The sequence below is a fragment of the Oenanthe melanoleuca genome, chromosome 23, assembly GCF_029582105.1.
Source record: "Oenanthe melanoleuca isolate GR-GAL-2019-014 chromosome 23, OMel1.0, whole genome shotgun sequence".
In the NCBI taxonomy this organism is placed as follows: Eukaryota; Metazoa; Chordata; class Aves; order Passeriformes; family Muscicapidae; genus Oenanthe; species Oenanthe melanoleuca.
Window position 1 is genome coordinate 2,760,856 of NC_079356.1, and position 143,837 is coordinate 2,904,692.

Here is a 143,837-nt window from a genome sequence, read left to right on the forward strand (position 1 = left end):
GAGCAGCACAAACAAGGGGATGACTGCACCTTTCAGGAAGCATGAAGGATTCCTGACTGAGGCAGGGCATGGAAAACCATGGCCCTAAGGAGAGGAAGAGCTGGGATGCTGTGGGACAAAGCTCCTGCAGCAGAACCCAACCAATCCAGTTTGTGGGTGTGGGTCACCCACAGAAGACCCCAGTCTCTGCTCCTGCTCCAACAGCAGAGATGATGAAGTGTTTAGGAAAGTAACTCAGCCCCTCACAGGAGCATCAGTGCTTTTCCTTATTAATGGCTTGTGATCTGGAGCATGTGATATGTGCATGCAGTGGTGGACTGCAGAGGGAATGAGAGAGAGAAATTCCTTGAAGCCATTTCTACTTATCCTCCTCCTTGCTTCTGTAGCATCCTCAGGGATTGCCCTTCTCACAGAGGAGTAGCTTTGGAGGAGAAAGAGGGTGACACATTCTCAAGGAGCTTATTTACAAGTGCTCTTTTCTAAAGATCAATGTGTTGAGCCTGGTGAAGAATGATTTCAATTTTGCCTTGAAAACTTGGATCAAACGCTGCTGACGATGCAAACTTCCCTGCCATCCAGAGATTAAACTTGTTCTGCTGTTTTTAATGGGGGCCTGAGTGCTTTGCTTGCCAGAGGCTCTCAGCACCGTGCTCCTTCTTGGAGCAGATTCTGAGAGCACCCTGCAGAAATAATCCAGTTGTGGCGCCTGATGCGTCAGCAGCGAGTTGGAGCTGGGAGCTCCCCACAGGACAAAACTGAAAAACATTCAGACAACTGGGAAAACTGTGTGCAAAGACAAGGCAAAAAAAAAAAAAAAAAATAAATACAGCAGTCCAGCAAATTTGATTTAATCCTAAATCACCACAGGCTCTTTTTATGACCTTGAACAGCAGACAGTGATTGAGAGGGCGATGGCAGAGCGAGGACACAAGTGTCCTGTGCAGTGTCTGAGTTTACAAGAGGTCTATATTCAAACATCCAAAGCAATTTATAGGCAGAGGTACCCTTGGCACACAGCATCTCCTGGGAGCTGGCTGTCTGGCTGAGGCTGATCACCCTTGACTTCACCTAGAGCTGCTCCCTCCCTGAGCCAGCAATCAATCCCACAGGCTGCTGGCCCCTCAGGCTCTGCTGTTAGAAGTGAGCACACAGGAGAAGCAAGAGGCTGCTGCTGCAGGGAATGACCTGTCTTACCTCCTGGCACTGCGTTGCAGTGGGGCCTGGGAGTGGAAAAAGAATACAGCAACACCATTCCTTCCAAGCAGCAAGAAGGAGTGATTTATTGAAAAGCCATGGCATTTATATAAGGGAGATTGTGGGAAAAAAAAAAAAAAAAAAAAGTAGAAAAGACTCATTGGTCAGAGAAGGCAACACCTCTCTGAAAACATGCTTTGTGCAAAATATCACCAGACACTCACACAGCTCTGTGGTCAACACCAGGTGTCTGTCTGTGTTTTCTTTCTACCTTCCCTTGTTTTGTCTCTGAGAAAGATTCCCCAGCCTGGGAAATCTGGGAAAACCTGGCTGGAACTAAGTCAACGATCTGGGAAAAAACTCGATTAAGTTCCCCACGAGCCTCCAGCAGGCTCTGCACCTGCTCAGGTCCCTCTCCCACCAGGGTGATGTGCTCCCAAGCCCATCCCAGAGCAGACCAGGGCTTTTACCTGGGGCAGGGATGTCCCTTCACCCCTGCTCCAAAGCCCAGCACTAAAAGGCTCTCTATGCCTTAAACAAGTCTGCACAAACAAACCAAAATATTGCAGGTAAAGCACATCTCAGTGTCTATTCCTCATGGTGGCTCTGAGCCCTCCAAGCAGCACAAGGGCTGGAACAGTGCAGAGGAGTCACTGCTCCTTACTGCAACATTTTTAATTTTTTTATTTTATTTTTATAAAAAATAAAAAGCTCTTTTTTATTAAGAGCTTTCCCCTTAACCTCAGATGCCTACAACATTCCTCTCCCTCATGCAGGAGGCCCAGCCCAAGCCCTACATGTTGTTGATGCCTTTTTGGGAGCTACCTGATAACAGAGGACAGACCAAGTTAAGAGAATAAAAAGGGTTTATATTTACTGAAGGGCCTTCAGGTACATTTAGGGCAAAGCCCCCCAGGGGCTACACCCAAAATGGACAATGGCTCATGAGTTTTCACATTTTTATAAGTTTGGTCTATATTGGGGGTTAATCTTCCAATTCCAGCTCCAGGTAATGAATCATTTACCCCAAGTTTGCTCCCCCAACTCACTTTTGTTTCCATCTCTCAGGCCTGAGGCAGTGAGGTGTCCTTGATTCCCAGCCTGGAGAGGAATTGTTGTGTCTGAAAAAATGGGAGAGCAGCAGCTCACACTGGATATGGAGTTTGGAGTTACACACTAAAGAATTACAGGATTAAAACTAGATGAAGAATATAAAAGCTAAAATCCTAAGGCATCAATGTCACCCCTTGCCTGTACCTGTGCTTGGGGGCTTTGCTTTCCACACTCTCCCCTAAGGGTGGTTATTTGGCTCCTGTGGCTTTTCCCCATGGCTTGCCCATGTGTAAGTTAAATTTAAAATTTCCTATAAATGGTGGGAGAGCAGCAGCTCACACTGGATATGGAGTTTAGAGTTATACACTAAAGAATTACAGGGTTACAAATAGATGAAAAATATAAAAGTTAAAATCCTAAAGCATCACGGGGTGCCCTGGGGGGTCACTCTGGCCACCCCAGCCCCTTCCCCAGTGCCTCTGCAGCACTGAGCTCTCTGCCTGCTCCTCATTCAGCCTCTGAAGTGTGAAGCTTATTAAACTTGTCCTCAGTCACTCCAGAGTGGCAGACCAGGCTGCCACGCTCCGCCAGCCACTGATTTATTAGTCAGCTCTGCAAGCCTTTAATCTACTCGAGGGTTTTTCCTTCTCTTTTCCCAATTCATAAATGGGTATCTTTATATTTAATCTCTAGTCAAACTACTCTGTGCTTGACCTTTAAACTGCTACATGAGGGTGTGTAATTGCCTCTCTCCAGGCCACATCTGCCCACAGGAACTGGCTGAGCCCCTGGAGAGCAGAGCTGGGATATTTTGCTCACCCCCACTTTCAGTAGCTCACTGAAATGTTATATGAGAATTGTGGTGGTTTTCCTGGAAAGAGATATATTCACTTATAGTCAATGCAGAAAGGCACCTGACTCCCCTGGTGTCCTAGCTGGGATGTAGAAATAAGTGCTGAAGGATCAATTATTTGTGATTTTGCCCTTCATTTATTAAAAAACAGCCACCCAGCCCCAGTCCAGCACCAGCCTCCCTTCACCCTGGACATTACACCCCCAGCTGAGCCTTGGATGCAATGAAATGCTTTGGGGATAAAAAAAAAAAAAAAAAAATTAAAATTGTGCAGAACACATAGAATTTTGGCAAGACCTTACTCTCCCTTCCCTCAGGGAATGCTTATAAACCAAAAATAGTTATGCAAAATTATGCTTTTTTTTTTTTTGCTTTTATACTGTAAAAAGCCAACACAAAGTGCTTCTCTGTGTACAAATACTTTAAATATCAGATGCTTGCTGGACACAGTTCTGGCTTTTCCTTTAAATTTGAAAAATGCAAACACCTCCCATGGAAAAAATTATGGAAATAAACTAGGAAAAGAGGTTTGTTATTTTTCCAAGGGATTTTCACACCAAGTTTCAATATGCAAGTCACGCTCCCACCATGGAGGGCTGTGCACAGATACAATCTAGTGAAGATTTTGTGTACACTGTGTAAAATAAAGCCACATCAGCTTCATTTCGCTTGTGCTAAGAGCTGCTTAAATGTATTATTCTTCTGCCTCATCACCAAACAGAAACAACACATAGAAACAGCAGCAAAATTAGATTAAGGGATTTAGCTTCCAGTTTAGAGCCAGGAGAAGAAAATGTCCTGTAAGAGGCACCTCTGCTGGGGGATCTTTGAGCCCTGCATCTGCTGCACTGCCAAAAGGAAACATCTGGAAATGTTTTTTTTTAAAAAAAACAACACCCTCAGCTTGGCCTGAGGTACATCACTCCTCCCCAGGGATGTCAGCAGCTGCCCAAGGTGCTCAGTGGCACCTCAGTGCTGGAGGAAAAGGTGTTTCCCAAAAGCAGCAGCCACCCCTGGCAGCCTGTCAGTCCCCAGTGTCACTGCTGTGACTTGGGAGAAGCAGGAAAACCAGAGTGCAGCACATTTTTAAAAACCTGTTTGTTTTCCATCTCTTGAAAATAATTTTCTCTGTTTTTCCTACCACTATTAAAATGCCAAATAAACATCAGATTAAAAAAAAAAATAAATAAAATAAAAAGCAGCATTTCTTTCTTCCTGTGTGAATAGTAATACACATGGGATGCCTCCCACATTCCCCTTTCAATCTGCAAATCCCCATGTGCTGCAAAATCTCCTTCCCATGGGAAAGAACCTGTTCATTGCTAGCTAAGCTGAAAAGTGTCAAAATTAACCTGGTGCCCAGATCCTGCCAGCTGGGAATAAAAGGGGTTTAACTGATACAATGGTGGGGTTTAGGAGGAGTCTCACAGCAGCTTAGAACAAGGCCACTGGAAATCCGTGCTCCAGAGGTTTCTCACATCCCATAATCTGAGCTGGGAGGGAAGAACTGGCAGTGGGGGCTGATGGAGAGGGTCTCAGCTGCCAGACTGGCCCCAAGGTTTCACTGTTTGGCCACAAACAAGCCTTAAAACCAAGCAGGATGTGTTTGGGGGTGTTTTTCTGCACCACCCCCAGCCCTGGTGCCCATCAGCCCTGCAGGGTCTGTGCTTGTCACTGCCCAGGGCAGCAGGACACAGCCAGGACCAGGCACTGTCCTGGGAATCTATCCAGGCAGGGAATGTGAGCTCTGCAATCTCACAGACACTGGTGTTTGAACTGAAGCTGTGGGAGATGCTTGGGGGTGGCTGCAGGTAAGGACAGGCAGGTGAGCACAGGGATCACCCCAGCCCTGAGTCACTCAGGGCATGGCACCTCCTGCTGCTCTCCCTCAGCCCTGCCCAAAGCTGGGACCCCTCCATAGCTCAGGCTCAGGTCATTTTCCTCCAGCAGACACAGAATTTTTGCCTCCACACATTTAACACTCCCCAGGCTCCCACAGCATCTCCTGTGGCCTGCACCCACTGCTCTCTCCAAACCCTCACTCCTTTTTTGAGGCAGGGATCCCCACACATCAGGCCAGGTTTTATTCCCAGATCCATCCACAGCTTCTCACCCAACATTTAAACTTCCTCTGAACAGGCTGGAGCAACCAAGAAATTTGCTGTGAATTGGAAACGGGCCGGAATTTGCAGGGATTGGGCAAAACAACTGGCTGCAGCTGGCCAAATTAATTCCCAGCACAATTCCACTGAAGTGGAATTAAACAGGCATTTGAAATAATGTGATCTTTTCTTGCCCTTTGCATGTGTAGAAGTGCAAAAAAAAAAAAAAAAAAAAAGGTATTAACAACTCATTCCCAATCTTTGCATGGGTAATTAGCCATGTGGGGAGCAAAGAGCCCTGTGCACTCCTGAGCTGCTCCAACCTGCTGCTCTGCCAGTTGGTACCTTTGTTCAGGAGAAAAAGGAGCTGCCCTGGCTGGGTCTGTACAATGGGCACGGGCTGAGGCTGACAGGTCACCAGCACGTCAGTGGAAGCTGAGCAGAGCACCAGGGGCACACCAAGTTTCTTTGTAAACGGGTTCCATGCAAAGATAATAGCGAGCAGAGGCTAATTCTGCAGTCTCTAATTTTCTTGTCTGACTAAGCAGGCATAATTTACACCCATCAGTTGCAAATGGCTTCTCCCACCAATCCTAAAGATAGAGGACTTTTTTTTTTTAAAGGGGACTTTTTTATTAAAGGGAAAAAAAAAAAAAAAAAAGGAAAAAACATGATTTCCTACCTCTGCAGAAAGAAAATGAAAAACACATGCAAAGGCTGTCTGACACAAATATGTATTTTCACTCAGTTAGTTCAAAGGGATCATCTTGCAGCCCAGAAAAAGGAGACCTTGATAGAACCAACTGGCCAAAACAGTTTTTTCTGTCAGATGTGAACACAGGGGGTGATAAAGACAATAATTTGAACTGGTCTTACTTAGTCATTTGCTCCCTGTTGCCCTTTTCAGCCCGTATGACACACTGCAATTGTACAAATTCAGCTCTGCAGCACCAGGCTGACAATCAGCTGGGATGCACGTGGCTCCATTCCACAAGCCCTGGGGATCTGTCAGCGCTCAGGTGCCAGGACAGCCCAGCCCCTGCTCACACCACACCCAGAAAGGCCGGGCAGGTCTCTGCATCCTCCGTGCTCACCATCCTGGGCTGGCTCTGTCCGCTGGGAAGTGGCTGGTCCGGAGTCCCAGAGCACCAGCCCATCTCCAGCTTCGGACCAAGGTCCCTCCAAAGGAAGGGGCTGGCAAAGGGGCAGTGCCAGGGGTGCCCAGGGATGCACAGAGAGCTGGCAGGGATGGAGCTGCTGCAGCGCCAGGGTGGCTGAACCACCTGCACAAACTCCCACATCCCCCTGTGCCCTGCCAGGGGGGAGCAGCCGCACCTCCGAGGTCTGACATTCCTGCCTGGGTGCTGCTGGTGCAGAGACCCTGCGGGTCTGAGCCAGGTGTGTGACACCCTGTGAGCCTGCAGGGCGCCACAGGACAGGGCAACCTGCAAATAACTGATTAAAAATATAGCAAGATTCACACCCTGTGCTATTGTCTCACTCAAAGAGGCTCGCTTGGCCTCGGTTACACCAGCTCCAGGCAGGAAAGTCTGGTAAACCTCTCTGGCTGTTGTTTGAAGGGTCGTGCACTCCAACACAGCTCTTGTCTCACCCCATGTCTGCTTAGCTGGAAAGGGGCTATGGAATAAATCGGTGCTGCAAATACCCCCGGGGGAAGGAAGAGCCAATTCTCATCTGCTGCTTGCCTGGGGACATCGGGGACAAAGTCTCGTAGCTGCCTCCACCAGCTCTGCTGATGACGGGACCCTCCAGGTCGCAGCTGCCGCTGCTGCGGGTGGGGTCTGCACGGCGGGGGTGATGCCAGCGCTCCAGAGAGCAGCGACAGCGCCCTTTGATCTGCTCAGGCACACGGGCCCCACGCGGGGCTCTGATCCGAGCTCCCTGCAGCCCCGAGCCCCCGCAGCCAGCCCAGCCAAGGCGGCGAGAGCCGCACTTGCTCCAGCCCCCTTCCCACTCTCCCGTCGCTGCTCTCGCTTTGACAGGAGCTCGCGTTCTCCTGACTTTCACAATAATATATTCAGCAGAACTGGATACATTTCAAACCAGCTATTATACCACAGTGTGTTCCAACACAAATATATGCGGCGGAGTGCAGCTACAATTCCTGCGCGGGTAAAGCGCAGATTGCAGAAACCCCTCGTTCCCTGCCCGCCCCGGACGGAGCAGCCACACCGCCACAGCGGGAATCAATCAGAGCATAAACTTCATAAAAATCCAAGCGGGAAACCCCTCCACCTTCAAATTTTTGTGTTTGTTTGGCATTAGCTGCCCAGCATCACAGCACAGCGGTTCGCCCTGCCCTGGCCCCAGCGGAGCTGCCGCTGCCTCCATCCCAGCCCCAAAAACCCTGCCCGTGCTGCAGGCAGGGCACGGCAAACACAGAGCCTCTCCCTTCCAGATGGAATGCCGAGTGGGAAGTGGGAATCTTTCCTCTTCCCTCCTCCTCACAACAAACAAGATGTAACACAAACCGCAGTGGATTTGCGGGGGCAAATGTGGATAGTCGGTGTTTGCTTTTACACGAGCTGCTGGAGCGTGGTGGTGGCGTCACCCCGGCTCATCCCGGCTCATCCCAACCCATCCCGACTCATCCCGGCTCCTGGCACGAGGTTAAAGCCTCTCCCAGGAGGAGGCACCGAGCAGACCCGAACTCCCCGGGCAAAGCCGGCTTCTCCCTGCAGCCCTGCCGTGCCCAGCCCTCAGTGCCATCACAGCCAAAGGAATCCTCCTTACACCATGTAAACTTGCCATTTAAACCGGTAAATCCGCTGTGGCAGAGCTGCAGGAGCCAGAATTAACCAGAGCGTTGGAGTGCGGGATGAGACCGGGGAGAAGGGAAAGGAGGGATCCTTCATGATGGATCTGAAATCGCAGGCTTCAATTCAATTTAGCAACCCATCAATCAAGCTGTGGGTGTCACAGCGAAGGGTCGGAGCCGGGACGGTTTCAGTAGAGGGCACTCAAGTCCCAGAAATCTGCATTTCCCAGGTATATTCCCTCGGATGCTTTAGGAGCCGACTCCAGCACATGAATCTCGGTAATGCGAGCACTGAGCCTCATAACTCAGATTGATTGTGGTTCTATTAGTCCTGATGCATATAAATCTAAACAAAACACATGTGGATGGAGCTAATTCGAACGAATCAGTTTAGATACCATTACAGAAATAAAGAGAAAGCTCTTTTTCTTCATTAGTATTGAAAAATGCTATAGCTATAGAAATGCTTATGTCTCTTTCTGCCAGGTTGATAGCTCTGCTGCTGCTCTAAAGCATTAGTCTGATTTGAAAATGTCTTTCGTCAATCAGCATTTTCCTCTGGATATTAATAATCTCAACACTATTTTCTATTTTTGCAAATGGTTCCTTTCATACTCAAAAATAAGAAGTCTTACATCAGTGACTTGAGAACACCCATAAACCTACAGCTTTATTTGTAGGTGAAAGGACTGAAATATTTATGTATAAAAAACTCCCATAAGATGTACATAATTTTGAATCTGACCTGTGTAATACCTGGAGCTCTAAATACCACACATATTTATTGTAAAAACAGCAGCACCAAAAATATATATCCAAATACCTTCACAACAAACTCAAAAAATCGACTTCTCCTCACTGGTACACTATGTTCACAAGTTATAAATACACCAGAGTTTGCATTAATTGATACACTCTTAAATGATGAATTACCACATTAAAGCTATTTTCATAGCACTTATGAACTGGGCAAATATCTTGTATTTTTAGCATTGCTGTAAAGAGTTGTCTAGAGCCAAAGCCCTTCTGCTACCTTTGATTATCCTTCAAGGCACAGCCAAGGATTCCTGATGAGAGTCCTGACTCAGCTTGGTGTAAATCCCACTCCCAAGGCCCTGCACCCACTGGGCAGCACTCACCTGAGCAGCAGCACTGAGCCAGAGCTGTGGGCTCATGAGGAGCTCTCTCAGCCTTCCAGATACTTCCTTCCTTTGTCCAGCCATCCTGTCTGTGCTGTAATTATCCATCACGACCTGGCTCCTGCTCCAGTGAGCCTGGCCTGGTGGCTGAAGGTCATTGCTCACAGGTCTGGGCCCATGCAGCCCCCCAGAAATAACCCAAGCAGCTGTGGTGCAGCACCCAAGAGAAGTTTCAAAAATGCCCTCTCAGTAACCCTGCCACAGAGCAGCCCAGGGTGCTGCCCAGGCAGAGGAGCATTGCCAGTCACACGAGAGGGGTGGGCTGGGGGCAGTGTGGGAATCTGGGAGTGCAAAGGAGGCACAGCTGTGTTGGGCTGTTCTGCTGAACACCTCAGCTTTGGGAAGGAGAAGCCATGCAAAGCCCAGCAAGGAGATGAGCACTCCTCTGCCTGTGCCCAAACTCCACTGCTGGGGTAATTTTGGTCATTTTGTTCCTGTCCTGCCCTCTCTGACCTACATGCACAAGACAAGGACTGTCTGTGACCTCCACACACCCATCTGTCACTAATCAAATAATTTAATACAAAATAAAATATTTGTGCTGGCCCTGCAGTAGGATCAGTGGATGAAGCTGAGGTTGGAGTTTTATCGTGCCTGGTATCAACAGAAAGATAGGAAGCAGCATCCCAAACTAACAGAATATTTCCTCCCAGCTACAGTTTAATTTTAACAAAATTAAACCTCTTTTCTGTGTGCTGGAGTCTGCAAAGAGCAAAGAACAGCCACAGCTGAAACAGTCCTTTTTACCTGCTCTCTCCCAATAGCTTTGTGGGGCTTTGTTATCTCCAGGTGCAAAGAGCCACCAGGTTGTGACATTTAATTTTATAACAAGTTCACAGAAACAGCTGTCCTTCGCTTAAGCAGTGTGTAAAGAAATTTTCTTCCGTGCCCTTTTGCTAAATCTTATCCATTTTGGTGTCAGGAGGGATAAAAATATCGCTAACACGAGCCACTCTTCTCTGTCACCATCTTTGGCACAGGCAGGAGGGCTGGGGCTGGGATTGGGAGCTGGCCCTGCCCACAGCCAACACCAGCAACCCCTCCCTGAGACCGAGCAGCGCTTGGGGGAGGCTGAGCAGCCCCTCCGGCTCCGTGCTCAGGTGGGAGCGAGGTGTTCCCTGCACCACGGCACGGTGCTGAGAGCCCAGGCCACGCTCAGCAGCCCCAGCGAGGCACCAGTGACACCGCAGCATCTCTGGGAGGGGCTGGTCCTGCCCCGGGCGTGTAGATCTCTTCCAGCTTTCCCTTCTCATCCTGTGTTGATGACGGCTGTCACACATTCCCCGGCCAATCCCTCACCGCTGCTCCTGCACAGCCAGAGCACAGACACCCCTGCAATGGGCACGCAGGGAATCCCTCGCGTGTCCGTCTCTCTGCAGCTGTCCCCGCGCTCGCTGCCTGCCGGCAGAGGCGACACCCAGCAACTTCTCTTCGAGTTGTAGATCAATAATGACTCGCAGTGTTCCTCCGGCAGCCACACACCCGGTGGCTGCTCCGGGACGGGTCTCTGGAGCGGAGTGGCAGGACGGCGATCAGAATTTCTCCCAGCACGCCGAGCTCGCTGCTGGGGAAAGCGACGGGCAAGGAAAATTGAAAAGACGAGCCGATACAGAGTAATAGTATATTTGTAAGAAAATTAAAGATTTGCTCTTCAGCTGTTCCAGGCTGGAGTTAGCAGACAGCTGGCAAATGGGAACGATTGGAAATGATGGAATAGTTCAAATTATTTAAATGAAAAAAAAAAGAAATTCGCCCTAGCCTGGCCCAGCACGTTGACAAAGCAGCTCCCGGTCCGCGGCACGGGCAGCCCTTTGTCTCTGTCACCGAGGTCATTAAACTCCCGGCTGCGGAGCGCGGGTCGGGCGCCCGCAGCGGTACCGGAGCTGCAGCAGCCCCAGCCCCAAACCCCCTGCCCCAAACCCCCTGCCCCGCCCCTCCCGGCGCCTGCCGGGGGGACACCGGGGCGCCGGGGTCATACGGGACCCCCGAGAGCTCTGGGGACAGCGGGCACCCCGCCATCTGCGGGACGGGGGCAGAGGGAGCGGGCACATCCAGCGCTGCCGGAACCCCCGGGACCCCCGGGACCCCCGTGGCATCGCCCCCGTCCCGCGGTGCCCACCGAGGGTCCCGCCCCGCGCCCGCCGGCGCTGCCCTCGCCCCGGGGGAGCGGGCGGGTGCCGGTGCGCGCCGGGCTGTGTCGGGGTGTCAGCGGCGTGTCAGTGTGCCGGGCTGCGTGTCGGGGTGTGTGCCGGGGGTGTGTGTCAGGGGGTGTGAGTGTGTCGGTGTGTGCACGCTCCACTCCGGGGCTTTGCGCGAGCCGCGCATCAGCGGTAGGAGGGGACAGAGCCGTTCCTGGGGCGCACCGGCAGCCCCGGCTCCGCAGGTGCCGCCCGACCGGCACCGGCACCGCACGGCCCGGCCCGGCTCGGTTCGGCTCGGCTCGGCTCGGCGCGGAAGGGAGCGGCCGGAGCTGCGGCTGCCGCGGGACGGGCCGGCGCGGCCGCTCTAAGATGTGCCATGAGCCGCCCGGCCCCGGCGCCGAGCGGCCGCTCCGCCTGAGCCCCGGGCAGCAGCCGCCCCAGTCCCCGCCGCCCCTGGGGCCGTAGGGCCGCGCCGGCCCGAGCACCCCAACGATGCCCCATCTCTGGCCGGCGCTCCGCCGCTTCCTCTGGGAATACTGGGCAGCGCTCCTGCTCGGCGGCTTCTGGGGACAGAGCTCGCACGGGATGCCGCATGTCATCCGGATCGGTAAGGGACAGCGGCGGCGGGAGAACTTCGGGGCGGAGAGCGCGCTGCCCGCGCCGCGGGGGGATGCGGTACCCGGGCTGCGGGATGCGCTGTCCGATGCCGGGATGGAGCCCCTGGCCGGGGCTGGGGACGCGCTGCCTGGTGCCGGGGAGGAAGGCTGTGTCCCAGAAGGAGCGGGCAGCGCTCTCGGAGCGAGCAGCAGCCCCGGGCGAGGTGCGGTCGGGGTGCTGGGCACCTTGCGAGGAGGAGAGGAGAATGCTGTCCTCTGGAGAGTGGGGTGCTGGTTCCCCGGAGAAGGGGAACGCTTTGCTCTCCGAGAGGGCGAATGCTTTGCCTCTGGAGAGGGAGGATGCTGAACCCCCAAAGACGGGGGATGCCGAGCACCCAGAGAGGGGGGACGTTGATTCCCTGGAGAAGGAGGATTTTTGCTGACAGAGATGGGGATGCCGAGCTCCCGGAGAGAGGGGATGCTGAGCTTGTGACGAGGAGGGCTGCGGTACCCGGGGCGAGGAAGGCTGTTGAGCCTGCGGCAATAGGGTGCTGTGCAGAGGTGCTTTGACCCAGGGCTGGATGTGCCCAGCACGAGGGACAGACAGCCCGGAGGGGGCCCGCGGCACCGAGTCCCGCTGCCTGGAGGATGCCATGGGCTGGTTCCGCTGCAGCTGCTGCTGAGGACCAGGCGTGTTTCATTAAATTGCTGAGGTTCTGGGGAAAATTAATTTTTAATAATGTTACATAAAGTAATTGCACAGATAACATCCTGGGAATGAGTCTGCGATCTTTCTTTTTCTAATTAAACGAGATAGTTGTTTTAATCATGTCATGTAAAGAACGGCGCTGGTTTCTGTTACATCCCATGCACTTTGCCATTGGTACATATTCCTAGGGATTTACTGTCTGCCCACTAAAAATTACAAGGACGGGTTTACCTGCTTTCTGAGGGTTCAAATTTTAACTCAGATAAACCAGTGAAAACTGAATAGATTTTTGAATCATTTTTACTGGGGGAAAAAAAAAAAAAGGTGGGGGGGTCTTACTTATGCCAATGCACAGCAGCAATATGAAAGCCAGAAAGAGAAAAATGCTGGTCCTGAGGGACAGGTGCTTTTTGAAGAGAAACACTGTCACCTCCAGCACAGCTCAGAGTGGCTGCATGGCCCAGATCGTCTCATGGACAAGGACTTGATTCCTGCAGAGTGAGCATCTGGTCTCGCCCAGACTTCTGTGAATGGGGACGCTCCAGGCAGATGTTATCCCGTGCACATTGTAGTGCCAGAAATATTGGTGGAAAAGGTTAATGGATCTGCCTTCGGGGCCCGGGGCCCTGGCGGCTGCTGAACTTTCACCAGAGCCAAGCTGCTTAGTATGCTCAGCCTCCTCCTGGAACAGCTGGAAATGTTTTGTGCCACACAAACGCACTCGCAGGAACGCTCCGCTGCTGCTGACAGGGCGCGCTGGGCTCCGCCAGTCCCACTGCGGGAGCGGGGAGGAGGCGTGCTGCTCCCAGGGACCCCCCGTCTGTCACCAGCCTGTCCCCACCGAAAGCACCGCAGTGCTGTGGCCGCGTTTCCCTCCCCGGCAGGTCCCAGGGCTCAGATCCGCTTTGGGACCGGGACCGTGTGCGGGGGAGCTGTCGCAGCTGGGCTGTCACCTCCTCCTGCCTTCGGCTTGGCAGCAGCGGGCCCGATTCTTGGTGGCCAGAGCCACCAGAGCCACCAGAGCCACCAGAGCCACCAGGGCCGGCTGCTGCCAGGCTGTGGCTCCGAGCAGGCGGGCAGGGGCAGCTGCAGCTGGGGCAGATGCTGGCGGGGGAACGCTGGGGCTGGTGCTGAGACTCCAGGGAATACCCGCCTGTCTCATGGCTCAGGAGTGTCCCTGGGGGCTCTGTGGAAATGTTTAGTCTCGACTCTCAGTGCCTCAGTTGTCCTGAAAATGGATTTTCTAGGCTCAAAGCAATTGCACAAAAGGACGGAGGAGATTTCAATGCAGACGCTGCTGCCAGTCCTCCACGAAAGCACTTGGGTCTGCTGCAGCTCTGCTTCCCTTCAGCGGGCAGGAGGGTGGGGAGGGAGGGAGGGAGGGAGGAAAGGAGGGATGGAGGCAGGCAGGAATGGATGGAGGAAGGCAGGGAGGGATGGAGGCAGAGAGGGAGGGATGGAGGGACGCAGAGAGGGAGGGATGGATGAAGGCAGGGAGGCAGAGAGGGAGGGAGGGAGGGATGGAGGCAGAGAGGGAGGGATGGAGGCAGACAGGGAGGGATGGAAGCAGTGGAGCAGGAAGGGAGGAAGATTGCCCGCTGCAGGAGCACAGCTGTGCCACTGCCAGCACTGCCGTGCCTTCCACAGGAACGGTCTCGCTTTACCTGCTGAGAAATCCCACAACTGTCAGCCCCTCATCGAGCCAGCTCCTTGATCAGTAAAATAAGAAACTTAAAAGATTAGAAGAAGGCTTTAATCGGGGCTGCAGGGAGATCTGTATTTACCTTCTCTCTCAGCTAAAACTGGCATCATTTTGTGACCTCTTTTTCAGCCCACTGGAAAACTGCAGCTTCTTGCCCTGCATTAATTTGAGCAAAGCTGCCCTGGCTTTCAAGTAATTATTTTAATTATTAGGTTATGCCAAGAAGTGAAGAACACTTAAGTAACTATTGGTTTAGCACTGAAAATCAAACCAGAGAGAGAGAGAGCAGGTAACTTCTCAAAGCTCTCTTTTTTCCCTGTGAAGCTGACTATTGAAATAAAAACAGGGAAAGATATTTAAGAAAGGGAAGGAAAAGCCAAAAGCGCTCTTTCTCTCACCAGTAAAATATAAATATTTAATCTACACATCTAAACATAATCTATACATGCACCCGTACAAAGAAAATCTGGATGGGTTTTTAAAAGCAGGAGTTTGTGTCTGAATCGTATTCAACAGCTGCTCGGTTATTACGCAATCTGTTAAATATTTGAAAATGCCGTATCAGAAAACAGCACCCCGAGCTGCTCCAAGTGCCTAATTCAGCTCGGAGTGACTCTGGAATAGAGGAAGGGTGGCGGTGTGAGGAGCTGCCCGTGTTTACCCCCGGGGAGGGATCACTGCGGCTGAGCTCCGGAGATCACACCTGGTGTGAGCAGCTGAGCATTTGCAATATCGTGCCCCTCGCAGCTAAAAGGAGCGAGAGCGAGGTGGTTACGGCACCGCAGAGAGCCCGTTTGTCGAACCTTTCGCTTGGATTAAGAAGCGATGGTTTTTAGCAGCGCCCTTCAAGGCGACAGACAGAGCCCGATGCCATTTTGTAGAGCTGGTGGCACCATCCCTAACAAAGCAGGGCGGGATGCCTGGGATGGTGGCGCAGGTAGAGCAGGACTGGTGGCTCCAGCAGCCCCTTCCCAGCCTCCCGCCTTGCTGAAGTACCATCAGAAATGACCCCGAGTGATTATTTTGAGGGATGGTGATAATGAGACACACGTGAGGATCAGATGCCCGTGGCTGAGGTCAGTAAATTGCAAAGAGCAGACGCCCAGCCCTGGGCAGGGAGCAGAGCTGGGTTTGGGGGTTCCTGAGCGGGTCTGCACTCAGGTGCTGCTGAGAAGGTGACACCATAACCACACTGCCCTGCCAGTGTGCCGTCCTTGCCCTCGGCCACCCGCTCCTCCAGGAGTGCAGCTGAGGTGGCACCTGCCCCTCTGTGGGCAAGGGGACAGGCAGGGTCCCACCCTGCCCTTGGGTCACCCCAGCCCCAGCTGAGTGCCCCTCTGCAGGAGGAGGGCCAGCACAATGAACCCAATCCATTTTCCTTGCTGCGTTTTAAAGGGCATCACCTCCATGTCTGGGTCCTCATTTTTGTGCCAGGTTTTTCACTAAGATTCTATTCCTGCTGATATTTGTGGCAATAATCCCACTTCAAGCTTGTCTGACAGCCCTACTCCTGTATCTCTGAAGGGGCTGTGAGCAGGATCAGTCTCCAGCAAAGCTTTTAAACAAACAACCCTGCATGAGGAATTTATCGGATTTTATTTCTTGTAGTGTCTTTCTAAGCTCTGTTTGCATAGAGAAGGGGTCAGGCCATTGATTGTTTGTATGATTTGCAAGTAACACAGAAAATACAATCAAATTGAAGTCTGTGTGAGAAAAAATATCATTGATTATTTTATACAAATACATAGAAAACAAATTCTGTGGATAATTATCCTTCTCTGTGTGATTGGCTTTTCTGAGGCTTATTATGCCTGTCAGGAACTTTATTTTGCAACCACCTTCCCACACTCTGCAAATGAAGTTGCATTTTTTAAAATAAAGGCAGAAACAGGCTTTTCCAGGCTGAAAAGGCAGAACTCAAGGGCTGGGAGCTGCACAGCCATGGGGGACATGAATGCTGGAGTGGGAATCCTCAGAAAGGCAGCTTGAGGGTTTTTCTGCTCAGAGTGGCCAGGGCTCTTTGGGGAGGCTGGCAGGAGATGGCACCGGGGTGTTTTTAAATCACTGCTGTTGCCTCTGGGCATTTCTGTGACCGTGCAGCCACTGCTTAAGCATTTAATGGTTGATAAAGTTATTTCAGGTCATGAGACGCTTTGTGTGTCAGATAACACGTTCTGATAATTTCAGCAGGATAGGAGGGCGGCAGTGTAAATTGTTTGGTGGTAAATGACTTCTGAATACATTTGAATAACAATGTTAACTCTTTATCGAAGAATAGTCTAATTATTTGATCTTGGCATTCTCTTGAGAACTTCATACAGGAAATTAAGATCAAACCACATGGCAGAAAAGAATAGACTCTCATTTATCACAAGGCAGGAGAGACACCAAAGCAGACAGCTCAGGGCTGGGCAGCAGGGGGTGGGCACAGCTTGGGGTGAGCGAGCCTGGCTGGGCACTGAGAGAGGAGGGTGCTCACAACGTGACACCCGGACAGAGTGACACAGCCGGGACACACTGGGACACAGCCCAGGACACACTGGGACACACACCGGGGTACACTGGGACACACACCGGGACACTGGGACACACTGACACACACTGGGACACAGTGACACAGCCCAGGACACACTGACACACACTGGGACTCACTGACACACACTGGGACACAGTGACACAGCCCGGGACACACTGAGACTCACTGACACACACTGGGACACAGTGACACAGCCCGGGACACAGTGACACACACCGGGACACACTGAGACATCCCGGGACACACATACATTGGGACACACTGACACATGCTGGGACACAAGGACACTGGGACACAGCCCGGGACACACAGACACACTGGGACACACTGACACACGCTGGGACACACAGACACGGGGACACACCGACACCGGCACACACAGGGACACACCGACACCGGGACACACAGACACGGGGACACACCGACACCGGGACACACCGGCCCGCGCCTGTGGCACGGCAGCTGCCCCTCGCGCTGCAGTGCCACGTCTGCTTTTATCACCCGCAGGTGCAAACCCCCTCTATGAACTTCACCTCTCCATCTCCGATGTTTTTATTAATGACACCAAGCGGGGGCCGGTTTGTGAAAAGGCTCCTGCGCAGCGAGGAGCAGCACTAAAGCCATTCTGCCTCCAGCAGAGCCGGGTCCCTTTCTCTGCGGGAAAGGAGGGTTCAGAGCAGCAGCTCCGGAGGGAGCCCGGCTCCCCGGCTGGCTCCCGCATCGGCAGAGGGCAGTGCCCCGCCGCGGCTCCGCCGCTCCAGCCGCCCGTGACCCGCACAGCTGCGGGGCTGCAGCCTCGCACCGACCCGCGCTACCAAACCCGCCCGCAGCGCTGCTTAGAGCCGGCGCTGAGCCTCCTAATCCCGTGCTATGTGCCAGAAATGTCCACCGGTTTCGCCATCTCCTTCCTCGCCTCTTGGCTGCAGCTTTAGCGCGATGCTGCTCAGGCGGCTTTTCCCTTCGCACGCAGAGGACGGGCGTGGAAGTCTCTGGGAAAGGCAGATAGGGGAGTTGAAAGCGCCAGAACCATGGGAGAGGGGGGACAGAGGAAATGTTGAAAGGAACCGAGGGCTGAACGAGAGGATAAGAGCTGCTCTACAGCAGTGCTGCTGGAGGGAATAGATGTGGAACTCAAGAGATGTTCCTGAGAGAATCCAGCCTGGTTTGCCAGGCAGGGATTGTCTCAGCGTGGGCCGATGCAGAGGGGTTCAAATGGGATGGGGGCTCATGCATTGGTACATTGATTCGTGTTCCTAACAGTGGAAACAGGGGTGATGTGCTGCTGTTTCCCACTTGTAATAAAGGCTAAAATAGATGCAGGTCCTCAGCACAAGCTTACAGCAGGTGGAGGGCTCAATTCATTGTTTTGTCTTTGCTCCTGCACCAGCTTTTCTTTGTGGCTGCATTTGTTTGACCCCTTGTTAACCCCTTCTCTCACCCCCCTCGCTCTGCTGTCCCCAGGAACCCACAGCTCCACTGCTCAGGTTTGCACTGAGACCACGCCAGCATTACCTGGCTCCTTGTGCTTTCAATCTGCAGTGAGGCACTGAGCAGGAAGACACAAATATGGATGTGACTGCTCTGTTATTTCTGGCAGGGAAGATCATCAGGAAAGCGTGGTTCAGCTGCAAACGGCTGAGGAGAGCGTGGGGTACCCCTGCGTCAGAGGCAACCCCTCTGAGCTTCTGAGCTTTCTGAGCTTCCCCCACACTGCTCAGCTCTGCAGCACTGCCAGGAAGACAGGGAAGCAGACACCAGCCTTGGCCACCACACAGTGTCTGTATTATTTAATACTTTAGTCCAGTCCTCGTCAGACTTCAGCTTTATTGCTGTGCCCCAGCCAACAAGTGGGAACCCCCCGGTGTGGGGTCAGATTCAGGGAATAAAAATCAGAATTGGGAGCTAGTAAAGGAACAACTGGCACATTCTGTATCAGCTCGTTGTGCCTGGGACATCCAGCACAGCAGTGTGACCTGGAAAGCAGCAGGAAGGACTGGGCTTCCAAAGGCACGGGTGGCACGTTTGGAGAAGTTTTAAAGCAGACAGATAAACCAGCTAATACTAAAGGCACAAACCAAAGATTTAAAATTACATAAGTGTTCAGACAAATGATTGCACTTTGCTCATTGCTCTGGAAACTGGGATCCCTTCGAAGGGGTACCCAGCTTCCCTGGGACTGGAGCACTCAGTGCTACACAGGCTTGTGAGACAGATTCCAATTTCATCCTTGGCACCTGCAAGCAGCAGCTTCAGGAGCATCAGCGGTGCCCCTGCAGCAGCCGGGTGGAAATGGTGGTTCCTGCCTCCAGTAAGAACTGGGATGAGCCACTGGCTGCTCTGACAGAAGCCACTGGGCACTTATTAGCTGGTAATGAAATCTGATGGCTGCAGCACGTCCTTTGCTCACACCGGGGACTTGGAGGTGAGCAGATCTCTGAACTCACCAGCTCCCAGGTGAGTAGGAATGCACAGCATTCCCAAAATAACAGGGCTGTACTGCAGATTCCAAACTCGATTAGAGACGTGGAAGTGTACGGGGAGAGAACCAGCATTGCCGTGGGCGGCTCCCCCACTCTAATGAATAGACGGCTGTCAGCTCGCACTTTTCTCCCAGGATGAAACAGTAAATAAAATCTGGTATAACCCACAAATTTAGCTGAGTTACGGCTGTCTATTGGGACTGAAGTGTTAGACTTGCTGGTTAGTTTTGCAGTGAATTCAGAGCTCTCTGAGGGAAGTCACCGCAGTGATTTTAAATTCCACCCCCTGTGAGACACCGTGCCTGCCTGGGCACAGGGACTGAGGGGGATTTTTCCTGGCTGCAGCAGAAGTTTTGTGTTGGGAGCAGGGTGGATTTTGTTCTGAATGGAATGGAATCCACAGCACCCGCTCAGCAAAGGATACAAGGATGGATGTCAGAATCCCAGAATGGTTTGTGTTGGAAGGGGCATCAAAGCTCATTTCATTCCACCCCCCTGCCATGGGCATGGACACGTTCCACGATCCCAGACTGTCCAGCCTGGCCTTGGACACACCCAGGGTGGGGCTCATGTCGCTGCAGGGCTCTGTCAGGTCACCCTGCCCACTGCTGGCACACAGGAACAGCCCAGAGCCACGACAGCCTTGGGACACACACCAGTCCTTCAGCACTGCTGAACTCCACCGTGATTTTATTTTTACCAGATGTGCAGCAAAAGGTACATCATGATTAACCTTAAAAACTTAAGCTTTCTCTTTGCCTGTTCAAGATGGATTTATAATATTTTCTCTTCCTTTTTTAACACTGGATTCTTAGTGCAGGCAGCGATTTATTGAATAATCAATTTCCTTATCTACGTAACACATCCAGGTGATCCATCAACGCCAGATAATCAACCCAGTTCGGGATTTTAAGTGTATATATGTATACTTGTATATATATTTTCCTGCTGTACTGCTGTCAGGCCAAGTAATGTCTCCCTTTCTTTCCCAGTGACTTTTGTTTATGATGTGTAAAAGAAACCCCCGACGTTATATTACACCTTGTAAGTTTTACGGTACTTGAGAGGTTTATGTGCTATGAATGTAAAGGGCAATGCAATAACACAAAGGGCAGCGAGACATTTTTAAGCTCAGAAGGATATACACGGAGCTGAGGAGATAAATCTGGGCGGATAATCGTCCCACTGTGTCTCTCCTATTTATGAGAGGAAAAGACATTCACTGCAAATCATGCTTCAGGTCACTTGTGTCTCTGCTCTGTGCTGCATTATTGGCTGCTGTAACTGCCCTTAATCTGCTCTGGGGTCTCTGTCCTGGTTTGGAGCCGTGTCCAGGCACAGCAGAGGGGGCTCAGCCCAGGTGGGATGTGGTTCCCCATCTCTGGAGTGTCACACTGCAGCTCAGGGTGTGTGGAAGATGATGTGTCTGCCCTCCCTGAGTTGGGAACGAGCTGTAGGAGGAAGTAAGAGGAGTCACAGCTGCCAAGTCTGGAGCTTATGGGTGGTTTAGCCTGGGTTCAGCCTCCCACAGTCTGGTGTTTGCTGCTGGAGTTTGGAGAACAGGTCTGGGAACTTCAGCAAACACTGTTACTGCAAGGAGAGGAACTTCTCAGGGGCATTCAGATCTCTGAAACAACCAAGCCATGAATCTCTCTCAAATGTGAATATTTAGAATTCAGCATTTGCAATTAGCACTAGAGTTGGAGCCAAAATGCCATTACTTTCAGAGGTCAAGATAAGTTGCATACAAAGGTCACTGTTCCATGTGCTTCATTCAAAATCCAATTTGTTTTGAGGGCTTACAATGGCAGAAATGCTGATGATTTGCTATTGCCACATGTTAGGTACTTTCTGTGCACAGATTTTCCCTTTATTACTTCCAGTTTTTTGTCTGGCACAGAGAAAGGATTTTCCTGATTTGAACCATCTCATCAAAAGCTGTGAACTTAGCTTTCAGCTGAGACTGAAAACTTGGTGATGTGGCAGAGCTCCTTGGAGCTCCCAGGACAGGAAGCAGTGTCCTGCTTCCCATGGGGACAGCAGCTCTCAGAATGTCCCTGGGATGGGAGGAGGGCAGAAGAAGCTGCAGGAGAATCCTCTGCACCCCTCCCATCCAAACAGTTCTGCAGAGCCCAGAGCCCATCACCAGTAATGTTTGTTTCAGCAGTAATGCTGTTACCATTTTAAGCTGAACCAGGGACTTGTAAAAAGGAGATTCTTGGTTTAAATCTCTGGTCTATAAAATCTTAAGGACCTGCTCTTTCTTTATGGGGAAAGAGAACCACTTTCTTCCTCATTTTATGCACTTTTCTTCTTATGATTTTTATATTTCTGCAAAAGCAGTTTTTGTCATCTTTGCTTGGAAGAAATTCAAATTAGACCCCGGATGTTTTGCTTCAGGGTGGTGTCTCAGCTTGGTTCATAATATATGAATGGAAATAAGACCTGCAGTTTTCTTTTCTATTCATCTACATCACGGTGAAAGGGTTGTCCAGAATGGGTGTTGCAAGATCTTAGATGAGGCCAGTAATATTTTTTAAAATGTAGGGCTTGTCCCTGCACAGTTTACCAAATTCCCTTTAGGTTAAAGTTACACATGAAGTGTAACAAGAAATTCTCAGTTCTTTGAGCAGCTACCTTCTACCCTGTGGTGTATTCCAATATCCAGAACTGACTTTGGAACTGACTTTGCCCATCTATTTATAAAGGATCAGTAAGTAAAATTGTTAGAGCCATCTTTGCTTGATTTTCTTAGACATTAATGCAGTGGTTTCTGTTTGAGTGATTTTCTTTTCTGCAGTGTAACTTCCTCTATGAAATGTGGCAGTTTCAGTTGCTGGATCCATTTCCTCCAGCTGAAGGGAGAGCAGTGGCACACAGCACCCAGAACCAGCCTGAGCTGCAGATCCTCCCCTTTACATTTTGGATTTGCATTTATTTCACGATTTTCACTCCCTCTCCTTCTCTCTCTTACTCCAAGGATAATCCACACACACTTGGTGTGAAGAAACAATTCATCCTTTAGGATGAGCCACCACCAAACCCTGTGATCCTTCCTCAGGACTGACCCTGGCAGGTGTGACCTCACTCCCCCTGTGACTTTAATCTCAGATTCTGAACTCCTCCTCATCCCTAGCCCTCCAAAGTGGAGGGAAGAGATGAACACAGTTGAAATCCTGAACAAGCTGTACTTCCTGGTATTTTAAGAAAATGCTGAATTTTAAGAAAAGGCAGAGTTTCCTCAGCAGCTGGATGGGATTTTTTGCTTATCCCCAGTGCTTGGGAACAGAACCCTCAGAATGTTCCCAGTTCCCAGATCCTGTGAGGTGCCACCAGCCTGGGTGACAGCACTGGTGACACTGAGCACCCACACTGACCTCACCAGTACAGTTCAATTGAAGTTTCCCCCAAGCCTGGTGACCATCAATAGTTAGTGCTGGCCCAGGCACCTGGTCTCTGTATTTTGTTTTATTATGGCCATTCTGTGTGGTTACACAACTCTTTGTGTTTTGTGAGTGTTTGTGGGGAAACCCATTTCCATATGAATTATGGAAGTTGATACCAACAGAGCTGTAATTCGTAAATTGTTCTGACAGCAACATTTTGTAACAGAACACAGAGAAACCAGGGTAATAAAACTTGCCATTAAGGGAGTGGACTTGTGAGTCCTAGAAAGAAATCTTGTCCAAGGATTATTTATGATCATTGCACACCAGAATGTGTTTTTGCATTTTTATTGCTGGCAAATTACTTGTAAACCCACCAGGGAGCTAATGATTTTTCCTCTGAGGCCATGCAACTTCATTTTGGTTTATATATATCCATTTCTGTGACCAGTTAAGCTGTCACCTTTGATTTATATTAACAATAATTATTACAAAATGGCCAGGGTGTTAAAGGGTTAACTGTTAAAGGGTTAACTTTGACTCCAGCTGACAAAATCCACAGGACAGTGATTCCAAAGGAGAAAGGAGGTGCCTGGGCAGGTTTTCCTGGATCACTGTAATGGTGCTAACTACCTCTAATGGGGAGCACGGATTATTTATGTTCTTCTGCAGCTTCTCATTAATTTTTCAGAGCTCCTGCTTTGAGCAGTTCTGACTCCTTGGCTCCTTCATTAGCGTTACCTTTTCACCAGTGCAGAGCAGTGGAGGTGACACTTCAGGAAGGAGCATTTCAGTTCAGGCTGCTCCACAGGGGGAGGGCAGGAGCAGGAAGCTGTGGGCAGGAAGATTTTAGTGAGGATTTATTCTCCCCAGCAGGGCTGGCTGGTGCAGGGGCTCGCTGGCTCCCATCACCCAGGGCTGGCTGTGCTCAGCATCCCTTGTCACCCTGCAGGGCACTGCAGTGTCCCAGCCCCAGTGGCTTTTCTGAGGGGTCCCTGTGCTCAGAACCATCTCTGCTGCTGCTGCTGCCACCCTGCCAGCCAGGTTCAATTTGGCTGTGCCCCCTGTTGTGTCCTGTCCCCCTCTGTGCCACTGTACAGGACAGCAGCTTTTACCTGCTTGTTCCTCGGGGTGCTCCACTCATTCCCAGCAGGAACCCCCAGGCTGCTCAAGATCTGCCTTACAAAGGTTAAGGCAGCACTAAATTATTCCTTGCTGTGGCTTCCAGGGTGAAGACACCTCTGTTTTATTTTTATTTTTTTTTGTGATGTGCAACCTTGGACAGATTTTCCTGAGCTGCCTCCAGGGATGGCTCAGTGGTGCCCATGCAGTGTTGTCAGTCCAGCACACATAGCAAATAGATTAAGATGTTTGTTAGGTTTTGGGGGTCATGGGACATTTGTACTTTCATTTAAAAAGTCACTAATTGCATTTTTGATCGTAACAGAGGATTTTGTTGGAGCCACATTTCCTTCACGGATTTTTCAAAGCTCTATTTTTAGAGAAATATTTTTTGATCTGTTGTTGGCTCCTCTTCTGCTCTATTACAGACTCCCTGCATGGCTTTGAACAAACGACTTTGCTCTTCTGTGCCTTAATTCTGTACTTGCAAAATAGGGCTGAGCACACCACCAGCTCCTCTGGGCTGTGGAAATGGAAAGGTTTAAAGCAGATTCAGGAGCCGAGCTTGCCACACCCAGCAGGATCTTTGAGGCAGAACAAACAGATATGAGCAGGCACAACCCTATTACCAGTGAAATACTGAGATTATAGCCCGGGAGTCTCTGACTGGAGCAATTCTGGGGGAAAAGAGAGTATCCTAAATACACTTAACTGCTTATTTAATGTAGATTTTAAAAGTTATTTATCAAAATTTAGCAACTGTTTACTCAATCTGAGACTGGAAAGCCTTTAAAACATACTCTTAATAATCCCTTCGTATTTAACTAATGTACAATAGTGTGTGCTATTACATTGCAATTACATCCTATTTGAGACACTTAATTAAAAGGGAGGCTGTAATAAGCTCCCAATTGTTTGGCTCCTCAGCCAGACCCACATGATGGAGGATTCTGCCTGTCAGAAGGTGCCAAGAATATTCTGGAATGAAACAGAGGCAGCTTGGAGCTGGGTCTGTGTGGGGCAGTGTCCTGGTTTGAAAGACAGGTGTCTGCCAATAAAGGCAGGAGCTTCTCTTTGAAATGGAGAATGTAAATTATTATTATAATTTTGAAATCAAGGGGCTCTCAGGCAAAGATATGGGAATTAGGAATAACAGTTCTTTACTAGGAAAATTAAAATAGAAATGCAGTATTACACAGAACAATCCCAACCCTGCCAGAGTCAGAATCCAAGCTGACACCCGTCAGTCAGTCAGGGTGTTGGCACAGTCCCATTCAATGGTGGCTGCATCCTCCTGCAGGGGCAGATGTGGTTCAGCTGGAGCAGTGCTCCTGGAGAAGGTGCAGTTTCCTCTGAAGCTCCAGGGATGATGTGGAAAGGTCTGGTTTTCCTCTGGGATCCAGTGGGAAGAAGGTTCCTTGGTGTCCAAAATCTCAGTTTTTATCTGGGTAGGAAATGTTTGGCTCCTCCCCTGGCTGGAGCATCTCCCAGTGGGATGATGGAATTTTATCAGTCATGCCCTGGGACTCAGTGGCCATGAACAGGAGATATCTCCTGGAGGGAGGATGGGCTGTGGAAGATAAAGATGATTGCCCAGCTGGTTTAAAGATGGCCCATGAGCAGAGGATATCTCCATGGAGATCAGGGTCACTGCCCCAGCTGGGTTAACAGATGGGGACAGAATTCACATTTCTGGCCACATCAACCCAACACAGGCTGGGTCTGTGTGGGTCTGGGTCTGTGTGGGGCTGGATCAGCAGGGTCATGACCCCACAGCTCTCTCAGGCCTTGGGCATTGCTCCCAGTCCATCTGGGATGGCCTCAGTCCTGGGATGCTCAGGGACAGAGGTTGGACCATGGATCCTTTGTCCTTCTGGATTCCAGAGCTCCCCAGGACTGGAATGCCACAGGTCAAGGGTCACAGCAGCTCTGGCTTCATCACTGCCATGGGAATCAGCACCAGGCACTTCTCTGCAGGAGCCACCCCCAGCTTTGGCCAGAAGTTCTGATGTGGAAGAGCAGCCTTGGAGGGGCACCAAAGCCAAAATGCTGTCTGATGTTCATGGGAACCTTGGGAACCTGCTCTGCCTCCTCCCTGCTGGGTGCCTGAGCAGCACATGGTCTGCCCTGCTCTGCCCTGGCCTGTCCCACAGCTGGAAATCCTAAATCTGGCACACAGTGCCATGCATGGTTATCCTGCCAGGCTGCCACAGGCAGCATGTGGAAGAGCTCTCAGACATCTGTCTGCAGCCAGCTGCTTGCCATCCCTACAAGTGACTGCTCTGCTTCTCTTAAATAAAAAATAATAACCCAAGCCCCCTTTAATTCAAGCCTGCTTGAAATCAGAAGTGACACCAGCTTTGTGCTTGCTCCATGGTGGGATATGAAGTTAATTTGTATAAGTGTTTCTTTTGCTTTTAATTTATCAGCCTGAGATTCAAAACTGAGAAGCACAGGGACCCCACGAAGCATGCCTGAATCTTTCAGGAGTGGAGCTTGTTTATTCAAGTGCTTAACTATAACTCCTAATTGTGTGGCTGATCTTGTAGTAAGTGCAAGGAAGGCAGGATAAGAGATCCTTCTGCTCCTGGGTCACTGTCCAGGCCCTCACTGTGGTGCCTGTGCAGCCCCCAGAGTGAACCAAACCCTTCTCCTACAGAGAACTGCTAAAACAAGTACAGAGGGATCTGTGTGTGGCAGCTCTTGGGGTTTTGCAGGGGATTTCGAGGCCAGCCTGGGTTTATGAGCTGCCCATGATCCCAGTGCACAGTGTCTCATAAAAACCCCATTTTCCCCTCTCAGCTCTGCAGTCTAAATCTAATAAGAGATCCACAGAGGTGTTGGCAGGGAATAGTCCCAGTCCTGGGAGTGGTGACTGGTGCAGACACTGGAAATCCAGGATAGCATCCCTTCCCTCCCAGGAATGGGCTGGAGCTGGCTGCTCCCCAGGGGTTTTGGTTAGGAAAGGAAGGATGCTTCAAAGTGAAAGGGAGACAGAAACCTCCAGGTGTTTTTTGCTGTTCCAAGTGCTTTAAAATGATGTTTAGTTTTCATGTATGGGTAATTACATACACTTGGGTGGCATTTAATGCCAGCCACTGATGGATGCTCTATAATCCTATAGAGAGAGAACACGTTTGTTTTCTGAGGCTAACTGCACACAATCTGTTATTGTGTGATGTTGAACACTTTGAGGGTTGGTGCCTTTCAGTGTTGAGCATAAAAGCCAGGCCTCCCTGACAATAACTCCCATTAATCAGGCTCCCCCCACCCTCAAGCCTCGGAGACCACGACGTCTTCTTTGTCTGCCAAAGCCTGCCAGGATTCCAGAGTGAAAAACCTCCCACCGATCTCCTGCTCTTTCATTGCTGCTTTATTTGGTTTAAACAGGAAAATAGCCTCCCAGCACAGTTCCCACTGCTTTAGCTGCATCTCCACACATTTCTTTTAAACTAACCAGCAGCTTATGGTGGGAAGGAGAAGCAGCTGCGACTTGCTGGGAGAGGGGGAACTTCACTTCCAGAGGATTCAGCTCCTTTTGTTTTCAACAAGAGCTGTTGAGTGCTCAGAGCTTAAAAAAATATGGCCACTCATTCAGGCTCCTGAAACGTGGATTCAGGGGAGAGGGGCTCTGCAGGCTCTCCAGAGAGCTGGAAGCAGCAATGAAGATCCCTCGGAGCCCCACCGGCTGCTGTGCTTGGCCACACTTCCACAAACTCCCATGGAAACTGAAATTTTGGTGCTTCAGCTCAAGTTTTCATCACTGTTGGAGTCCTCAGCTGTGCTGTTTGATATATTCCAAAATCCCCAGCTCCTCTGAGTGGATGGGAATGACAGAAGGAGAGGACAAAGTCTTAAGCTGCACCAAGGGAAGTTTAGGTTAGATGTTGGAAAAAAATTATTCACTGAAAGAGTGATTGGGCAATTGCCTGCCCAGGGAGGGGTGGAGTCACCATCTCTGTATCTGTCTAAAAAGAGACTGGACTCAGTGCCATGGTTTAGTTGATGAGGAGGTGTTAGGTCACAGGCTGGACTAGGTGATCCTAAAGGTCTTTTCCAACCTGGTTCAATCTGTCATTCTGTCATTCGTCATTCTGTCATTCTGTGATGCAGGACCACTCCAAAGTGAGCCTGCTTTACTGAGGTGCTGAACTGTGCCAGGGTTTTCAGACCTTTCCTGAGTGGAATCACTGCAGGGCCAGGCTGAGCTGGGGCAGCAGCTTCAGTGCACTGAAGGGAACAGGAATTTTGGGCAAGAGGGAGCATGGGCTGAGGAAAGGAGTGTCAGTCACCTGTCTGGGGAAGGGGGTCTGAGGAGAGAAGAGTGTTCCAGGGTGGCTCATCCTCTTCCCTTGGGCAGCTCCAGTGGGGTGTGCAGTGTCCCAGCCTGGCCAGAGCAGCACAGCCAAGCCCCTGGGGCCAGCCAGCTGGCCAGGTTCCCTCAGGCCAGGAGAGGCCACGGGTTTGTGCTGCTCCACAAGCATTTAAAGCACTTTGGAAAAAGCCAGAACAGGCAAGAAAAGCCAGCCAAACTTGGACTGCAGCTGGACACTTTGGTCTGGAGCAGTGTGAAACCTTGACCCCATCCAAGCTGTATTTTTCTCCTGAAGTCAGTCCCTGCCTGTCCTTGATGGGCAGTTTCTCAGTGGAGAAAAGACTCTTCTGAGCTGCCAGCCAAAATAAACCTAATTGTTGCATTGTGTCTGAGCAACTCTGAAAGTTGCCAGTAACAGCTATCTCAGACCATCACAATCAACATAATTTTAGTCTTAATTGCTAAGTATTGCTGTAGAAAGACTGGTTGTCTTTCTGCTCCAAGTCCTTGCAGTTGCTCTCCCAGGTTTCAAGATGCAGAGAAAGTTTTTGGGTTTTTTTTTTTTTTTTTTTTTTTTTTTTTCCACACTATGTTTCAAATGCTTCATTGTCAAACTGGTTAAAAGCCCTTATTTATAAAACGTGTGCGTCTCTTTCAGCTTAACTGAAAAGGCATTAAAATAACTGCAGCTGTGGAAAGAATAATTACAGCGAGATTTTGTCAAGGACTCTCTTGTCTGATGTTGCCATCTGTGACATGGTGAATGCAAAGATCATTTGAAACATAGGCAGTTAATGTAGAGAATAATCTCAGAGCTTTCGATATTTATGGTAAATTATTTAACTTTATTGTTTGGTTTTATGGCCTCATTATTCCGTGTGGTAAGGATCTCTGCTTTTTGTGTTGTTCTGCACTTCGATTTCCACTTTGTGAAGAAAAGAACCCTGCAGTAAAAGTAACACTTCACACGTTTCAGAAATGTTTCAAGGAGACATCATACTAATCAGATTATTTTCATGCACCTGAATATCATCCTTGATGCCTTTAAAAAAAAAAAAATCTGCAGAGAAAGATCTTCTTATTGACCAGGTGTTAATAGTCAGTCCTTCAGGCATGGGCAGTGACAGGAGCTGGTAAACATTAGAGTGTTGCATTAATTTTCTCTTGTCTCTTAGAATATTGTTTCTGAGACTCCCCCTGAGAGGACATTGCTGCATTATTTCCTTCAACAACCCCTGACTGGCCAAATTAGGAACAGACTGTGGCACTGGAAATGAGTAATTGGCTGCCAGAGACACAGAAAAGGGGACTTGGCTTCCCCAGGACCGGCTGCTCTGCTCAGGGCTCACGTTGAGCCAAGCTCATGTGCTCGTTAATCAAAGCAGGGCATGGCCAGGCTGGGGGTGGCTCCAGGGTGGGACCTGCCAGGATCCCTGTGTTCCTCCAGCCCCAGCTGGGTGTGTCCTGTGCCACCTGCATATCCTGTCCTGAGCAGGGTGGGGAAAACACCCCTGGGATTGTTCCCTGTGGATGTCGAGGGAAAACACCCCTGGGAGTGTTCCCTGTGTATGCCCAGGGGAAACACCCCTGGGATTGTTCCCTTGTATATCCAGGGAAAACACCCCTGGGATTGTTCCCTTGTGTGTGTCCAGGGAAAACACCCCTGGGATTGTCCCCTGTGTATATCCAGGGAAAACACCTCTGGGAATGTCCCCTGTGTATATCCAGGGAAAACACCCCTGGGAGTGTTCCCCTGTGTATATCCAGGGGAAACACCTCTGGGATTGTTCCCTGTGGATGTCCAGGGAAAACACCCCTGGGATTGTTCCCCTGTGTATGCCCAGGGAAAACACCCCTGGGATTGTCCCCTGTGGATATCCAGGGAAAACACCCCTGGGATTGTCCCCTGTGGATGTCCAGGGAAAACACCCCTGGGATTGTCCCCTGTGTATATCCAGGGAAAACACCCCTGGGATTGTTCCCTGTGTATGCCCAGGGAAAACACCCCTGGGATTGTTCCCCTTGTATATCCAGGGGAAACACCCCTGGGATTGTCCCCTGTGGATGTCCAGGGAAAACACCCCCGGGAGTGTTCCCTTGTGTGTGTCCAGGGAAAACACCCCCGGGAGTGTTCCCTGTGTATGTCCAAGGAAAACACCCCTGGGAGTGTTCCCTGTGGATGTCCAGGGAAAACACCCCTGGGAGTGTTCCCTTGTGTGTGTCCAGGGAAAACACCCCTGGGAGTGTTCCCTGTGTATATCCAGGGGAAACACCCCTGGGATTGTTCCCTGTGGATGTCCAGGGAAAACACCCCTGGGATTGTTCCCCTTGTATATCCAGGGGAAACACCCCTGGGAGTGTTCCCTTGTGTGTGCCCAGGGAAAACACCCCTGGGATTGTTCCCTGTGTATATCCAGGGAAAGCACCCCTGGGATTGTTCCCTGTGGATGTCCAGGGAAAACACCCCTGGGATTGTTCCCTGTGGATATCCAGGGAAAACACCCCTGGGATTGTTCCCCTTGTATATCCAGGGAAAACACCCCTGGGATTGTCCCCTGTGGATGTCCAGGGTGCAACTCCTCCACTCTGCTGTGAGCAAGGTGTGAGCAGCTCTTTCCAGGAAGGGTAACTGTGATGGGGTGAGGGTTGATGCCTTTCTGGGACTGCCTAAAAACAGAGGACAGACAAAATTAAGAGAAAAGAAAAACCCAGTTTATTTATATTTATTGAAGGGCCTTCAGGTACATTTCAGGCAGATGAATCTCCCCAGGGGCTGCACCCAAAAAATGGATGACGGGTCACGGGTTTTCACATTTTTATAAGTTTGGTCCATTTATATATTGGGGGTTAATCTTCTAATTACAGCTTCAGGTAATGAAGGCATTTAACCCCAGGTTTGCTCCCCTCAACTCTCTTTTGTTTCCATCTCTCAGGCCTGAGGCAGTGAGGTGTCCTTGATTCCCAGCCTGGAGAGGAATTGTTGTGTCTGCCCAAAATGGGAGAGCAGCAGCTCACACTGGATATGGAGTTCAGAGTTATGCACTAAAGAATTACAGGATTGTAACTACATGAAAAATATAAAAGCTGAAATCCTAAGGCATCAGTGTCACCCTGGGTGCAGCATGCACTGTGCCTGTTTCTCACTGTGGCTGCTAACTGCAAACCTCCCCACAGCTTTACAGTGCAGTCCTGGGCATGGTGCTTCCCACAGAGGATGAGGTTTGCTCCTCCTGGGGAGTTACTGTGGCTCCATCTGAAAAGCATCCATCAGCACTTTTGGAGGTGCTGCACAGCACATCCTGCCCATGAAGTGCCTCCTCCAGCCTTCCCTGCTCCTGCAGCACTCCCATGAGCTCAAGCAGAGCTGAGACAGCCCAGCAGAAGGATTCTGTCAATGAGACTTTTCAGTGGGATTGGGAGGGTCCTTCTGACAGCTGAGGGCTGCAGCTGCATGGTGTGGTGGCAGTCCTGGGCTCTGGAGAACGTGGAGCAGAACTTGGGAGGGATTAGGAGCCACCTGTGTGCCCCTGCAGAAGAGTCATCCCACCAGCCTGCCCTCTGCAGCTGCTCAACATCTGGATCTCTGTCTGGCTCTGCTCTTGCTGAGGAGGCAGTGGCAGCACAGCCTGAGCACCCGGAGCAGCTCCACCTTCCCCTGGGTCACAGGAAGGGGCACAGCTGCTGCAGCAGGAGCTCTGCCCTGCAGACACACCTTTGTGGGCAGTTCTGGAAACCCCTGAGGGAGCTGAAATGCTGCAGGAGGTGGGAGGGGAAGGTCAGGAGGCTGCAGTGCACAGATGTGCAGCAGCAAGCGTGCAGAAACCTGGGCTCAGTGCAGCCAGCAGGGCAGAGGTGGCAAATCCAGTTGCTGTGGGCTTACTACAAGGGGAATTAAATTGGGAACAGATGTGTGGGTCAGGGACTGGTAGAGAAGAAACCAGGTGACATTTATTTTCCAATCTGTAATACAGCCCTGGGGCAATTCCCTGTTTGCCCTCAGCCATCCAGGAGTACAAGAATCCCTCAGGAGGTTCTCCTGAGCTTCACTTCCCACCTCAGGCTGTACAGGAGGCTTTGCCACTTTTAGCTCAATCTTTCACATTTCTGTACCTAAAATTAGACACTGTGCTCCATCCATGCACTCCTGGAGTTCCCAGCTCTAGGGAGGTCAGTGTGCAAATGTCTGCAAGCACATGGAGAAATATTTAAAGAACAACATTTGCAAGCCCCTGGATGCCAGACACTGCCAGGTGTTCCTTTATTTAGAGGAAAAGTAAGTTTGTGTACGCAGGTGGTTTATGCTATTTAGTAAATTTTGGTAATTTGTCTATCCCTGGTAACTTACTTTGCAAAACAATGCAGCTCATTTTGGAAACAAATGAAGCAAATGGAGTCAGAACTGTGCAGCTGATGAAACATAGGCAGTGATCAGGATAAAACAGTTCCCCAATGGGGAGATCTCTGTGTGTGTAGCCAGTACTTATCTCACTCACAGAGGTCCCTGTACCTGAGGGACAGACAGGAGTTCCTGTTCTGCCATTCCTGGCTGCACAAGGTGTGCTGACAACACTGCTGGAGGGAATTAAACATTCCAGGTACTTCTGTTCTCTCTGGGTGTGATGCTGTAGCTTGACACAATGAGAACTGGGAGGATGGTGGGGTCAGACAGCTCTGGAACAGCCCTGAAACACAACTGGCTAAAGTGAGCTGTGCCCCACACCCATGTGCAGTGGGACAGTGGGACAGGGAGGGCAGGAGGACATTTGTGCCACTCGTGGGCTCGTGCTCTGCCCAGGGACATTTCCAGCAAGAGCACAGGGGGTGAGCAGGGCATGGACACAGGACTGGCAGAGACCTGTGCCAGCTCTGCCTCCCTGCCCCAGCTGTGGACAGAATTCCCAGTGCTACACCACAGTGAGGGAATCCATGCCAGAAACTGGGGCTGCTGGCCCAGTTACCACCAAAAACAGGCAGGAAAAGCCCTGCACTCGCTTGTAAGCAAAGAGTCCTCACGCTCTTTGGTTTCTTTTCCTCTGGCTCTCATACTTGTTAACTCAAATTAACATTCACAAGGCAGAAGCCATTGGAACATGCCTTCCAGACTCACAGACATTCCTGTTATGGTCAGGATTAATCACAAGGGATAATTAGAGTATTAAATGAAATAATTATAACATTTTGACTCTAATAACCAAATTCATGGATATTAGCTTCTGAGAAAAGACAAATAGAAGAACCAAAGAAGTTCTGATGGATGCCTCCAGCTGCATTTTTTAACTTTGCATTTTTGATTTAAAACTCACAAACATCTCCTACACTGAGACAACTCTCCATAAATTGAAAGGGTGAGGTAGGGTTGCAATAATGGGGCTGGTGGCTCCTGCAGAATGTCCTGCAGTTGCAGAAAGCTGAGCATCCCAGGATGAGGGAGTGCTGAGCACCCTGATTGCCCCTGCACCAAAAATCCCCATGGCTGGGCATGGAGGGGAGCCAGAGCTGCTGGATTTGCTCGTGTGGCAGTGCCAGTGCTGCTGCTCTGCTCTGTGCATCCACCACCTCCCACAGCTGGGAAATGCCTGGCAGGTCTGAGCTCAGCCAGCTCAGCTCCATGGACACCAGGCTCTGGCAGCATCTCCTGGCCCCAGGTGTTACCTCCTCTGAGAAAATGGAGATTTCCCTCTGCCTCAAGGATGTGATTATTGTATCTGACAGAGCCCTGAGTGCAGCCAGGCTTAGCTTGTCCTACAGCACAGCTGCTGTTCTCCAGGGATCCAAACCCTGGTGGTCAGGGCTCCTTGGAGCCCAGGAGGTTTCTGTGGCACTGATGTATGCTCAGCCTCTCTCCTAAATTCTGTGTCATGCTACAGAGGAATAAATGAATTCATTAAAGGATTATGCAATTGCAAATGTTCAAAAATACCAAGTACATGCATTTCTGGGAGCCTACACAGCACAGCCCTGTGAGGGGCTGGATGGGGATTGGCACATGTTCTCAGGGAAGGGAACAGAAAGCACAGAAAGTGCTGCTGGGAATGCAAACTCAGGTGCTCAGTGCTCTGCACAGGCAGGGCACTAAAAGTGCAATGAAATCTAAAATACACAGACTAAGCAATTTCATCTTTCCAACAAGCAATATTAATTCTAGATAATAAATTGGGATTTTTATCGTATGATCCCTGGATGATTTAGAGTACAGCCAGATTTATATTAATATTGAATAGTTCCTCTCTCAGGCAACAAAAGAAGGAGTTCCTTCTAGCAGCTGGAAGCAGTTCCCATGATCTGGGGAAGGAATCATCTCAGTGTGAACTGCTAATATGCCATACTCCACATCTAACCTGGTACCTGCCCTTGCAGTCTACATTTGCTAGTGGGAGCTTTAGAATCACCCAGTTCCAAAAAGAGACAAGACTTGGGGAGCAGTTACACATGATGCTGCACATGTCTGGGCTCCCATGGGCCTCACACCCCATTGCTGGAGTTTCTGTGGTCAGGGACAAAACTCCTGCTCTCTGTACAAGCTGGTGTTACAGTTGTGGTTTATTGTAAGGGTGTGGGTGTGCAGAGTCCTGCTAAGGGCTGCCAGCCTCAGCCCAGAGCAGGACAGAGAGAGAATGGGGGAAGAGAAGGAGAGCAGGAGAGAGAGAGGGGTAAGAGAGTAAGAGCAAGAGGGGTAAGAAAGAGTAAAAGCAAGAGAGCGATTTCCCGTTTACAATACAATAAATCTTCTTCCATGATGAATATTCTAATTTCCACTAACCAGTCTAACACAAGATACAAATTCTGTAGCATTTACACACAGCCTATAAGAATCCTTACATTACCATAGTATGTTACACTTTAAACTCTAAAAACTTCTCTTTGGACCCTGGCAAGTCTTCCCTGACCTTTGGACTTGCTCTCCAGCTGAAGACATTGTTCTATCAAGAGGGGATTACTTTCAGCTGGCCATCCTATTGTCTTCTAGTTATTCAGTAACTGAGGTTTGGTATCTAAAAAGTGGCTTTCATTTCAATCTCACTCATGGTTTCCATATTCTCAAAATCTAAACATTCATTTTTGTAAGGTCTTCCTGGTTCACCCTTTCCAACACCCCTTGTCCCTGCACACCCTGGCTCAGTGCACACCCCTGCAGCAGCCTCAGCTTTGCACTGATGTGCCATTCTCCAGCCCCCTGCCTGGAGAATACATTACACCACTTTAATCCCAGAATTTCTTCGTAATATTAAATGATAAGAATTTTTTTGCGGAGTTCTGACAAAGCAGTCAAAATCCAGTTGCAAACGCTCTGCTGTTTATTGATAGCTCCATAATACAGGCGAGGTAGGATGCCAGACAGCTGCATTTCCTGGCATTTAAAAAGAATTCACTGTAATGTATTGTAATGCATTAGCATAATAATTGGTAAGCATTCGCAGATGAATAGTTTACTGACTGATAGATTTTGTACAGAAACTGTGAAGGTTACATGGAGGGTGAAAACATTTCACTGTGTCAATGAACATACTTAATTTTTCTGCAAGTGCTATTTAAATTGTGCGGCGCTGGGACATTAGCATAACAAAGACACGAGGCTGGAGTTTGTGCCGTCATGGGGAGCACTCCGGCAGGTGACCCGTGAGAGATGGGGCTGGGAGTCCTCCGAGCCTGGCCACCGGCACGGGCAGCGTCCTTGATCCTCTCCTCCTGTTCTTGATCTTCTCCCGTCCTTGATCTTCTCCTCCTGTCCCTGCGCGGGTCCTCTGCTATCCTTGCTCTTGTCCCTCCTGTCCCTGCCCTTCTCCTCCTGTCCCTGCCCTTCTCCTCCTGTCCTTGATCTTCTCCCTCTCGTCCCTGCGCGGATCCTCTCCTGCCCCTGCCTTTCTCCCCACTTTCTCCCCATTTCTTCTCCCTCCAGTCCCTGCCCTTCTCCCTCCCTTCCCTGCACTCCTCCTCCTGTGTCTGCTCTTTTCCCTCCTTTCCCTGCGCGGGTCCTCTCCTGTCCCTGCCTTTTTTCCTACTTTCCCCGCATTTCTTCTCCCTCCTGTCCCTGCTTTTCTTCTCCCTCCCTTCCCTGCCCTTGACCCTCCCTTCCCAGCCCTTTTTCCTCTCTTCCCTGCCCTTCTCCCTCCCTTCCCTGCCCTTGTCCCTCCTGTCCCCGCACTATTCCCCTCCTTCCCTGCCCTTCTCCCTCCCTTCCCAGCCCTTGTCCCTCCTGTCCCCGCACTATTCCCCTCCTTCCCTGCCCTTCTCCCTCCCTTCCCAGCCCTTGTCCCTCCTGTCCCCGCACTATTCCCTTCCTTCCCTGCCCTTCTCCTTCCCTTCCCAGCCCTTTTTCCTCCCGTCCCTGCCCTTGTCCCTCCCGTCCCTGCGCGGTTCCTCTCCTCTCCAGCTCTGCTCTCCCGGGTGACAGAGTTTGGATCCTCTGGGTCACTCCCAGTCTGATGAGCAGCTCCTGAAAGAGCTGGGAGGGCTCACCCTGGAGAAAAAGAGGTTCAGGGGAGACCTTCTGGCTCTCAAAAACTCCCTGGCAGGAGGGGACAGCCAGGTGGAGATCAGCCTCTTCTCCCGGGGGACAAGGGACAGGACAAGTGAAAACGGCCTCAAGGTCCAACAAAGGAGGGTCAGACTGGACAGCAGGAAGAATTTCTTCATGGAAAGGGTGATCAAACATTGAAAGGCACTTCCCAGGGTGGTTTGGAGTCCCCATCCCTGGAGATGCCCAAGAAATGACAGGACGTGGCACTCAGTGCTCTGGGCTGGTGACAAAGTGGGGACAGGGCACAGCTTGGACTGGACACTCTTGGAGAGCTTTTCCAGCCTCTGTGACCCTGGATTCTGTACTGGCACCTGGCAGTGGGCTGGGCAGTGTTCTGTGCTGGGTGGCAACCCCTGTCCCCTGTCCCCAGAGCCACCCACACTGCTCTCCAGAGATGGGCTGTGGAGCCCTAGAGCTCACCTGTGGGCAGGTGCAGGACCAAGCTGAGCAGCACCAGGAGGGTTTGAGCTCAGGGGAAGAGGAGAAATGCAGAGAAGCAGCTTTTAAACACTCATAAAGTGCTGTGTGTGTGTCTGTGCTGCTCCTGTCAGGAGCTGATGGACAAAACATCATCTCAGGCTGGCAGATCTTGAAAAGCTTGCACTAACTCCCAAGTTTTCTCTGGGTCTTCTGAGGTCTTGGGCATGAACAGACTTCACCTGGGTCCCCTGGAGAAATGCACATTTCTGAATAATTCACAGCCTTTGGCTGCTGCCTCAGTCTCTTCCCTGTTGTACCACAGACTCTCACAGTGACAACTCTGCAATCAACTCAGAGAAAACCAAAAAGCTAATTGGAAGGGACAGAGCTGGATTTTTTGGACAGAAAGTTTATGGAAAACATTTAAAATCAGATTTTCACTAGCCATTGTATATGTTAATCCCACTGGCATCTAGAATAAATTGGGGAAAACAGATGTGAAGAGGAATTAGATATTCCAGCATGGGAGAAGACAAAGATTTCATCTCCATGGCAGGTGGTGGGATATCAGACACACCTACAGACCTTGCCTGCTGGGGGATCCCAAACTGCTTTACCACACAGGTAATGTTCATCTCCAGAGCAGGGATTTTCTTAAAATCAAAGGAACTTTCTGTCCAGGTGATAAACCCAAAAAATCTTCTTCATCATAACCATCTGAGCTGTAGTTTCTACTAGAAACAAACAGATTTTTAGTGTGTTAGGATTTCATCTGAATGGACAGGTACAGTTGTACAGGTACATCATGAACTGTGCTACAGTTCAGTTCATTTCTTCCAGAAATGATGGAAGGATGAATCAAACCTTATTTATAGAGATCTTTTATCTTAACATTTGTGGCTTTTACTTTTCCTTCCCAGGAAGTTCCTGTGGCATAAGGGGAGAAGCTGCAAACAGGATTTGTACTTAAATTCAACATTTGTCATCCACAAATGTAGATTTTAAAAACCACTTTAAAACATGAAACACATGGGATATAAATAATGGATTAAGAAAATCATCCTAGAGGTAAGAATATGTAATTTCTAGAAAAGGTTCCTTTTTTAAGAACAGGAATATTTAGGATTTTGGGGAAAGAAAGGCTCTGATGAGGAGTCTACAGACAGATAGCTGCATCCCAACCAGACCCTTCCATGTCTTCCCTTGAAAAAGGCAAATTAAACAATTAAACAACTCTTCCTCCTGGTATTTTAACTGTGAATCTTCTTCTTGATGATCTGTACACAAACATGACCCATTCAACTACCTGAGTCTAACTGGAAATAAGGAAATGGAAATGCAGTTTATAGTAACAGATTTCATCTGACTTTACAGCTGCAATGTGTTTCATTAACACTTCTGCAGCAATTTGCACTATTAGGGACACATTTGCTTCCAGGAAGATGAGAGAAAATGCAGCAGTGTGGAGAGCAAGGATGGAGCCACCACCTGAGTCCCGTGGGAGCTGTGGATGGAGGTCTCTTGGCAGGCACTGTGCTCCCAGTGATGCTTTTTTATTTTTCATCTATTTGTAACCCTGCAATTCTTTAGTGTCTGAACTCCATAACCATATATAGATATATATATATATATATATATATGTATATAAAGAATTTATATATTTGTGTATAACTCTAAACTCCACATCCAGTGTGAGCTGCTGCTCTCCCATTTTTTCAGACACAACAATTCCTCTCCAGGCTGGGAATCAAGGACACCTCACTGCCTCAAGCCTGAGAGATGGAAACAAAAGTGACTTGGGGGAGCAAACTTGGGGTAAATGATTCATTACCTGGAGCTGGAATTGGAAGATTAACCCCCAATATGCAAATGGACCAAACTTATAAAAATGTGAAAACCTGTGACCCATTGTCCATTTTGGGTGTAGCCCCTGGGGGGTTTTGTCTGCCCTAAATGTACATGAGGCCCTTCAATTAATATAAATAAACTGCTTTTTATTCCCTTAATTTTGTCTGGCCTCTGTTTTTAGGTAAATAAAAAAAATAAAGCATCACCTCAGCATCACCAGACAGGGCAAGAATCCCACAAGGAATGAAATTCGCTCACCAGGAAGGGAAATGATGGAAGCAACTGGAGCTCTCCCAGTCTGAGTTTGCTGAGGCTCTGGGGGGAACTGGGGCTTTCCCAAGGGGCAGGAGATCTTACAGTTTGCTTGAATAACTATAAAATTTCATTTTCTAGCTGAGGACTGGCTTTGGAAAAGAGCTTGATGGCAAATGGAAAAGGAACAAAAGCACAGAAATTCAGGATGGCTCAGGATGTGCTAAGGGACTGCAACTCCAGAGGGAAAAACACATCCTGACACCAAACACCCATTAAATTTTACTTCTGCTTCTTTAAAGGAAATCTATTATTTATTCCTCTTCAGATATGTTTAATAATTAGCTGAAAAGAAAGCTAGCAGCAGATGGAGACATTCCTGGGGACAATTTCAGTGCTGAATGTTTCATGATGTACAAATGTAACTTGCAGCCCTTTGCTTCAAACAGAAGGGGGTTGCAGAAAATGTGGGAGGTTGCAATACATTTTTTTTAAGTACTGTTTGTTTAGCAAATAAATTGTACTTTATTAAAACCACAAATTTTTAAGACGTCCTGAGGAGCATGTTAAAATCCACGTTGGCATCTTGGTGTTTTACACCAGATGAAAGCAGATCATTCCCAGGAATGAAAATGATTCTAATCCCTGGATAATGCAGACAAAATCCTGAGTGCAGCTGTGAGTGGGTTTGCCTCTGACAGCAGCACTTCCTCCTCGCAGGAAATCCCTGCAATTTCAGGAGAGTTGGCACTTCTTCTAATTTTAAACACACAGCTCATGATATTTTGCATTCAGATGAAGACCCCTGGTGGGGTGGTCTTTGCTCCAGGCTGGACTCATCATTCCTGAACAGAAAATACGATTCCAATAATTTTTTTATTAGAGGAGGGTGGACTTTGCACAATCAAGCCTCAGTAAAGATGTATGAATGGTCCCCAAATCTAGGAAAAACCCACAGTTTTCAGTCCATTGCTTCAAAATTACTGGGGAATGATGTGAAGAGGGAGCTCAGCCTCCTCCTATCCTCCCTCTGCAGTTTTTCATGAAAATACATGCTTTCTCTCTCAAAATTTGACTGTTTTGCTTTCCCTATTGCATTAAAAATCCCCTCAATTTTGAATTTTTGAAGTTTGAATTCTGTCAATGTTGCAAACATAATTTGCCAAACCCACTGATGGTCTGTAACTGCAGAGGGTACAAACAGCCCAGGATGTCTGAACCCTGCCAGAAGTGGCACAGCTGGGGGAGGAGAACAGGTCTGGGGATCCTGGGCATTCCAACAGGAACTGTCTGGTGCTGGGAGCAGGGTCTGTGCTCCCTGGCTGCAGACAGACTCCCTGGGTGGCTCTGACTCCTCAGGATTTTAGCCTTTATATTTTTCAAATTAATTTTCAAATCCTGTACTGCATTGGCTCTAAACTCCATAAAAGTGTCGTTAACTGCCTTCACATTTAGGTCAGACAAACCAATTCCTCTAGGCCTGAGATCCAAAGACCCCCCCAAAAAAGTGTGAGCAAAAGTGAATTGTGGAGGAGCAAACTGGGGGTATCTGACTTCATCACCTGAAGCTGTGATTGGAGAATTAACCCCTGATATGGAAATGGACCAAACTTACATCTGTCTGAAACACTCATGGCCACCATCCATCATGGGGAGTTTTTGTCTGCCCTTAAAGAACCCGAAGGCCCTCCATTGTTGCATTTTGCTGTTTTGGTTTGTATTTTGCACTGAAATGGTTTCTCCCATGGTCTGTTCTATGGTTTAACCCTTTCCCCTCCCCTTTTCCCCCCAGCCAGACCTGACTGGTTGATCCAGAGCTCCTCTGCCCCTCACCCTAGGTTTGAAATTCCCCAAGTTTCCCTTGCTTGTTCTCTCTTTTCCTGGACCCCTTCAGGAATAAAGCTTGGACTATCCAGGAATAAGAGCCTCTTTTGGTCTTTTATCTCATTCTTGCAGAATTCCAAGCCTCCTCCTGGTGCTGAGCTGGCCTGGAAGCCAGAGAGGAGGCACAGGGAGTCACTGCAGTTGGCGCCCAACGTGGGGCTTTCACAAAAGTTAGAGAGCCTCACACATGGCTGGAGTCCCATTTAATAAATATACCTGCTTTTATTCTTTAACTTTGGCTGGCCTCTGTTTGTAGGTAAGCCCCAAAAAGCATCAGCAGCATTCTTTGCCCAGCATGTGGCAGCACTGCCAGGCCCAGGGCATCCACTGCCACACTGGCTGGGCATGAGTTAGTGCCCTCAGCACTGAGAACATCCTAGAAAGGCAGAGTGTGGACTCTGGGAAGTGGTTTTGACACTTGGCTGCCCCCATATATACTGGTTAATAAATGCCCCCTTGGTAGGAGGAGACGGTATTTCATTGCAAAAGTAAAAAATAATAATGAGGGAAAGTGCTATCTCAGCTTGCTGCATAAACAGCTCAAATAAGCAATATGCAGGCGTATCATTTGGAACCCAGATTAATAATTTTTGTTCTGAGTGGTGGTAGCTGGCCTGATTTATTGTGGTGATGGTGTTACGGCCTCAGACTTTATTGTCCTTTAAATTATACTGCAGTCTATATAGGAGGCAGACAGGGATCTAAATCAAGTGTTATTGCCTGTAAATTTGGAAACAAATAGTAGTTTTCCCCCCTTTAAATCACTGAGTTGGTGTGTTTTATAAGGTGAACGTTACGACTTTTTATGGGACCGAAGTTTTTGTTTCCCCACCTCTCTCTCCCAGAGCACAGAGCCCATCCCCAGCCCTGCCACTGCCTCATCTCCACTTCCCTGCACTGAGCTCTGCACCTTTGGGATTTCTGCTCAAGGAGGTGCTTTCCCCCCAGCTCAAAGGCACTCTGGGGTGGCCAGTCAGGTGCTCACTGTGGTTCTCCTGAGAGTGGTGAGGAACCAACCTCAGCACCTGTGTACATTGACATTGACACTGATTTTGCATAAAGCAAAGCCACTGTGGGTGCCTGCTGGTAGGATGGGCTCCAGGGGCCTGGGGATGGGGCAGCCCAGGGAGGAGGTCCCTGGGAAGAGGGTGGGTGAAGCTGTGCCTCCCCCCAAGCCGTCAGACCACAATTCACTCTCAGGCACTGCTGGCTGCTTGTGGGTTTGCCACCTCACACCTGGATGTCAGATCAGACTATTTCTGCTGTGCCTTTTGGTGCTGCTCAGTGTGTTCACAGTGTCCTTGTCTGTTTGCTCCCTGGGAGAATGGAGACCAGGGGAAAGACAGGGATCACCCATGGCAGAGCCAGCACAGGGACAGGGACAGGGACAGGGACAGGGACAGGGACAGGGACAGGGACAGAGAGAGGCTCTGACAGCAGAAGGACCCTGTCACAGAGGGTTCTACAAACCCAGGCAGAAGGCAGCTGTGGCTGTGAGCAGCTCCTGGGGCTGTAAATAGCTGAGAGGAAGAAAGGAGGGACAGGGAAGGAGAGGCAGGGTGGGAGCCTTGTGATGCAGATGGAGGGAAGAGTGGCTGGAGTGTGCTTACCAAGGGACAGCATATGGCACATTGCAAACCCCTCCTCCTTCAGCCTTCCCACAGCACAGCATTCCAGCTCAGCTCAGCACAGAGGGAGCTGGGCAGATCCCTCCTCACTCAGCCAGGGACTGCTCTGTCCTGCAGGCAGGAGCCTGGAGAGTTACAGGGAAAAGACAGGGCAGGGACACTCAGAGTCCCCCAGTTAGAGCCATGGGCAGAGGATTCAGAGCACTTTCACACATCAGTTATGGCTGTGATGCTGCTTGCAGACCTGGTGATGATGTATTGGCCTGCCCTCCTCTCAGGCAAGAAGAAAAATGGGGTAGGCAAAATGTTTCTGTATCTGTAGGCTTGGAACAAATCACTTTTATGTTACCAGAGCAGCTGTAGCCATTAGGGAATCCTGGTGGCCTGAAAGAGCTGCTAAAGGAAATCATCCCGAGCTCCTGTGGCACTCAGGGGAGATGCTGGGTGTGACCATGGGCCAGCTGGGGCATGGGGACCCTGTGGCCATCCTGTGAGGTCACTGCCAGGCACTGGCACTGCTGGGACAGGGAACAAGGGGAGAATCCTCCCTTTCCCAGTGCACTGGTTCCATTAACAGACAGATTTGTAGTAATGCCTCTCCTGTTCAGCACAGCACAAGCCTAAGCTTTGCATGTAAATAAACATGAGAAAAGACTTTCCTGTCACATCTGCATATTTTAGTTGAGAAAGGTCTGAGTTACACATGAATGAAATAGCCTTAAACTGCAAAATCCTGCTGAGTGACCTCTCCTGATCACTCCAATGCCCTCATGGAAGAGAAACAGCTGCACCTTAGCATGTAAAGTTCCTGAGACTTCTCCTGGTATTCATTGCTCCTGCCATACTTTCAGGCAGTTCAGCAGCTTCTCACCCATGCTGTGCTTCAGCAGAGAAGCAGCTCCAGAGAGCTGAGCAGCCCCCCTGAGCTGAGCCACAGACAGAGGCAGCACAGGCAGTTGGCCTCACTAGTCTGTGTTCTGGCAGAGATCTGTACTCAAGAGCAGCAAAAAAGGTGTAAAATTCCACCTTTCCAAGCTGTGAGTGCCCTACCATGTCCTTACACAGGTAAAAACAACACTAAGAGGCCCCAGCCTGGATGTGGCAGCCTGTGCCTCACCTCCCCTCATCTGCCTCTTTGTTCAGGCTCTCAGAACGATGACACAGACACTATCAAGGCTGAACTTGAAATGACAGCCAAGTTTGGAGCCCCTGCCTTTTGAGTGGGCTCATAAATTCAGCATCTCATGATTTACTTTTTTCCTTTTGAGATCTATAAAAAGCAGAGCGCGCCGAGCCCCAGCGGGGCACTGCCACCAGAGCCATTGTGAGAGCAATGTCCCCTGGCTCCTATTTTTAAACAACCTCCTGGAGTCCCTCTGCCCACGTTCTGGTGAAAGCACTCCACAGCTTAACAGGTTTGACATTTTCATTTCTGTTTTCCTTGAAGCCCTTAACATCATCTGATTGAGCACTGCAGCTTGTTTGCATCCTGCTGCCTGCGAGTTTCCATCGCCAGCCCCTGCACTGGAAGCACGAGGCGTGAGGCTGTGACAGAGATGTCCTGATGAAGTGAATGATGGCAGAAGAGCTGCTGCACCCCCCTCCCCGAGCTCTGCTCTCCTCACAGACCATTCTGTGGATCATTTGCTCTCTGCCTAATGGCTCCTGGCAGGTAGCACAAGAGCCTGTTTTTATTTCATGAGCGCTCCGAGGCTGCTGCCAGGGCTCCTGGGCTCTGTTCTGCCAGGAACACAACTTTGCACTTTTCTTCCAGCAGCTGCTGCTGCAAGGGCGTTACAGACCCTGTGCTGCTCTGTGCGACCCCTCAGCATCTCCTTGGTGGGTCCAAGGGAAGGGAGGGGAAGCTCAGGGAGTCCGTGCCAGGCAGCCCCGCTGCTGGGAGCTCCCAACCAAAGAGCTGCTGCTCTGTTATTAATACCCCTCACATCTACATATTCAGACATTAGCAACCTGCTCCTCACAGCTCTTGTCCCACAGCCCTGAAACATCCTGTTCCACAGGAGGCTGCAGATGTCACAGATCCAGATGTGGGCGAGGGAAGCTCGGCTGCCTGGTGCCACTGGAGACCACTAGAGACACAGCACTGCTCCTGCCCTCAGGGACTGCCAGGATGGGGCAAAACAGTACCCAGCTGCCCTCAGAGCTGCACCTTGTCCCCCCCATAAATCCTATTCTGCTCCCCCCTGCCCTCAGCTTCAGCAAATCCATCCCTGACAAAGCCAGGGCTGCAGAGTCCCTGGCAAGCAAGGAGCTTTTCCAAGCTCCATTATGTGTTCAAAGGCACACCAGAAGGGCTGAGTGTCCCTTTCATTGCATAGCAACTAATCCTGACAAAATTATGGTGATGATTGCCCAATTTCAGAGCTGTGGGTGCTTCCCCTGGAGCAGCAGCACAGCAGAGGAGCAAACAGACCAGGCTGTGCCACAGGGACAGGTCAGTGCTCCCTTCGTGGGATGTCTGGTCTGTGTGCCAACACATCTGAGGGATCCACTCACCTTTCATCTATATTTTAACTTCTCATCTTGTGAGCAGAGATTCAGATCTGGGTGTTCTGCCAGCCTTTGCCTTGGTGACAGGCTGTGCCCTCAGCACAGGGGTTTGTACCTGGGCAGCCCCAGCAGGGATGGCACCTCAAAGCCTGCACTCCCTTTTTCTTCCTTTTCCTTGGGGGTGCAAAGCCTGGCAGGGTTCAAAGGACCCCCAGGGTCACAGCAGCACGCTGTCATCTCTGGAAACATGATTATAGCCAGGACTGAAAATTGCACAAAATACCTCCCCAATGATGAAGATTGCAGGGAGGCTGGAAAATTACCTTTTTCATTATGTCTTAAAAACACTGCAATCTCAGCCTGTGTCTGAGATTCCAGGAACTGGTGTGTTGTTCAGAACAGCACTGCCAGAGAGCAAAGCAAATGGAGCCTCCTCTCAGCCAGCTACATCAGGACCCCTGTGACCACTGGTTTTCAATCCCAATGCTCTGAATTCTCCGTGGCTGTTGAAAGCTTTCTGCAGCTCCCTCTAAACGGCAGGAAATGCTGGAGGGGGTTTAAAAGAGGAGAAATTGGAGCCCAGCAGATGCTTTTGCAGGCTCTCAGAGGTGCTCCACTGCCCTGGGGCTGGAGAGCACCCAGAGAAAAAAATCCAGGGGAGAAAGAACAGGGAACTGAGTCCACGTCCCCTCCGGGGTGCAGAGCACTGGGAAATGCAGACTGGTGGGTCTGCAGCAGTTCCTGCAGCAGTGCAGATGAAAGGACTCACAATTCCCTCAGCAAAAACCACCTTGTGCCAAGTGGCAGGAGGGCAAACACTGAGGTGGGAGCGCTGTGCTGCCAGCCCGGGGGGTTCATGCACTATCCCTGCTCACCTGAGTCAGGACGTGGCAGCAGCTCTGCCTCCTCCCCATCCACGGGCTGGTGCCTTAGGATTTCAGCTTTTATATTTTCATATATTTATATTTGATATTTCATATTTTTTACAATTTTATTTAATTTATATTTGTATTTTTCATAGATTTGTAACCCTGAAATTCTTTAGATATATATATATAAAGAATATATATATTATATAATATTTATATATAGTATTTATATATAATATCTATATATAATATCTAAATAAATATAAATATAAATATAAATATAAATATAAATATAAATATAAATATAAATATAAATATAAATATAATATAAATATAAATATAAATATAAATATAAATATAAATATAAATATAAATATGTATAAATATATGTTTATATATAGATACATTATATAAATATATATATAAATATATATATAAAGAATTTATATTTGTGTATAACTCCAAACTCCATATCCAGTGGGAGCTGCTGCTCTCCCATTTTGGGCAGACACAACAATTCCTCTCCAGGCTGGGAATCAAGGACACCTCACTGCCTCAGGCCTGAGAGGTGGAAACAAAAGTGACTTGGGGGGAGCAAACTTGGGGTAAATGATTCATTACCTGGAGTTTTAATTGGAAGATTAACCCCCAATATGCAAATGGAACAAACTTATAAAAATGTAAAAACCATTGTCCATTTTGGGTGTGTCTCTCAATATGGAGAGAAATTTTCTTCAGCAAATCAGAGAGGAAAAGAGTTTGGCTGGGAGCCCACCCGGGCTCATGGCTGAATAGAACCCAGCAATGAAATTAAAAGGCAGAAACATACCACAAAAAGCATTGTTGAGGAAAAGGAAAAGTAAAAAATTGGCAACAATAAAGATAAATGAGAAGTAAAAAATTAGTGGGAAAATCTAAAAGCATCCTGCTAGACTGTGCATGGTTAGCAAGAGGAGAATAGGTGAAACCCTATGGAACTCCCCTGAACTGACAGCACATTATTAGAGGGATGTGAAGTGATTGTTGTTAGCAGTGCAGAGGGAACCAGAAGAATATTCAGATTTCCTGGTCTTTGCTTGGAAAGAGAAGTGCCACTGAGGGAAGCTGAAGTGCATCTCTCCCCGTGGGTACTGGAGACAGAGCCCAGGCTGTGGTTTTAAGAGAATAAAAACCCAAGAGCTGCCCCGAGGTCTGGCCAGGAGCAGCTCTGGGTACACAAAATGTGTAAAAACTGAAGGATTTGGGAGAGAGCAGCCTGAAGGAGGGGAGAGCAGGGTGAACCCGTTAATGTGGGCTTGGCACAGCTGACAGCAAAGGCAATTAGTGAAGCATTTAGCAGTAGTGCAATGCTGCTGCACACATCTCCATGGAAAACAGTTTTCAGATAAATCTGACTTCACTCCCTGGTGAGGTTTGGGATTCAGGTGATACAGACTCTCTTATCCAGTGTTGGGGTTGGGTGTTAGAATGAGCCTGGCTCAGGTGAGTGGCATAAATCAGTGTGAGAAGCTGTTTGGGAGGATGGTGAATGTCACAGAAACTGGGGAGGAAGATTTTGCTTTTCCAATTTTAGGGGAAAAAAGAAAATAAAATCATTGCACCACTAACTCCAAACCCTCCTTAGAAATGACATCACCTTGGAGCAGCCCAGGAGAGCTCACAGTTCTCACAGTGGGAGCAAGGGGGGATGTCTCTGGATTTTAGAGTGGGAAGGAAGTGCCAGCACCAACCAAGGCTTTGGACACCAGAATAAGAAATTGTATTCTGGCAGAAAAGGCACTCAAGGGCTGTTTTTCTCCATTTTATGTAGTTTAATCATCTTCCCCCCACCCCAACCATTCCCATGGCTGGGAACTAACACATCCCAGCCCTCCCTGCACCAAGAACTCAAAACAATTCACAGTCTTTAGTGGACTGTGAACCAAACCAAATTTGTGAGGCACTTACTGGTGCTGCTATAAAAAGCATTTCCCATGAAGTGTGCTAGTGTGGCACAGCTGCTGGGGTCACCACTGGTGCTCCAGACACACTTCCTCTGCCTGAATCAATTTTTTGTGTCATTTTTAGCATGCAGTGAATCTTATTTCTTGCAGCAGTATAACAGTAGGGCACTAAATAATCGCATTAGGGGAGGTGAGAACAGATGCATCTTGTTTTTGAAAACATTATTTCCAATTGAATCAGCCCAGTGAATTCATGCTCAGATATTCTGTGCTGTAGGGACACTTAATAATAAAAGTTCCTTTCACTTGCTTTTCCAGGGCACAAATCTAATACATGACTCTCAAACTCTGGTCACTATTGAATTTACACTGGCTTTTGTCCTGGCTATCAAAAGCAACAAAGTGGCCCAACTTGAGTGATTTGAGTTCCCTTCTCAGCCAGACACAGCCATGCTCATCTGCACAAAATTTAGAAGGTTTCACTTTGGTTTATAGAAGTTGAACTCTTTCAGACCAAGGGTGATGTTGGAGTCAGTGAGTTGGGGATCTCTGAATTTTTCAGAGAGAAATCAGAGTGCAGGGATTGAATTAAAGCCTTTGGATGGATTGAAGTATATTAAGCCACTCACACATAAGGTAGAGGTGTAAGTTTAAGTTTTAGAATAAGTAAATCAGTAAGTTTTAGTATGAGCTCTAATGCTTTTAGTGAGTAAAAAGTTTAGATACCAAAGTAATAGTGTGAGTTCTAGTAAAAGTTGAAAAACATATTAATGTTTGCAGTAGAGGCTCCAGGACCATGGTTGTAGAAAGTACTTAGACATAACAGAGCTATAGTAAAAATATTGCTGACATTTTTTAGATAAAACAAAGTAAGTCATATGCATAGTCTATACGTAATTTCGTGTGTTAAGAAACTAGAATTCTAATAAGTTAAAAAGTAGTGGTCCAAGTTTGTGTCTTAACTTGTTAAAAAGATCCTATATAAAAGTATGTATTGGGGACAGTTGGTGCTTTTGCCATTTGCTTTTTGCCATGGCTTTTTCTGCTTTTCTGCCATTGCTTTTTGCTTTTGTTTGCTGTCATCACCCGAGAAGGAGACAGGAGCTGCCACAGCAACATTGGCCCCACTGAGACCTCCAGAACAGCTTCTGCTTCTATCTGGGACTCTAAACCAAACCTTAGCATGGACTTTGCTGTCTGTGATGTGCCTTTTGAGACTGATGTGCTTCTGCAATAAATAACATTTTAGCAGCTATTAGCTGCATCGCTAGATGCATTTTAGAGGATGACATGACAAAGTTGGTGCCCAGAGCACTGCAGGTTGTGCCCTCACATTTTGTGCCCTGTGTCTGGTACCTCACAGGCAATAACCCAGCAGAGAGGTGCTGCCAAGGGACGAGGTCCTGGCTGGAGGCAGGAATGGTCAGTGGTGGCTCCGGGCTGGGCAGCACCGAGCGGGACCTGGCGCTGCTCACCAGGCTGCTGCTGCTGCCTGGGGCCAGGCTCAGTCCCTGCAGGGCTAAGTGGCTTTTCCTTCTGTCAGAATGAAGTAAACACCACCCCCCTGGCTGAAGGCACAAGTGGAAAGGCTCAGACTAACGTGCACAAAAAGCCTTTTTTTAGCTGAGCTTCTGAAGACGCGGCATTTGAAGTCGGCGTCTCCGATGAGTCCCGTGGCAGCTGAGCACCTGTGATTACGTGCTTTCATTAGCTTTTTGTGTTAATTGAAAATGGTTTTGAAAGGCAGGGAGTGTTGTTGTGCCACAGCCTCAGTGACCTCAGCGAGGTCTGAAAAAAGGAGCTCTTTCCTTTGAAGCACCCAGGGAAGAGAAGTCTGGCGCCGAGATGCTCAGGAAATTTGTTCTATTATTATTTTAGGAGCAGAACAAACAGATTTGGCACCAGTAGCAGAGAGCCTGGCCTAGGTCAGTGTTTCTTTTTCCATTCCCACAGGATCCTGCACAGGCATCTCCCAGCACTGCCAAGTGCTGGGGGGCTCCAGGTACCCAGAGAGGCAGCGCAGTCCCTCAGTTCAGGACAAGCTCTGACTGGAGCTGAAAGGGCTTTAGAAAGATTTCCTCCCTCATTTTCCCTGGCTGGAGAGCTGCAGTGAGTCAAGCTTGCTGAGAGTGATTCAAGCCTAGGTTTTACCCTTTCAAACACCTGCATTTCTTACTTACTTAGCAGGATGCATCCAAAAAGAACACAGTGAAGACACGGGGTTTTATGCAGAAATCGAGTAAAAGCTATCTTACAATTTTGCTCTGATGGGAGGCAAATACAGAGTAATTTGAGCTGAATTTCCCTTTAAGTTTCTTCAGAAATGAAACCTGAAGTGGCAAGGAGCATGAGGGAAATTGCTCCTCCATATCCCTGGGAGCTGAAATTGCTGAGCACTGCAGAGCTTCACCAAATCCCCTTATTCAGGACACACTCCTGCAGCATTGGTAGACAGGACAGAGATTTGAGAATGTCACAAGCAGCACCATGAGCAGACAGGGGCTCTTTTCTATCCACCCTGGTAGGCACAGCATATTCGAATATTCTCAATGTAAAACTTTTTTTTAAAATTAATCTGCTTGCCACGTATATGCTGTGCAGACAGATAAGGGATAACGTGTCCAGCACAAGGTAATTCTTCATCATGTGAGCCCCTATATGCACAGACAACCTGCAGCTGAGCAAATTAAGCCTATGCAGGCCCCAGAAATAACTGTTTGGTCATTCAGCAGAGCAGAGAACATGCACTGGGCAGCTCCTGAGGAGCTCAGCCTCCTGTGTGTCACGAGGTGACACGGTCAGGGGTGGGTGACCATTCCTGCAGCACATCTGCAGCACAAAACTGACCCTGAGTCAGCACAGCAAAGTTTCTCCTCCCTTCAGATGGGCGTGGGAAGGCTGTGGTGGATTCCCACATGCTTTCTCCAGGTCAAGGCTGGGGTGGATCTGTGTCTCTCATAGGGTTGGGAAGTAAAACTCTCCTGGCCTTTGGTCACTGCTGACTGCACTGTGCTGGGGCACAAGGTCACTCCAACACACTCACACACTGTGCATCTGCTGGGCATTTTAAAGAAAGCACTGTAAAAATAAAGGCATGAAAGTGCCTGCAAATCTAAGATAACCCACACCACGTACGTGTCAGTGGAGTTTGAGAACAGGCTGGGCAAATAATGGAGCATCTGTTTGCAGAAAGCAGACAAAGAGAATAATCAGGCCTGTGCTTATTTTTATATCATAATTCACTGCTGGAGTGTGAGTGTCTGTGGCTGGACTCCTGATAAGCAGCAGACAGGCAGGACGTGGTGACCAGCTGGTGCTGCTGGCACGGCTGCCTGCACTGCAGCAGGATGGAGCAGGGCAGGAGGGAGAGGAGGGAAGGGCAGGCACTCAGTCACAGCCCTGGGGCACAGCTGGGGTCACTGTGGCACTCCGTGGGTGGTGCTGGACCCCACAGGATGCCATGACCATTTTTTGCTTTTTCTTCTATATTATATTTATGTTAAGTATAAATATATTATATTTATTATATTTTCTTTGATGAATTCTCAGTGCCTCTAACATGCATACTTGTAATTTCTTAAGTCTAATAACTCAACATAATCCTAATATTCTATTAGGCCAGAAGACCAAATATCCTAAAGGCCTTGCAGTTGGAGGCTGGGAAACCTCACACTATCTTGAAAAAAATCAAGGTTCCCTCTAAAATACATTCTATAAACTAGGATTAGGCCCATTGAGGGAGGAATACTTCAAAACAGGGGGATATCACACTATTCATTCAAGCCTCTCATTGGGGCATCTTTGTTAGATATGCTGATTTACAAGGTCCATAAAATTCTATACACCATCTATCATGTGTGTGCATTTCAGCTCGTTCCACCTTGATGAAGTCTTGCACCATAAAGATCCTTATTAAACACCAAGATAAAAACCCTTTATCCCTTAAACCATGCCTGGCTCTTGAATTTAAGACCAAGGCAAAGGCACCACCCAGCCTGCTGCTCCCCACACTGGGGCTGCTGTGCCAAGGCTCACGGCCCCTCCACACAGGAAACCAAAGAGACAGAAAAGCAAAGCACTGCCAGAGAGGAGAAAAACGACCCAAATGTAAGTGACAAGTGTTGTTTGAATAGGAAACAGTGTCTCACTGAACTCTGCACATAAAATGAGTGGAGAGAGTGGGAAATGTCTGAAGCAATTTGCAGGAGTTTATTGAATCCCCACAGGGAGCTCCAGATGGTTTGTGTGGCCAGTGTGGCTTTTGTTGCTCATGCAAAAGCTGCCCTGAGTTTTCAGGAGTGCTTGTGATGGCAGCAGTGTTTGCTTTCCCCTCTCCCTCCCTGCACAGACAGGGGGATTCTCTTCCCACTGAAGCCCCACAGGGTCCCCTCTGTCCTCCCCAATGTCACCTCCAGCACTGGGCAAGGGGGACGTGCTGTCCCTGTGCAGAACACTGCTGTTCCTCCCCCTTTTCCCTGCTCTTTGGGAGTCCTCAGACCTGCACTTCTGGTTTTTTATGATGCTTAAAATGTTTTTGTGGGCTCTGTAATGGGACAATCTGTTGTCATCAGGCTGTTCCAGCAGGTTTGTAGGCACAATAATGCTCTGGCACAGCATTTCCCCAGGGGGATGAGACCCATGGAGCTGCTCCTGACTCCTGTTGCAGCTTCCTGTGACAGCACCACCTCAGGTACAAACCCCCACCCTGTCCCCCAGCTGAATCTCCCACCAGTTTAAAGGCATCAGGTTTAAACCTATGAGATTCCCACTCAGTTCTGCCATGTACAGTAGAGCATCCCCTGCAAACCCTTCCCTGGGTTCCATTTCCATGTTCTCTTCACCTCAGGTTGGAGAACTAGAGCCAGACATTCAGCTGGTGGAGAGCAAATGACTTTCAAGACTGGGGGAGGCAGCAGCTCTGAGCAGCCTGTGACCTTGCAAACCACCTCCAAGGCAGAGAGAAGTCCTGGATCAATTATACATCCAAGTATTCTTTCCTTCAGTTTCTGATCAGCCCCTGCCATATGCTGTGCTCTCACTGCATTCTACCTACAGTAGGAAGAAAAGTATTTGAGGTTTGGGTTTTTTTTTCAGTCGTGCATTTTTAATTGGGCTATAAATTCCACTTTGTTGTGTTCTAGAATGTTATTTTTATTTTCCAATAGAACTGTCTCTTCTTTGATGAGGGCAGATATTTATTACCCAATTTCCAGCTTTATGTCTCCCTTTTGGTCTGTTCTTTTAGCTGTTTCCTAGTTATACAAACAATCCCTTTTCACCATCTTTTTATAGTTGAATTTCCTCAAATCCTTGTTTCTGCAGTACTCATTAATACCCACTTCTTTTACTCAGTCTCCTCAGGATTCATCCTGGATCCATCCACAGTCCTACATTTCCATTTGATATCTTCTTGAGGATGTCTCCAAGCTTTCCATAATTAGACAAGATACTGTCATTGAGCAGTGTGATGTTACAGTGATTTTATGGCTCTGTTTATGCTCTGTCCCCCTGCCCAAACCCTGCACAGAATTACTGAGAGGCCATTGCATGTGTTTATTTTTATACATCCATGGAGAATGTTACATCACACCCTTCACTCCAGCCTCTGGTTGTTGGGAGGTGAAGCCACAGCCTCTTGCCCAGGAGCCTGGAAGGAGCCTGCACCAGTGACTGGTGTTTTAACTGAGTTTGTGAAACGGAAGGAAAAGGGAGCCAAAGTTAATTTAAGCACAAATTCGCTGTAACCTGCTAATTAAACCAACTCCCCGGTGCTCTGCCCTAAAATACCTCCTCGTTAATAGGCACGAGCAGAGTGGCAGAGGGACACAAGTAGGACACAGCTGTGCCTTGGCAGAGGTGTCTCCTGGCTGGGACACTCCCAGCATGGGGGAGCATGGGGACCTTGGGCACCTGCCCTGCACACCTGAACTGCCTGGGCACTGGGGTAGTGGTTGGATGCTGCTGGGAACCAGGGAAAAAACAGCCTTGAAGCCTTGAGTTTCTCAGCCTTCACAAGGATAAGAAATTATCACAATGATTATGCACCTCAGGTTGTGTGAGAGCCCTGTGAGTGTCTGGTGATATTTTGCACAAAGCATGTTTTCAGAGAGGTGTTGCTCTCTTGGACCAATGAGTCTTTTCTATTCTGTTTTGCACATATTACCCTATATGTAAGTCTAGTATTTCTTTAAATAAAGCTCTCTCTCTTTTTGCTTCTCCATTACACCAGGAGCTATTACATTACATTACTTTATCCTTTTCCCTGCTCTCCTATAGCCTAAAATGCAGCAGTGGGCACGGCTCTGCTGCTCCCCATGGCCACAGCAAAACCCAGCCAGCAGATGGTGGGTGCTGGCAACACTGCAGCCAAAACACAGCCCAGGGCTGGGCTGGAGGGGTGAGGTGACTCCAAGGGGCAATTCAGGTTTTAATTCCAACCCCTGCATTGGCTACAGGGCTCAGTTTTTGACCTTTCTGCACGGGATTGCTGTGTTTATCTAAGCAAAGCCTTTTTTGCTTCTAAACTAAAGAACCAGCCCACATCCCTCACTAATATTTCAGTCTATTTATACAAAGTGTAGCTCTGTGCAGACTTGAAAGGTCACAGGAAAACCCAGGGAGTGAGTTGGCACCATGAGTTCTAATACTGCTTTGACATTGGGAAGATTCCTTGTACTAAGCCAGGAAAAGGCACAGTTATTACTGTCTGATTCCACTTTAAAAATGAAAATTTGCAGAAAGATTCAGAAGAGAGAAAAGTCTCCCACCTTCCTCTGGAAAAGTGCTTCCAGTGGGGGCGGGTGAGCAGCAAGAGGAGGAGAAAAGTTCAGAAAGGCATTTGTGTTTATCCCTTTAGCTCCAGAGACAAGCCCCATGTTCCTCTGTGACCTTTCACTTGCACTCGTCCTGCAGAGCCAGACCTTTGTGTATCTTTGTTTCAGCATTTCAAAGCAGGGATTATTTGAAGAACACCCAAGGAAAAAAATAAGTTTCTAATATTCATGCAATATACCCTGTAAGAATATGTTTCAAAATATACTTGAGCAAGATGAACAATCCCTGCTTGGATGAGTTCTGGGAGCGAAAGCTAAAAATAAAATTATTAACAGTGAAATCTGTGCAGGACAAAGCAAGACCTGAGCACACTGATGAGTGTGGCCCTTCCTGCACTCACAGCTGTGACTGCCACTCCTCTGAGCAGAGCCACCAGCCCATGGGACATGGCTTGGCTTCCCCAGCAGAGCCATGAGTGGCACAGGAGAGCCACAGCAACCTCAGCAGCCAAAGGCACGTGTGTGGCACAGGAGCTGTGGCCCCCAAACCCTCTTGGTGTCAGGATGAGCTGCCACCCATCCCAAGGGAATGAGGGTGGGGTTATCTCTGACCAACTCCAATATTCACCCCCCCAGTGGATTCTATTGACCAGCTGTAGGTGCCAAAGAGACTCACCTGGCTGCCCCTGGGATTTGTGTCTGGATTGCTCTACTGGAGGAAATAAAGAATTGTGGGTTTCCTTAGGTGAGGGGAGAAGGGGAAGACAAAACTCAGACTGAAACCCATTCAGTTGTTTTAGCACGTTAATGAATGGAGCTCAGAGCAGCTCTTGTGAGCAAAGGAAGCCCAGTCAGAATAAACAGTTCCACATGCTCATCCAGCCAGGGTTTCTGTCTCCATCTCCAAGGGGAATGCAGGATCATTGCTGCATTAAGGTTCAGCTAAACAAAGCTGGAGGAACAGAGGTTGAAGCTGTGGGGTTTTGGTTTCATCAAGCCTGACATCTCTGAGATAACACATAATTTTCATCTCCATTTGAAAGCATTAATAAAAATTTGTTAGTTCAGCATGAACGCTTTGGGAAGAACCTCCCAAACCCACAAAACTGAACAAAGAGCTTGAATGCACTGAAATTAACTCCTGTTTATTGGGGTAGAAGCATTTTATTACTGCAAGATGGGAAAGGATCACACCTGGAGCTCCAGCCAGCACTGGCTCCCTCACACTGATGCCTTATGTTTTAGTTTTTGTATTTTTAGATTCTGTATTGCCTTACTGTGTAACTCTGAACTTTGTGTAAAGTGTTAGCAAGTTCTCTTCACAGTTTAGTCAGACAAAACAATCCTTTTCCAGCCTGAGAACCAAGTCCAGCTTCAGGCACAAAAAGCATAATGGGTATGATGGATGGGACTGCATAACCTGGAGCTGTAATTGGACAATTAACCCCAACATGGAAATGGACCAAAACTTATAAAAATGTGAAAATTCATGAGCAGTTGTCCATCTTGCATCTATCATGGGTGGAGCCACAACCAGGCTCTTCTGTTGCCCAAGGTGTATCCTTTAAAGGCCTTTTAATAAATTCCCAGGTCAGCCTCTCACAGGCATCAATACCTGCCAGGAGGGAGAGGATCCACACTGAGCAAGATCACTGCTGATCTTGGGCTGAGAATCATCCTCCTGGGCCTTAATCATATTGCCTGCAGGCTCCAAAAGTCATATCCAATCTCCCTTTGCCTTCTAGCTGGTGTCTGGCTTTTCTTTTTGCTGAAGAAAGCAAAAAAAATATAAAAAAAATAAAAAGCTGGAGGATTCTCTTCCTACTACAAAGCACTGAGCGGGTTGGGTTATCCCAACTCATTGTCTGAGAGATGTGACCTAGGTCAGGCCTTTAAGTGTTTCCATAAACAGTGCTTAAGAAGTGAAATAATTCACACAGCATTTCTTGCAAGTATTTGCCTGAGAGGGACCTGAGCAAAGCCTGGAGATCCAGAGTGCTGCCTGCTCCAAGGGCAAGGGCAGCAGGGAGGGGTGCCAGGACAGACCCCATCTCACCCATGGTTTAGTTTCAGATTTTTCCTGCATTGTTGCTACATTTCAGCAGCAAGGCCCACCACAGGAGAAGGGATACCACCCCTGATTCCCAGTGCTGCCTCATATATCCTCATTATTACTGATGCCTTTTTGGGCTTACCTAAAAACAGAGGCCAGATAGAATTCAGAAAATAAAAGCAGATATATTTAATGAAGGGCCTTCAGGTACATTGAGGGCAGACCAAGCCCCCTCCAGGGGCTACTCCCAAAATGGACCACGGTCATGAGGTTTTCAGAAAGATAAATATCATTTATATGTCCATATCAAGGGTTAATCCTCCAATTTCAGCTTCAGGTAATTAAGTAATTTACTCCAGTTTGCTCGCCCTCAACTCGCTTTTCTTTATACTTCTCTGACCTGAGGCTGTAGGGTGTCCTTGGATCTCAGGCCTAGAAGGATTGTTTTGTCTGACCAAAATGTGAAGACACCAACTAACACTCTATATGGAGTTCAGAGTTACACACTAATGCAGCAGAGGATTTGAAAAATATAAAAGCTAAAATCTTAAAGCATCATTACAACCCCAGGATGATGCCAGAGGATTTTAGCTAAGGGAATCCCACAAAGGGGGGAACTGCACACACTCTGACAGATCAATAGCAGCTGTAGGAGAGCCCAGATCAGGGCAAGAGGATGCAACTTGAAAACCCTGTGCCCCCTGCCCAGCCCTGCTGGGATTTTGCTGGGACTCACGTCAGCAGCAGCTCAATTCTGGATATTGCAGAGGACAAGTGGCAGTGACCCGACACTTCATCTAATCAGATTCACAGTCCCACTCACTGCTGGGCCAGGAGATGCTAGAAGCATCTTTTGCAAATAGCCTTTAAATATATTACACGCCTGAGGAAGAAAGTGCTGCATGAACCAGTGGCTTGGCTCTGCAGCAGGGGGTGTCTGCAGCATCCTCTCCACATTTGCTTTCACATGGACAGCTCCACTTATTAATCTTGGTTTTTGTCACTTAACTCTGAAGCTGAAGATATTACTCAAGTTCTGCAGCAGTTACCTGTAAATGAGAGGAAATTCAGGGATGCTGTCCCTGATTCCAATTCATGGTCCAGGCAGGGGACAGTGACCCCCATGGGGCTGTTCCCTGGCTGCTCATCCCACACACAGGATGAAGAGGAGGAGGAATTGTTTTGCCCAACTTCATGTGGTTTCCCCCAGACAATCTGCTTACTGTACAGCCCTTGTGAGAGGAGGATGCCAGCTCATGTTCACTGATTTATAAATAGGGTGGGAAATAGGAACCCTTCACTCCTCAGTTTTCCTGTCAGAAATCTCTCCCTTCAATATGCTTTTTAATTAAAGTCAAATTCAGCTCAACTGCAAGCTCAGCTCCTTTTGAAGCTCCCACTCAGCAGTATCCCTTTTTTTCAAGTTTCTTCAAACCATTTTCCCATTGAATTCGTGCTACTCCCAGTTCACAGCTCCCAGCTTAAACCATTACAAAGGAAATATTGACACACCTAAAATGTAAGAAATGGCAGAAAAAAAACACTATTCCAGAAAAAAAAAAAAAGTGTTTTATTTCAATCAGTAGATCCATTAACCCTTCCGGAGACCTGCCTGCTCCCTGGAGCAGTTTGCTCATTGGTGCTAACGAGGCATGAGTTATTGCTCATGTTTATTATAGGTAGATGTATCCCATTAATTAGCTCTGCATGAATCAATGGAAGCCACTGAATACATAATCCTCGATAATTCACGACACTGGAGCAGAGGAAACAGCACTGAGTGAACAGTGATCATGGTGATGAATCTCAGAATTCACAAAACATCGGGGCTCTGGGTTGGTGTGAGCAGTTACAGGGTCAGGTCAGGGCTGAGCTGCCAGTGGCACAGTGACATCCACTGCCACGAGGGACAAAGGGCTGTGTCAAGCCCTGCACAATGACTAACACTCAGTTTTAACTGCATTTGGATCTCTTAATAAAGCTTCCCTCTTCCACCTCCTCTAGAATTAGAATGTTTCTCTAATTCCCCCTTTTCTGCTCTACCAACTAATAATTTATCCATTTTAATTTGTGATTCATTGTGTTTAGTCATAATAACGAATATTCAGCTTCATTAGCAGATACTTGGTTCAGTTCCTACTGAGACATTCAGCTATTCCAGTGTGGCAGCTGGATCATTGGCAGAGGATCCCTCTGGCAGTGGATCCCTTTGGCATTGGGATCTCTGGCAGTGGATCCCTCAGCAGTGAGATCATTGGCAGTGGATCCCTTTGGCAATGGGGTCATTGGCAGTGGGATCATTGACTGTGGGATCATTGGCAGTGGGATCATTGGCACTGGATCCCTTTGGCAATAGGGTCACTGGCAGAGGGGTCATTTACTGTGGGATCATTGGCAGTGGGGTCAGTGGCAGTGGATCCCTTTGGCAATGGGATCTCTGGAAGTGGGGTCACTGGTAGTGGGATCATTGGCAGTGCATCCCTCTGGCAGTAGGATCACAGGCAGTGGATCCCTGGCAGTGGGATCATTGGCAGTGGGATCTCTGGCAGTGGACCCCTGGACAGTGGGATTATTGGCAGTGGATCCCCCTGGCAGTGGGATTATTGGCAGTGGATCCCCCTGGCAGTGGGATCATTGGCAGTGGATCATTGGCAGTGGATCCCCTTAGCTGTGGGATAATTGGCAGTGGGTTCCTTTGGCAGTGGGATCTCTGGCAGTGGATCCCTTTAACAGTGGGATCCCTTTAACAGTGGGATCAATGGCAGTGGATCCCTTTGGCAATGGGATCTCTGGCAGTGCATCCCTCTGGCAGTGGGATAATTGGTAGTGGATCCCTTTGGCAATGGGATCATTGGTAGTGGATCCCTGGCAGTGGGATCATTGGCAGTGGATCCCTTTAGCAGTGGTATCTCTGGTAGTGGGATCTCTGGCAGTGGAACCCTGGGCAGTGGGGCTGGAGGCAACAGGGCACCCAGCACAGGGACAGGGACCCCTGGGCAGTGGGGCTGGGGACAGCAGGACACCCAGAATAGGGACAGGGACCCCTGGGCAGTGTGGCTGGGGCAGCAGGACACCCAGCACAGGAACAGGGACCCCTGGGCAGTGATGTGCTCAGGCCATGGCACCAGCACAGCCCCACCCCAGCCACTCCTCCATGGGCAGCTGTTCCTCTGTGAAACAGAGATTTTTTAAAGCTGGTTTTGATCATTCAGGGAATGTGGAATTCCTTTGGAGCCCTGCTGCTGGGCAGGTCCAGCACTTCCCTTCACATCCCCTGTTCTGTGTGTGGCTGTTTGTAAACCAAGAGTACAGATGACAGGAAAATAATGAAAGCATTTTTCAGAGCAGATCCTTTTGTCACTTCCTTTTTAGTTTTTTCCTTTCTTTCATTCCCTGGAATAAAGTGCTGCTTTTAAGCCGGCAAATCTTTCAGCTGTAATTACCCTGGGCATCCAGAACTGAAAATTAAGAAATGGGTGGGGAGGGTTAAAACAAAGTGAGGGAAAAGAACCATTCATAAAATATATTGAAGATTGTAGGTTTCAAAAATGCCCTCCCCAGGCAGATTTTCCCACCACAGAAGATTTCAGTCAAGGTAGATTGGGAAGGAATTTGTAAAAAATTGTGGTTTTATTCTCATGGTGTGGGCCCCTGTGCTGGTCCCCACCTCCCCTGCCCAGCAAGTGCCACATCCTGGATAAAGTCTGTTTTTGCCCTCTGCTTAACAACATTAAAACATTAAAATAGGAAGAGGAAAAGTCAAAATCAGTCTCTGGATCTCCCAATTACACCTTTGGCTGCCCCAAGCACCAGGTCAATCCCACAGAGCCCCATGCTCCCTCTGCATCCCACACTTCTGGAGTCCTGTGGAAATCTATTACAGACCTTTGATCTCTTCCTGCAAAAAGGATTTTCTGAGGAGAGGAGATGGGATTAAGCAGAAACAATTTTCCCAGGGCACTGTGTGGTTTGTTTTTTTTTTTTTTCCCTCTTCTCTGCTTTCTCTTAAACAGAAGATGCCAACAGCAAAGATCCTCACAAGGCTTTGGGACTGTCAGCTCCTGAATGGAATCCATACCATCAGTCAAATTTAGCAGCTATCAGGAGCAAATACTCAGCATGTGGCACAAAAATCTTGTAAAATGGAACTGTTAAATATTTAGGGCAGATGACAAAACAATATGTCATAATATTTGCAGAACTGCATTTGCCATTCAATGCCTCATCTCAGTCAAGGTCCCAATTTTTGGAAGCATCAATGCAAGAGTGAGAAACAAGTTGGCTGTCAGTGTTTGACTACACTGGAAAACAGGATTTAATGTAGGTTTCTTAAGTCTAATATATGCTACATGCCAGGTGGGTATTAACATTTATTAGCTGCATCTTAGCAATGAATAGTGGAAAATAATTTAATTAATATGCAATAATTGGCATTTTAATTTAGCTTGGCAGGTGTATGTGTGGCCAAAGATTTGCAAAATCCAGTTTACCTGGGAAGATTTTTTTTCCCCCAAAATAAATGAGTTTTGTTTCCAACACCCTGTATTCAGTTTTACAGTGAATTTTCACAAATGAACCAGTTGGACCCAGTTTGCACTGGGATAAATGGGAAGAGCAGTCACCTGTTCCCACCTGCTGGGGAGTGTGTGCAGGGGGATATGGGGCCAGCCCTCAGCTCTCCAGCACACAGGAAAGAGAAATCCAGAGTATTTCATCGCCTTTGTCAGAAGCCTGGCCAGTCCTGGCACGGGGTGGGATTTATGTTTCAGTGTGGCCTCACTCCCTGCTCTGTACCTCACCCTGATGGACACCCCAGACCCCTCCACAGGCCAATAAAACACCACAGAAAACACAGAAAATACAGAGAATTCACTTCCAGCTGTGCCACCTCAACCCTGTATTACACACCTGCAATAATTGAATCTTTCAAACACTTTTGTTCCCCCCATACATTTCAGTGTCACTCTCAGCCCCAAGCCCTGCCATAAAAGTGACATTTGATTGTGCCTGATTTATCCAGCCATGGGGGATTCCCAGGACACACCTGCTGAGTTCAGGCTGTTTTGGGGAGGTTTTGGGCTTTGCTCAGAGCAGGAGGGCAGGGATGGGCATGGGGGGACTGGTGGCACAGTCCAGCCCAGCTGCCCCTCCCTGGCAGAGGAGTGGCAGAGAGTGGAGGATGGAATTAACACTGTGATTTAATTCTGGGCAGCTCACACACAAACCTGAGCTGGTAAATAATCCCAGATACCTGGTGAGGTGTCCCACAGCGAGGACAGGATAAGCACAAAGCTGCCAAATCTCCCTTGTGCAGAGAAATGAGACACTCAGAGCCTGTGGGAGCCTTTCCCAGCCGGTGTCGAGGGCTGTGGTGGGACTGGGTGTCACTGGGACATCAGCCCTAGGGGAGTTCTGCAACTCCACAGTCACTTTGGGACATTTGCATTTCCTGTGAGCTGAATGTTGGGTAAATCAAAAGTTTCATGGCATTTTCCTTTCCTTTATCTTGATGCTAATCTGTTCCTCTGAGATTACGATGCTTTCTTTTTTTTTTTAATTAATTGAGCCTGCTTAGGAAAAAAAAAAAAAAAAAAAAAAAAAAAAAGAGCCCGTTTTATTTTAATCATGTATTATGCAAATTAGAAATTTAAATATCATTAAGGAATCTGTTGCTAACTTAATTTATTTCTGCTGTGGCACCACTGAAGGCTTTTGATCTCAGATTAGCGCTTTGATCCGCTCCCTTGGTCGGGGTCACGCTCCTCCTCAGATGTCAAACGTGCAACACCACAACAGCTTGCTCAAAGCATGGCAGAGGAAATGCTGCCAATTAGGCCAAACGAGGGGGGTTTGCAATGAGAAGTTTGTTTCTAGGAGCCACAGCCTGTTCTGCTCTGTCCTGGCCTGTGGGGATGAGCGCTGCCAGCGTCCAGGATGCAACAGGTCGTCCCCAGGAGCAGTGACAAACCTTTCCAGACCTTCCCTATCTGCTGTTCATTAAAAACACAACCTGCCATGTTCCATTAATTCCCCATTTAGTGTGGGTAAAGTGCTGATACATACATTTTAGCTCCAGTGGTTTTAATCAGTTAATTTAACCAGAAGCATTAATAATGTATTGCTTTGCCACTTGACTGCTCATCTGTTAAGCAGCTTATACATAGAAGAATGTCACCCCCTGTGACATGAAGTGCCTAATTCAGAGCAAATGAAATAGGATTTTGCATATTCAATACCAAAATTAGAAAAGAAGGAGACACCGTCTCCTGGGAATGGATCAACCTGCTGTGATGGGATTTCTGTCCTGGCAGGCGGGAAATCCCTCCTTGTGGGACACACTCTCACTTCGTGTGTCTGATTTTCTGCTTGAATTCATTCTCTTGGCATTACTCAGCGAGTACCTGGCTCTGCCTCCCGCTGCACCATGTGGTGGAATCCGAGGCACTGGGGATGTGTGTCTGTCCATCAGCTCCTCCACCAGCCCCCGTGGGGTCCCAGGGGCACCCCCTGAGTGACCAGGGAGGTGACAGTGGGACTGTTCCCACTCAGGTTTGATTCCATGGTGCAGCTGGAATAGAAACATTCCTGGTCACGTTTGAGGGTGTTTGGGGACACTGGGGGGATCTTCCACCCCACTGTGCCTGTCTGTCCTCTGAGCTCACAGGAGATTCAAGCTCCATCCAACATCCCAAGGATGCTGGGCAGCAAATCCAGCCAGGTGTGCTGAGGAATTCAGGAACACCCAAACCCAAGCCCAGAGAAGTTGTGCTCAGCCCCTGCTTGGCTCCATTTCTCTGTAGGGTATTGTGGGCACAGGAAAAGCTCCTGAGTGGGCAGGTATGCCATGGGCCATGAAAGTGGGCAAAAGCAGGTGGAAATGGCTCAGACCTGAGAGCCAGGGAGTTGCCAGGGTGGGAGCAGCTCAGGGACAGGCTGGTGCCTTTTGAATTTACACAAAAGAGTCGCACAGTGAGCGCAGGCAGCGTGTGAGCACCAGTGATGCAGACACACCTGCTGAGGTTACTCCTCTCCCCACATCCCAGGCAGATCCTGCTCTGGGTGTTCAGCAATCAGCATCCAGAGTGAGGAGCTCCCGTGGGCAGGGCCAGCTCAGCCCCCAGCCCTGCTCAGGGGCTCCCTGGCGTGATGAAGCCTGAAATTGCTTTGGATCCGTGGCTGTGCTGCATCACATTAGGCAGCAGCACCCTGAAGTGACAGGGCCAGTGCATGATCAGCAGCACTTGAAGGGGGTCAGGGACAGGGACTCACATCCTGCTGCTCTGTCAAACCAAAAACCCACTGACAGACCGCGGGAATTATCTCCAGCTCCTTCCCAGAAGGTTTGTTTCAATCAGTTTGCAAGTTGTGCTGGCTGGGCACGTCCAGGATGCTGCCAGCTGAAACACAGGGCTGGATGGGGCAGGGGCAGGGGGATCCACTGCAGCTCTCTGCAGCAGGGGCTCCCCAGGAGTAACAAGGGTGGGAACCCCCAGCACTCCTGGCACTGCTTTCCTCACTCATCAGTTCATAGGGTGGGCTTGTTTCTGTTTGTTTCTGCTTGGGGATCAGCTGGCATCAGCACCAGACCTGGGGGCTCTGCTCCATGCTGGGCTGAGCACAGGACCAGCTCCTTGGAGCACACTCGTGGAGAATCTCACAGCAGCAGCTCCTGGGGGGAAGGTGCAAGGAGAGATTTCTTGTGAATAAATCTGTCATTGCTTTCCCTTTTTGTTTTGCTGATATTTATTGCCTTCTGGATTTCCCTGCTCTCTCTGCATCCTTATTATAGCACCTGAGACTGCCACAGTCCCCCAGGATGGGCAGGCTCTGGGAGCTGAAGCCCATTCCCAGCCACAACCTCGTGCTCCAGGGAACTTTATTTCACTTCCCAGCAGTGTTATCTCATTTCTCTATATAATGCTGCAGTATAAACAGCAGCTCTCAGGGGACATGACAGTGAGATTTTCCCCACTGAACTTGCCAGCCAAGCAGAAGTGTCAGGTTCTCCAATCCTTTCCAGGGAGGCAGCTCTGTGAGGAAGACTCTCCATTCTCTGCCTCAGGGACCTGTGGAGCAGCATCTGCAGGAAAAGGCACTAAATTCTGTGTACCTGTCCTCATCAGCCCACTTGCTAATACTGTCCCCAAAACAGTGATTTGTCCTCAGAAGAGGGCAAGCCCCATGCCTCAGAAGGCAACAGCAAAAACATTTTATAACCTCAGAGAAAAAAAAAAAAAAAAAAAAAAAACCAAAAAAAACACAAAACCCCAGCTCTGGGCAGAGGGACCAGGAGCTGCATGTCCCTGAGGAGCTGTGCTGGCTCCATCCTCACTAAGAGCTGCCTCAAACCAGGTATTTCTTCCCGGATGTCACATGGAAAGAGGCTGTCAGAGCTGTCTGAATGTGTGAGCAACACTGTCAGCGGGGGAGAGAAAAGTGTTATCAGAAATAGTTGTTCTTCAAAGCTAAATAACTCCATGATTTATAAGGAGTAGAAGATAAGAGATCACACCACACGCTGAGGGCTGCTGGAATTTTCTTTCTGAGAATGAAGCTGTTTGTTTTGGTAAAAAAGCAAAAGGGGGGAGAAACGAAAACCTAAAATACTTTGACTTTCTTGACTTAGCTCTTGACAAAGCTAAAAATAACTGCACTGGCACTGAGCCATGTCCCAGGATCACTGGAGTAGTGGAGGAAGGTTCCCAGCCCATTGTCCAACTGTTTTTTAGCTCCATCCTGGGGCCACTCCCAAGCTCTTCCAGCTCCATCTCTGGGGACAGAAGAATGCAGTGCAGTTTTGCTGGATGCAGACAAACCTGGGCCTGTTCTGATTGCCATCAAAGGGGTTTTAGGTGTTCTGTGATCCAGGTTTTACCCTGAAGAGAGGCCTAAGTTCAGTGAAACCCTCTGTGGCTTTCAGCCAAACTTCCCCTTGTGCCAGGCCAGGCTCCTTCTGCCTGCCCAGCCCCACTATTCCTCTTCTGGTCCAGATGCTCCAGGCATTTGCTCTGGAATCTCATTTCAGATTTTGAAAACTCACCTTAGCAGCAGTGTCGAGGTCATAAAATAAAATAACATTAACCAGTCAGACACGAGGTTGATTGTAATTAGTGTGTTTTCCCATACGCTGGCTGACATTCTCCAGAGAGCAATTAGTCTGCTTTAAGAGTAAAAGACAACTGAATAATTATTTAACCTGCCTGGGATTGATTTTAAAATCCAAGAAGTCAGATACAATAATGGATGAGTTCATCAAAAATTATGTAAAATAAGTGATAAGCTGATAAACTTCATCAACAGTGTGAGGCATCTTCTACAAGGCTGACTCCCAGCCTTGGGCACCAAAGCCCCCCAAACATGGCATAAAAAAGAAGGTTCTCAGGGGGAAATATCTATGCAAACAAAGCCAACCTGAAGTGTTGAACAGCACATGGTGCTGCAGTGGGGAGCCCTCAGGCTCTATTGACTGGACAGGAACAGCACACATAAATCAGGCAGCAAATCTTCTCCCAAACCTCAGGAGGATGTCACAAAGCAGGACAGCCCTGCTCACAGCCATCTTTTATCTCTCTGCCAAGCCACAGGAGGGGAAGGAAGAAGGAATGAGAAGCTGAGACCTGCTCAGACAGGAAAGCACCACAGAGTGGTCACAAAACATTGGAACTGGTTCCCAAAATGGGGCAGGGGTTTAGAGAGGGACAGCAACACTGCATAAGCTTCAGCTGTACTGTCTTGGGTGGCGTTTGTTGACATGTTGTGTATAAAAGTGGACGCTGCTTTGTTGTGGACTTTTCACACCCACTGACTCTTTGTGAGAGTGAAGCCAGAGGAGATTCCTGCCCAAGTTCTGTGTGGGATCACTTGGATGGAGCTGCCTACAGCTGCCCAGCCCTGTTCCTTCATCTCTCCTGCTGAGGCTCACGGGGACCCCTGGGTCCCCCAGCCCAGCTGATGTCACATCCCTCGTGCCCTCAGTGCCACGAGCTGAGCGTCTCCATTTTGCCCAAATGGAAGAACTTCAACAATTATTTTCATAATTAGCTGGCTTTGCAAATTAATGCCAGTTATGCTGTGTAATCATGATGAAGATTATGCATTAATCAGCTGTTTCAAGGCAGTTATTAGGCTCTTTAAATAATGATGGGAATGAACATCTCTGAAGGAGAGGCGTGCAGCCAAGAGGGATGTGAGGATCCAAGGGGATGTGCCATCAATCCTGCACAGATCTGGCTTCAGGTGCTCCCAGTCTCCCCAGTTTCTGAGCAAAGACCAGGCTGGGCCATGTGGTGACTCCTCAGTGACTGTGGGAGATTCCCAATGTCCCAGAGTATTCCTGGTGAGTTTTCCAGTGGGAAACACATGGAAACACGTCCCTGCTGCCTGTCAGCTCTCTCATTTTTCCTGTCAAAAAGCCTATTACATCCAGCTGGATGTCTGGAACAGGAATTTACTTAGGATCAAACACCAATAATCCACATATCCAGCCCTTCTATATTCTGTTATAGCAGGACATGCTCCAAGGCAACCCTGAAAGTTCTGGACTTGGAGAAAGCCTAATGCCAGCTAGTGGATAACCAATATAACATTAACCAGCTGTCACTTCAGGACCATGCTAGAAAACAAAAAATCCCTGACTAAACAGTCTGGACAGTGAAGCTTTGAACAGGAAGGTGGAGGGAATCTCACACTCAGTTTAGTTTTGTTTATTCTGTCTGATTTAATATTATAGATGAACTTTCTTCTGCCCTAAGAAACATGTATTGAGCTGCCAGCATGTGCAAACTTTGATGTGGATGAATAATTTTCTTTGCACCCGTCAAAACCCAAATGTTTTGGCACAATCCAGTGAGAATGAGGCATGTGGACAATTCTGCTACACTCCTGCCTATGCTGCTCAGCATCCTGGATTGAAAACCTGCCTGTGAGTGACTGGCTGGAAATCATGTGAGACTGAAACCATGCTCCAGAATGAGCATTCAGCCTCTTTCTTTCTTTATTCTTCTGCCTATTACCAAAATTAGCAATGAGTTCATTGTTTTTTTTCTAGCAGAGACATGCAGGGAACAGCTCAAACTTTTTCCATATCTGTGAATGTAAATTAATTCCCACACTCACTTCACAACTGGGGACACGGATGCACAAAGACTGCACAAAGAGGAAGAGGAGGAAAGGGACTTGTCACCATCCAGGGGAGCAGAAAGTCTTTTGTAAATCCTTCTGCTTCCTTGCTGAGAACACCTCCAGCCATCCCTCCTGGGCTTCACCAGGCCATGGCTCTGGGCACATTCCCAGGAGGACACCCAGAGCACGGCCATCAGCCAGCTTGTCAGCCTGGCTCTGGCCAAGCTGGAACTCCTGGCTAGCACCAGACTGCCTCAAAACTATAGAAAATGTGCTCTGGAGAAGGATTCATGGCATTGCCTGAAAGCCAGGAGGGCTGAGCAGACATCTGTTGTCTACAACAAAATATTTGAGGACTATCTTAAATTGAAGAGGAAGATTTTCCTTCTGCTAATGAAGCCTGAGACCATCTGTTACCAATTGTACTTGCTTATTTCGCTCATCCATTAATTATTTTGGTTTTCTTTTTGAATAAGATAGAGCAAGGTTTGTGTCTTTCTGTGGTTCTGTGGGGGGTGCAGGGTGGCTCCTGCATCTCAGAGACAAGGACACACGATTACATAACCCATGCCTGCTCCAAGTCACTCCAATTAGAGTGGCTGTCAGTGGGAACTGAGGACAGGACTCACAGACACGGAGCCAAGAAACCCAGGGATGCTGTGACATGAGCTTGTTGCCCTTGGGGAGGTGTAATGGCATTAACAACATTTGTACACAGGAAAGCTTCATCTGAGATGTGCATTACTGAGCAGAGGAGCTGTAGGGTAGGAAAATCCCCAAGTCTCTGCTGGTCTGAATTAAAAACCTGGAGAACTAAACACGAGGAACAATAAAAAAGGAGAAGGGAACTGAGAGTGGCACTGAAAATAGCCAGCAGCAGCACTGCCCTGCCTGTCCCTTGTGTGGGGACCAGAGGGGGTGATGAGGCAGGAGGATTTCAGGAGGAGGGCAGAGCCAGTTTTGTGCCCAGTAACTCCTCATGGCACAGACCTGGAGCCTCCCTGCAGTTGGGCAATAAGCCTGTCCACCTCCCATGGGCTGCTCCTAAAGTTTTATGGGAAGCCACTTATCTGGCTGGTAAAAATATTCCAAAACTTTAAACCACCTGTTATTGCCCCACAAAGCTGCCACCCTGAACATTCCCATAGACCAGGATATAAGAAAAACCCAATCCTTCTTGTCTTCATTTCAGTACAGGGCAGGTCCTCAAGCAATCCCTGCTCCACCTGCAAACGTTCCAAGAGTTTTCTCACTTTGCTGCATTGTTGGGGAGGGAATAGAAAAATCTTATAAGTGCCTAGCAAGTGCTTCTGAAACAACAGATGAAACAGAGATGTTGGCATATTTTGACATAGATGCTGAAAACATACATGTGAAGGCTTGAGGGCTATTCCTTTGTTTAGATGATACCAAATGCCACAAACACCAAAGAACCAACAGACATCCTGTCCCAAGCCTGGCAGGAAAGGTCTGAAGACAAGAAAGCCATAAAACATGGTAATTTAGTAGTTCCTATAGGTTGCATGCAAATATTAGGAAATTAGTGTATTGTATTAGATTGGTTATTGGAAATTAGAATATTCATCATAGAAGAATACTTATTGTATTGTAAATGGGAAATCTCTCTCTCTTACCCCCTTGCTCTTATCTCTTGCTCTCTTACTCTCCATGCTCTACACTCTCTCTTACACCCACACCTTTATAATAAACCACAAACCTCAAGAACAGAAAATAGAGAGCTCCTGAGTCTGTCCAGTGACCATCCAGCCAACAGTACAACCCCCACACTGCACGAGTTTGTGAAACTGAGGCTCAAAGGAGGGATTTTCTGCCTTGCAGGAGGAATTTTTGAGTATGCAGACGGCCCCAACACGCAGGTGATGAGTGCTGAGGAACAAGCCTTCAGATTTTCCGCCAACATCATTAACAGGAACAGAACTCTGCTGCCCAACACAACCCTAACCTATGACATCCAGAGGATACACTTCCACGACAGCTTTGAAGCAACTAAGAAAGGTAAGAGCAGAGCAAACTTCTGAGCAGCTTTGTGGACATTTATTCAGCGTGAGAAAGGTCTGGCTTCAAGACCAGCAGCTTGTTCTGTCCTGCTCTCACCAGTGATCTGGATGAGAACTCCTGCTGGAGCTCACCTTCCTCAGGCATTTTAATACAAGGGGAACAAGTACCTTTTTTCCCCTCTGAAAACCTCACAGAACTCCTTTCAGCGTTTGCTCTAATCCTGAGCAAAGGTCTGGAGGCCATGCCTGTGTTTGTGTCGCTGCATCCCTGGCAGTGCTCACATCCATCACATGGATGCTCTGTTCCCTTAATAACAGTCACTTTTGATTACTGGATAACAGCAGCACTCTTGAATTGCTGAAGGGGAGGGATTGCACAGCAAAGGCTGTGAGCTGGTGACCTGTGGGCTCGTGGAGTTTGATTCTGGCTGGGGACAAAGGAAACCTGCTGAGTGAGCTGGCAGCTTTGGAGGGACATCACCAGGAGGGAGCTCAGTGCTCCCAGCCAGCCAGGTGACCCCCCCTGTCCCTTTTTAGATGGTTTTGTGGTGGAGGCTCCTTCAGAGGAGCCTGGAACTCCTCTGTGCCTCTACCACCAGTCCAGACCCACGTGGCATAACTCATCCTCTCTCCCTGTGCCTCACCACTGCTGCAATTACCCAATACCAGTGCCCAGGAGTGTCTGGGCTGTGCCCAGGGCTGCCCCATGCTTTGCTGACATCCCTCCCTTCCTCCTCCAGCCTGTGACCAGCTCGCTCTGGGGGTGGTTGCAATATTTGGACCTTCCCAAGGCTCCTGTACCAACGCTGTGCAGTCCATCTGCAACGCCCTGGAGGTGCCCCACATACAGCTCCGGTGGAAGCATCACCCCTTGGATAACAAGGACACTTTCTATGTCAACCTGTATCCTGACTATGCTTCCCTGAGCCACGCCATCCTGGACCTGGTGCAGTACCTGAAGTGGAGGTCAGCCACAGTGGTGTACGACGACAGCACAGGTGGGTAAAGCAGCTCAGAGGAAGAATCTTGGAGATTTCCTGTCCTGGGTGCCTTTGGGAACTTTTCCAATGAACCCTCTCAAGATGATGCCTGGTGCAGTGAGGAGTTCTGGACAGTGCTGTGGGCAGCCCTGGGAGCTTTTGGAGCATTTCATTCACGAAGATCTATAAGTGGGGCAGTGAGCTGGCAAAGGGTCGTGGTGGGGCTCATTGACATGGGGTGACCATCTCAGCCTGGCTCTTCTGGCACTTTGCAACAGAAAAGCCCCTGTCCACAGCTGCCATGGAGGGAGCAGTTCCCAGCTAAAACCAAAAGCAGTTCTGGAAAGTTTTTTGTTTTCTAGATAATTCTGTAACACAGGGCTGGCAAAGTTCTTTGTGTAAGGAAAGCTGTTGATGGTTAAACAAAGCAAAGCGCTGCACAGCTCTAGATATAGACCCCCCCAAAAAAAAAAACAAAAGCCACATTGGATAGCCTGTCCAACCTAATTTCACTAAACCAAATGGTTTCTTTAGGGGAGGGCTGATGAGAACACAGTTTGACATTCCTGTTTTGCAAATGTGGGTCACAGTATGTTCCCTTCGTGGCACATTCTAATGTGTTCCTTCTATGCAAAGGGACACGCTTCTCTCTTCCCCCTTGCAATAGGCATCTGCTGAAATTCTCCTTGCAACACCAGATCCCAATAATTCCTGCTCAGCTGCATCCACCATGGCTCTTTGCCTTGTGCAGGAAACAGAGATGAATTCTGAGGGTAGCAGGAAGTTACGAGTTGTGATTAAGTGTTACGATCTCCACGACTCATAAATCCAAGCATATATTCATTTTTGCCTTTTGCTGCTGTGCATGGTAAATATGCAGATTTTAATTTGTTGTGCAGCTGATTATCTCATCCTGTCCTTTCTCAAGGGCACATCTGCTTAAGAAATTTTTTTTGTGATCCCAGAGGTGTCTGAGGTTAGGACCAACCTGCTGCTCTCCCTTTCCCACCCAGTGCAGGGTGGATGCTCTACTGGCTGCAGTGGTGGCAGGAACCATCAGGAACAGCCATTCTGGGGTTGATGGTTGATGTGTGACACTTTTGTTCTGGTACCCATTAGGGATGGATGGATGGATGATGGATGGATGGATGGATGGATGGATGGATGATGGATGGATGGATGGATGGATGGATGGATGATGGATGGATGGACGGATGGATGGATGATGGATGGATGGATGGATGGATGGATGGATGGATGATGGATGGATGGATGGATGGGTGGATGGATGATGGATGGATGGATGGATGGATGATGGATGGATGGATGATGGATGGATGGATGGATGGATGGATGATGGATGGATGGATGGATGATGGATGGATGATGGATGGATGGATGATGGATGGATGGATGGATGGATAGATGGATGGATGATGAATGGATGATGGATGGATGGATGGATGGATGGATGATGGATGGATGGATGGATGGATGGATGGATGGATGATGGATGGATGATGGATGGATGGATGGATGGATGGATGGATGGATGGAGAAGAGGGGAAGCCCTGAGGTGGGTAAGGCAGAGCTGTAACCTGCAGGTTTGTCTCTGTGTGACTCCCAAAGGCCTCATCAGGCTGCAGGAGCTCATCATGGCCCCGTCCCGCTACAACATCCGCCTGAAGATCCGCCAGCTGCCGCTGGACACGGACGACGCGCGGCCGCTGCTCAAGGAGATGAAGAGGGGCAGGGAGTTCCGCATCATCTTCGACTGCAGCCACCTGATGGCAGCTCAGATCCTCAAGCAGGTGAGCAGGAAGGCAAAAAGTGCCTGCTGAGCAGCCCATGCCTGTAGAATGAGAAGTGAGCCCTCCCTGGGGTGCAGCGTCCCCTTGGGACACAACCCACAGCCACCCCAAAAGCTACAGCCTGCCCATCCTTCAAGGACACTGCTGGATTCCTACAGACTGTGGCATTTTAGCTGGAAAACTGGCAGTAACAAACAGTGGCTGTGGGTGAGAATGAGCAAATGTTACAGGAGGAGAAGGGGCTGTGCCAAGTGCAGCGCCCAGGCTGGCGCTGGGCAGTTCTGTGGCTCTCCCTGCAGCTGCACAGCCCCAGCCTTCCTCCTCCATCCCAGCCAGGCCCAGCCAGGAGGGATGGCATCCTCTGTGCCTTCCCTTCCCCAGCACTGTCTGCAATTCTTGGACTTTAAGCCAGATGTCAGTGATTTTCCATTCATTTGGGCTCCCTCCTTTCTTCCTCCACGAGTTCCTCCTTGCTGCTCATTCCCGAGTGCCTTTGGGTGTCAGGGTCAATGTGAGGCAGAGGAAAAGGCTAAAAACCAGCCCTGAAAGTACTGCTCCCATCAGCCCAGCACAGCACCACCACCCAGATTAAATAAATCCCCAAAGGGATGAGAAAAGTGAGCACAAGGCATGAGCCTTCTCGAGGCAAAATGAAGGGAAGTGCTGAGACTACTTGGAAAGCCTGGGAGGGATTATTATGGGAAGCAATAGAAGGGGTTTATTGTCTCCTGCCAGTTATTTTCCCGTGCTGGTTGTGTTTGGTGCTGCTCACTTATTATGCAGTTTATTATAGTTTATTGTGCCATCTGCTCAGCTCATCACTGCCGGTGCAGAGTGAGGAAGATGGAGGAGAGGGGGGACCAGGGGAGACAAGTCTCTCTAAGTCCTTCTGGCTGGGTTTCTGTGTGTGTGTGTCGGGGTTTTGTCAGGACCTGGAGCCATGGATTTCAGCTCAGCAATACAAAACAGTCTATTTTTACTCAGGGAAATACTGGGGTGTTTTCAGAGTCTGGGAAGTTGCACAAACCCAAACCAGAGCCTGTGTGGTCTCTGCATGCCTGGCCACTCTGGTTTGTGGCATCAGGCAGGTTTGGAGCAGTGCACCACAACCTGCAGGTTACCCACCTCTGCTGAAGATTAGGAGGCTTAGGAACCTCAGATTTTCCTCACTTTTCTACCTGTAGCAAGAAATGCACAATGCACAGAACAAATAATGGACTGCAAAAAAAAAAAAATAATAAAAAGAAGCACAGCAGGAAGGAAGGCTCAGCATTCTGTTTATGCCAGAATCAGTAATATTCATATTTTATTGCTATTATATGCCTTTTGTAACGTTTTGGTCACTACACCAGTCAGCTCTGCAGACGTTTGGCTGGATGGAGTCCCTGGAGTCTCTTGGCCCTGCTGCCACCCCTGTGCACAGACTTGTGCTAGAATTTCCACCCCTTGACACTGATTTTCACTGCACATCTTCAGAAAACACAGAAGGTTTGAGCCCCTGCAGCTCAGGTCAGGCTGAGCAGTGCACTCACCATCGTGCCAGTTGGGATCTTGCTCCCCAGAGACTCGAGGTTCCACAGCACAGCACTGATCATCTGGGCAGTTTTTTTAAACTGGAGCAGTAAAAACCCCATGGATTAGTAATCCATGAGTAACAACACATAAACCAGCCCAACTGTACAGATGAGACTGTCACCTACTGCTCCAGCCTGGCTCCCTTGGAGTGACCAGATATTATTTTGCCCTCTTGGAAAACAAATTATTGTAGAAACCTATCAGAGAGTGAGTCCTGCTTGTTATTCTTTCCCAGATTCTCTGTCCTTCCTCAGTTTTGGTCCCTTGTTATCACCCCAGGTCTGTTCCCAGGCTGCCCTGCCCTGTCCCAGCTGTGCCTGCCAGCTCTGACTGAGCTCCTGCTCTCATCCTGGCCACTGCCTGTGGCTTATCCACCAGGATGATCATTTATTCATTTCCCCACAAACCCAGGTGCATCCTGCCCCAGGCTGCCAGTGCTGGGAAGCTGAATCTTCCTTCTGACAGCGAGTCTGGGCTCCTCAGCCAGAGCCAGAATGATCCAGCTGCAGAACATGAACCAGATCTCATTATTGGCTCCAGACTGGCTCCCCAACATGAACTGATGCTTCCCATACTGAGGTGCCATTCCCTGCTCCAGCTTTTTGAAGCAGAGTGTGCAGGAGGGAGAGATCTGCACTGCAGCCCCTGGATCCACTGACCAGGGGCTGGGGGACAGGACAGTGAATGGCCACAGGGAAAAACCCAGATTTCCTAAAAGCTACTTCCAGAGCAGGAAACCTGAGGTGAAATCACACTCTAGAGTCACAATATCTAGCTGGCAGTCCAGATCCTTTCCTTTCCCCTTGTTTTTTGACATCTCACTTCTTTTCAGATTGTCACTTCCTTCCTCGGAGGAAAATTCCGCCCTAGTAATTTTAGCAGAAACCAAGGGAAGCAAACATTTCCTGGGGGGACTTGAAGTCACTTTCCCATCAGTGGGGATTTTAAAGTGCTCTTGCATGTGTTTTCTCCAGAAAACACGCTCACACAGTCAGCATCCCAGCCAAACCCACAGGAATCCTCCTGCCACCAGCCACCAGCTTCAAGGTGACCTTTCTCATAGACTGAAATGTGCTCCCCCCATGTTGTGGAGGGTCTGGACGTGCTCATCCAGCCCCTTCAGCCCATGGATGTCCTCTGAAAGGGCTTCCAGGACAGCCTGTTCTCTCCAGTGCTCAGTTATGCAAATCCCAGCAATCTGCAGGAGCATCCTCCGTGTAGGGGCTGGCAGGGAGCCTCAGGCTTTGCTGGCCAAGGGCTCTCAGGACCATGATCTCCACAAGCTGAGGACAGGGGATATTCCCCCTCCCCATCCTTGTGCCTGACCCACTTCCAGAGCAGACCCTGAGTCAGGATTGTGCTCAGCAGGGAGGGACAGAGGCAGGAGCTCCCTGTGCTCTCTGCACAGATGGGACTGAAGGAGGGGATGCAGAGCCCCAGAATCACACGTGTCAGAAATCCAAACCCTCCCAGCTGCCTCCATAGCCACTGCAGGGCTGTGGCACTGTAAGAACAGGTTGTTTATGGCCACTCTGCACAGCTTTATGTGGGGTTGCTCAGTGCTTGGTATTGGAGAAGGGCTGTGGCCCTGGAGGACCCTGCACCATGAACAAAGTGCCACAGTGCCCTGGCACACCCAGGGACACCCAGAAATGCCACCAGCCCTCATGGCAGCTGACACTGAGGCTTTGCCATGGTTTCAGAATGGTTTGAGGAGCTCAGCTCAGCTCAGCATGTGCCTCTTGCTGGCTGAGCATGGCTGAGCTGCTCCATGAGCTCAGTCCTGAGTCCAGCCTGGTGTTTCCAGGTCTCTCCTGCCACATTTACCTACGAGCTCTGAGTTTTGTGTTGCATGGCTGTTGTTACACTCTTGTATCCCTTCACTAACCCCTTGTCCCTCCTCTCCTTAAGGCCATGGCGATGGGGATGATGACAGAATATTACCACTTCATCTTCACCACTCTGGTAAAGTATCTGGGGGTGGGATGGGGGTCTGACCCTGCAGTGGGGTGGGAAACAGAAGGAACTGGGGGATCTGGGACCCCAGGAGGAGAGGCAGTGACCTGGCTGTGCTCCTCTGCCCTGCAGCACTGCCCAGTGCTCAGCCTGGGAGATGCCACTTCTTCCTTCCCCTGCCCTTAGCTCACTCCTTTGGAGTGCTCAGAGCTGGGCTCTGGTTTTATTTCCCCCCAGTCATTTTGATGTCAGTGTAGCTCACACTGAGCACAGGGAGAGTGCCAGGCTGCAGCCACCACCTGGGTTTGGTGTGACCTGGTCCAGCAGAGCTGGGGATCAGCACCAGGAGCCCTCTGGAGCCAGAGCAGCCCTGCTGTGGTCCAAGCTTCAGCCCTGCAGGTTTGTCTTGCAGGAGGAGAGCTCAGCCTGACATTAACTCCCCTCTGTTCCTCTCTGACTCTCGGAGGCTTTTGGCTTTCCTGGCAGGGTCACTTCTTTCTCCATTTAAGATGCTATTGTCTAATCTACTGTTGAATTTTTGTGTGATTTTGAAAACCCAATTTATCTTTTTGCCTTTAGGAAAGAAACACACTAAACTAACCCTTAAAAACTACAAAATTTATTTTTCAAATGCAAATGACATTTTAATTACCCCTGCTGCCATTATCTATTCCAGGCAGCTTTAAGCATTTCCCAGATAACCTCCTATTAATCAGCCCCAGCTGAGCCTGGAGTACATTTCATGTGTAGGTACAGCCTGGAGGTGGGAAAAGAGGAATTATAATAAATTAATAGATAAGCAATCACAATTAATGCCACTTTCCTGAAATAACAGTTATATCATGGGAAAGATATTTTAATCTGTCATTCCTTAAGGCAATGTTTTCCTAGCTTGCAATGCCTGTGCTTCAGCTTCCCCAGTACGAGACCCATGGGGTGCTAATGAATTAGTCTATTATGTTATACTGAATGTTTCTAAAAGGTCCCCAGTCAATACTGAGCACAGTGTATCAACACTTGGCATGAAATGCTTCAACATTTTGCTAGGCAGCACGACTACAGTTCACTGACTCCAGCATGAAGAGCCCCATCAGCCTTTTCCACAGGAGGAGGAGGAGCAGGAGGAGGATCTCTGATGAGTGCTGGTCTCTGTCACACTCAGATTTTACACCCAAAGCCCCTGCAGGGAGAGCCCAGAGCTGCACTCTTGTGGGGCAGTCTGTAAAATGGGGCTTTGCAGACGTGGCCACAGCCCAGGGCAGAGCTGTGGGCACTCCTCAGCCCTGGGCAGCAGGAAACAGGGATGCTCCTCCTGGACCACTGAGGATGTGGGATGCACTGAAATCACTCCCCAGCATTGCTGCCACCACCAAGGAGCCCAAGCTGGGTGAGCTGGGGAAGGGGGAGAGCATCACAGGAACACAGTTTAGGGTGGAGGGGAGAATTAATCTGCAGCACAGAAAATAATGAGTGAAAGGGAATGTAGATGAGGTGGAAAATAGAACCAGATGTTTCAATTTGTGGCTGTGCAGGAGCAGAAAATCCAGAAGAAACTGATCTGATGATTCCCATCCACAGTCCTGACACTCAGCTGGTGTTCTGAATTATCCTCTGATTCCTGGAGGTGATAAATCAGGCTGCAGCTGAGATTTAAACTGCAGCCAAGGAGGGGCCCTGATGGGAGGCTGGTTTCTATAGGAACTTGGTGAAAGGAAAGGTCAGTGGGGAGCAGCAGGGCAGGGACAGCACCCAAAATACCTGTGGGACCTGAGAGGTGGCCAGGGCTGGTGGTTTGACAGATGGGCAGCAGAGACCATGGGGTCTGGAGCTCAGGGATCTGATTTGTCACATACAGTCACATTCTGAGCAGGAAATCATCAGCTTTTGCAACAAAAATTATTTCCTCACAACAATTTCTGGAATACAAACTGAAGTGTCTGATTAAAAAGAAGAAACAGACCCATTCCAGCAGGTCAGGCACAGAATTGCTGTCCCCCCTCCCAGCCAGAGGCATGAGCACCTGTCTGAGGTCAAACCACTGTATTTGCCCTTAGCTCCCTGAAGTCATTTAAAAATCAACATTGTGGCTTGGTTTTCACAGTGCACTTTAACAGAATGTGCAGGTTTGCACTTGCAATTTTTCAGGGTTAAAAGACAGCCCAAAAACCCGAGTCCCAATTGCCATTGTAGGGTGATTAATGATTTGGTCCCTGCTGCACCTGCAGGTCTGAGCACTCACATCAGCACTGAGCCCTGGGGCTGCAGAGGCTGGGGCAAAGCTTACAGAAAAATCAAACCCCCAAAGCTTATTAAAGCAAAACAGCCACAAGAACCCTCACTGCCCCACTCAGAAGGATGCCTCAGCTGCTGGTGGGTGCTGCTGCTGTTGTGCTGTGCTTAGGACAGCAGGTTTGGGATTCACAGCCCCCTGTGCAGGTGGGTGCTGTAGATGGGTGTTGCTGTGTCCCCCCAGCACAGCCCCTCACAGAGCACAGAACAGCCCCAGCACAGCCTCAGCCTCTCATCCCATATTGAAAATCCCTGTGATCAGCCCTTGTGAGAGCAGTGAATGTCACAGATTCACCCCCACGCTCCACTGCAGACAACTTGTGGTGCTGCCTTTGCACCTCCCCACATTCACTCTGCCACGAAACTCTGGCAGAAATTGTTCAGGATAAATTCTGATGAAATATGTCCCATCCAGCCAATGGTTCCCATTAACCCAGTTCCCCCAGTGCTCCCAGTGCTCCCAGTGTTCCCAGTGTCCCCCAGTGCTCCCAGTGCTCCCAGTGCTCCCAGTGCTCTCTGTGCCCCCAGTGCCCCCAGTGCTCCCAGTGCTCTCTGTGCTCCCAGTGCTCCCAGTGTTCCCAGTGCCCCCAGTGCTCCCAGTGTCCCCCAGTGCCCCCAGTGCTCCCAGTGCTCCCAGTGCTCCCAGTGTCCCCCAGTGCCCCCAGTGCTCCCAGTGCTCTCTGTGCTCCCAGTGCTCCCAGTGTCCCCCAGTGCTCCCAGTGCTCTCTGTGCTCCCAGTGCTCCCAGTGCCCCCAGTGCCCCCAGTGCTCCCCCAGTGTCCCCAGTGCTCCCAGTTCCCCCAGTTCCCCCAGTGCTCCCAGTTCCCCCTCCTCGTTCCCCCAGTGCTCCCAGTGCCCCCAGTGTTCCCAGTGCTCCCCCAGTGCCCCCAGTGCTCTCCGTGCTCTCAGTGCCCCCAGTGCTCCCAGTTCCCCCAGTACTCCCAGTTCCCCCAGTGCTCCCAGTGCTCCCAGTGCCCTCGCTGAGCGCTGCTCACAGGCCAGCAGCTCAGCACTGCCTGGCTCTGGCTCTCCCATCATATAAAGGGCACCCTCATTCATCTGCAGACTGTGTGGGCTGGTTGGAATGTCAAGACTCGCGTCCCAGTTCCTCCCTGGTATTCTGCAAATTGGTGTTTTGCATTCCGAGCGACTCTGCCACCCGCAGCGCCCGTGGGTCTCAGCACTGCCAGCAAATCCTCCGTGGAAAGGCCCATGGGAGCTCCAGACACAGAACCTCTGCCTTGTCCCCCCTCCCTGGGTCACAAATCTCTTTTTTCAGAGTGATTCTGCTTTTCTCCCCCCAGTCCTCTCCCCTCTTTCATGCTGACAAGTTCTTTGGTGGGAGTTCCCTTCTGCTGCCTGTGGGGAACCTGCACATACGGCACCCAAACTCCACCAACACCTCCAGGCCTCGGCAAGCAGCTGATGGCAGCAGACAGCACAATCCTCTAATTCCTGAGGGATCTGCACTCCCTCCCACCTCCCGCGGGCTCCGCCGTCTCACTCCAAACACCGACGCGCAAAACTCAAACAAAACAAAAGCTCGGCAAAATGTTTAAACCCATTTCTCTCTTTTAAAGGATCTTTATGCATTAGACCTAGAACCATATCGCTACTCTGGGGTGAACCTGACCGGATTCCGGATCCTCAACGTGGAGAACCCGCACGTGTCCTCCATCATCGAGAAGTGGTCCATGGAGCGGCTGCAGTCGGCACCCAAGGCACAGCTGGGGCTCCTCGACGGTGTGATGATGGTACGGCCACTTCAGACAGGGCACAGGGCTCTGGCTAGCACAGGGTTCCCCTGGATCCCTCTAGAACCCCCTGGCAGGGGGCTCAGCGTCCTTGGCACACTACCCACGACCCCTGGGGACTGGATTGAAACCCCTGGAAAAAAATTACTATCATTGCAGGAAGAATTACAAGTCACAAAAATTAGATTAGATTGTTAGAAGATAGAAAAGTGAATTTTTAGAAATGTTTATATTAGGGGGTTTGAAGCTATATGGAGGATTTTGGGTGGGGTATGTCTTTTCCTTCTTCTTCATGCCATCCATGTTAAGTGCCAGGCTGGCATTATTGGATTGGTCTGAGACAGAGTTGGACAGTGTAATAAAGTTGTCATGTATTGGAAAGTAATTGTAAATATTAGGTATGTAATTTAGAGTATAAAGGATAAGTCCTGCCCCAAGGACAGGCAGTGTGCCTCAGGTCTCAAGCTGAACAGACTGCTGTTAGCTAGAGAAAGAATTTCTTAGTTAAGAAACAATCAACAACCTTGAAAACCTCAGAAAACAGCCTCCTGAATCTTCTTCAGTGACCAGCTGGGAAAACCTGAACTTTAAACCACCTACATGTCCTGCTGTGAGGATCTCAGGCTCAGGAGACCTCACAGACAGTGGCACAGGGCAGGGTGGTGAGGAAGGCAGGAATAGTCAATAAGGTCTAAATATTACCTTTTTTTGGTTCTTGTACCAGTAACAACTCATCACCATTATCTGCCCTGAGGTGCTTTCTTCCATTCTTTAATAACTGTCCCTCGAAGTCTGGGGTGGAGCTCACACCCCACTGCTGTGGTAAGGCTCCTGCTCAGGCAGATTTCCCAGCAGACAAGGCAGGTGGCCAGGACGTGTCCCAAAGGGCTCCAGCTGCCCCCAAGAGCAGCAGGACACCGGCTCCCAGGGCTGGGAGCAGCACTGGGGCTGGGCCAGGCACTTTGCCGAGATAGAGGCAGAGGAAAAACTGCCAAAGCAATGCCCAGAGATGGGCTGTGCTGCAGTTTGATGACTCCTTTTAGGGTCTGATGGCAGCTCTGCTCTGCTGAGTTACTGCTGGGAAGGTACAGCACCTGCTCGCCCATCTGTCTTCCCTGCCAGGCTGCCTCCGACCCCAGAACTGCTGACTGGCTCCCTCCTTCCCTCTCCCTTTAGATCTGCCAGAACCAGCCCTGCTAAGTGGCAAAGCCTCCCAGATTTTCACCTTGAAATGGTCCTTAGGTGCCTCCTGTTGTGTTTGTTGTTAGGGGACAGGCTCCCGCCTGTCCCCACATCTGAGCCCTCCTGTGCCTGCAGCAGGGCTCGGTCCCCAGCTCTGCCTCCCCTCCCAGCCCCTCTTTGCCTTCTCAGAGGGATCCTGCCTTTGATTCCTGTTTGCCAGGTGTCCATCCACTGGGGCCCTGGACTCAGCTGGGCATTCCAGGCTGTAATTCACCATGAAATTGCATGGACACATCCTTGCCCCTCCTTTCCTCCAGCCCCAAAGTCACCAGCCTGTCCCTGCTGAGGTCCATACCTGCCCACGGATGCAGGTGGGGCTCCTGCTCTTCATGCTTGGCTGCTGAGGGAAGGGAAGGTCACAGGGATGGCTGCCAAGGCTGGAGGATTTTCTCCATGGCTACGTCCTGTTAGATGTTTGCTCGGTTATTTGCTGTATTATTTTGGTTTATTGTGGTTTATTATGCTGCTGCTACACTCGCATCTGTTTTGTGGCTCTGTGAAGCCAGCAAATAATGTATTTTCACTAGGAGGTCTTACCACATCAGAGCAAAAAATAAATCCAATTCTCCTGATCAGTGTTTGGATGTCAGATGGGGTATCTCAAATTGAATTTAAAATCATCACATTATATGGGGGGAGAAAAGTTCTCCCTAGTTTAGATCACTGAAATGCTAGAATATGTTACAAAGCCATGAGGTCCTGATTTTGGTGACAGCTTGTGTCATTTTTGGAAAACTGTGTGCCCACAAACATCTCTGTTTCTTATTTTCCCACGTATAAAATAGTGTGGAAAATATGTTCTCGTATAGTTTTTTTTTTTACACTCAGACAAAACAGACTCAATAAGAAAACTCTGTTACTACCTTCTACATTTAGAAGCTGTTGCTTCCCTCTTTGACACCACAGCAGGAACTGTGCAGGAAACAACCCAATAGCTGCTCACAGACAAACAACACTTCCAGGATTGCTGATTTTAGACAGAACCCTGCACTTTTAGTCTAAAAACCAAGAAATTATCAAGCAGGGAACACAAACAGAACAACCCAGGGGCTGGCAGGAGTAAATCAGAGTGGGTTCCACCTTTTCCTACGACTGCCCAGGGCCACCAAGGCTGTCCCCTGTTGGAGTCAGTGAGTTGGGGGAATTCTCTGAATCCTTCAGGGAGGAATCAAAGGGCAGGGATTGAATTAAAGCCTTTGGATGGATTGAAGTACATTAAGCCACTCACACATTAAGTAGAAGTTTAAGTATAAAGTTTTAGTATGAGCTCTAGTGCTTTTAGTAAGTGAAAGGTTTCAAATGCCAAAGTTGCAGTGCAAGTTCTAGTGAAGGCTGAAAAACATATTAAAACATATTAAAATATATTAATTTCAGTAGAGGCTCCAGGACCATGGTTGTAGACAGTATTTAGACATAATTAGAGCTCTAGTAAGAATATTGCTTACATTTTTCAGATAGAACAAGATAGGTTGTATGTGTAGTTTATATGTATGCTAGCATGCTAAGAAACTGGAATTCTAATAGGTTAAGGAGTGGTGGTCTGAGTTTATGTCTTAGCTTGTAGGGAAAATCCTATATAAGGGTATGTATTGGGAGTTGGTGCTTTTTACCATTTTCTTTTGCCATTGCTTTTGCCATTGCTTTTTGCCATTGCTTTTGCCATTTGCTTTTGCCATTGCTTTTTACCATTTGGTTTTTGCCATTGCTCTTGCCATTTGCTTTTACCATTTGCTTTTGCCATTGTTTTTGCCATTGCTCTTTGCTCTTTGCTTTTGCCATTGTTTTTGCCATTTGCTTTTGCCATTGCTTTTGCCATTTGGTTTTTACCATTTCTTTTTGCCATTTGCTTTTGCCATTTGCTTTTTCCATTGCTTTTTACCATTTTCTTTTGCCATTTGCTTTTGCCATTGTTTTGCCATTGCTTTTTGCTATTGCCTCCTTTTGCCATTTCTTTTTGCCATTTCCTTTTGCCATTTCCTTTTGCCATTTGCTTTCCGCCATTCCTTTTTTCCATCGCTATTCTGTCTGCTCCTGTGCCTGACGCGCTTCGCCATAACCAACCTTTTTAGCAACTCTCAGCTGCTTTACTCATTAAAAACAACCCGACCAAGCTGTAGCCTAGGGCAGCGGGGGTCCATGACCTGAGAGTGGCTGTTCCCTCCAGACAGACGCTGCCCTGCTGTACGACGCGGTGCACGTGGTGTCCGTGTGCTACCAGCGCGCGCCGCAGATGACCGTCAACTCCCTGCAGTGCCACCGCCACAAGGCCTGGAGGTTCGGCGGCCGCTTCATGAACTTCATCAAAGAGGTAAAAGAGATCTTTATTCTACTATAAGTCCTCCCCATGAGGGGGTTCGTGCCCTGTAGTGAGTCAGGAGTGTCCCTGAATTCCTCAGGGAGAGATCGGAGTGCAGGGATTGAATTAAAGCCTGTGCATGGATTGGAGTATATTAAGCCGCTCACACATAAGGTAGAGAGTGGAAGTTTAAGTTTTAGGATAAATATGTAAGTTTTAGTACGAGCTCTAATGCTTTTAGTAAGTGAAAGGTTTAGATACCAAAGTAGAAATGCGAGTTCTAGCAAAGGTTGAAAAACATGTTAATGTTTTCAGTAGAGGCTTCAGGACCATGGTTGTGGACAGTACTTAGACATAATAGAGCTCTAGTAAGAACATTGCTTCCATTTTTCAGCTAGAACAAGACAGGTTGTATGCGTAGTCTATAGGTAACCTGGCATGTTAAGAAACTGGAATTCCAATAGGTTAAGGAGTGGTGGTCCGAGTTTGCATCTTAGCTTGTTGGGAAGATTCTATATAAGAGTATGTATTGGGAAGAGTTGGTGCTTTTTGCCATTTGTTTTTGCCACAGCTTTTTGCCATTTGCTCTTGCCATTTGCTTTTTCCATTGTTTTACCTTTGAGACTGATGTGCTTTGCAATAAATAATCTTTTAGCAGCTATTTGCTGCTTTGCTCATTGAAGATAACCCAACGAAGTTGGTGCCCGCAGCACCAGAGGTCATAACCTCACATTTGGTGCCCCGTGTCTGGTACCTCAGTCATAACTTCACAATGCCAGAAATATATCTGAAACCCTTCAACAAACATAACTCCTTTTTATTTCCTTAATTTTGTCTGGCCCCTGTTTTCAGGCAGCCCAAAAAGACATCGCAGGGCTCAGCGCGCAGCTGTGTTTGCTGCAGACATTCCGTGTTTTCCCCGGCTCCCAGGGGGCCCCGTGGGCTGTGTGTCCCATAGGCAAACCACCTGCACGCCCAAATGAGCAAACACGAGCCTCCCCAGGACTCCAGGGTGGCCAGGCTGGGAGCAGGCTGTCACTGCTCCTCAGGAATTAATGAGGCAGAGCCAGAGGAGCGTATTTACTGGGAGAAACGCCAGTTATTCCCCCCTGAGAACACATTATGCCACCTTGATCACACTGGAATACTTCAAGCTCCCCCACCCATAAAGGAAACACGTTTCCCAGTGAGGAGCTGCTCAGGGGAGAGAGCCTGAGGCTCAGCTCCCCACTGCTGGGATCCTGCTGAGCAGCACACTGCAGCAGCCTGGCATTCCTACGGGAGCATCCTGTCCCCAGGCATCCTGTCCCCCAGCTCCTGCTCTGCTGGCACACAGCACCTGGCACTGGGGGTTCTATTCCTAAATCAGAGACTCATTCTAGGGGTGCTGCAAAGTGAACAGTGGGAAAGAAATTGAATTACAGGGTTTGTTTTTTTGTGGAACTGAATTGAGGCATCTTTACCCCAAGCTCCTGCCCTTGGTCCCAGTCAGACCAGGCTGTTCAAGACCTCAGTAAACCAAACACTGAAAAATCTGTGGGAATGGGATGTCCTCAGTCTCAGTGAGCACCTGCCCCATCCTTATGCTGACACAAACTGCACCAGCAGCCCCTGCCCCCAGACTCCTGTGCTGTTCCCAAACCTCAGATCTTGCTTACATGAACACATTCTTGGCCTCTTCTGCTCCACTTTCCCTCTGGAAGGACAGAGGGATGCACTCCCAACATTTAAGCTTCCACACACCTTGGAAGCACCAGCAAGTTCGTGCACAAAGGGATTTCTCCTGGCTGGAGCAGTCCCAGAGCCAGCTCCCTGCAGCCAGCGTTTATCAGCACTACAAGGATAAACGCAGCACACAAGGATGCTGTGATAAATGCAAGTGGTTTTCTACTGAGTCATCACGTCCTGCAACAGCTGGCGAGCACAAAAGGTGCGAACAGAAATTGTAGCAAGGACTGCAAGAGAGTTAAGGAAATCTCCAGCTCCGTCTGCAGTCTGAGCAGTGACGGAGGGATTATTAATTAATCAGGCTCTTTAGGGAGAAAGAACCAGCATAAGGACTAATTAAAAGAACATATAGTGGAGGGCAAAAGATTATTTATGATACTCAGTAACAGCCCTGCTACTTTTTCTCCCTTGCACAGGCCCAATGGGAAGGATTAACAGGACGCATTGTCTTTAATAAAACCAGTGGTTTACGGACAGATTTTGATTTGGATATCATCAGTCTCAAAGAAGACGGCCTTGAGAAGGTAGGCAGGGTTTGTTTTATCTGCATGTAGCTGAAGATAATGCTGGTGCTCAGCAACAGAGAAATGGATGGTGTTGTATTGATTCCAGGTTTCTGGGGTTTATTTAAAAGGATATTCACTTTGTGGGATTTCTCAGATCCTTTTCCATGCTCAGCCATGACTCACTCGCCCTGAAGCCAGTGCGTGGGATTACAGATTGCAGAAGTGCTTGTGGCACTTTCCTGGGATAGTGGAGGCTAAAGAAACTTTCTGAGCATCCATTAACCCCTCCCTGCCCTAGGCAGACAGGAGTGACTCCTGTCCCACTCCCCCTTGCTGGCCTGGCTCACAAACCCTCAGCTCTTCTCTGAGAAGACCACAGCTCTGGAGATCATCGTCTGCACTCATTTCCCACTAAGAAATTGCCCAAGGCTGGGAACAGCCCCAGTTTATTACAGCTAGAATTGGCAGGAGGATACTCTGGGTGTTTTGTTTATTATGTAAGGGACAATGAGCCTGGCTGGGGATGTCATGAGGGTCAAGAGCACAGCCTTGTGTCCTCCAAATTACTGCAGATCTTCTCTGGGCACAATAAAACCATGCTGATGTGCAAATCTGATCCCAGGTGTGCTTGAGGACTTAATTTCCTTCTCTTCAATTACTTAAAAAAAAATAAAAAGGCAACATGCACATCCTTGAAGCCCTGAGAATGCAGGATTTAAGGTGAGAGCAGTTGACGACAAAGAGAGCAGCGAGTGGCCAGGGCTCAGGGAGCTGTGATTTCCAAGAAATTCTATGATTCTGCCTTCTCTGTGAGCAGCTACATCCCTGCTCTGCCACAGGTGTCTGTCACCTGTACAGGAGGGATTTGGCAGGGCAGAAGGTGCTTTCTAGAGCAGGGTCTGCTTTGCGACAGGTACCAGGTGCCCCTGGGCAGGGTGACAGCTTCTGAGCCCACGGGACACCTGGCTGGCAGCAGGGAGGGATTTCAATTACCTGAAATTGAAATCCTGTGCATGGCCCCAGAGCACAGGGAATTAATCACTCGGCACAGGGAGGCAGCCCCAGGGCTGGAGGCAGCCGTGGATCAATTCTGAGTTTGGAGGGGATGGATCCTGCACTGTGAGGCTCCCAGGATCCTCAGCTTGTTTTTCCTGGGCTTTGGGATGAATGGCTGCCACACGTACCCACCACAGTGCCTCAGGTAACACAGCTCAAGGTCAGCACAGCCCTCTCCTGCTGGGGAGGTTTTGGTGTCAAATAAAGAATAAAGAAAACATTTCAAACCAACCCAGTGACCTTCAGTCTCGCCGTGGCTGGGAAAGGCAGGACAGAGCTCAAGGTGCCTTGCAAGAACTGAGCACCAGCTGACCTTTGCAATCTTATTTTTTTACAAAATATTTTGTTTACACAGCCTAACCCAAAAATAACAACACATCTTTCTGAAGCCCAGCAGCAGCAACACACTGCTGGGGAGATGTGTTGGGCAGGTAATAGAGAACGTGCCAGCCTTTGATACCACATGAATCCAAATGTCCAAGCACAGCCACAGGATCACCTGTCAAAGCAACACCCCTCAGGTGTGCTGAGCAGAGCTGGCACCAGCTGGAGTTATTGCAGTTCCCTGTCACATCGAGCCCCCTGGAAGCTGCCAAACCCTGCACACCCCATCAACTTTTGTCTCCAACAATTCACAGATCTCACAGTTCCCACCATTATTTTTCTGAAAGCTTCGTGTCAGCTCCAGAAGGGTTTTAAAGTATCGATGTCAAATCTCTCTTGAAGCCAGAGTTGTGTCAATAGTTAATCTGAACTAACAAAATGCCAAACCACAAACAAATCCCAGCTGGATTGTGCATTATGTATCACAGCTTATGTTTGTTGAGCTTTAGGATTGAACCCCTTATCCTCATAGCTCCTGGATGTTCCAGGGATTACAGGAGTATTACCAAATCCTAATTACATATGGCTTGACTATCTGACTCACACAGTTCTCTTAAAGCACGTTTTCCTTTTTCTTCCTTTTATAATATTTTAAACTGATTAATTCAGTCTTAAGTGCCATGTATTTAATTTTCTTAAAGAAAACATCGCAAGGCAGACGTGATTGGGGCTGCAGTGCAGTAAAATGGGGCCTCTTGGACTTGCTTTTTTCCCATCCACAATAATAATAATAATTTTTGACATTGCAGCTGTTGTGTGATCCAAGGCAGAGATGGGGGATCGCTTCAGTTTTACCTGAAATATTTAAAACCTTTCACAAAGTTCATGGAAACTCTTCTAGAATTTATGACAATTTTTTTTTGCCAGGCAGCATTGCTCATTACAAAGTCTCTTTTTGGGGATGCAGTAAAACCAAGTTCTCCCCTCGGACTGCTGAAGAGGCTGAGGAATCTTAAAAACAGCAATAAATAAAAGATGGGGAGCTGCTGGCTCCCTGGTGGATTGAGCTGGCTGCCTTTGGCTTCTCTCCGAGTCCCACCTTGCAGTTTGACCCTACAGATGGATCATTCTGTTCCCATTTCCAGGTGGGGTTTGTTTTTTTCTCGCTCTCAGGCTGGCTCTGTGGCCACCCTGCTCCATTTGCTGGCAGCACTCCCACATTCCTCCAGCTTTCCTGACATTTTATCTCACTGTCACAGTCCTTTAGCCACTCCTGCCTTCAAAGTTTGTCCCAAAGCCTCCCCCTGCTCCGTGGAGATCAGGTTAACAGGCTTAGCCTCGCCCAGATGACTTCTTTAAATAGAGACATGTTTTGCCATTTCTGGATCAATAGACTTCATTAAAGTCTAATAATTCAATAAATTTGACAGCTTGAGAAAACAGAGCACCTGAAATAGAGCTGATGTGCCTGTGCCATGCCTGGGCAGCTGCTGCCACCCCTCCTCCAGGTTTGCAGTGAGGACTGAGACCCCCCCATTGCAGGGATTTCCCAAAGGGGGGCCCAGGGCCCTGCCAAAAGATGTGTTAGAAACCTCCAGGTGATTTGCCACGGCAGGAATTGTCCCTATCAGGGATCTGCAGAGCTGGTCGAGCCATTTTTAATTCCCCCACCAAAGCAAATTGGTGGGGAAATGGAAAAGAAAGAAAATGGACTCAGATTTGAGGTTATTTTTCTTTTGTTGTGCTTTATCCTTGCCCAGATTTGACTCTTTAGTGTGGTTTGATTGTTGCCCTATGAGGTGCCTTTGCAAATTGTTCATTCATTCAGCCCCTAAATTCCAGTCCCACAGTCTTCATCCACTGCAGCAGCAGAGGGACAGTGGAACATGTGCCACTGGACTGACCTGCAGCTGAAGGGTAATTCCATGGTTTTTCATGGAACATGGTAATTCCAGTTTTGCTGCAGACAAGAGAAGGAAGTTCCCTTATCCAGGCCAGTAGGAAGCAAGTGAGGAATGCAAGGCAGGGATTAAGGAATGCAGGTAGGGACTGAGGAATTTGGGGTGGGGCTCACTGTGTGGGTTTGCTCCCTTTCAGGTTGGAGCATGGAGCCCTTCAGATGGTTTGAACATCACAGAAATCTCCAAAGGACGAGGGCCCAACGTCACCGACTCGCTGAGCAACAGATCCCTGATTGTCACCACAGTGCTGGTAGGAGACTTTGTCCTTCCCCAGGGATACCCCAGGGATATCCAATACCTCTGAAAGCTCACACCACCCCAGTGCAGACCTGCTGGAGGAGGCTCTGCACGTGGTCAGGGCTCAAGGGGCACCCAATGCCTGCAGGGTGACCTGCAGCACCCCCGGTGCCAGCGCCCCTGAGCAGGCTGCCAGCCCCTTTTTGGGGTCAGCAAGGCTGGCACAGGCCACTGGGAACCACAGCAGTCCCATTCAATGGTGGCTGCATCCTCCTGCAGGGGCAGATGTGGTTCAGCTGGAGCAGTGCTCCTGGAGAAGGTGCAGTTTCCTCTGAAGCTCCAGGGATGATGTGGAAAGGTCTGGTTTTCCTCTGGAATCCAGTGGAAAGAAGGTTCCTTGGTGTCCAAAATCTCAGTTTTTATCTGGGTAGGAAATGTTTGGTTCCTCCCCTGGCTGGAGCATCTCCCAGTGGGATGATGGAATTTTATCAGTCATGCCCTGGGACTCAGTGGCCATTAACAGGAGATATCTCCTGGAGGGAGGATGGGCTGTGGGAAGATAAAGATGATTGCCCAGCTGGTTTAAAGATGGCCTATTAGCAGATAATATGTGCCAGGAGATAAGGAATCACTGCCCCAGCTGGGTTAACAGATGGGGACAGAATCCACATTTCTGGTCACATCCTGTATTGCAACCCAAGGCACCACCACACCTCAAAGGCCACGGTGCAAAGCAGAACGATGGGGCCAGGAGGGGACTGTCAGCCATCTGCCTTTGACAGGCTGTTAAAGGGCAACATTTCCACCTCACATAGAAATTACATCAGGCACAGGGTGATATCAGTTCCCATTAATTGTGCCACCCCATGGGCCTGCACACTTGCCATGGGGTTTCCACCTTGGAACCACGGCTGTCCTGGATCCCTGTGCCCAGGGGAGCAGGGAATGTGCTCAGACCTGAGTTCTGCAGTACTTGCACTGCATATGCTGGAGTCCAAAACATAAAATGCAATCCTAGATGTTATTTGCATTTGCAACACCCCTTTGTAGTTCTGCACTGCTGTAAATGACGAGAGAAGAGCCATAGGAGGAGCCTTTAAAAGAAAAAGCATGAAAGGTTGTTTTTTCCCTTTTTGCTCATATTGCAGTGACTTGTTGGAAGAGAAATATTACCCCAGCAGCCAGTGCCACTCTCCCCAAGCAATATGGGAACTGTGAAGTTATGAAATTGAGGGCACCTTCACTGAGAAATCGATTAGCAAACTGAGAGAGCTTGTGAATTGGATGTCTGGCTATTTTCAGTAATAAATTGTGAAATAGTCCGTGAATAAGTGGTTCACAGAGTTCAGAATTACCCCCTAGGAAATGTTTGAGACCTGGAGATACATTACTGAAGCGAGTGGCGTCCTAATGTTCAGTGCTTCGGCTGTTAAATATGTATGTAATCCCTACAGCGCTTCCCAAAATTAATAGTGCTTTATGGCTGCTCTGGAGCCGGCGTATTTATATCCAGATCCATGGATTCAGCTGATTCACAAACAAAGCACTAATTCCAGAGCAGAGAGCCGAGGAGGCGGCGGGGGAGCGCAGGACTGAGCCAAGTTAAACTCCACGGGCGTGATGTGATCAGCTGGGCTTCAGAACTCTGCAAATGTCTGCTGCCACATCCCCTCCTGACACTGCTGTGGGCCAAAGGAGCCCCCCCTGCCCCTCAGAGGGGGCACAGAGCCCCAGGGCAGAGACCAGCACCACCAGCTCCACCTGGCACAGCCCCACCTGACAGCACCCCCAGGCAGGGCACCCATGTCCCCCCAAACCAGGCACTGTGACAGGGCTATGATATGGGCTCCAGACCTGCCCTCCCACCTCTTCAAGCCCCCCATGCCTGAGCAAAATCATAAAGAGTGTTTGCCAGCACAAAGTCCCTCACCTGTGGCCACCCCACAGCAAGGACAGGAGCCCTGCAGACACCCCCAGTTTGAGCTGGAGGCTTGATGTCCCTCCTCTTGCCTGCTGCCCACCACCTTTTCCCATTTCCATCTATCCTCCACATGTTTTCCCCTCAGGCTCCCCAGTGTTCCTTGTCCTTGGTGGCTGCCCAAGAGGCACCAAAGGAAGCTGGGCTTCTCTGTGTGGCTTCCCTTGCCAGCCCCTGCTCGAGGGGAGGGATGCACAGGTCACTGCATCAGCTCCTGTCCCCTCTGCTGTGGTTCAGAAACCCCCATCTCCCCCAGGCAGCCAAAAGTGCAGCACAAAGTTTCCCTGGGTAGTAGCAGGGCCCCACATCCATCAGGTATTGCCAGCACAGGGGAGTGCCAGTGAGCTGAGTGGGGAGGTTTTGGGGTGCCCCAGTCATGCACAGCTCCCTCACCCTCAATTTCACCCACCAGCCCCACTGTGGTGAATGGCAGGTACAGGGTGCAGGGCTTGGGGTGAGTTTGTCCTCCCCCTCTCCCACTGTTTCTAACACTTCATTTTCAGAGCATGAAATGGTTATTTTTCTCCCTGAAATCCTACCAAATGGAAAACAGTTGGCTGCTCAGAAGAGACAAAATTAAATTTCGTGGGGTAAACAAGGTTGCTAATTAGCCGATGCGCTGTGCTAAGTTAATTCATTCCCAACATGTCACAGTGCCAGCCCAGCCTGGTGGCTCGGGCTGACCTGCAGAGGTGGCCCTGCCTCCAGCTGGCCCTGAGCGGGGACTTTTTGCTCTCCCCGTGCAGGAGGAGCCCTTTGTGATGTTCCGCAAGTCGGACACGGCGCTGTTCGGGAATGACCGCTTCGAGGGCTACTGCATCGACCTGCTGAAGGAGCTGGCCGTCATCCTGGGCTTCTCCTACGAGATCCGCCTGGTGGAGGACGGCAAATACGGGGCCCAGGACGAGAAGGGGCAGTGGAATGGGATGATCAAGGAGCTCATCGACCACGTGAGTGAGCCCGTGGGGGCTGCCGAGGGTTGGCTGTGCCAGGCTGTGCCAGGATGTGCCCAGACTGTGCCCAGACCGTGCCAGGTTGTGCCAAGATGTGCCAGGATGTGCCAGGATGTGCCAGGCTGTGCCAGGATGTGCCAGGATGTGCCAGGTTGCGCCAGGTTGTACCAGGATGGGCCAGGCTGTGCCAGGTCGTGCCAGGTTGTGCCAGATTGTGCCAGGCTGTGCCCAGCTGTGCTCAGGCTGTGCCCAGGCTGTGCCCAGACCGTGCCAGGTTGTGCCAGCTTGTGCCAGGTTGTGCCAGGATGTGCCAGGCTGTGCCAGGATGTGCCAGGCTGTGCTAGACTGTGCCCAGACTGTGCCCAGACCGTGCCAGGCTGTTCCAGGTTGTGCCAGGTTGTGCCAGGTTGTGCCCAGGCTGTGCCAGACTGTGCCCAGACTGTGCCCAGACCGTGCCAGGCTGTGCCAGGCTGTGCCAGGTCGTGCCAGGTTGTGCCAGGCTGTGCCCAGACTGTGCCCAGACCGTGCCAGGCTGTGCCAGGCTGTGCCAGGCTGTGCCAGGTCGTGCCAGGTTGTGCCAGGCTGTGCCCAGACTGTGCCCAGACCGTGCCAGGTTGTGCCAGGCTGTGCCCAGGCTGTGCCCAGCTGTGCTCAGGCTGTGCCAGGCTGTTCCAGGTTGTGCCAGGCTGTGCCCAGGCTGTCCCTGGGTGGGACAGTGACATTTCTCACTGGCCCACAATACCCACAGCGAGCTCCTGACCCTGCCTGGCTCCTTGTCACACCAGTTGCCGGAAGAATATCCCTGTGCCTGGCTCTTCCAAGCATTCATTTGAAATTCCTGAAATTTGAAATCCCAGCCCAGAAATGGGCTCCGAGGCTCCAGGCACAGCCACAGTGGGACACAGGCTGGGCTTGTGACGAGGGAAGAGGCTCCCCCTGGGCCCAGGGGTGTGCTGGGCTGGCACAGTGAGCTGCTGTCACCCCCAAGGACAAACATGGGCAAGGGCACAGCACCAATGCAGCTTGGGGACCCCAGGCATGTCCCAGCCACAGCCCAGTCCATGGGAGGTGTCCAGACTGCAGGAGCAGGTGTGCCCCACACGGTTTAATTTTTATTTCCTATAAGAGCAACTTATTTTTTAAAATCTGCTGGGACTCAGAGCTCCCTCTGCCACACAGCAGCTGAGCTTCTCCTTCCTCAGCCACTTGCAAAAGCCCATTAAGCCCCAGGGAACCTGTTGCAGCAGCTTTGCTCCCGCAGCCAAAGCGTCACCGAGTCGGAAACTGCCGCTCGCGGCGGCCAGAGGTTGCTCAGTCTCCTAATTAGATATCTTGCCTCCAGCACATCCTGTGATCCCAAGGGCCCAGTTATGGAGGTGAGGAAAGCTGGTGTTTTTATGAATGTCTGATTCCCAGAGAAGGCCTCTGGAAGAAAAGCTAAGGACAAAAAGAATCCCTGCTCTCTGCAGCACAGGCAATGCAGGGCGCTCTCCTCTTGAGCATCCTGCTCAAGTGGGGCAGCCCTTGACCACCTCCAGTCCTGGCTGCATCCTGAATCCACAGCCTAAGCAGCAAAGACACAAAAATAATCCCCTGTAGAGCCGTGATGCTCTTACCATTCATGGGAGAGGAACGAGTTTGCTGGGTGAGTCACTGTGGTATGTGGAGAGTCGAGCACAGGCTGGGACTGATGAACGGCTCAGGAGCTGGGCTGGGATTCCAGAGCTGCCTTCTCTGCCCTAAATGACATTGGACAAGTAGCTTCTGTGCGCTGCTTCCTCCATCTGTAAAATGCAGATTATGATGATTATGTCCCTTATAGAGACAAAGTGGTGCTCAATCAGTTTGTGACGAGCGCTGCAGCCCAGGGAGCAGGAGAGCAGCAAGGGCAGGCAAGGACAGCCCTGGGGAGCAGGACACAGCCTCATGGGAGACACTCCACCAGCTCCACAAACCTGCCTTGGTGCTTTTCCTTCTGGAAAACTCCGTGCAGCTCAAAACACAGATTCCAGAGCCTGTTACACAACAGCCCTGCCGAGTCAGAGCGGCAGTGTCCCAGCGGAAGGCACTGGTGCTGCGCTGCTCTGGGTGATGTGTGTGACACAGATCAGAGCTGACACTGAGCAGTGGCTGCACCCCTGGGACACAGCTCCTCTGTCCAGCCCTGCTGCTGGGAGCGAGCTCTGGAGCTCACACTGCACTGCAGGTCTTGCAAGGAGCAAATCCCTCCAAAAGGAATAGAAGCCAGACAGTCATTCCATCCAAACCATGTCATTTCCATCCAAACCATGTCATTTCCAGTGTCCTGCAAGACCCTACAGGGCTCCCAGGGGGCTTCAGCCATTCCCAGAGCTGTGCTCAGCTAACAGTGGTCATTTAGCCCAAACTGTGTCACTTCCAGTGTCCTGCAGACCCCACAGGGCTCCCAGGGGGCTTCAGCCATTCCCAGAGCTGTGCTCAGCTAACTGAGATAGACAAGGAGGTTTGTGGAGCATCCTCATTAAGTAACACAAAATTTGTGGTCAAACCTGCATTGTAGTCTTTCTTGGATAACAATTTAAAACCCAAATCAACACAGAGCAGCAGGAAAAGGATAAACCTCCTCTTCTTGCAGGTTGTGTTTTTAACACTGAGGTGCAGTTCTGTGCTGCATTGCTCAGCATGTGCCTGCAGGGACACTGCCCAGGCCCCACATGAAGCCATTAATTCCTTTATCTGCATGCCATTGCTTTTTATAGCAGTGTTTATGTCAAGCCTTAGAAAGTGAAATTGCAGCCAGATGGGCCCTTCCCATGGTGTGGGGAAAGGAACAACCATGGACACTGCAACAGGCAACACAGAGCTTGTTTCCCACCCAGGAGGAAAAGTGTTCAAGACAAAATTCACATCAAGTTGGAGTGATGAACACAGGGCTGCCCACATCCAGAGTTTGATACCTGTGTTCAGCATCTCCTTCTCATAAACAAATCAGAATTTTTCAGGTGGGAGCATAAAGCAGGCAGGATTTTGTGAGGTCCAAACACCCAGGACAGGATTAATTCAGTGCAGAAAGTCATTGCATTGCTGAAGACTCACTCAGTTCAGGAGATGGAGCCCCTGGACTGCTGTGACACAGGTGGGCTGAGCTGGTGTGGGCTCCCTGAGTGACCTGTGCAGAGCAGGGAGTGCTCCTGGGGGGCAGTGAGGGGCTAGAATGGTGATTATTACTGCTAGGAGGGCCTGGGGGCTGTGGAAGTGACAGACTCTGCATGCCAGGGATCAGCCAACTCAGCCTGAGCTGAAATTTGGAGAGGAGGAGATGGGCAAAGCAAGGGGCACCTGTCCCTTGGGATGGCCTTCAGTGGGCTGGAGGTGCCACTCAGAGGAGCAGGGTGAGGGTGGCAGCATGACAGCAGTGTCTGGGGGACTGAGATGCTGTCACCAAGTGGGTAAATCCCCAAAAGTTGTCACCCCAGAGGTAAATCACGTGCTGGGACAGGTGTTTACACACTGAGCACTCCAGGCTTGATGCAGTCACGGATCCTCCCCCTCCTCTCTCTCTGATCCAGACATGCCTGGCCACAGGCAGGGATGCCTCAGGCTATGATCCTTTGTAAAATCCCTGTGTCTCTAGTCTGGCCTTCAGCATAAACAGGAAAAGCAGCAGCAATCAGAGCAGCCCAGCACGACCCTGCCTGCCAGGTCCCCAGCAGCAGCTGCAGCTCAGTGCAGCCCTGCCCTCTGCCTCTCACCTGCTGCTCCTCCCCAGCCAAATTCTGCCTCTTTGGAGGAGCTCAGCTCATTCCCTGGAGAAGCAGCCACTGCTCATTGCCACCCCTCTGGCCATTCCTGCAGAGGAGCCTTGGTCAGAAGGGCCCAGAGAGCTGAACTCAGGTATTCAGGGAGGTCTGGGGAGCCCAGAGGAGCTCCTGAGCCCTTTATTCATAACCTGACAACTGCCAGACCTCCTCCTTTCAGCAACAGTGAGCTGCTATTGATGTTTATTCATAGAAATTATTACTGATACAAGCAAAGCTCCACTGCACACTGCAGCCCATCCGTTCTGATTTATAAATTCCAGTTGTCTGGCAAAGCAATGCCTGCAAATCTTCCCTATTGTTTGTGGGCAGAATCCCATAAAACCAGCAGAATGAGTTGTTCTGGACATTTTGCACAAACTTGTTCACAAATAAAACTTGTCTTCTGCTGCCACAGTGCACATCACATTGCCATTCAATCTGAAACTTCAGGTGGGAATAAAAGAGATGTGGCCAATCCTGGGGTTTCTAATGGAAATCCCTGCCAGTGGTAACTGTAGAGGAGTTGCAATATCCACCCTTAGGGACGATTCCTGACAGCTGATTTAACAATTCCATAGCAAGTGGGCATTTACTGACAGTAAATTCTGGCAGAAATACATATTGCACCACACTGCCAGCTCCCCACTAATGCTCCTGAACTGGTGGATGTTTCCTCTCAAGTGTCATGGACTGGGCTTCATTTGGATGTCACTGGGCTAAGGATAAAGAAGAAACAATTTCACTGGGTGAAGTGTCCTCCACCTTTTGTTTAGACACTGCAGGACCTCAGTGTTGGGGACAGGATGGAAATAAGCCAGAACAGCTTTTCCTTTTGTGCTCAGATCATTATTGGGTGGATTCATCACTGGGACATACTCAGGGATGCAGATGAAGGATCTGTATGTTGGGAGGCTCAGTTCTCTCACATTCTCACCACATCCCTCAGGCACAGTTAATGGCAGTTCCAACTCTGGAGATCTTCCTTAAAGTGAAGATTATAAAAGCCTCAACATGGCTCTCATTCCTCCCCTTCAGCTCACAGCTAAGTTTTTCCTGCTGACATCTGTTCTTAATTCACCCCTAATATTTAATAAATCCATCCACAAAAATTATGTCTAAATTAGGACTGAGGATGCAGGAGCAGCTGTTAATCAGAGAGTTAACACTGACCCTGCTCTCCTTGAGCATCCCTGCTCCCAGTGACTGCTTCCCTGTCCCTGGGCAGGCACTGGGCTCTCACAGGGCACTCTCTGAGCTGCAGCAGAGCCCTGCTGCCTCAGCTGTGCCTGTCCCTGCATCCCCAGGACACCCAGGGCTGCTCTGCTGCAGGGAAAGGTGCAGGATGAGCCTGGAGGGGGACAGGGAGCAGGAGCAGGGCAAGGAGAGGAGGAAGCAGAGATGGGACCCAAGGCAGAAGCCACAGCAGTGGCAAGAGGGACCAAGGGATGACAGAGCTGATGTTGCCAGACCTGGATAACAATTAAATCAGTAAAACACACACACACACACACACTATTTCTGTCTCTCAGGCAACACACACATGATTAGTTTATGTAAATACCTAACGCAGATTGGCAAAATAAGCACAGAGGCAGCTTATTTTCCTGAATAAATATTTGTCTGGGTGCTTATGTTGTTGGTGGGCTCTGCCATGACCAGCCACTGCCCACGAGTTGGCTCTGGCCAAGTTCAGGCACTGCAGGATTCCCACAAGGGCTGTCCTGACCCACAGGCCACATCTCCCTGATAAGTGAGAACTTGGAGATGAAAGCTGAATATCTCTGCAGTGAATCCAACCATCCCTGAGCTGAGCACCCAGCCAAGTGAAACGCTGTGACTGGGTGAATGAGGAGATCCAAACCCTTGGAGGTGTGTTGGAGAAGTGTCTGCACTTGATGTGTGGCTGCCTTGGCAAAATTCATCTTTTTGGCCTCAGTTCAGCAGAACACTTAAGAACAGGCACAAGACTTGGAAGGTGTGTGAGCTCCAGTAAAACAGAGGTGTAGGCTTAAGTGGTTTTGCTGGACAAGGGTCTTTAAGCCACTGGCACTTGCTCTAATTCCTCATCTCTAATAAAACCCACCTGACTCTGTAACAGCACAAGAGTCAGGGCTGAGCAAAGGAAGCAGCCAGAGTCTGGTAATTGACTACCCAGTTTGGAATGTCAGAGCACGACAAATCAAGGCTGCACCCTTGGTGGGTTTGATTTAGATCCTCTCCGTCAGCAAACCCTTAATTAGAGGCCACCTTCAGAAAAATCTGCATTGGTAAAAAGGATGTGGAAGTGCAGCCCTGTGCTGCCTCTAATTGCCCAGGACACACCCCAGCTCTGGCTCCTGGATCTGTGCTCTGTCCTGCCTGAATGTGACATTCCCTGCAAGGACACAGGGCTGGGAGCTCAGCACAGGAGCTGCTGGAGTGGCACAGTAAAATTTAATGTCTCCACAAAGAGCAGTTGGATCCCTGGGCATCCATGCAGATTTTTCTATTTTCTGTGGTAAAGCACAAACTCCAGACCATTCTTCAGCTCACTGTGTCATTCTGACAAATTTGGCTGAGGATGTCTCAGCCTGGCCATTGCCAGCGAGCTCTGACCACAGAACATTTGCTCCCTCCTTCAGAAAATCCCACAGCCAAATCCTCCAACATCTTCTTTGCTTTTCCCTGGTGAGTCAGGACACCCACACAGAAGTGATGGAGGAAGGAAAATGCTGCATTTTTTTCTGCCATTCCTGCAGAACTTGTGACTGTGGGGAGCACTAAGCCAAAATTTCCAGGTATGCTGCAAGGTGGTGGGAGCAGCCAAGCTCCAAACCTGCCAGGATGGTCCCAGGGATGCAGAACATCCCCAGCTGAGGGTGGGCAGCCACCAATGCCCATCCACTTCCAGCCCCCTTCAGCTTCTGTCCATGTCACCACAGCCACAGCTGGCACAATGGGCTCACTGCTCCCATTTTCCACAGGTTTGACAAATGCCAGTGACTGAGACGGGCTCTTCCTGTGCCAGGCTGATGTGAAAATGTATTTCCATTTGGAAAGTGAGAAGGAAACCAGCCAGGGCGCAGCTGGAGAGCCACGTTAGGACAAAAATAAATCATTTTTACTCATGTTACATGATTCCTGAAGGCCTCTGCTCAGCTCTAAAGCTGCACTCATTGGAGGGGAGTCCCATACACAAATGGGCAAAAGCTCATGTAGAGACTCTTCCTAGAGTAGAACACCCAGATTCCTCTATTTATAAAAATTGCACTGACTTCCATCAGAGATTGGCAAGGCCAAATGAAACCATTGGTACAACCTTTACCCCCAGCACAAGCCAGGGATCTGCTCTGGTTCCTACAGAACCCCCAGTTCCTGCTAAAGCAAAGTATGTTCCAGCCAGTATTGATTTAAAGTCCATGAATAATGACAAATCTACTGTATCTCTAGGTAATTATCACTCATGGGTAATTTAGAATTTTAATTTTCAGAACCAGATGTTAAATAAATCTCTGCTGGGCTCCTGGCATGGGGGGAGGTTTCTGCTCAACTTCAGAGCTGTGATTTATGTGTCTGTGCTTCCTCAGAAGTTCACAATCCCAGAGAATGATTTGCAAAGCTCAAGCAAGGCTGGTGATACTGAGGAAACCTTGGATGTATTTACTTGTGGCTTTTCAGAACCTGGATGAGTGTTTAATGAGAGGGATGAACTCAGCTCTTGACCAACAGAAAGAGGGTGTATGTGGTCACTCACTGGGCTAGCACAGAAATTAGTAACTAACAGAGGTAACAGAAACAAACACAATTCACCCCAGTAGTGCTCCATGCTCACACCAATATTAATTATTGGTATATAACAATTAAACTGGGCCCATTATTCTGGACATTCAGGTATCCCAAATCCTTCACCCTGCTCCATGCCCATACCAATATTAATTATTGTTAAATATATTAATTAGAATAGGATTGTTATCCTGCTCCTCACCCCAGTAATGCTCCATGCTCACACCAATATTAATTATTGTTACATAACAATCAAACTGGGCCTGGTCTCCATTTGGTTGTGCTGGATTTCACAGCAAACATCATACCCCCAACATCTGTATTTCACAGCAAACATGATACCCCAACATTTGTATTTCACAGCAAATATTATACCCCAACATCTGTATTTCACAGCAAATACTGTGCCCCAACATCTGTATTCCACAGCAAACACTGTACCCATCACATCTGTATTTCACAGCAAACACTGTGCCCCAACATCTGTATTTCACAGCAAACACTGTGCCCCAACATCTGTATTTCACAGCAAACACTGTGCCCCAACATCTGTATTCCACAGCAAACACTGTACCCCTCACATCTGTATTTCAGAGCACTGTGTCCCCCAACATCTGTATTTCACAGCAAACATCATACCCCCAACATCTGTATTTCACAGCATACATGATACCCCCAACATCTGTATTTCAGAGCAAACATGATACCCCAACATCTGTATTTCACAGCAAACATGATACCCCCAACATCTGTATTTCAGAGCAAACACTGTGCCCCCACATCTGTATTTCAGAGCAAACATGATACCCCCAACATCTGTATTTCACAGCATACATGATACCCCCAACATCTGTATTTCAGAGCAAACATGATACCCCAACATCTGTATTTCACAGCAAACATGATACCCCCAACATCTGTATTTCAGAGCAAACACTGTGCCCCCACATCTGTATTTCAGAGCAAACATGATACCCCCAACATCTGTATTTCAGAGCAAACATGATACCCCAACATCTGTATTTCAGAGCAAACATGATACCCCCAACATCTGTATTTCAGAGCAAACATGATACCCCAACATCTGTATTTCACAGCATACATGATACCCCCAACATCTGTATTTCACAGCAAACACTGTGCCCCAAACATCTGTATTTCACAGCAAACATGATATCTCAAACATCTGTATTTCAGAGCAAACACTGTGCCCCAAACATCTGTATTTCACAGCAAACATCATACTCCCACATCTGTATTTCACAGCACTGTGCCCCCACATCTGTATTTCAGAGCAAACACTGTGCCCCAACATCTGTATTTCAGAGCAAATGTGCACCAATGTTCAGCAGGAGGGGAAGCCCCAGTGCTGCTCTTTGGGGGTTTTTGGCCTGTTCCTGTCCTGTCAGAGCTGTGCTGTCCCCAGGGGGGTGGGAACACCCTGGTTAGTAACTCCTCCCTCCCTGTGTCCCTCCTGTGTGCTCCTTGCAGAAAGCTGACCTGGCCGTGGCTCCCCTGACCATCACTCACGTCCGGGAGAAAGCCATCGACTTCTCCAAGCCCTTCATGACCCTGGGGGTCAGCATCCTCTACAGGAAGCCCAACGGGACCAACCCCAGCGTCTTCTCCTTCCTCAACCCTCTGTCTCCTGACATCTGGATGTACATCCTGCTGGCCTACCTGGGGGTCAGCTGTGTGCTCTTTGTCATAGCCAGGTAAGGGCTGCAGCACCACTGAGGTCCCCTCTGCTCCATCACCATGGCCTGCTTGTTTTCACACACTCACACTATGGAAGAACTTTAAAATGGATTTTTTTTTTCATGGTTTCAGAACTTTTGCAGCTTTTCCATCTCGTCAGCACCTCCAGGTGCATGAAGAGTATTCTGCTCTGTATCATTGCCCATTCATGCTCCTGTTTGGTCACTGCTCACCTTTCCCAGCCCCTCCTGGGTCCTGAGCTCCCATCTCCCACACCATTTTCCATTTCTGTCCCTGATCCCTCCACCAGTAAAGCTCAAACCTTTCCCTGTACCAAAAGAATGGAGAAGCTGTTGCTACGGATCAGACAATGTCTGTTTACAAAATTAATATGCATCTAATTATCATGTTTAAATCCTCTATGTTTAACGGCAGAATTTGCATACATTTGCATGTCTTGTTAATTCCACAGGGCCTTTGATGAGACACAGTCCAGGGCTGCTCTCAATCCATGATCACACCTTTGCAAATCAAAACAAAGCACTTGCCCCCTCCTGCAGGCAGCTGCCCTCCATGACCACACAGAGCCCTCAGTGGAATATTTTGTATGAACACCATGTCCAGAAAAGATTCCTCAGCCCACTCTGCAGCTTGGTGCTCATCTCTCATTATTTCCAGTTGAATTTGTACCCGTGGGGATTTCAGAGCCCTCCCTGCTGCCTTGGTCTGGGGGTCCCTCTTCCCCCAGGTCTGCTGTGCTGCAACTTCCACCAGAAACCTTCCTCCCTCATCCACTGACATCAGAGAGCCAAAGAAAAGCTCAGGTACAGAACTGGAGCGAGCAGATTCCATTAATCCACAATTTTCAGCATCCCTCAGGCCCAGTGGGGGCATTTAGAGCAGATTTCCTGTGTTCACTCTGTCATATCCTAATTACACAGAGCAGAGAGTGAGCAGGGCATGACTGCTATGAGCACCTGCAGTGCTCACATTAGGAGCTCGGTTTTTTTCAGCTCATAATGCCCAGAACCAGCCTAAATTGTCCAGACTCACTTTCAAAGCTTGTTAAACGTGCATGGTGAGGCAACCACCTGGTCCCTCCAGGGTCAGAGCTGGACACTGTGTTTTCCTCTCATTGAGTTTTCCTCTGAGCCTCACCCAAGGGTGTCAGAATCACCAGGTGCTGTCAGCAGCACAAGACTCCTCTGGGAGAATGGACCCAAGGTAATGATGAGCAGCAAAATCCTGTGATGGCTGATAAAAGCCTTGGCTGTCTGTCCTGCCACCCAGGCAGGGCACAGCTGAGTGGGCTCTGCTCCCACAGCACCGCTGCCTTTGATGGCACCAGGCTGCTCATGTGCCCTGCAGTGACAATTCAAACACCATTTCACATTTATGAGCTTGTTTTTCGCTGCTCATAATGGACAGATCCAGCCCAAATTGTCCAGATCCCACTTTCAAAGCATGTTAAATGTGCAAATTGTATCTGCACATGAAACACTGCAGAGAGGCTGCAGGAAATTCCTTTCCCCTTTCCTTTCCTTTCCTTTCCTTTCCTTTTTCCTTTCCTTTCGCCTTTCCTTGTTCCTTCCTTTCCTTTCCTTTCCTTTCCTTTCCTTTCCTTTCCTTTCCTTTCCTTTCCTTTCCTTTCCTTTCCTTTCCTTTCCTTTCCTTTCCTTTCCTTTCCTTTCCTGTGAAATCTCTCAGTCCCACTTTGCACAAACAGGGATGTCTGTCCAAGCACAGCCTTGGCTTTTGGCTGATGTTGAAGGATGAAAACCTGAAGAACTGTGGCTTTGTCTCAGGTTGTATTCTGAAATGAGGCTCAGCATCCCCCTACATCACATCAGTTATGATGTAATAGAACAATTTTTCCCTATCAGGCTATTTTTTTGGACTAAATTCAACACAGAAATACTGCAATTAGTTTCTTTTTCATGTTTTGCTCCTGACATTTCTTCTGTCATCCTATTCTTTCAAAGAACACCGAGTATTCAGAGTAATTAAAATTCCACAGGAATGGTCTTTTAACACATAGAGATGGAAAGCAAGAGATTTCACAGGGAAAATATTTATTGCATTCAGAAGTAATGGAAACAATATCTGCTTTTGACCCCAGCAAGGCCCCTGAAATCCAATTCTCATAAGAAAACCACAACCATAATAGAAAAACCTTAATTCAGAAACATGAGTCTTCTGAACTAGGCACCAGAGCCCTCTGCTCGTGCCATAACCATCGGTCACTGCCACTTAAAACAGACTCAGGAACTATTTAGAGGCAGGCAAAGGATGGATTTGGTCCATCTGTCATTTTAATCAGTCTTTCTTTGCTGTTGATGGAACCCCTGCTCCAACCCCCAGCCCCCAGAGAGCCACCAGCACTGGCTGTCCCCACAGGTGACACCAAATGCCACCAAACCCCCCTGGCTGCTGGCCAGCTTTAATCTCCATCCTAACTGCAGCAAGGACTGGCTCATCCTTTGGAAATTCCTCTGGAGACGCAATTTAGACTCAAAAGTATTTTGTGTCAGATCTTTTAGACTTCTTCAAAATGCTTCAGTTTCCCTGCCCATAAAAAAAAAAAAAAAAAAAAAAAAAAGCCAAAAGAGACAGGAGAATGATGCTAGTTTTTGATGAAATATTTCTCAGAGCCCACTGTGCATGTGAGGATGAGGGAAGGCAGCCACAGAGACTCCTGAGCTCCCCCACTTTACTTGAGCTCTGGCTCTAAGGGGTCAATGAGCTCCTCTCCCTCCTTCCCTCATTTCCTCTTGCTCCCACTAATGGTTTCTCTGCTCAAGCACTGGAGGATGTTGCTGCTTTGCAGATTTCTGAATATTTCTCTGTCATTTGAGCTGCACCAGTGGGTTTTTGCTCAGACCTTGAAGTTCTCCAGCATGTCATCTTGCCAGGCTCATTGATCTCACCCATTCCCTTTCTTTCTCATAGTCAGCCCAAAAAAGTTTTAATCTAATTCCTGAACTGTGGGTTTGTCTGGCAGAAAGGACCAAGACACCAGTGGTGCCCAGGGTAATCTTTTCCAAGGTGGGCTGTGCCTTTTCCATCCTCAGGGAGGTTTTGCCTTGGCTTGGAGCACTGACATGTCACTGGTTTCAGTGCCAGGAGGTTCCTGGCACAGAGCTGGGGCTCTTTTCCAAACAAATCCAACTGTCTGTGCGGGGGTCTCCGGGATTCTTTGTATCGGGGTGGACCATGGGGGACAAAACTTAAACACTTTGTTGAAGCTAAAATTTATAGTTGCAGTTTATTATAAAAGAACCGGTTGGGGCTGCCCGGCACAGCCCCAAACAGGATTAAAGAGATAAAGGGGGAGAGAGAGAGAGAAGAGGGAGGGTAAAGAGAGAGTAAAAAAGGGTGTAAAAAGGACCAACTTCCCACTTACAATACAATCAATCTTCTTCCATGATGAATATTCTAATTTCCCAGAACCAATCTAATACAAAATACAAATTCTATAGCATTTACATACAGCCTATAGGAATCCTTATATTAGCATAGTGTGCTACATTTTAAATTCTAAGATCTAATCTTTGGACCCTGGCAAGTCTTTTTGTGACCTTTGGAGTTGCTCTCTGGCCGAGGGTATTGTTTAATCAAGAGGGGATGAGCTTCAGGGGCCATCCTATTGTTTCATGGTTATTCAGTAACTAAGACTTAGCATCTCAAATGTGGCTTTCATTTCAATTTTGTTCATGGTTTCTATATTCCCAGAATCTGAGCATTCATATTTGCAAGATTCCTCTGTTTCATCTTTTCCAACATGTCTGAGAGAGGGGAATTGAGCCACAAACTTTGTCCTTGGGGTCTGGTGGGGAATTACAGAGGGAAACATCTCCTGATACAGGCTGTGGGCTGGGCTGTGAGAAGGGGCTGTTGTGAATCTCCAGGGATTCCAGAAGGAAGCAGAGATGATAATTAATGCCTGGTTCAAAAGCAATTATACCAATCATGTTTTTAATTTAATCTCTGCAAAATTTGGGACTCTCAGAAGATGTAAATAAACAGCTCTAAAAATATTAACATCTCTCCTGTTGAGCATCCTCCCCAGATCCTGGCTAAACGAGCTCATTCCCAGCAGTGCTTGCCTGCCAGTCTTGGGCAGAATTTGCTGAGATATTCCTGGGAAATCCCTCAGTCTTGTTCCAGAGCTGCAGGGCTCCATGGAAATGCATCCCCACAGGGAATAAGTTTCTCCCACTGCCCAGCACAGGGCCAAGTTACCCACGTCAGTGCTCTGCCAGTTCCTGTTTGTCAGGATGGTGGAGGATTCTACCTCTCAGTGACCTGAATCCCACCCTGATTCCCATGTGCATGGGTGGGAGAATCTCCTGAAATACCAGTTTGTCCCTGCTCTTGCTGCAGAATCACCGAGGCTTCTCCCCTCAGTCAATCAAAAATGCCATTTTTCCCCATGTTTTTGAACTTTTGCATACAAAAGGTTTTCTTTCATGAACCCTATCCCATCCCATCCCGGAGCACCCATTTACAATATAATAAATCTTCTTCCATGATGAACATTCTAATTTCCACTAACCAATCTAATACAAAATACAAATTCTATAGCATTTACATGCAGCAGCACCAGAGGCACTGAGACTCTTTTTTCCAGTTCCTTTAGGGTCATGTCCTGCCACACCCCAATTAACTGATGCCTTGAGATTTCAGCAATTTAATTTTTCAAATCCTGCACTGCAATAGTGCATGACTCTAAATTCCATATAAAGTGTGAATTACTGTCTTCACATTTTGGTCAGAGAAAACAATCCCTCTAGACCTGAGGTCTAAGAACACCCTTCAGCCTCAGGTCCCAAAAAGTGCAAACAAAAGTGAATTGTGAGGGGGGAAACAAACTGGGGGTGTATTACTTCATTACCTGAAGCTGTAATTGGAGAATTAACCCCTGATATGTAAGTGGAGCAAACTTATATCTGCCTGAAAAATTCGTGACCACTCATCTTGGGTGTAGCCTCTGACTTTTGGCTGCCCCAGGTGTATCTGTTAAAAGCCTTTAATAAATCCCCACTTTTATTCTCTTTATAATCTTGTCCAGGCTGTTTTAGGCAGCCTGTCCCAGGCTTCCTGACGAGCTCCTGTTTCCCTGTGTGCCCCAGGTTCAGCCCCTACGAGTGGTACGACGCCCACCCCTGCAACCCGGGCTCGGACATCGTGGAGAACAACTTCACCCTCCTCAACAGCTTCTGGTTCGGGATGGGAGCGCTGATGCAGCAAGGTAGGCTGGCACCCACCTGCTCCAAGGGCTTTGTAATTCAGAGTTTGTTTGGGTTGCAGCCTCCCTGCTGGCCCCTGAGCACACGCCCAGGTGCTCTGAGGAGGAGCAGTGCCTTCATCTCCCTCAGCTGCTTCATTCACCCACACCCCACTGACTGCAAATTCCTATTTCTGCTAATTCCAACCACCTGTTCAGTTTCAAGATCTCTGACCCGGCTCTCTGTTCTAAATCCAGGGTGTCTTGCCCCCCTTTTTCCCCCTCCCCTGGTCATTCTGAGATGCCCTGAAGCTCCCCCAGCCCAGCAGAAATGTGAGGAGCTGCCCTGGGAGCCTCTGGCCAGCAGAGCTGTCAGTGGCACTGGTGTGAGCCACCCCAGAAATGGGATATGGATGGGATTACATCCCTGTGTGTGAATGGAACAGAGAGATGGAATGAACAGAGCAAATCTGCTCAGAAGGCAGCAGGGGGGGAGCCTGGGAGCAGCTCTGACTAAGGAACGAAATTCAGCTGTGATCTAATTGCAGAAAATCCAGGAATAGAAATAAGTGGAAAATGTCAAACGTTTGTCACACTTTAATTTACCGTGTATCAGTGGTTGTAGCCAGACAGCAAAGGAGGCACAGCCTGGGCTCAGGGGCAGCACAGAGCTCCTGCTCCAGCTCCTCTGCTGCTGGAACAGAGATTCCTCCTGGATCCTGCACCATGGACAGTGACAGTTCCCAGCAAGAGCCTTTAGCAGGATGAATCATCCCTCTTATCAGATGCTGATAAATGAAAAGAACTATATTCTTTTTAACTCAATTCTGCATCTGAGAAGAAAAATATTTCAAAGCCAGGCTGATGTCACAGCATCCAATGCATCAAAGGGCCGGAGATGGAAGAGGGAAGAAGCAGAATCTTGAGGAGAACCAAAGCACCCTCAACATCCAGGACTCCTCCTCTTCCTGGAGTCTCCTTGCTGCACTCTGAGGGAGGAAAACTACACCCCATGCTCTGCTTTGATGCCACTGCTGCCTGAAATTGCTTTGCAAAGCCCAATCTTTGTTGCACATTCCAGGCTGATAAATCCTCTGAGCACAGCTGTTTCAAACCCAAAGCTCTTGCCTGGCTTTAAAAGGTGTTTTGGGTGATTACAAAAATAGCACAACCCATTTAGCCCTTCATGTCTGCTCAATAAAAGTCATTTCAGACCCACTACACCTTTTATGCTGTAACATCTCCTGCTTCCCCACTTCTGACTGGTATTCAAAGCCCTGGACCCTGATAGTTCCTTTCTCTCTGTGTTTGATTTTTTTAAAACCTTGTGTATTTGAACACACTCCCCAGAGTGAGTCTTTTGAAAATAATCTGTATAAAAGCAAAGCCCCTTTTAAATGGCAGAACAAAACACTCATAAAAGTTCATAAATAACTTGCTATTTAAATCTCATAAAAGCAGCCCAGTTAATTACTTCAGTTTGGATGTTTCCTGTAAATTGGGCACTGTACCAGAGGTCAGTAATCAAGGAAGAGGGTTTTTCTGCAAATGCTACAAAAACCCCACTGATGTCCTAGCATGCAAGATAATTTGCCTGAAAACCAGTTGGCTTTAATTGCTTTGCTGTAACAGTTTTGACAGCAAAACCTGATCACATATATACATGTATATAAAATGTACATATGGATGCATTAAACAGCTCCTTCCCCTGTATTTTCTCTCCCTCCCTTCCCTCTCCCACCCCAGGCTCAGAGCTGATGCCTAAAGCCCTGTCTACACGGATCATTGGTGGCATATGGTGGTTCTTCACCCTCATTATCATCTCGTCCTACACGGCCAACCTTGCAGCCTTCCTGACCGTGGAGAGGATGGAGTCCCCCATCGACTCTGCAGATGACTTGGCAAAGCAGACAAAAATAGAGTATGGAGCAGTGAAGGATGGAGCTACCATGACCTTCTTCAAGGTGAGACCAGGCAGAGGCTTTCTGCCTTCCAGGCAGAGATGCCAGTGGGAGCCAGGACAGAAATCCAGAACTCCCAGGCTGCCCCTGCTGCTCCTTCCACGCAGCTTCTTTCATCTCACATCCTGCCCAGACTCAGATTGTCACCCACCTGAGCCCCACCAAGCCCTCCCTGTTGTTAACTGAAGTCACAGTGACAGAATTTAACTGATTTTACAGCTTTGCAGGCTCTACCTAATCTTGGCTCACACACCCTGAAACGCAGCATGTGCCAAGGTGCAGCTTGTATTAAAGCCCTGCAGTAAAATCTTATATTCCCTAAAGCATCTTCCCCATTTCCACATCTGACACATCTGCCTCTGCCAGCACAGCCCCACAGAGCCCCCAGGCTGATCTTCAGGGACAGAGGACAGCCCAAATTAACCCACAGCTGGACAGATGTTGCAAAGTGCCCTCCCTGACCAGCATTTTTTACAGCTGAAATATCTTTCTTGTCCTTCAGGTATTCATATCAGTGTAATCCAGTTTTATTAACCTCTGAGATCCAGGGCAAGGTAACACTACCAGTGCATCACAAAGCAATTGCATTAATTTCTTCTATTTAAAGTATAATTAAATTCAGAAGTCAGTCAGATTCCACCGTGGCTTCAAAAATAGAAAGAAACTGAGAGATGTAAAATGACCTTTAAAACCACTGCTGGCCTGTAAAAACCCAGTTTAAAAAGAGAGAGAATAAAGGGATAGAAATGAGGGGTGATTAAGGAATTATCACCCTGGCAAGGAAAGAGGCTCAAAAGAAGATTCCAGGCTCTGGGTCAGGAATGGGCTCTGGCTCCTTCCCCCTCCACCACCCCAAATTCAGAAGGAAACACAGTGACTAACACAGCTCAGCTTTACCAGGCAGGTTGTGCCTGGTGCTGCAAGATCTGAGCAGGCACAGGGTGATGGCAGCTTGACAAGGCCTGAGTGGTTTAATTGGCAAGACTCATTAAAGGAATCCAACAAGCTGGATTTTAATAACAGAGAGAGCACTGCTCCTGTGCCACTTCCCTTGGCTCTGATCTGGCTGAGGAGCCACTGTCCTCCCCAAATCTGTGTCCTGGCTCTGACAGGCAGCAGCAGAGGTTGAGAAAGAGCCACACAGGGGTTGGTTTGATCTTTGATGATGCTGGGGATGCCCAGTTTGCCTCCTGCCATGGAGCTGGGCCAGGCATTCTGTCCATGGCACAGCCAGATGCAGGGTGGTGCCTTCCAAAGCTTTATAAAGCTGGAGCAGGCAGCAGGGAAAGGCAGGCTGTGACTGTGTGCTTCAACTGCTCTTTCCAATACGACTTTTATATGGGAATAAAAGGAAACTGTCTCTTTTAACAATCATCAGGACACAGTATATTTATTGCTTCATATCATTATCCATCAGAATCATACTTCAGGCTCCTAACAGCCTTGGCATGGTTTATTGATGCAGAGTATTTTCCTTTTCCCTTTTTATTATCACTGTTGTGTGGAGATGAATTCTCAGGAATGTCCCCTCTGACAAGGGTTTCCATTCCTGCAGCACCCACGGGGGATGCTCTGCTCACTTGTCCCTTGTGCACAGAGGGACGTGGCAGAGCCAGGCTTTGTCCCAGCCCCCTGCAAGGTCCTTGCAGGGTAATTCCTGTGTGATTTTGGTTCTGCTCTGTCTATGGGGACACCTGTAGCAGCACAGAGCTCAGTGTCAGCTGAGGATCCACACTCCCCCAGATGGGTGGCACTAAGGAACAGCACATGGCTGCTCTCCCCTTCCTCTGCTCTGCTCCAGGGCCAGCCCAGGGCTCCAGCAGCATTCCTGCAGCTCTGGGCACACTGGGACAAAGGCTGGTGGCAGCACACGAGCCAGGATCTCACCTGCTCCGTGGATCACCTGCTGTGCTTGGCCCCAGGTGCTCCTGGCTCCTTGTGTGGCTGCTCCCAAAGCCATTCCCTCTCAGCAGGGTCTCACTCCTCCATCTCTCCCTGTTAAATCAGCTGCAAGCTGCTCACTCCAGGCCAAGCTGAGCACACCCTGCAGCCCCTCTGCCACAGCCCTGGATCCCCAGGAATGCAGGAGAGCAGCACCCCAGGCTGGTCTCAGGGAGCAGTGGGCAATGGGAGGAAGAGGAGGAGGAAGGCTACACTCTGTTCCATGAGGTTGTTCCCAAAGTACTGACAAGCTCTCTGAGCCTGTGCAGAGCTCACCAGGGACTGCAGAAGGTCCCAATGGAACCAAGACCCCTCTGGGACAGCCCCACAGCAATGGATGCTCTCCCACCAATTTTGGCCCCATGCAGCAGAGCAAACCAGCCACAGCAAATGGGAAGAAGAAAAGAGTTTTACCAACCATACTGGCAGATTTTGACTTTATGGAAAGAACTTTGGAGAAGTTGTTTACTCCCTGGCAATGCAGATTGAGTTACAGGAATAAACACTGATCAATTAATTTAGGAACAGCATCCAGAGTTCATTACAACTCATAAATCCTTCCCATCCTGCAGAGGATGCTGCCTCTCTGAATGGAAGGCCAGGTCTGGGTGTGAGTGTGTGTATGTGTGTACACAGATACCCACTCTTACAGAAATGTTAAATCCTCAAGACTAAGTATCTTCACTTGGTGGAAATCAATTTATTTTTTCATACAGGCTGGAATTGAAAAATCTTAAGCCTGAAAGTTCCTTTCTTGCCAATTTGGCTGATAAAAAAGCGAATATGTCTTGGCAAGATGCCTCGTAGGGGCTCCTCTAAACGATTCCATTAATTGATTTGGGTGACTGGCCCTGCAGAGCTGCTTATTAAAGGTGCCTTCTGAGCTGTGACTCTGAAGAATGAACTCGGAGGCGTCCTCGGTGTCGCTGTGCTGGGAGGGGCTGGCACTCAGCTTTCACACACACATCTCATTTAGCACCGGCTCAGGGTGATTAGCATGCGGAGCACAGCAGATTCTGTTTATCCCGAGCAAATCAAGCTCCACTCTCGTGAGTTGGAGGGAGAGATGTGGGCAGGAGTGGGGCTCGACCCAGCCCTTGATAATCAGCAGTATCTCCTTTATTCCTGCTGTCTCGGAGCTCCTGACACGGGAAATTCTCTGCCAGGAAGAAGCCAGACCATTCATCTTCATGCTTCAGAGCACCCAAGCAGCTCCTCCTCATCTGCCTTTGGCAGCAAAGTTGTCACTTTGGGGACCCTCTGAGGATGTGGGACACAGGGGGGTCCCTTTACCCACAAACAACTGAGATTGCTGCTTCTGAGAAGCCCATAAATGTAAATCTCTTGAGAAGAAATTTACACCTAGCCACAGCAAATACCAGATCAGACCAGTAACTAACCCCAGCAAGGGTTTTTTAAGGTAAACTATGGTAAAATCAGGGGCCCAGCAGAATAAAATGTACACACAAATAGAGAACACAAAAAAAATCAGCAAAACAAACACAATTTAAGGTATTCTTTATTACTAAATCACTCCTAAGATGGTTTTGCTTATTTCTATGGTGTGGTCCTGGCTGACAACACCCAAATTCCCATCAATAAGCAAAGCCTTTGCAATGTATTTGAGAGGAGGAAAGGAAGAAATGAACTTTTCCTTCAACTACAAAACATGTTTTGTGGCCTGATTGGGTGTGAGCTGGAGCAGGGACGCTCCTGCCCTCGCTGTGCTGTGATTTGGATCATGACTGACGTGGCTCTCACAGCTGCTTCCAGGTTTTTAGCAAATGATCAGCCTGCGAGGGCTGTGCTGGGAGTCACAGCTGGGGAACTTTCCCTTGGGAAAGCAGCTCTTGTTAGGCTGTAGAGCCTGGGGCTGCCCTGGGCTGGGCTGGGTGGGAGCTGCCCTGGCAGCACCAGTGCCCTGCCCTCCCTCCTGCAGGGACTCCCGGCTCATCTTCCCTGCTGGGTCTGCGTTCCTGTGCCCTGGTCTCTGTTCCTGCTGCTCACCAGGCACGAGTGAGCACTGAGCAGCAGCCCCATCCTCCTGGCCAGCCCTTGCCCCAGCTGGAGCAGTGCTGGACCCCTGGCAGGGCTCAGCACAGCCAGCACTCACAAATCTGGGCTCTTCCTGCCACCCCAAACACAATTAAGTGCCTTCAAGCTGGCCAGGAGCAGTGATTTAAGAGAAGAAGAGAAATGTGGTTTTTCTCTTCCGTGGAGCCTTGTCTCATGTAATTTCAGTTGTCTGAAGAGGTCCAGCGCCTCATGCAAGTCCCATTTGCTTCACTAAATGCAGCCTATTGATTTTTTGCCAGTTTATTTTGCTCTGTGCTCTAAACTGGGAGAACACTGACGTTAAAAACTCTGTGTCAACACCCAAGGAGCATTAAATGCAGAAAGAGAAGAAGAGAGAGGGAGAGCCAAGGAACCCAGAGGCCTCTGATGTGAACTATATAAATGTTAAACAAGTCCTTATCAGCCAGCTGAGCACACGATTCATTTCAATTACCCATTGTAATGTACAGATATTTAATAATCCTTTTGGAGGCTACATTTCTTGCTGCTCTTTGAGGTTTGATAGATGCCACAAATCTACCTTACAGGCACTGGTCCAGATTTTCAAGCAAGGGAGATAATCCTGCCTCTTGAAAGAAGTTTGCTCCAGCACATCCACTGCTGAGCATTCATAAAGTGGATTATAACCAGCACAGGGTTTAATGGAGAAGAAATGAATCCCTGAGTATTTCAGTGAGGAGAAGGGGCCCACAGGGTTAAAGGCAGAAGGAGTAGCCTTTGTTTGAACAGCACTTCATTACCCAGCTGTGGGGTGATGAGCTTTTGTTTAACTTTTGCTAAACATGCTGGAATGAAGGAGGTGGATGGAGCATTTGGAATACAAAGCATTACCAGGGACTTCCAGCTACCTCACCATAATTCATGGTGGTTTTATCAGAAGGAGCTGTGCTGGCACATTTTGGGTGATGCTGACAAAATGAGGGGGAGCTGTGGCAGCAGCAGTTGGGCTGGGCTGGGGCTCCATCTCCTGCTTCCTCCTGGAAGGACAGAGACCTGTGGAGAGAGAAACGACAGAGCTGAAGGCACAGCTCTGCTGCAGCGACTCCTGGTGCAGCTGCTGAGAGGCCACCCTTGTTCCAGGCACAGCACAGGGACTCAGCTGCCCTCTGACTATCAGCCAGCTCCAGGCTCACCCAGAGCACAGTGGAGGAGGAGGTTTGGCTGGCCAAGCTGCCTCTTGCAAAATAAGAAGGCAAAAACAGATCTAGGAAAAACAAGAAATTGGGCAGAAAAGAAGAATGGTGCATAAAGGAGCTGGCAGCAGTGGGAGCACAAACCTCAATATCAAATAATGAAGCTTCAATACCAAAGTGCTGTTTCAGGGCTGGTCTGAGGGAGAAGCACTGACCCACAGGAGAACTGGGACCAGCAAAGGGGCAGGAGGACACTGCTCTGCCTGTCTGAGAAATCTTCCTAAAGTAATTTCTGACCAGCAGTCCCTTCTCATGGCAGGGGAAGGAGCAGGATGAACTCCAAGGTCTGTTCCAACCCAAACCATTCTGGGATTCTGGGATTCTGTGACTTTTGTGATGACTGACAGAGACAGCTCAGAAGGTGCTCGTAGATAATGATACTTTTCAAATGTTATGGCAAGATGTAAAATAACCATATTTCCTCTCACTCAACACATTTTCCAGAAGAAAAAAAAACACATTCACATGAATAGCAAGCTAGAAAACACATTCTTTCCTTTTCAACAGAATGTCTGCTGATAGTGAAAGAATATCCATGTTTATTTTTAGCCGTAAGACAATCTTCTTGAATATCTCTGTGCTTCTGTTTACGTGGGTATGTTAAATCTGTTTGGCAATTGCACATATCTCAGAGGAGACATGTTTCCTTGCCATGCTTGAGGAAAGACAAAAATATGATAGTGTGTAGAGAAAACCACATCCTCCAAAACTCTCTTTGTTCTCCCTGCACGCAGAAACATTACAGGCTAAACAAATCCTGGTTAGGAAGTGAACACATTTCAGCAGATCTGCCAGTGGCCTGGGAGATGAGGGGGCCTGCAGGGCTTTGGGCAGGGTCTCAGCTCCACCTCAGCACCTGAACACGTGCACAGTGGGATGTTTGCTTGTCTCTCTTTAAGGCAACATAAATGCAAACAATGTTGGGCAGTGAAGGCATTTAAGACATAGTCCAATTGTGATCTGTTCTCAACTATTATTATTATTATTATTATTATTATTATTATTATTATTGTTGTTGTTATTTTGTTGTTGTTGTTGTTGTTTTGTTGTTGTTGTTGTTGTTATTATTGTTGTTATTATTGTTGTTATTATTGTTACTAATATTACTATTACTATTATTATTATTATTGTTGTTGTTGTTGTTATTATTGTTATTGTTATTATTGTTACTATTATTATTACTATTATTACTATTATTATTATTACTATTATTATTATTAGTAGTAGTAGTAGTAGTAGTAGTAGTATTATTGTTGTTGTTATTATTATTGTTAATGTTATTATTATTATTATTAACTAAAAATATACCAGCTTCCAGCAAATGGAGAATTCATTCTTATTTTGGGGCTGGGCGGGGGTATCGTTTTTCCAGAAATCCAAAATTTCCACGTTTGAGAAAATGTGGGCTTTCATGAGCAGCAAACCCACGGCCCTGGTGAAGAACAACGAGGAGGGGATCCAGCGAACGCTGACGGCGGATTACGCGCTGCTGATGGAGTCCACCACCATCGAGTACATCACCCAGAGGAACTGCAACCTCACCCAGATCGGGGGGCTCATCGACACCAAAGGCTACGGCATTGGGACACCCATGGGTGAGTGGTTTTTTCCCAGGTTGTTGATTTTCTCAGCTCCAGCCTGGATCTTTCCCAGGCTGGGGGATCTTTCTCAGAGACAAAACAAGGGAAGGTAGAAAGAAAACACAGACAGACACCTGGTGTTGACCACAGAGCTGTGTGATATTTTGCACAAAGCATGTTTTCAGAGAGGTGTTGCCTTCTCTGACCAATGAGTCTTTTCTACTTTGTTTTGCACAATCTCCCTTATATAAATGCCATGGCTTTTCAATAAATCACTCCTTCCTGCTGCTTGGAAGAGGAGTTGTGTTGCAATTATTCTTTCGCAATTACCAGCCTCACAGCAACACAACAGGGCAGCAAATTTCCAAATACCAAACTTCACACTCTCTGCGTTGAAGAGAGGTCTGAACTGCTCAGCCCAAGACAGGCACTTTCCCTGCTTGGTGGGATTTTTGTCCCTCTGTGCATAACCGTGTTCCCATCCCCAGGGTCACCGTACAGGGACAAGATCACCATCGCCATCCTGCAGCTGCAGGAGGAGGACAAGCTCCACGTCATGAAGGAGAAGTGGTGGCGGGGGAATGGCTGCCCTGAGGATGAGAACAAGGAGGCCAGTGCTCTGGGCATCCAGAACATCGGGGGCATCTTCATAGTGCTGGCAGCAGGCCTGGTGCTGTCTGTCTTCGTGGCCATGGTGGAGTTCATCTACAAGCTGCGCAAAACAGCGGAGCGCGAGCAGGTACCGAGCGATTCCCTCTGGTTCTCTGCACTCCCCTTAGCCCAGCCATGGAGGGTTTTGCAGGCTGACCCCACAGACAGGCAGGGGGCTGAGGGATCCAGCCTGGCAGCCCTAAAATACCATCCCCAGAGGATCACTGGTCTGTCCCTCTGACAGACTCCACTCGGGGGAAAGTCACGTCTGCTCTGATCAGGGTCATCTGCAGCAGCAGCCAGAGCAGGACACACTGGTAAGGTAGTGTAGAGCAAGCTGACAAATAAATCACTGAAATATAGACAGAATTCCCTAGGAGGGTCTTTCCCAACTGTTATATCCACTTGAAAACACCTTGCATGTTCCAGGTGTGGCTATCCATGCCTTCTCCCCAGCCCCATTCAAACAGGAACAAGTCAGGGCCCTCCAGGAAGCCTCTCACTGTTTTTCAACTCTGCCACACTCACAAACGCTGCCCATCAGTGGCTGATCAAGGTTCAGGAAACAACAGAACTGCTTTTATGTTGTTCCTTTTCCGTGGGTGTCCTGCTGCAGTAAATGGAACATGCACTTGTGTGCAAGACCAGAAATCAAAGCCAGCTGCCCTCGTGATGGACCAGACAGAGAAAGGAAAGCTGCCCAGGGCCAGGAGGGTCAGAGCCACCCGAGCCCCTGCAGGGATCACACAGCACAGACCTGCAGCTCTGCCTTTGTGCAGGGTTTAGCATGTCACAGGTACAGTCCCTGCCCAGGGAGAGGGGTCAGCCCTGCAGAGCACAGCCAACACCTGAAACAGCCCCAAACCCTGTGCTCACCCTCTGCTGAGCCCTTCCAGCCTCACTGCTCCCCCCTGGGCAGCAGAACACTGCAGCAGTAACACAGCATTTTGTCCCTGGTGCCTAAAACAGAAGGTAGACTAGATTAAGAGAATAAAAGCAGGTATTTATTGAAGGCCTTCAATAGATGCACCTTGAGCAGTCAGAAGCCTCTGAGGGGCTGCACCCAAGATGTGAGATGATCACAAGTTTTTCAGACAGATGAAAATCTGGACCATTTATATATCAGGGGTTAATCCTCCAATTACAGCTTCAGGTAATGAAGAAATAAACCCCCAGTTTGCTCCCCCAACTCACTTTTGTTTATACTTTTTGGGGCCTGAGACAGCGAGGTGTCATTGAGTCCCAGGCCTGGAGAGGAATTGTTTTGTCTGAATAAAATGGGAAAAGAGTGTCTGACAGGCTGTGGAGCTTTACAGTTACACACTAAAGAACTGCAGGATTGTGCCTGCTTGGGCTTGGGGTTTGCCCCGAGCTGCTACAACAAGCCTGGATAAGATCCCTTGAGGAGCAGCTTCTCCTGGTGTCTCAGGCAGATTTCAGCCACAAGGAACTCGGATGCAGCAATGCTTAGAGTTTGGGCCATCAGCTCTTACTGTGATTTCTGCTCAGCTTGCAAAGTTCCTTCTTGGCCAGCAGAGAAAGAGACTGAGAAAGCTGCATGGAGGTTCCACAGACACTTTATTTCTTCCACAAAGGGGTCCAGGCAGCAATCCAAATATAGAAAGTGCTAAGGGGGCTTTTGGGTGCCTTAAAAACAGACCAATAGCACAGGGGATTGTAAAACTAACCAGCTACCAGGGATTTTAGGTGAAAAGTGACCTATCACCTAAGGGATGGAAAATGGACCAATTAAATCACAAAGAGATAAAGTGGGGATCTGCAGAGGGGGTGAAATATTTCTAACATTAATCATTCTAAGGAAGCAATTTCTTATCTAAGGGATGATTTTCCAGGGGTAAATCATCATTTTCCCGTCAGGGTTTACAAATAGGATTATAAAATAAATTATAAATAAATATAAATTATAAATATAAATTATAAATATAAATTATAAATATAAATTATAAATATAAATTATAAACATTATATATAAAAATATATATTATATTATAAATAATATAATATTATAATAATTATAATATTATAATAGTATTATGATATGATATGATATGATATGATATGATATGATATGATATGATATGGTATGATATGGTATGATATGATATGGTATGATATGGTGTGATATGATATTAATTCTATTCTATTATATTATATTATATTATATTATATTATATTATATTATATTAATAATTATAATATATTGTATATTATAATAATTATAATATTATAATAGTGATATGATATGATATGATATGATATGATATGATATGATATGATATGATATGATATGGTATGATATGGTGTGATATGATATTAATTATATTATATTATATTATATTATATTATATTATATTATATTATATTATATTATATTATATTATATTATATTATATTATATTATATTAATTATTATAATATATTGCATATTATAATATAATATTATAATATCATAATATAAATAATATAATATATATAACATAAATCTTATATATAAAAATATAAATTATAAATATATATTATAAATAGATTAAAAACACAAAAGCTGAAGTGCTAAGGCATCATGCCCTCTGTCCCCAGCGCTCCTTCTGCAGCGCCGTGGCCGACGAGATCCGGCTGTCCCTCACCTGCCAGCGCCGGGTCAAGCACAAGCCCCAGCCCCCCGTGATGGTGAAGACGGACGCCGTGATCAACATGCACACCTTCAACGACCGCCGGCTGCCCGGCAAGGACAGCATGACCTGCAGCACCGGGCTGGCACCTGTGTTCCCCTAGGGAACGGCAGCACGGGGGTGGGAGGGAAGGAGCTGCTGCAGACAAGGCTGGATGCGCCCTTAACTAGGGAAGAATGGATTAAAAAACAACAAGAGAAAAATAACCAAGAAAAAAAAAAAAAAAAAAAAAAAAAAAAAAAAAAAAAAAGCCTGGTTTGTTCATTTCAAGAACAAGGCCTTTGCAATGCAGCTGCATCCGTCACCGCAGAGGAGCCAGAACTTCCAAGGACAGTAACGTGGGTCTTGGGGCTTTTTTTGTTTGTTTTGTTACTTTTCATTCTTTTTTTTTTGTTTTAATGCTTCGATCCTCCAGGCCTCATGGAGTCCAAGCACCCCCAGGAGTGTGATGTTTACACACCGAGACCGGGCGGAGGTGAGGCAGGACTGAGCGGGCGAGGAGCACGGCAATAAACAGGAACGCTCAGCCAGGGGCTGCCTGTCACAGAATCACAGAATACTGAGGTTGGAAGAGACCTCCAAGATCAACCTCAGCACCGCACACAGCACGTTTCAGCCACGCTGGGAAAGGGAGAGGCACTGGGATGGCTGGGGCCGTGCCTGCCCCGCTGCAGCTCGCGGTGGCCCGTGCTGGGGACACCCCCTGGGAGCCTGGTGGCAGGAGGGGACACAGCTTCCTCAGCAGATCCAGGGCAGCCAGCTGGGCAGGGGGTGGTGAGCCCGAAATGGACCCGAGCTCCAGGTGGAGGAGGGCACAGCGTGGCACGCACGGGACCTTCTGCACCTGCACCAAACTCCAGCCCAGCACAGGGTGACACCGTCATCTCCAGGCCCTCTGCTCTGTCTCTGCTCTTCCTGCAAAGCTCAGTCTCTCCTGCAGAGAAGCATGGGAAGCAACCAGGTCCACAGGCTCCAGCAGCAGCAGGAGCAGAGCTGCTTCCAAGAGCCAAAAATACCGATTTCCATGAAATTCAGCAGTGCTGAACTGCAGCTCCACACTGGGAGGGGACTGTGGTTTAGGACTAACTGGTTTAAGGACACTGGTTTAGGACTAACTGCTCTCCATGGCATCAAGGACCTGAAAGATGAATCTGAGCCAGGGCTGACCTGGGAGGAGCAGAGCCAAGCCTGGGATCCCTCCTGCTCTGGCCACAAACTGCCACTCCTCAGGCAGCCCCTCCACGGGATTTAAGCAAACACACACTAAAATGTTTTTAGGAAATCTTCCATGAATTGTCTTCTTATTTTCAGGTTGCTTAATGCAGAAGGTTGGTCCTGCAGATGAATTTAGGCAGAATTACCAAAGACCCAGCAGAGTGTTGCCTAAGGTAACACTTGAGTAACATCCCGCAGGCAGCCAGTGGGACACTGTGGATTCATTCACAAAATTAAGCAAATGGAAATTCCTCTGCCCACTGTACCCAGAATGTCACACACGTGATGCAAAGGTGCTGAAAATCTCTGATTTAAACGCTGGTGGTGTAGAGAACAACAACAACAACACCCTTCCCCTGCAGGGTAAGAGGGACAGTGACCTGCTGCAGGACCCCACCTGTGTGGAGGGCAGGTGGGGCAGGGATGGAGCAGCCACAGCCCCAGCTCTGCACCCTGAGCCTCTCTCTGTGCCAGTGGGAGCTGAGGCCACCACAGGAACTGAACTGACCCCGTCCACCCTCCCGAGCTGCACAGCCTTTCTGGAAAGTTTATCCTCACCCAAAGGAACAAACCTGTCTGCAGCTGATTTTGGATTTTTACACACCTGCTCCTCTCTGTGCTCAGCTGGGAAGGTTGTCTCGAGCTGAGCAGAATTAGCAGATTAGTTTAAGGGGGAAGAGCTGCTCCCCCAGCCCATCCTGGAACACAGTTTGTCCTTATTTTGCTTTTTCTATGATGTAAAGAAACAAAAGAGCGACCCCAAACAAAATCAGGTGATTTGTCAAACTTGGACTCAAGTAAAGATATGCAAAGAATTTACATTCATTTTCACCTTTTCATAAAAACCATGAAAAATTAGGGATGAAAGCTGCCAATGCAGTGGGCACCAGATTCTTAATAGTTTGCTGCTCAAATCCCTGAGCAGAGGACTGACTAAAGCATGGGGCAGCTTCCCAAAGCTAATGACATGCTTTCTGTATTCCTTTGCAAATCCTTAGGCTTGTCAGAGTAGTAGATTTTCTGTTTTCCTTGCAGATTTCTAAGCTCTAAAAAGAAACAGCAGAGATGAAAACAAAGCCTGAAACTGGTTTTGAATGTCCAGAGAGTAAAATACCACAGAAATCAGCATTCGTTTTGCTTCTTGGCAGAGTTTTAAAAAATAAATAAATATTGCTAATACCAGAAACCAAATTAATTTATTGACACCAGCCTGATTTGATTTTACTCACAAATGTGACAGCTGAGCATCTGGAACTACTGGTGTACTGACAGCCAGATCAAACCCTGCAGATGAACCTTTTCCTTCCATCCCTACACCCTTAAATCAGCCACGAGCTGCAGCCAAATTCCTGCATTTATTTGATGGCTTTGTGTCGAAGGTTCTGATCATTGGAACGCCTGACATCCAATAAGGGAATGTTCTGCAGAGCCCAAAGCAAGGCAGAGGAGCTGCTGGGACCCAGCCTGGTGCAGACCCTTCCCCCTGGCCCCGCTCACTGTGACCTGAGAGGACAATCTCAGCCCTTCCTGGGGACCAGGAGCCTCCCCGTGTGCTCCTGGTGCCACAGCCCAAAGCCATGTGTGTTGATGCCAGAGGAGGAGCAGCCAGCCCAGTGCCCCACAGGACACTCGGGGAGGGACAGACCAAGCCTCAAAGCCTTCTGTGAGCACCCACGACCTGGCTGGGAATAGCAACAACTCACGTCTGGAATCATCTGGCTTCCAACATTTAACTCAGCTCCTTTCTTCACTTGGACAGAGGGACAGGAAAACCGAGGAGGAAATACAAAAAAAAGCAGGTTTGGGTTGTTAAACTGTTAAATCTAAAGTGTTGTCACCTTGGCTCACTGTCCCCTCAGCACTTGCTTTTTTTTGCTCCAGCTGTCCCGTGACACAGAGCAGGGACAGCCTGCAGCTTCCCTGGGGAGGATTCTGTGTTTGGAGCCACCCAACAGCCCGTGCTGGCTGTGATGTGGAGGGGACACGCTCACAGAGGTGGAATATGCAAAGGGGAGCAGCTCCAGCTCTGGGCACCCACTGGGTGCTGGCATAGAGGCTCTCTGGCAGGTCAAAAAAGGGATTTGGTGGATCCTGGTGGCTTCACCCAGTGTCCACCCCAGCACCAAGTGACTGTGGGGTGTGACAGTCCCCAGAGTGCTCGGGGCTGGCAGGGCAGGGGCGTCCCCAGGCATTGGCATCACGAGCCCTGTGCTCTGTACCTTACTTTGACATGTTTCTCAAAAAAAAAGAAAAAAATAAGAAAAAAAAAAACAAAATAGAAAAGAGTGGGAAAAAGGAAAAAATAGTCTCCGTGACATTCAGGGGATTTTCCTTTGTGGACATGCAGAATTTCTATGAATATAGTTTTTTGTAAACATTTTGTAACAATTTTGGTTTCATAGTAACTGTGTTACTTGCTGATCATTCTAGGCCGATGTAAATACAATTTCCAAAAAATAAAAAAATAAAAAAAAAAGAAAAAATTCTGATTATTTTCCTTTTTAAGACACTGTGATATATCAAAGTGCACAGTTTGCTGTATGAAGTAATATGGTTTTAAATTTTAAATAAATAATTTCTAGAAAATAATGACGTTTATGCCTATTTATACTCAACATCTCCCTTCCTCCTTGCTCAGATTCTGTCCCAAACTCACCTTGTTTAACAACATCCCAACTTTACCAGCCGTACAGCTGGGATGATAAAACCAGTGATGATAAACTGAACCCAAACACCTGGGAAGTGCTGCTGGTGCTGCTCACCAAGGGGGCTGTGGCACTTTTGGGGCAGTGGGGATGATCTCGAGCACAAGACATGGAGAGGAAGGAAAGACAATGAGTGCAGCTCTACCACAGCTCGATATCAGACAGGTGATTAAGCCTGGATATTCCATGAGGAGCATCCACAGGAGCTCTCTCCCATCGTGGTTTGCCCGGGGCTGCCAGAGAGGAGCCGGAGCCCCAACGAGCCCACCAGGTTCATAAAAGCTCTGCTTGCCTCTTCCCTCCCGTGTAAGTCAGAAATCTTATTAGTCCTAACAGCTGAGAGCACCCTAAAGGCCAGTGTTTATTAGTCTAAACCTTTATGACTCTGCTTTGGAGAGCTCTGCTGTGTCTGGGGTGGGAGCAGCGAGCGCGGATGGAGCTGAGCCCGTCCTGCACTGATAAAACAAACCCCAAAAGTGGAGGCACAGCCCTGAGAGTGGCTCCGGGCTTCAGGGGCACAGCCCACTGAGAAATAAAGACAATTCCTCCCCATTTTCATTCTTTTTAAGGGTCACCCTCAAAAATCCTTCACATGTCTCTCTGCTTGAGCCCCCAGAAAACCAAAGCTTTGAGCTGGCGCCAAGGGGGGATCGGCAGAGCCGAGCCCAGCCTCACTTTTATGCTCTGAACCCTGATCAATATGCAGAGAACACAGCAAAAAAAAAAAAAAAAAAAAAAAAAAAAAAGAAGAAGGGAAAAACGTAAAAGCCACGGGTGCCTTTGCAAAGCTGCTTCTGCATCACTTAGCATGGGAGACCTTCTCTGGGAGCAAAATCCCTCCCCATGTGCGAGGGAGCTGCTGCTCCCAGCTGGAGGACAGCAGGGCCAGGACAGGGCAGCACCGGCTGACCCTGCATGACAAACCCCCGGCGGAGGCAGGAACGCCAGGAATTGTCAACATAAATCGTTATCAGCAATAACGCCAGGCAGCAATTAACCTTGTCAGTCATAGCTCACCCTTTACTGGCTGTGACCCACCGCCTCGGAGCTGCCAATCACCTCCCCATGAATAATGAATGAGACAACAGATTTCACTCATAAAGCAGCAGTTCGGCTCCCTTTGAGCACCAATTAGTCCCTCTGGGCAAAATATGGAGGGAATTGGGAAATGGTGAGAGGCGCCTGCCCACCCTCCCACCTCCCAGTCCCAGCCAGGCACCTTCAGACATTTTAGGTTTTCAGCTCAGCAGAGAACAATTTTTAACCTGGATTTCTTCCAGCAAAATCCCATTTCAAAGCAGTAATTGTACATCTGCAAGCAAGTGTTTTGCTGACCCTGGGTGTCAGTGCTCTGATCCATCCCTGTGCCCTCTCACAGGGACAGCAGCTGACGTGGCCACCCCGACCCCTCTGTGCACTCTGGCTCTCCATGAACACCAACCCCTTCCTTCTCCCCAAACCAAAAACATCTCTGCCCCTCAGGGAGGACTCAGGAAGTTTAGACCTGAATGTTTTCATGGGTAAAAATACACTTGGTTTCTTTAATGGGAATTTGGGGGTGGAACAGAGGGAGTGATGGCAGCAGGAAATTCATTGTCTCTTCTAGTGCCTGCCAGAGTGGGTTGGGCTGGACAGTCCCTGCACAGGACAAGAACTGTGTTTGCATCACTATTACAAGGCCCAAACAACCATGGAAATGGGGAGCAGCACCTGCATATAATAACTTTATGTTTAATAACATTCTTGTCTGTCCAGCATCCTTTCAGGATCTTCCTGAGATTCTCACAAGTGGCATTATCTCCTCCCAACCCAGCTTACTGAGCGTGACAGGTTGATCCCAGCTCATGCCACCTCCATCTCTGCATCCACAGATGAGGAACTGAAGTGTCTCACAGCACAACCAGGAATTGTGGAGCCTCCTCCAGAGACCCCTCCATTATTCCACTTTAAAGGAGGAACAGAATGGGAGCTGGGCCCTGCAGAACCAGGTGAGAAGTGGAGCCCAGCAGAAAGGTGAATAGCACAAAAAGAAACCTGCCCTGAGCCTCCAGACACACAGCCTGGATGCAAACTGGGCTGTGACATTTGGAAGAATTTGGTGACATTTCCCTTCAAGAATTTCTGTGCAATTTCTGCATCTGATATTTTCCATCAGAAACTGAAATATCTGATCAACCATGGGATGGGAGTTGTGCCCAAATTTTATGTTTTTACTAGAAAAAAACAGAGCCTCTGGCTTAGACAGCTGTGCTTGGGTGAGCAGGGAAAGAAACAAGACAGAATACACAAAAATACTGAAAGATGGGCAGAGGGGCAAGGAAAGGGAGAAGAGCAGGACCTGGTCCATCAGCAAAAGGGCCCTGGGAGCTCAGAGCTGTGCTGGGACATCCCAGGGATGTGGTGACAGGGACAGGCTCCCCGTGGGCTCTGCACAGCCCAGGAGCTGGGCAGCACCAGCAGCTGGCCCTGGCTTCCCTTGAGGCATTAAAAACACTAAAAGTGTCTCATCCTGCCCCAAACCTTCCTGCCAGAGTGTTCTGGTTTGGAGGACAGGTGTCTGCCAATAAAGGCAGAAGCTTCTCTTTGAAATCGAGAATGTAAACTCCCTTCCTCTAAATTATTATTATCATTTTGAAATTACAGGGCTCTCACGCAAAGATATGGGAATTAGGAATAACAGTTCTTTACTAGGAAAATTAAAATAGAAATGCAGTATTACAAAGAACAATCCCAACCCTGCCAGAGTCAGAATCCAAGCTGACACCCGTCAGTCAGTCAGGGTGTTGGCACAGTCCCATTCAATGGTGGCTGCATCCTCCTGCAGGGGCAGATGTGGTTCAGCTGGAGCAGTGCTCCTGGAGAAGGTGCAGTTTCCTCTGAAGCTCCAGGGATGATGTGGAAAGGTCTGGTTTTCCTCTGGAATCCAGTGGGAAGAAGGTTCCTTGGTGTCCAAAATCTCAGTTTTTATCTGGGTAGGAAATGTTTGGCTCCTCCCCTGGCTGGAGCATCTCCCAGTGGGATGATGGAATTTTATCAGTCATGCCCTGGGACTCAGTGGCCATTAACAGGAGATATCTCCTGGAGGGAGGATGGGCTGTGGGAAGATAAAGATGATTGCCCAGCTGGGTTAAAGATGGCCCATGAGCAGAGGATATCTCCATGGAGATCAGGGTCACTGCCCCAGCTGGGTTAACAGATGGGGACAGAATCCACATTTCTGGCCACATCAACCCAACACACAGAGCCCCAAGAAGTGGAGCTAGGTTACAGGAGAGCTGCAGGGATGGTCGGGAGCAGAGCAGCACCAGGCAGGAGCTGTCGGTGCTCAGGGACATCTCAGAGCTGAGAGCCTGAGCAATCTGCAGGGGCAGACAAGGTGCTGACACCTTTTATTTTAAGTAGTATGGATGGTGCTATTTAGCACACTCTGAGCACGCTGAAAGCATCAGCTTAGTAAACAAGAACTCTTTTGGCAGCGGGGAGGTGACATATGGGCTCTGGATATAATGTGCCTTGAAATGGTTGTCGTAAATTAGCCAAGTGACTGTGACACAGGTAACACCTCGGAGCCCAGAGACTGCAGGGCAGAGGGGAGGAGCAGCTCTGGAGAGATTTCTTTTCATGGGCTTGAAAGGGAGGCAGGAGGGACCAGAGCACGGTCCCCAGCAGAAGGGAAAAGGGCACCATTAGAGGAGGGAAGGGGCACAGAGCAGAGCAGAGGGCTGGAAAATCACTGCAGAAAATACAAAAACACTCTGCAGAAAGATTTCTGTCACAGACCATCCCAGTCTCTCAGGCTTTTTACCCTTCAGCACTAGTTGTCTTATTTTCATCCTCCCCTGCTGCCCAGAATCTCTCTCCCTGTTCTCCATGCATGCTGTGTGCTCACATAATGGCTTTTTTTTCCATTAATGTGTTTATCTTGCTCCCTGTGCTTTGTTGGATGCACCATTTGCTGCTCCTTTATGGCAAAGTGTCTGCAGCACCTCGGGAGCCAGTTTTGCTCGGGGAAGTTGAGGCTGGTACTGGCACTGTGTCACTGAGGGGTTCTGAACCATGGAGATTGGCACCATTTTAGAAATTACAGCACAAGGAAATGCAGTTCCAAACACCCCAGGGCCCACGCCTTGGGGAGGGTGACCTACCTGGGAGCACTCCCCTGTCCCCTCTCAGGACCTGAAACAGGTAAGCCCCAAGCCAGAAAAAAGCCAAATGATTTCATTTGAACAAAGAGGGAAAGTTTTTGCTCGGAGATGTTGTGGAAAGGGAATGAATTTTATTCCAGGAATACTGCTCTCCCTTTCCATGGCCTTGCTAAAGAGCTCTGAGAGATATAATTGAAGTGTTTAAGAAGCATCTGTCATTATTAAAACAAAGTTGCTTTGCAATTTTACTATTTCACTGCAGTTTCATTATCTCATGTAAATGAGCTGCTCTTCCCCTCTGTGGCTGGGCTGCAGGGAGAGGAGCCCCAGTGAGGGAATTTATTACCAGTTCTCCCTCTTGAGATTATCAATTGCAAATGAAGGAGCATAAATACATCTTCTTTAGCTGCTTATGCCACATTAAGGAATGTGCTCCAAGCTAATGGCTTTGCCACTCTTGTCTCCTCAGACAGGAGCAGAGCATGGGGACACACACGACTCCTTTGGCTCACAGCAGCATAAGAGAGGCTGGAGGAGCCAGGGAGTGTTACTACAACACTAATCCCAATCCATCCTGCAGATCATGCAGCTACAATAGGTAATTCCACTGGGATAGTTTGTCTTTTAGCAGGAATTTTGGCCCCCTGATGATCAGCAGCACAACCACCCCTCCAGCCCTGCTCACACTTCAGGCTTCAGAGTCTGTCCCTGCACACTAATTTCCAGTTTCCCTTGCTGTACCATGGCACAGAACTCTACCCCCAGACCTCCCTTGGGCTGTCCCTGGATGGGGAGGGACCCACAAACCCATGGAGCCAGCCCTGCTCCCCTCCTGGCTGGAAATCCAGCAGCAGTGTCCGTGGGGCTGGCAGAGTCCAGCAGCTCTGGCCAGAGCTCCTGGCACCCCTGAGCCCAGGGATCATCACCAGCTGCTGCTGGGGAGGCTGGGACAGAGAGGGGTGGCTGCTGCAGGCTTTGTCCCACACAGAGCTACACAAGAGCTCCAGTTTAGGGATCCTGCAGCAGGACTGGGCTCAGGGACGTGGCTGAGCCACCGCCTGCACTCACAGCTACAAACCACAGCCCCTGTTTGTCATTCCCCAGCCTCCCCCCGAGAACCAGGGGGAGGTGTTGGGAATATGAGCGCTTAGAGAAAGATTTTGAGATAGAAATGATAGCAGGTTTCGACTGTGGGGCTGAGAGCAACCATGTGAATGTTTAAGGCCTTCTCCCTTTGTTTAGGTAATGCCAAGTGCCACAAATGCCAAAGAAGCAAGCAGACACCCTGTTCCAAGTATGGCAGGAAAGGTTTAGAGATAAGGTTTATTGATAAGAAAGCAATAAAACATGGTAATATAGCAATTCCTATAGGTTGAATGCAAATACTAGGAAATCTGTATCTTGTAGTAGATTGGTTAGTGGAAATTAGAATATTCAACATAGAAGAAGACTTATTGTATTGTAAATGGGAAAATCACTCTCTTATTCTCTCTCTCTCTCTCTGTCCTGCTTAGAGCTGTGGCTGGCAGCTCCCAGCAGGGCCCTTTGTACCCACACCCTTACAATAAACTACAAATTCAAGACCAGAGTACGGAGAGTTCCTGAGCTTGTCCTGACCACCGTCACACCGACAATAATCCCCCAGTGGGGAGCAGCCTTCACAAGCCATCACAGGTGCTCCTGTGCCTGCCAGCACAGCCAAGAGGCAGCTCCTGGCACAGTGGAAGTGTCACCAGTGGGTGCTTGGCCAGGCTGCCACTGCCCAGGGCCACAGGCACGGAGGGGGTGCCAGGCTGTCCCTGTCCCCAGCACCACTCTCCATGGGCACAGGTCTCCCCCAGTGCTGGAACTGCATTTTTTTCGGGGCATTTCCATCAGAGAGGAGTAGAGGCTGCTCCTGCAATCCCAGGCTGGCAGCCTGCTCTCAGCCATCCATCAGGAGTGGGTAATTGATGCTATCAAGGGCCAGTTTGTTCCATCGGCATTCACCGCAGCCGCTCCCCTGCCAGAGGGTGAGAAAACCTCATTATCTGCACAAACCCCTAATTCCAACAAATTCGATTACCCAGGCAAATGGAGTAACACAAACAAAACCCGCTGAGGTTCTGAGGGCTGAATCACTGCTTTGTGGGCTCAGTTATTTATTTCCAGCAGGATTTACAGCACTGGGTTAGGGGCAGTTTGGACAGGGCAGCCTTTGGCACCTGCTCACACAAACACAAACCCTAATTACCCTAAAGCCTGAGCTCCAAATGCTCCTCAGAGGACCTGTCCCTTCCAGACTGGCTGCATGAGGCTTTTCCTCTCACTCTCATCTCCTCCAGCTCAGCTGCAAAGACAGGGCAGTTCTGCAGGTCTGAGTGCACCAGCTGGGACCTAAAGAGCTATTAAAATGGTCATGAATGTTAAATATGAGATTTGGAAACCTTTTGAGTTTATTCTTACTCCTTGGAGGCTCTTTTCCCAGGAGATGCTGATCACTAGAAAGGCCCTGTAAACAAGTGCAATCCTGAATGTTTTCTATCACAGAGTGATTGAGGTGGATGCTGCAGAACAGTCTCAGAAAATAAAGCTGGAATTTTTATTCACCTGAAAGCTGAGGCCTGATGAAACACTCTGGACCAGCTCATTGATGGGCACAGGCCAGGTGACTTCTGTAGACAAGGGCAAGAACTGAAATTTCAATTTTCACACCCAAGCAAGCAGTCAGGGCACTCCTATGAATTGAGCTCCCGAGCAAGGATGATGGATGAAGTAAACAATGGAGCTGTGTGGAAAGGGCAATGTTCTTGCTTGGGGGGGAATCACTTTCATTACAAACCCTCCAAAGAAAATTTAAAAACAATCTCAAATTGTTTAGATTTTCTCCAAATGCAGTAGTGAGAGAAGTGCCACTTTCACTGGCAGGGCTGTGGGGACCCACAGATCCACATCTCAACCTCTCAACGCAATCTCCTACCCCAAAAAGACACAGATCCCACAGGAAACCGTGGAACAGAATTCCTGGCAGCCAGCTGGGGCTCAGCACGCTGCCTCTGCCCTCTGGCTTTCCCTGCACTCCCAGTTCCATCTCCCCAGGCTCCTGTCTGAGCTCCTGCAATCCCAGCTGGCAATCCCAGCCACTGGGGCTCCCAGCCTCCAAGCAGGATCATCTGGAAATGCCCAGTTTATGTTCCACACTGGGGTATGCACAAAGTCCCTCCTGGGCCAGTGGCAGTGCTCTAATGAGCCCATCAATAAACCACAGCAGCTGCTCTGAAAGAATTCAGCTGTTCCAAGATGGAAAAGTCCATTAAGTTTATTACATGAAATGCTGGACAGGGTTTAGACAGAGGATCACCGCCAGATTATATAAACTCCTAAAGACCTGCCAAATTAAGGAAGTGGAGGCAGGAGAGCGAGTTTCAAACCATCATTACCCCTGGAAGGAAGGGAACATCAATTTATCCCCAGTTTCTACCAAGAAGCAACAAACTGGGGGATATTTGTGGAGCCAGTGCTGCTGTTCTTTGGCTGGGTTAGAAGAATGGAGCTTTGAGAGGAGAAGGGCTGGAGCAAAGACTTCTTAAAAGGTCACTCTTGTGGGCAAGGGGACCTCAGAGAGCAGCCTCACAGGGACCATGGCTCTGAAAGTGTTCAGAGAAAAATATGGAAATTGGAGCTAATTTACCATATGACATGAAAATACATGAAGTAAAGCAGGACTAGGAAACCAACATACAGTTACCTCGTACCACAGGGATACCAATTAATTACTGACTGCTTTGGTAACTGGGAAGTTTGAAATGTGATGATTTAACAAGCCACACAAAAGGCTTAAATGTTCTCAAGGCATCGATGAGGAAAAGTTCTACTTCATCTGCTCATAAACATGAGAAACCATACAGAGGATTAATTAGCAGCAATTAGGAATTAATGAGTTCCTCTGTTGATGCTTCAGGAAAGGAGCACGTGCATTTAAAGGATCTCAGCCCATAGCTGGGTTGGAACAGCCCAAACTACTGTCCCAGGAATAATTCCCATGACCTGCATTAATCCTCATTGCTTCAGGAGACCAGTGAGCAGGAGACACACTGAGAGATGCTCAATTAAATAAAAAACAAGTGGAAAACTCAGTGGGGAAAGTTGATGCACACTCAAGCATGGAGACAGAGCCCAGCATGGAGCTGACCCAGTGGAGCACCCAGACACCCCAGAATGGATCCTGGAGCAGGATCCTCACACCTCCAACCTCCCCAGCCTCACCCAGGCACGGCTGGCAATTCCTAGAGACCACCTGCTCCCTGAAATCATCACAGGGAATGGGAAGCAGTCAGCCAAAAAAGCACTTGAGGCAAGGAAGAGGAGGAGGAAGAGGGCAAAAAGGAGGAGTGTGAAGAGGAGACTGTTCCAGCCACTGGGGCACATCATCCATCTGCATGGGCAGAGGAGCAGGAGGTGCTGCAGGGAGGAACCCAAACACACAACTTGGGATAAGAGCAGCAAAAAAAAAGAAAAAACTTAAAATTCATCAAATAAGTCAATTTTTAGGAAAAACTGAGCACTCGCCCTTGGAGCTGCCTGCCTGGTGATGCTGGTGGCGGGGCACTCAGACCACTGGGTGTTTCTGCTCCAGAACAGCCCTTCCTGTGCTGGGAAACCCTGCTCTGGCAGCTCCAGCACCACTGCAGGAAGAGCTGGGCATTTTCAACAACTAGTTTTTATAACTAGCAAGATTCATCCATGGGGTAAAGATTCCCATCAAAACTAATAAATAAAAATCAAGCCTACATCTTATAAAAAAATCCTTCTTTTCCCACTCAGGGCCTGTAAATTCCCACAAAGCCAAGAAAAGAGAGAGCAATTTTTAAATGCTGCTCTGGCAATAAAATCCTGATCTCTCGCAAATGGAATTCGGAACACACAACATGGGGCCATACATTATCCTGCCCGAAAACTCCCTCAGGGGAAATGAGGTTATCAAAATTTGGAGAACCTAATGCAAACGCTGATCCTTCTCCAGTGCAAATGAACAGGTATTGGAATGGTATTTTCCTCTGCTGCAGGGAGGTTGGTTGGAATTTGAACTTGCTGAAATAGCCCCATCGCCTCTGATTTTTCATTCCTGCTGCAGGTGCTCCCCAGCACTCAGCATTTATTTATGGAAAGGTTCTTTCCATGCTGTGCTGCCCTTCCCATTGCAATACAAATTACTGCAGAGTTCATGGGCAAGGTTCACAGAAACACTCAAGTTAAATTTGAAAATAATTCATAATACTGCAGGGGATTGGGAAGGATAATCCAAAACCTGGAGACTTGCAAATGAAACTCCCTCTCAAGGGGGATGTGTTTTCAGGAGTGTGGTGGGGAGGGCAAGAGGCAGCATGGAGAGCCCTGGATCCAGATCCAGTGGAGGATGAGCTGGCACTGCAAGGGCAGGATGCTCTCAAGAGCTACAGTGCAAAGTGACAATTTCATAAATTTTAGGATGAGAATTTAGAATTATGCTTCTTCTTCAGGTTTTTATGTGGTTTCTCACTGGAGGTTTGTCTTGGGTTGTAATACTGGATGTGACCAGAAATGTGGATTCTGTCCCCATCTGTTAACCCAGCTGGGGCAGTGACCCTGATCTCCATGGAGATATCCTCTGCTCATGGGCCATCTTTAAACCAGCTGGGCAATCATCTTTATCTTCCCACAGCCCATCCTCCCTCCAGGAGATATCTCCTGTTCATGGCCACTGAGTCCCAGGGCATGACTGATAAAATTCCATCATCCCACTGGGAGATGCTCCAGCCAGGGGAGGAGCCAAACATTTCCTACCCAGATAAAAACTGACATTTTGGACAGCAAGTTATCCATCTTTCCACTGGATTCCAGAGGAAAACCAGACCTTTGCACATCATCCCTGGAGCTTCAGAGGAAACTGCACCTTCTCCAGGAGCACTGCTCCAGCTGAACCACATCTGCCCCTGCAGGAGGATGCAGCCACCATTGAATGGGACTGTGCCAACACCCTGACTGACTGACGGGTGTCAGCTTGGATTCTGACTCTGGCAGGGTTTGGGATTGTTCTTTGTAATACTGCATTTCTATTTTAATTTTCCTAGTAAAGAACTGTTATTCCTAATTCCCATATCTTTGCCTGAGAGCCCCTTGATTTCAAAATTATAATAATTTGGAGGAAGGGGGTTTACATTCTCCATTTCAAAGAGAAGCTTCTGCCTTTATTGGCAAACACCTGTCCTTCAAACCAAGACAAGGCTGACCTTGGTCTGACCAGAATCTCTCCAAGCCCTGTCCTGTATCATCCCTGCTGTATCATCCTCTGTCCATGCAGCCTCTGCATTTCCACGTCTCCAGTGGCTGCCAGGACCACATCAGGACCATCCATACCCAGCTGTATTTTCAATTAGGATCTGTTTTGCTTCTCTCTGCTCAAATGCCTGCTGGAAATGCCATGTCTCCCTCCAGGGTGCCACAGCACACTGACACAGTGCTGCAGATTTTATTTTCATCAGCCCAGACATGATTTACCACGTTCAGCAAAAGGAAACTCAGAGAAACACAACTGGATGAGCAGAACCCGAGCTGTAATTTCAGAAGGAGGTTTCACCTCACAATCCAGCTGGTTTCACTGACAGGGGCTGCTGGATTTGCACTAAATCACCCAGAACCTCTCTGAACTCTGCCTTGTGCAAAGGGAAAGACTCAGCAATCAGAAGTGCTTATTCTCAGATAATTGTCATGGAAAACATCACTTATAAAACACTTAAATGATTTTTTTTCTTTTTCTACTAAAAAACCCTGAGGAGAAAATTGGAGAATGCTGGAAACACTAGAAAAATAAGAAAGAATGAAAAATACTTATCAAAGGAAATTATTCAATGCTTGTATTCTGCAGCAAAAGGAGACCCAAGAATTGTCTGATGTGACACTTTTAGACTGAAACATTATCAGCATGTTTCCCAGACTCAAGACTGATTTCAGCATTAAGCCTGTCTGGATTTAATCAGAGAGAACTGAGAACCCCCCCCATAAAGGGATTCCCATAAGCAAAAGGGTTCAGAAACTCCTCCACCCCCAGGAATGACTTATTTTGTAGATTTACTTGTCAACAGCTTGTAACTCAACCAAAAACCTGGAAAGTATTTACCTTCCATTCCCCAGAACCTCGTGAAAGAGATTTTATAGACATACTAAATATCTCCTTTAAATTATTATGAAGTGCAGTAAAGCACCATAAAACCATCAGTCACCAGTGGGAAATGAACTAAATTAAAGCTGGTTATGATTTACAGTGCAAGTTCCTGTCCAGCTGTTTAGGGTTCGTTATATCCCAAAATTAACTGTGCAGGAAAGCCAAATTTCAGGTGTAAGAGAAGGAATACCAGTAGCACTGATTTCTTGAGCAACAGAAACAGCACAAGGGAGTCCCCATGATAGAGCCAGGGGGGAAAAAATGCAGATGAGGGAGGTTTTTAAGGATCCTGGTTAAAAGCCAGTCCATTCCTAAACCTTTCTTGAATTTATTTTAGCCAGGAAACATACACAGATTTTTTTTAGGAGCCTCATGAAAACACTCATGAAAATCTATGTTTCAGAGGAAATTAGTAACAAATTACATTTGTCAGGCTTTACTTCTTCTCCTTGTTCACAATTAACGAGGCTTCATGTTAGCCCTGAAATATGGAATGATTTCTTCTGAAATCTCATAAGGCACATGAGACTTTTGGAATATCAATCCAATTCCTGCCTTCCTGAGACTTTAAATTAATCACACTGATTACAGCTTTATTTACTCACCAAGGCCTGCTTAGTCCCTCCTTTGTTGCTGTAAAAAGCTGGTTACTCTCTTTAATTGAGCTGCTTTAGTAAACCATAAGCATTCACACTAATTATTTTCCTTGATGAGAGTGGAGTTCCTAATTACTAAAGCTCCCTGAAATCTGTCATCTGACAAGGAACATTACAGTGGCACATGGGACAGTTCTGGGGTAGGAGACACAGAGCAGATGGTGGAGAAGGGAATGAGGAGCCAGCCCAGGGCTACATGGAACCAGGAACAAGAATTCCACCAAACCCTGCATTTCCAGAATACACAAATGTCAGTGTTACTATATTTATAGTCTTCAAATGAAAGATTAATTTGATAAAGTGTTTCATGCACATCAAAATTATTTAATCGCTTGCGTTGCTTTGTTGAAGTCATTTGCCTTTTAAATTTAAATTTGGAGGAAAAACTTTTTCAATTAACATTTTTTATTTCAATGAGGTACTTTTGAGCTAATTTCTCTCAATCCAATTCTAATGTAGCATTTAAAGAAAAAACAGAAACATTTGTTGTAACTAACAGAAAGTCAAGTGCCATTTGGTCAAAAAGTCTGGGTTGCCATTTGGGCTAAAAAATAAGTGGTTTCAGTGGAACATTCCAAGTGGATACACATCATTTTTAAGTTCAACCAGTAAAATAGAAACGCTTATTTGCATGAAAATAATTGTATTAAAAACAGAACAAACAGAAATCTATTTCCTGTTGGACATCCCCCAGCCCAAGAAGGAGGTAGGGGACAGACAGAAGGACATCAGGAAGAAACCTGGGCATGGAGGCACAAAAAAACCTTCACAAATATTTGCAAATCAAACTGGGAACAACTAAATCCAGGGAGCAGAGGGAAGGTTGACTGGGGCCTGAAATGTCAGCGATGCAGGCAGGGCAAGAGTCAGGAGTTCCAGGAGCTCCTGGATTTCTCATCCAGGTACAGACTCAGCCCAGTCTTGTTTAACTCAGGAGAACAGGCACATTCCCAGGCTGCAGCGACTCCGAGGCACTGTCAGGAGCTGGAAATATGTTGTAGTTGCTTGTTCACATTATTTGTGTGTTTATTCTTCTTGCTGGCAGTTACATGGATTTTGGGTCAGTCAGAGTGCTGTAAGTGCTTGGTGAATGGGATAGAACAGCCTCTGTCGCTAGTCACACGCATAAAATACCAGCATCTCATCTGTAGCTGAACACATTAGCCAGGTCTCTTGCAGAATGGATCTGCTAACCAGATTAGATGCCATTTGAAATCTCTGGAGAGCACTCCTAAATACATTAGGGGATTTGCATAACAACAGCCAGCTTAAGTAGCACACAGAAGGAACAGATGATGATCCACAAAACAAATCTGCATGTCTGAAAACTCCCTGCTCGCTGGTTTTCATCCTGCACAGCATCACCCTCTGGTGTGTGTTCTGCACGATGCCATCCCACATCCCAGCAGGCCAACAGCATCCTCTGACTTCATCTCCGTGGTGCAACAATAATCTTAAATGATGTCTCTTCCGGATTAATCAGCAGGGATGGGGCCCCACAGCTCCTCTGCACAGCCCAGGCAGAGTCAAGTGTGGACATTTGTGCAGTGTTAAATGATGGACAAGGGCATGGGATCCATCATGACACACTGCCCTGTGTTGGTGGAGAGGGCAGGGGTGCAGCCACAGCTGTGGTTCTGGAGAGCTGATGCCTTTGGAGGATCCTAGGACAGCTGCCACGACCAGGCTGTGACAGACAGAGGAACTCATCATGCCCTGTGCAAGAAGTGCAGAGATCCATCAGGTCCATTCTGCATCTCAGTGTTGAATGTTTTAAAAAGACTTACAGGGGGTTCATTTTGTTGGTTCAGAGAACACTGTGATTGCCTGACAGTCAGTTAAATAAACCTTGTGTTGGTTCTGGAGGCACAACCTGAGCATTGTGCCATGGACAAGTGCCAAGGTGCAGAGGGTCCTGAGCCCGCAGCAGCACAGCTGGGCACAGCTGGAAAACGCATGGGGAGGCAAGGGTCAGGCATGAGACAGGGGCCCCAGAGCAGCTGCAGCATGTGCCAGGCTGAGAACAAGCAGAATTTGAACAGAGCACAGGGAAGTGCCCCAGATTTTACCTGACTGTCGCTCAGTTCCACAAACACTACAATTATCTCATCATCCTAAGGTACAGCCTCCTTTTCAAGGATAATCCTACTAGAAAAGACAGTTTCACTGTGACAAATGACCATTTACATGCAATTACACATCTGCCCCTTTCCAGATGTGGCTGGAAAATTACACACTCAGCTCAGGGGCACAGCGGGGTGGCATCTCCAGCCCCACATCCTCCAGGACTAATGAAGAGTGAGGCTTTGATTGTCATTAGATGGTGCTGGGAACCAGGGAAAAAGCAGCCTTGAAGCCTTGGGTTTCTGAGGCCCCAAAAGGATAAGAAATTATCACAATGATTATGCACCTCAGGGTGTGTGAGAGCCAGGTGAGTGTTTTGTGAGATTTTGCAGAAAGCATGTTTTCAGAGAGGTGTTGCCTTCTTGGACCAATGAGTCTTTTCTATTTTGTTTTTCACATACTACTCTATATAAAGTGTAATGTTTCTTTACTAAAGCTCTCTCTTTTGCTTCTCCATTGCACAAGAACTATTATCCTTTTCCCTGCTCTCCTATAGCCTAAAATGCAACATTTGATAGCTCAGCACATCCCACAGAAAGGCTCAGGTCGTGCCTGCAGCCAGGAACATTTAAATGAGACTGCTCCCGTTCCAGCACACGGCTGCCTAAGTGCAGAGCTGCTATTTTGGGTAGACCCAGAGGAGTCCCTGGTGTATTGAGAGCTTTAAGAGCACTGTGGTGACGGGCAGTTCTGAGGAAGCCTCAGCTGCAGAGCTCTTTGCGCAGATGTTTCAGCAGCACACAGAGCTGCAGGCTCCACATCAGGACCTTCTGATGGATCCAGGCCCAATTATCTGCCGAATGTTCTTCAGCTTTCCTCTGACCAGCGCTAATGGACCCCACTTGCGGCTACACATAAAAATTGGTCAGCGTTAAATTGGAAAAAATACTTCTCGCTGCATTCGTGAGTGGGGGCAGGGCTGGGCTGGACAAAAGGAGCAGCAGGACTCGGCTGGATTGGCAGAGCATAAAGGAATGAAATGTGAGAACACTGCAAAAGCCACACTTGAAGTGACTATCAAACCGTGTTTACCAGGAAAACTGTGCGAGGGCTCCGGAACGCCCTTCCCCAACAAGCACCCACGCAGCGCTGCAGGCGAACAAAGCAGAGACACAAAACAGATGGAGGAATCAGCAATGGAAGGGAACGTTTCCATCTCCCCTCCCAGCCGGAATAAGCACGTACAGGGGACACGGTTCTTTGTGCCAAGCAGCCCAAACGCAGGCGAACGCTGCTAGTGCTCTCTGTGGTGATCCTAGCGCTGCCTGGGGCTGGAACAGCGAGCAGAGCTGCTGGATGACGTGGGATGCATCCACAGCCCTCTGTGGGAAGGTTCCTGCTGGCAGCTTGCATCTCTCTGCTCACAGGTACCTGCATTTGTGGCCAGGGCTGGCGAGGAGAGCTCCTCACCCGCCCACACATCACGGTCCAGCGTGCAGGCCCCCGACTGAACATTCATTTTTCTTCCTCCGAATTTTGTTTGGTTTCTTCTTTGCGAATGTTTTGTTCAGATCTGGTTTTACATAAGCTGGCCCAGTGTTTTCTGTTCCACCTCTGCTCCTCTGGCTCTGCCATTCCCTTTCTGCTGCTGCTCTTCACACCCAACCCCTTGCTCTTGCACGACGCTCTGAAGTTTCAGATTTCCCTGTTTGCCTCCTCGTTCACATGACTGGAACACTTCCACCACAGTATGTCAAACTCTACAAAATCATCAGGATTTTGTGCACGTTGTTCCTCTAGTGCTGGGCCCAAAGGGGCTGAGTCTGTACCAGCCCCTGCAGGAGCTGTAATGGTGAGGAAAGAGGCTGCTAAAGAGAAAGTGCTTGTTCTGACAGTGCTTTAGACAACTGCCTCCTGCCAAATAATCCCACGTTGTTTTCCTGAAGTGCTTTTAAAACTGAAATAGCATTGAGTTAGAAAGCTCACAAATGGTATTTGAGACGTAAAGGGATGGAAATTAGCAGCTGATATGAATTTCCTGCGAGCAGTTCACGGAATCAGGTTTGACAGAACTTCTAATTCGTAAGATAAGTGTGTTCATGAACATTTCAGCTGCCAGGTCATGTCACAGCAGAGAAATAGGAATGCAGCAGGGTTTGAAACGAGCCAACTTTTGTTCAGGAGTCGAGGCAAGTGCAATAGGCAGACAGAGCTGAGTGAATAATGAATCTTTACTCGGGAACTGTCAGTTTGCTTTCTTCTCCAAATTGTCCTGGCATCCTCCAGTTTATTCCTTACCAGAATAATGTGTGTGATGAAATATCAGCTGTAACTCACTGGAGAGCAGTCCCCTGACATCACAAACAGCTGCAGCTGGGTCCAGAGGCCATGAGATCCATCATGTCTCTGGCTGAATGAACACAACCTCGTGTTCCCTTTCAAGAACAAGAATCATTCTCTGCTCTGGGTGGGAGGAGAATCTCACTCATTGGAGTCTCCATCACATGTCTGGAGCCCAAACCCCAGGGGCAGGGGGAGCAGAGGAACCACCTCCTCAGAAAGCCAATTCATCACCACTGTGTTCATGGCAATGACAGAATCCCAGGAGCACTGAGGCTGGAGGAGACCTCCAGGGTCATCGAGTCCAACCTGTGCCCAGTGCTCACCTTGTCACTCAGACCACAGCACTGAGTTCCATGCCCAGTCATTCCTTGGTCACCTCCAGGGACTGGGGACTCCAAACCTCCCTGGACAGTCCATTCCAATGCCTGACAACCTTTCCTGTGAAGGAATGCTGATAGGGACTATCCCAGTGTAAGTGATTTCCCAGTAACAGCCTTGGTCCAGCACTCAGCCACAGCTTGGAGCCCAGAGGAGCTGACCTGCCATTAACAGCAAAAGCTGCTGTGCCCAAGGTGCTCACTGATCTGATCACTTTATTATCATCTCCAGGTGCCCTACCAGTGCAATGCAGAATTCCACCCCACGTATTTATAGCTGGCTAATCACAGCTTAATTACCAAGGCTCAGCAGGCTCTTGTATGAACACTGAGGCTGAGGCAGTTCCACCAGGAAACTTTTTATGAGATAAGCAGAAGCATCGAATTATTCAAGATGTGTGAGAAAAACCTATTTAGTGTTAATTGGGACAATTACCTTTTTTTCCCTAATTTGCATATGTCATGAATATTAAAACCATGATAAAAAGAAACCCCTGGCACTGGCTAACTGCTGCCCAAAGAGGCTGTGGGGAGGAGGGGATGGTGCCAGGCTGAGGGGAGGGCAGAGGGGTAGTGATGGTCTTACTGCAGCAGCCTCAGGGTATCACTGCTGGGCAGGTAAAGGGAAAAACCCATGAGAAAAATTAAAAAAAAAAAAAAAAGAAAAGAAAAAAAACCCCAGGGGAAAACAGCAGCACTCACAACATGTTGGGAATGTTGATGGGACCAGAGGGTCTCTACTGGAGCAACTGGTCTAGTGGAAGGACATTAGAACAAGGTGGCTTTTAAGTCCCTTCCAAGCCAAGCCATTCTATGATTCTATCCTGTGCATCCTCTGTGCCAGATGGAGCTCCATGAACCCCAGCAGCTCACACAGAAAGGGACAGATGCCTTGAGAAGCTGCTGCTGGAGCTGCAGCCCTGCCTGGTGTCTGTGCTGTGCACCATGACAGGCTCATCCCCTGAAATCCAGCTCCCTGCTCCCTGCACAGCCCCAGTAACCCATCCTGGGTTAGCAGCCTGGCTGGTGGAGAGGAGCAGGAGCCCCTCACAGCCCTCACTGTGAGCAGAGCTGGGGTGCTTCCCCACCACTCTGGCTGCTCAGGCAGGAACCCCTCCACAGAACCAGGCAGCTCCTGCAAGAACTTGGCTGACATTCGGCAGATATTAAGTTCTGTTAAGCCAAACATCAAGCTGTATTGACCCAGAGTTAAATATTGACAGAGGTGCTGCCAGCACGATCCCACTGGCTGCAGCAGGACTTGAGGGAAAACTCTTTATCAGCTTCTGTGAGCCCTCAGATGCTGGAGTTTGCACATGTGATTGGACTGAGCAATGCCTGCCTGACCTTCAAGGAGCGATGCAGAGCAGGATTTCCTAATTCCTTCTGACTTCCAAGCAAAGAATTCTGCAATATTATTTTCTTCTCACCGATAGTGATTCCTGTTGCTGCTGGAAACACAGCTGGGTTACTCCAGTAACCCCAGCCCAGACCTCAGGCCTTTCCAGAAAGGGGGGGAAATACCAGTGTTTTCCAAATTACCTGAATACATGCTAGAAATAACTTCTCCTGCAGATAATTGCTTTCAATGGCATGGAAATAAACCATAAATATGACAGGTATTTAAATGGTTTTTAAAGCCTCATTTATAAGCCTCTAAAAACATGTCTTACAAATGGAGAAGGGGAGAAGACAGATGGGAGGCACTGACACAGGTTGTCCAGAAAAGTTATAGATGCCACAGCCCTTGAGCATCTCTGCTCCCATCCCTGTTCCAGTCTGCATTGGATGGGGCTTGGAACAGCCTGTCCAGTGGAAAGTGTCCCTGCACGTGGCATTTGTGATTCTACTGAACTCATTCCCATGAACTAAGATGTCACAGAATCACAGAATGGCTTGGGTGGGAAGACACCTTAGGGCCCATCCCATTCCACCCCCTGCCATGGGCAGGGATATTCCACTACCCCAGGTTGCTCCAAGCCCTGCCCAACCTGGGCTTGGGCATCCAGGGGCAGTGTCCTGGTTTGGATGACATGTGTCTGCCAGTAAAGACAGAAGTTTCTTTTTGAAATGGAGAATGTAAATCCCCTCCCTCTAAATTATTATTATCATTTTGAAATTACAGGGCTCTCACGCAAAGATATGGGAATTAGGAATAACAGTTCTTTACTAGGAAAATTAAAATAGAAATACAGTATTACACAGAACAATCCCAAACCCTGCCAGAGTCAGAATCCAAGCTGACACCCGTCAGTCAGTCAGGGTGTTGGCACAGTCCCATTCAATGGTGGCTGCATCCTCCTGCAGGGGCAGATGTGGTTCAGCTGGAGCAGTGCTCCTGGAGAAGGTGCAGTTTCCTCTGAAGCTCCAGGGATGATGTGGAAAGGTCTGGTTTCCCTCTGGAATCCAGTGGAAAGAAGGTGCCTTGGTGTCCAAAATGTCAGTTTTTATCTGGGTAGGAAATGTTTGGCTCCTCCCCTGGCTGGAGCATCTCCCATGGGATGATGGAATTTTATCAGTCATGCCCTGGGACTCAGTGGCCATTAACAGGAGATATCTCCTGGAGGGAGGATGGGCTGTGGGAAGATAAAGATGATTGCCCAGCTGGTTTAAAGATGGCCCATTAGCAGAGGATATCTCCATGGAGATCAGGGTCACTGCCCCAGCTGGGTTAACAGATGGGGACAGAATCCACATTTCTGGTCAAATCAACCCAACACAGGCAGCCACGGCTTCTCTGGGCACCCTGTGCCAGGGCCTCCCCACCCTCACAGGGAGCAATTTCTACCCAATATCCCATCTAAACCTGCCCTCTGGCAGTGGAAATCCATTCCCCCTTTCTGTCACAGCCTCCTGTCAGCTCCCCCAGGTCCAGGTGGGGCTCTGAGCCCACCCCACTTGCCCCCCCACCCCGTGCCATAATTCACTGCTACTAAAGAATCATAACAGAGCTATTTACAGCAGCCATTAAGTAAGACAATATTTCAGCATTGATTTTGTGTCCTTCCCACTAGTGCACACAGCTTTTGATAACTCAAACCTTATGGATTTTTCTATAAACAAAAAATTATCCCCTGCAGCGGGCAGGAGCGTTGGGCTGGTAACAGCAGGGACAGGCCCTGCCCCATGGGGCAGACACAGCTCCTGCACTTGTGGCTTTTCTGTCTGGGAATTGGCAAAAAAACCAGAAAAGGATGTTTGAGAATCAGCAATGACATGTGTGACCCCTGCTGACGTTTCAGCCACCCATGAAACACCCTTTGTTTATGTCATTTATTTCTATTAATGTTTTTTTAATAATGCAGTGACAGGACAAGGGGGAATGGCTTCACACTGACAAGGAGCAGGTTCAGATGGGATATTAGGGAGAAATTCTTCTGGCACAGTTTGGCCAGAGAAGTTGTGGCTGCCTCATCCCTGGAAATGTTCCAGGCCAGGTTCATGGGGCTTGGAGCAACCTGGGACAGTGGAAGGTGTCCCTGCCATGAACAAAATGAGCTTTGAGGTCCTTCCAACCCAAACCATTCCATGATTCTGTGGTTCTATGAAATTCTAACTCTACACAGGAGACAGCAGCTCAGTGTCCAAGGGCCCAGGCATTCCAAGGGGAGGTTTGTGCAGGAGCAGCCCATGAATGAAGAGGGAACCAAAGATCCTCCTTTACTGGGAAATCTCCTCCCTCCCTGCATCCCTCCCCTGCTGTGAGCCACAATGTGCCAACACCTATTATTTTCAGAGTGCAAGGGTTGCAGCAGCCTTGTTCTGGCTTCCTACACAAAACACCCCAGGAGTCCCCACAAATTCACAGCCAGAGCATGAAAAAGGGGGTGCAAAATCAAAAACTCAAGTGCAGCCAAGAGGGGGGAGGCTGTGGTTTGTAGGGGGGGTCTCTGGAGCTCAGCTTTGCCACGACTCCACGTGGTGACAGAACAAAAATCTGGTGG

General features: G+C 48.6%; 1 protein-coding gene across 1 annotated transcript; it reads left to right on the plus strand.

Annotated features, from left to right (window-relative positions):
• The first annotated feature begins 11,726 nt into the window (after positions 1–11,726).
• GRIK3 (glutamate ionotropic receptor kainate type subunit 3) lies at positions 11,727–119,389 on the plus strand. The gene is made up of 16 exons (XM_056509341.1): positions 11,727–11,928; positions 69,827–70,003; positions 70,746–71,003; positions 72,615–72,796; positions 76,283–76,336; positions 80,196–80,369; positions 83,776–83,919; positions 86,052–86,159; positions 89,619–89,732; positions 92,444–92,647; positions 101,683–101,906; positions 107,022–107,140; positions 108,863–109,080; positions 115,660–115,882; positions 116,356–116,606; positions 119,117–119,389. The coding sequence occupies exons 1-16, from the start codon at positions 11,814–11,816 to the stop codon at positions 119,309–119,311; spliced, it is 2,760 nt and encodes a 919-aa protein (XP_056365316.1). The 5' UTR covers positions 11,727–11,813; the 3' UTR covers positions 119,312–119,389.
• The last annotated feature ends 24,448 nt before the right edge of the window (positions 119,390–143,837 follow it).

Coding starts and splice junctions, on each gene's coding strand:
- GRIK3 (XM_056509341.1), top strand. CDS start 11,814: ATGCCCCATCTCTGGCCGGCGCTCCGCCGCTTCCTCTGGGAATACTGG. Junction 89,733..92,443: donor TGATTGTCACCACAGTGCTG/GTAGGAGACTTT, acceptor CTCCCCGTGCAG/GAGGAGCCCTTTGTGATGTT. Junction 92,648..101,682: donor TCAAGGAGCTCATCGACCAC/GTGAGTGAGCCC, acceptor TGCTCCTTGCAG/AAAGCTGACCTGGCCGTGGC.